Consider the following 123,689-nt stretch of genomic DNA (forward strand, 5'->3'; position numbering starts at 1 on the left):
TTTATTTTTAAATACGCATACGGTACTTGTATGCGCCCTATGATCCAGTGCGCCTTATGTGTGTGTTAAATACAGTAATGGCACACATAACTGAGACTGCGCCTTTTAGTACAGTGCGTCTTATGGTCGTGAAAATACGGTAATATGTTAAGGTGAAGAGGTAACTTAAAGTTGGCAAGTTTCAAGTTCATATGTGTATTTCGACATGTATATATTGAAAAAAGAAAGGTACATGTGTGGTGAGACAGTTAGATTATATACTTGTTAGAAAGTAAGACAAGAAGAATGTTCAGTGTTGGAAAAAAAAAAAAAGACATCAAAGTTATTACAACTAAAGTTTGAGTCTAAGGAAAAGGGGGATGTCATGTATTGATATGGCTATGTCTTAAGGTGATGACCTTTGAACCGGATGTTGTTGTCTGAAGGAAGCCCCGTTAAGTGGCTAGTTGTAAGATGGACAGTGTTCAATAAAGCAACATAAAGACCGTGCTTTATGTCCTGATTCAATTCAGAGTGCTCTGCCTAATTTAGTAATAAGGTGAGCATACAACAAATGGGAAAATAATAATCTATGACCATCTGAGCCACTTTGTGACAGTGCAGCTGAACATTTATGGCCAACTTCCTTTAAAAGGACGGTCCCTTTAGTTTCTGTCTTATAACTAGTTTTACTAAAGACACAAAGCTCGTCGTGACCTTAGAGGAAAAAGCCAGGAGGGTATCTCGTAGTCTCATTCGCCAATATGTGCATAAACATTCTTACTTAGCGGACAAAATAAGTGCGTACACGCAACTTGCACCTTGGCAAACAGGACACGCCCCCTTTCCCCCCTAGAAAGAACACATGGCTGAAGAAAGTAATTTAAGGTCATTTTCAGTGTTACCCGTGTCTCTTTAAATGGGAAATAAATTAACTGTTACTTTATTTATTTCACCGAGGTTTAAGTAAATCACTCGTTTTATCCCTTGCCGTGAGTTAAAGACCTTTGTTTGTGTCTAGCTGACGGTTTAATTGAAATATCTATGTTTACATTTTCTATGACAGCCTCATTCATTATCCATGCAGATGCGTCTTCTGAGGCACTGCTCAAAAAATTAAGGAAGCACTCGATCATCCCAGTACAACACGGAGTCAGTTAAACTACAGGGAAATCAATCTGTCCTGTTAGGAAGCGTAACCAATGTGAATAGGATACAGAGGTGCAGAGGCAACAATGTGTCAAAAAAAATGAACCTATGAATAATGTCTGGTGTCTAAATAAATTTTAACAGTAAACCACGCAGAGTCTGGCGTTGTCACTCTCTGATAGAACTTGCCATCCCTTTAGTATCACCGCTCATATGGTTAGAAACAGAAGCAGAAGAATGCAGTGCTCAAGAAAAGAAAAAGGAGAACCAAACCTATATAATCAGTTTAAAAATAAAACGTGGCAACAACAAGAAACTGTTGAGTTTTTTTTTTTTTTATTGTAGTCCATAAAAACAAACAGCAATGATAAAAACAACAGGGTGGTAACCATAATAATAATATTCAATAATGGAAAACAACATAACAATAGACAGTAAGAAATTAAATTAATTTAAGATTGCCATCAACCTCAACACCATCCCATGTACCTAAAAAGCTGGGGAGCTATTGCGAGTTTGTATTACAGGAGACTTCCCATGAAGCAAATCTGTGGTGCAGTTAGGAATGTCAAGGTGCTGTTTGGGTTTGTGAGCACAAAGAGTTGATCCCCGACTGGGTCACCAGTTGGACCAGGCAAGAGTTTGAGAAGGACGGAAGAAGAGGTAACAGATCTGACTGACTGATACAAAAGTGACAGGAACACCCTCTCAGTGTCGAGGCATTCTGCAGTAGAGATGCACGCCACTATGCCCTGTTTAACACACACATGCATACAAGAAAACACACACACCTTCACTCTGCACACACATACAGATGAGGACATTAGAGTTAAATGACTTCTAAAAAAAACATACAAACAAAAATTTCACAATTTCCTAAAGGTGAAAACAAGCACAATAAAATCCCTTGAAGTCTGGAATAATCCAAAAGTTACCACAAAGCACCAGTATACTCCAAACATGCTGCTTTCCCTCCGGTCTAAGCTTCTTCTGCTTCATTATACATATAGTTACACACACATGTTAGATCCTGCTGGAAGGACAGGTCAGTTCAGTGTTCAGGACAGAGGGGTTCAATCTGATTCCCAGTGGAGAAGAAAGACATCTGTATCTAGTCTGCCGCAAAGAAAGAGAACTGATTCTTACATTCGCTTCCGCCCTACATCTACAGTCCCAGTCTTTTCAAAATAAAGTCCAGCAGCACAGCTGATGCTCTTCTGAGTCCGGAGATGGGTTGTGGGTGCAGAGGAAGAAGTACTAACCTGACTGCTGTACATGGTGGCTGAGGGGGAAGAATTCTGCTACATGGCGGTGAGGTGTGTGCGACTGGCCTCGTTTGGGGAGTGTGAAATGTGCGCTGGGATTGGTCAGCGCGGCACCTGCATCTGCTGTGCGGTCTGTGATTGGTTCTGAGCGGTGACCTCGGGGCCCCGGCTGGCCAATCGGCTGAGGATATTCCTCTCGGACATTTGTAGCCGCACGGCCACGGGGGGTATCCTGGCGATGGTAGCTGGGAGACGGGTGACGTCGGCCTTCATGTCGCTCAGCAGTTCCTCGAGCTGTTTGAGAACTAGAAATGCAGCACAGAAATCGGCATAACAGGGGTGAGCAGCCAAATTTTGGTTTTTGGTTGAAATTAACAGTGTGGCATCCCAAAAAGCAGCAGAGGACAGAAAACAGTAAGGATGGGTTTGTAAAACTTTAACAGGAATCTTCCTGTTAAAAGGGAGTTTTTCCTTCCCACGTATGATTGTTGGGTTTTTCTCCGTATGTATTATTGTAGGGTCTACCTTACAATATAAAGCGCCTTGAGGAGACTACTGTTGTGAATTGGCGCTGTATAAATAAAATGGAATTGAACTGAATTAAATATGGAGCACAAGAGTTACACAGTATCTCTCCTTCAGTACCATTTGTAACATTTCACCAACACTCATAAAATAATGACAAATATAAACCTTACACATTTCCCAGATTGAGCTCTGTGTGAAATCAAGCTTGGAGGCAAAAGTGTCTCATCTCGTTCCAGGCCCATTACAGATGCATTGAATCCATAGTTGTGAGTTTAAAAGGCTCTTTTTCCTGAATTTGAGACAGTTTACCTCTAGACACCTTTAAACAGTGTTAATGGACAGTGCTAATTTTTGTTTATGGCGGAAATGTCTGTTTACGTAAAGTGAAACAGAATACTGGTGATGAGTTAAAATATGATGGAATATAATGGAGTTTTTGGACAAATATTTACTAAAGATTGAAATGCATTACCTACACAGCCCTTTTCTCATTCAGAAAACGTACTGTGGTAACTGAAGTAACTGAAGCAGAACTTTTAAAGCATTGAAGAATATCCAATATGTCTGCCTTCAAAAATTTCCAATGCTCACTCCTTTGTTTTTAAACGTGTGTAGCTGAAGTTGTCTACTGTCAAACAACTCAAAACACCATGACCCTGACATGTAAAGGCAATTATTCTCATCGTTGTGCTGCAGTTTTTCAAAATAACATAGTCAGAGAATTGAAAAATATAGAAAAGGCATTTCAGAAAAGAGCATCAAAAGCAAAACACAAGAAAAAAAACATTACTTTCACCATTTCATCACCACTGGATTGTGAAAAAAAATAAATTCTTCATCATTCATTCACTATTCGAATGATCTTTAAACATTACTGTTTTCACTAAACTCACATGCTTTATCAGCTCCACAAGGTCTTTTTTTTAATAAATATAAAATATGTCACATTATTGTTTCATGCTATTTAATAAAAGTAGTCTTAGTGTTAAACAGCCCCTGGCCCAACGCCGGCACAGAGGGAGAAAACTACTGCTGCTATAACTGAGACACTTTTCATTAGAAGGATAATTACTGTGAGTTCACTGTTGTCTAGGCAGCTGCAATTACGCATGTCATTATGTGCATATACTGTCATTTTGGTGAAGAAGCACCTGCAAGCAGCTGACTCTGCAGTTACTTGGTAAAAGGAAACCATGTGCAGAATAATGTCCCTTGACAGTCCCACTGTTTTAATCACGAGACTTCTCAGTGTTGCAGATATAGATTTTAAGTCAGTGAGAACTTTCGCTTTACTTTTCTGATTTGTAACGTGTCTCACCTTTATGCAGCACTGCATTGGCAGGCTTGTTTCCAGACATTGACTCTTTGCTGAGATGCTGGTGGGACTCGGCGAGACACTCCACCTCACTGAAACGTGTGTTTAGGGCCATGGAGGGGTGAGCCGGGTCCTCTGTCATGTTCAGGTAGGCCGCCCTGCGCAGCTGCTCTTCGATCACGAGCGCCTGCTCGAGTAACTGTACAGGAAACGCAGGTGGACCAGACGTGCTCAGTGAGATATGACACGCAGACAAACATTCACACAGAGAACTCAAAGGATAACCGTGTACTCGTTTCACCTTGAACCTGCGGGCCAGAAACTTGTTCTTGATCTCTAGGAAGTTGCCTCTGCTCATCTCCCCTTTGAAGGGCTCATTGAGGATGGCAAACCTCACGTCGTTCTGCACATCCTGCCACCGAGCGTAGCCGTGTCTGAGAGACGCCAAAGTCAAGAATAACAACACAGGTGTGTCTGGATGGTCAATGCCATTTAGAACAGGGTAACAATTTGGGTGGAAAGACTTTAAACATGCATCACTGTCCTTCATTCAATTAATAGCAGAGCTATTTCCAGAAGATGAACGCCTCAAATCACACACTGGTTTCTGGACATCACCATGTAAGCTTTTTTTTGTTTTTTTTGTTTTTTTTTAGACATAAGTGACTATAGTTGGACAATCCAGTGAAAGAAATCTATGCTAACTGTATGATCAAATAGAATAGTAGCACAGGTAAGTCATTTTATTTGTCAGATAATTTAACTAAAATGCTCCAAAAGGCATTAACAGCACAAACATGGAGAAGTCCAGTTCAGTTAAAGTTAGCTATCAGCTACAGAGTCTACACCGGCACACTTGTCATTTTAAGCAACTAAGCTCCTACATTTAAACCAAAAGAAAGCATTATGTGTTTCTGTAGCAGGCTGCAACTATGTAGCTCTAAAGACACTGACCAATTTTTGGAACTTGTGTATTGATTTTTCAGCTCTAGAGGCTGCTACTGGTCGAAACCACTCAAACCACTTTATAGAATTGATATCGAGATAAATCCAGGCACATCTTAATGGATCAATATTAGCTAAATCCTCTCTTTATTCAATTCTGTGGTCTGCCTGAAACGGCCTGCTGCTTAATGACAGCTGTGCTCTAATGTGATCAGTTCACTTAATATGAGTGTGAAATTTACAGTCTGTAAATGTGAAATGATATTTGGTCACCCTGTTTATAAACCTGCAACAACTTTATGCACCTATGAAGACTGAAGAACAGTGTGTTAAAGATATTGTCCGTCTGAAAGGATACTGTATGATGCCAGCAAGCAGCCAGTAGTCATGGCGGCGGTGCCAAATCTCAAAGGTCTTCTTGGTGACGGTAGCTGCTCTCTCCTCATTCTGCCACAGAGAGTGAAGCTCTGGAAAGCAAGACAGGAAGGTCAAAACAGGCAGAAACGAAACAGAAGAAAAGAGAAGAGAAAGAAGTGTGAACGGCTGCATGTGTGTCCACCTGTGAATCCTCCGTCAGCGATGTTGAACATGAACCTCTGCTTGGTGGCTTTCTTCTTCTCTTCACTGACATTAACCACAGGTGCAGCTGTTCCTCCGTCTTTGGCGTTCTCTCCATTCTGCAGTTTGCCAGACTCGTCTGGTTTCACACTGTCCTTCTCCTCTTTTTGTTCTAAAAAAGAAAAAAATTCAAATTAAACATCTTAAAGCTGTGTGAACAAAATCCATGTGTAATAAAGGGCCCAGAATTCATCAGCTGAGGAGTTGAAATCTTGTATAGTATACATTTTAATGCGCAGCTCAAGCTTAAAAGGTCAAAAATAGCAGAGAAGGTTTGTTCCAGTGCTGTCATCTGTGCTTCAAATGTAAGACAGAGTGTAGGTGTTTGACTCAGAGCTAACCTTTTTTCTCCTCTGCAGCTTCCATTTTCTCATCTTTGCCTTCATCAGCTAAAAGAAGAGAAATAAAGTTAAAGACTGAGAAGGTGAGAAAGAAACCAGAGAATACTGTACGTGGTTTAAGACAAGATAAGATGATATAAGATGGGGAAATTCACGTTATTACAGCTGCAAAACCAAGAGAGCAGGAAAAGTTAGATTCAGCATTACCTTTAACAATATATGTGTGCATATGGTTGTACCCACATATACACACACATATACATACGTAGGTATATATATATATATATATATATATATATATATATATATATATATATATATATATATATATATATATATATATATATATATATATATATATATATATATACACACACACACACATACATACACACACCCAGCACGCCCCTGCGGGCGGTTTATCCTTCAAGCTCGGGTCCTCTACCAGAGGCCTGGGAGCTTGAGGGTCCTGCGCAGTATCTTAGCTGTTCCCAGGACTGCGCTCTTCTGGACAGAGATCTCCGATGTTGTTCCCGGGATCTGCTGGAGCCACTCGCCTAGCTTGGGAGTCACCGCACCTAGTGCTCCGATTACCACGGGGACCACCGTTACCTTCACCCTCCACATCCTCTCGAGCTCTTCTCTGAGCCCTTGGTATTTCTCCAGCTTCTCGTGTTCCTTCTTCCTGATATTGCTGTCATTCGGAACCGCTACATCGATCACTACGGCCGTCTGCTTCTGTTTGTCTACCACCACTATGTCCGGTTGGTTAGCCACCACCATTTTGTCCGTCTGTATCTGGAAGTCCCACAGGATCTTAGCTCGGTCATTCTCCACCACCCTTGGGGGCATCTCCCATTTTGACCTCGGGACTTCCAGGTTATACTCGGCACAGATGTTCCTGTACACTATGCCGGCCACTTGGTTATGGCGTTCCATGTATGCCTTGCCTGCTAGCATCTTGCACCCTGCTGTTATGTGCTGGATTGTCTCTGGGGCATCTTTACACAGCCTGCACCTGGGGTCTTGCCTGGTGTGATAGACCCCAGCCTCTATGGATCTTGTACTCAGAGCTTGTTCTTGTGCTGCCATGATTAGTGCCTCTGTGCTGTCTTTCAGTCCAGCTTTGTCCAGCCACTGGTAGGATTTCTGGATATCAGCCACCTCCTCTATCTGCCGGTGGTACATACCGTGCAGGGGCCTGTCCTTCCATGATGGTTCCTCGTCTCCCTCCTCTTTCTTGGGTTTCTGCTGCCTGAGGTATTCACTGAGCACTCGGTCAGAAGGGACTGCTCTCACAGCTAGAGATTGACGAGTATATATATATATATATATATATATATATATATATATATACATACACATACACATACACACACACACACCTTTCAGCAGCAAAATGGGATCTTGCGTGGTGTAGTCGTTGAACGTTGATATCAGGACAGAGAGTAAAGAAAGCATTGTGCAGTTTCATTGTAACTATTGCAGATTACGATATAATAGAACCAGTGTGTGCATATATGTATACACATGTGTATTTTTAAATGTGGTCTGCTGCTGTTCTTCACTGTCGAAGGAACAACCTCCTAAATCTCCCCTTCATACTTTGTAGGTGTGGCCAGCCTGTCACTGACGGAGCTGCTCAGTGCTTTCAGGGTGGTCTGCATGGGGTGGGAGGTGATCTCTAACAGGGACGACAGCTTAGCCACACCATTCTCCTGTGGCTCACTACCTCCACTGCTTTAAGAGGACATCACAGAACAGAGCTGGGGGTCTCGATCTGCTTGTTCAGTTTCTTTTTGTTACCAGCAGAGATACTGCTGCCCCAGCCCAATGCCATCAGTGTCATAAAAGGTCTTAAGGAGCTCCCCCTGCACTTCCAAAGACCTACGTATCTGCAGCAGACACATCCTGCTCTTTCCTTTTAATGGCATTTATGCTGTTAGTACATTCCCATTATTGATCACATGAACATCACCATCCATGTTTTCTATCAAGAGACGGTCACATGGAGAAGTAAGGTGGGATTTTTCCCTTTGCCCCATAACAGTGCACATTCTGCTCGGCTTATTTTTTATTGAAGTTCTTCATTAAGGCAATTTTTATGTTTCAGATTCACCTGACATCTAAGTGTAGTCTGTATACACCCATGAACATGTGAACATTCTGGATGTCCAATTTTTATTTTACCTTTATTTATACAGGTAAATCTCACGAGGTCTCATTTTCAAGAGCAACCTGTTTAATAGTAAACAACAAGGTACTGAGACAAAATGTCAATTCTGCAAAACATGGATCAAATCTTTTTCATTTTGTAACGTTATTTAAGTGGAGTGAGACTATGAAACTGACAATGGACCACAACTGAGACGAAGCTTAAAAGTGACCTCCAATGGTCCTGTACTGTCCCTTTAAATGTGAGTAAGCAGGACTTTCAAGAGAAAACCAGAATAAAAATGGATATTTTGCAGACTAAAAGGCCTTAAAAGCTTTTTGTACTGTTAAAAACAGATGTTACAATCATCGTGTGCCTCACCTCTAGACCTGCCCTCCACTAAATCAGTCTTGCTCTCTGAACCTTCACCCTTGATGTCGGCAGAAGCGTCCTTCTCCACAGACTTCTCCTCTTTCTCTTTGCTCAGGTCTTCAGCTTCTTTCTCTTTCCCTTCAACTCCATCTGTCTCCTTCTCTCTGTCCTCCTTCTCTGCAGCAGAGTCTGCTTCCTCTTTCTTGTCCAGAACGGGGGATTTTTCAGACTCATCTGGGATTTCAATAATCTAGGCAAGAGATGGACAAAATAAAAGGAGATATATCTTCAAACTGTGCAATAGCTGAAGTGAAAGCAGAAGTTGAGAGCAGAATTTACCTCTGGATCATCTGCCTTCTTAGCAGCTTTGCCATCCTCTCCCTCCTTCTTCGTGTCTTCCTTGTCCTCTGACTTAGACAAATCCTCTGAAAACAGAAAGCACATGATATTACAGATATGGGGGGAGTGCTTTAATCTGTTATGTATACAACTAATTAGGATTCCTATTTAACATTTAATCTTAACAAGTGTGTGTTTCTTGGCCTATAACTTATTCATTGTAGTCTTTCCAAATGCATCCACAAGAGGGAGCAAATCTGGAAAATCTCTGGGGGTCAAAACAAACCTGATTGAATAATTACTTCTGAGGGCAAAACACGAAAATATCTCTTACACATCAAACAGTTATTTCAGGGTTAGTTGAGTCTTAAACATAGAATTCACATTACATCTGGTTCAAAACTAAGGTGAAGTATGTGGTGATGAGGTTACAGCTCAGAGGAAATGACAATGTGTTTCATCGTCACGAGTGTCCCCTTCTTACAACATGTAGTCAGAGTGTCAGAAACAGAGTCTAATTATAATGCATGCATCGTGTACTGAGTCTAAAAAAATGTTAACATTTGTTTAAAAAGCTCAGTAGTGAGTGCAAATAGTGTGTGTGTTTACCCGGCACAGGAGTGTTGGGCTGTGTGTCTGCAGGAGTCCCTGTGGAAGGAGTCTTTGGGTCTTCTCCTGCAGCCAAAGCTGCGGCTCTTTTGTTTTCCTCCAACTCGGCCATCCAGGGCATCGACCACTGACCATTCACATGTTCAAACTCCTGCACCTGTTAAACAACATGTGACTCAATGATTAAGAGTTTGGATAATTTAGACCACATTCTCAAGCAGGGCGACACTATTTTTACCATTTCTACTGGAGCTGTTGAACCGTACCTTTTTCCGTATGAGTGACATCACACCGATGCGAGTGAGCACGTGCTGTCTTGACAGACCCTCCCGAGGGACGCCGTCAGCAAACGTCTCGGCTCCGTCGGCCCCCGGCTCACAAAGGTGACGCATGAACAGAGACACATAGGCCCTGCAAAGAAAGCATGACATACTGAATAAATTTGAGCCAGGTGTATTTTATATTGCAGAGAGACAACATGCTAATTAAGCTGAATGTAACTATCCTGCTAGTATTTAGTACTAAGAGACTTCACGTTCTAATGGCTCAGTTACCAGTTTTAACAATAATTACTTTAGACAGTTGGCCAATTTATAAAACTGTCATTAACGGAACAGCTTAAACCTTTAACTGTGTAGACAAGTTTACAAATTTGAGCAGATGATTGATACTAAAAATTAGGTTCATAACAAAAAAAACAAAAAAAAGCACTTTACCTTGATATTAGACTGCACCCATAACAGTAGGAAAATTATAAAAAACACCCATCAGACTCACTTGAATTCTTTCTCTGACTTTCCTCGTAGGTCTCTGACCAGCCACTGGTTAGTAAAGGCATCTTGGGGAGGCATCCCATAACGCATCACTGCATTTAAGAAAGCCTTCCTCTGCCGTGCGTTGAATCCCAGCACCTGACAGGTAAGAGGTCAAAATGTAAAAGAAAAGCTTAATAGAAAGACAACAGAAAGATGTGACTCCTCCACCACTGTGCAGTTAATTTTTTTCCCTTGCACATTCACTCTTGTCTCGTGGAAGGAACCAAAAACTCACCTCGATGTTCCCACCAACCCTGGCCAACAGTGGGGGTAGAGGCTTGTCCCGGTCGTTCCTCAGCCCTTTGCGGTTTGGCCTGCGGGCATTGGCTATGAGCAAAGAAGCACGGTTAGTTAGTCTGTCTGAAGGCCTGAAAGTCAGCGCCAACTCCACCGAAGCCATGAGGACGAAAAGTTGAACAGTAAATTTTGCATGATGCATGATCGTGTGTGCACTTATCATCCTAAACTTTCCACTTACGGCTCATTGGCTCACTCTGATCCTGCTGAAGCTGGCCCTCTCTCCACACTTTACAATAAACGTTTCTTGAAGCGCAACGCTTTCAGAAAATTTACTACTGAAAGCAATCTGGCAGTACACATCATTTAATAAAACTCCAGTTACAGTAAGAAAAATACAACTGGTATATAAATGCACACCTTATAGCACCTTTTAATTGGAAAATAAATTTTTTACAACATGTTTATTAACGGATACAAATTTAATAAATAAAAGTGAACAGTTATATAAACAATTAATATAAACACAAACAATTTAATCTGCAAAGCAGATTAAAGGACTGGGAAACCATTGATCTTAATTTTCTTTCCCTGTTTCCTTCTCTTATGCTTTTTCCTTTCCTTTTTCTTTCTGCCTTGCTTTGCCTCTCTACGCTCAACGCAGATGATGCAGTCACATTTCCTTTTTCGGCAGTTGTTGTTGAGGTTGTCGAGGAGGATATCATAGCTCTCGTCTGAATCTGAATAAACATCTGCGGGGGTGTTGGAAGGATGTTAGTGAATTATGTATCTCAGATGTGGAAAGACTTCTTATCATCGGTTAATAATCTGAACAGGAACCTCCGCCTCCATGTCAGCTTGTTATGATCAATAACTTCACTCAACTCCATCTTTATGACTAATGCCAAACTCCTCAGAGCACAGACGTCCCAGTGTGAAAGATCTCCAACGGTTGTAACCAACTTACCTTCAGTCCGTTCATCAAAGTCCTCATCGCCCTCCTCTGAGGCCACCGAGTAATCGGACTGGTTATCAGACTGATCCTCCTGCCAGTCTAAAGAGACCACAGAGAAATGATGAGATGAGCGAGGAGAAAATACCAAAAAGGACAAAACTCTTCCCCACCAGGTCTGAATCTAACTGATCAACAACGAGATAAAAGTACACATACGAGTACACAATAAAAGTAACTCCTTTCAGAGGTTTAATCACAGGTTAGTAAGAGTTCAACCAGTAGGGGGAGTTACCGTGTTAAAACTGCATTTGAACTACTAGATTACTGCCACTGATTAGCTTTGACTGCTGCAATAAACAAAAAGAAAAGATCCTTCACTGATGTTGTTAATGTTTACACAGCTATATGCAAGTGAAAAGCCTACTGTGGCTCTAACAGCTTTGGGTTTTGGTTTATTTGGGGGCTGAGACAGGAAAAAAAACAGATCATTAAAACAAAACTAGTTCAACTGCTTCTGTGTTTTGCAGTTTGAGGTTTGTTTCTTCAGAATTGTCACTCTCCCAAAATAAGGTCTTAAAATGTGAAGCAGAAGGGTTCGGGAGAGGACTGTAGCTTTGGTGATTTTATCAACAAATCCTAATACACGTTCATGTTATTGCTTTTCCTGGACCTCCAAAATCTACATGAATAGTATGGACTTTTTTTATATATATAATTAATATTAAAACTTAACATATTTGAACAGAACCTTGTTGAAAGCTGCACTTATTACAATTGCCATGGCTTGTTGTTTCCAGCTAATAATGTCCCTGTCTGTCATATATGATCTCTGACAATGGAGTTCACTGAATGGAATAATGTTTGAGAGCAAATAAGCACTGAATGAATGGAATACAGGCAACTGATAATTGATTTCCTCCTCTTATTAATGTTTGCATGTTTTTCTGCAAGTTTCAAGATGTAAAACTATAACATCAAGATTTTGCAGACCTGAGTCATGTGCATGATCTCCCCTTCCCCCTCTATGTCTACACTGCGTTTACACTCAGAAAAAAAGAAAAGAGGTCAGTTCAAAACCAGTGGAGGCCTGTTTTTCCCCACACAGGAAATTAATGATAAAGGTTGCAGAAAAAAGTTGACCCTATGAGCAGAATCTCCCTTCGATAGACTGCACTCCATCTCTCTTCTTATGAGAGCTGGGACAGGCTCCAGTCCAACTCCCAGGACCCTGCGGTTAAATTGGTCGGATGGATGAGGAGAATAAAAAGCAAACAGTCCGTGACAGATGCATTTTCTCATGTCTGTGCAATCAGACATCATACAGACTACACTCAGGAGCTGGCAGGTTAATCTCCACTTAATGGGCGATCACACACAGCTCAGCTGAGTGACGTCTAAGAAATGTTTATCAGCACATGAGTGAAAATGGCTGTTGTGTTGTTTGCTGTGCCCTATCGCACGCTCTGCCTGTGCATCCAGCCCAATCTGCTGCTGCCCCCTACTGTTTTAATGCTAAACCAACGGCTGTACTGCAAAAATATTCCCTTTGTGCCATTTTCTAGTCCGAGCAAATTACATCTAGAAAAGGGGCCTTAACTACCTACAATGTGAGTCCGTCTATCCACCTATTTTGTGTGAACGTATCTCCTAAAGGAAGGCGACACATTTCTGGCTTAGTGAGAGGCCTTATCCTTCTGAAAAAATCGATTTTAAACTGGTCTAAACATTTAAAAATAACATCAACTACCACATTTCTACACCCGAGCACAAACTAAAACAAAACTTCATGCCATAATCTCACTGTCGCTGCTACTATATTACCACCACATCAACACCACACAAACACAAATCCACCACTGGTACTGCACTCCACACACGCACAAGAAGAGGTTGCATTATATATTGTTCTGTACCCTGTCTTATACCTCGGTCCTCCTGGGAGCCATCATTGTAGTTGACTGGCTTTCGAGTTCTTTTGCCTTTGCCCAAATTGCGGGCGAGATCCTCCTGCTGTTGCTCGTAGTGGTGCCGAAGCAGCTTCTCCCAGTAGTCTGGATCAACACTTTCCTCCTGCTTGATCACCTCCCTTTCCACCTCCTCCTCCTTTAAAACATTTTTTTTTAATACAGTGCACATAAAGACTGTTTGTTCGTGCGTAGACTTGGAGTTTGACTACTAAAGATGCTCTAAAAATGACAAAAAACTAAAGCCCGATAGGTAAAGTGATATGCTCATATACGCACATTGTAGCCATGCTAATACTGTACCTCATCATCTTCATCTTTCACCACATACTGTGCCACTTTGAACGAGCTGAGGTATTCGTTCATGCTCTGGAGCTCAGTGTCGTCTGTGGCATCCTGGTTCCTGTCAAGCAAACGATCAATTGCCTGATCATCGTAGTGGATCACACTGCTGTCATCCTCCTTGTTGTCCCCTGAAAGTAGAATAAGTGGAAAAAGAAGGAAGGATAGGAGGAAGAGAAATTTGAATTTAATGCTCAAAACATCTCTGGCATCCCAGTGGAGAAGTCATAATTCCACCTCTTTCTCTTTGCTTTTACACACAATGCAACTAGTGATGCGCAGAACCAGTCGACTGGATAATTAACCAATAAAACTTTGCTGCTTTCACTACTCTGCACCAGGGATAGTTGTTTAAACTAGTCATTCATATTTTTTTGTATAAGCCAATCAACCCCACTCCCCACCCCCATCTCTGACAGGAAGTTTTAAACAAGTACTGTGGAAAATAACAGATAAGAGACCTGCAAACCAGCAAAGTTCTGCACTATCTTGATCTAGAAAATGAAACAGCTGTGAGCTGAAGAGTAAACTGACATATAACCACTCAACTGGAGCAATGCATAAACCACATTCTGCAGTGTGGACGCTATGGCCTAATTTAGATTTCTGTGGTGAATCTCTGTAGATTCTATGACTTAACCTACGCAAGTGGCCAATATTGATGCTGGTATATATGCTTGTGTGTGGAGTATTATGTGACAGTTACCTGTGGTCATGTCTCGGCTTCTTATATGCGGTGCCAGCCGGCAGAACTAAATAAAATGCTGTGACTTTTTCCCCTCCTCAGTCCTTGCTCTGTGTTGTGTCTGGTTTTTTTTCAAGGGCAAACATATTTAACTTTTTCCACTTCTTTGCACATTCCCATTACGTCTAATCGGATAGTTTCAGCAATCCTCCAGGAATTTGCTGACATTTGTTAGTCCTTTTATCGATCCTATGATTATTATTCCTATTGAGGGGCTCATTGTTATTCTCTCACTGATCAATTTCAAAGCTGCAGTGAAAACATAGCTGTAGATGCACAGGAGTACTGAACAGGTACATCACATCAGGTGACTCTGTAGGCTTTCAGATGGCTTTGCAGATACAACATAACTATAGGATAGATTAACCAGACATACAGAGAAAGAGGCTCCCAGTGCTAAAATTAATATCAGCCCCACTCACCAAACTAAGCGGACAGTGTGTGTGTGTGTGTGTGTGTGTGTGTGTGTGTGTGTGTGTGTGCGCGCGCCATCTGTCAGAGGCTCAACACTGACTCACCATCTCCAATTTCATCTTTAAACAGTTCTTCAGTTCCAAACTTGAGGATGTCATCAAGCTCCTGCTTGGACATGGAGCCCATCTTAGATCCGAGGCCGGGTCGCACCACCAGGTGGGTGAGCATCATCTTCTTCTTTGCCACCTGGTGGAAGCAAGAAGGTGGAGGTCAAGCTACCAGTCAATATGTGATCATTGCAATTCAACACATTTGCTAAAGTGGTGTTAATTTTCACAGACCTGTGTTATCCTCTCCTCCACAGACGCTTTGGTAACAAAGCGATAAATCATCACTTTCCTGTTCTGGCCAATACGATGAGCTCTGCTGAAGGCCTGTGAAGCACACATGAAACACAGCATAATCACCCCTCAAAATAAACGCTCACACTGGCGCAGATGTGAGGTTAGTCATGTGGTTTGCATACCTGGATGTCATTGTGGGGATTCCAGTCGGAGTCATAGATAATAACAGTATCAGCAGAAGCGAGGTTAATGCCCAAACCACCAGCTCTGGTAGAGAGGAGGAAGGCAAACTGCTGAGCACCAGGAGCTGTTGGAAAGAGGAGCAAAATTAAAATTAGAAAAACAGACATGAACTCTGCTGTCCTGAGAGGCAAAACTGACAAATAGCTAAACACGCCTCACCATTAAAGCGATCAATGGCCTCCTGTCTCAAGTTGCCAGTGACTCCTCCATCAATCCTCTCATATTTGTAACCCTCGTTCTCCAGGAAGTCCTCTAGCAAGTCGAGCATTTTAGTCATCTGGGAGAAAACCAAAACCCTGTGGCCTCCTTCTTTCAGCCGTCTCATCATCTTCTGGAGCAGCATCAGTTTCCCTGAAGACTTGGTCAGGGCAGTGCCTTCATACATGCCATTTGGAAGTTTTGGCGCTTCCTGAAATTAAGGAAGTGATGTCTTAAACAAGTTTAAAAGAAACACGAAAAAACTAAATTAAACTAAATGTATAAAAAAACATACATTGGCAGCTGCTGGAAAGAGGTAGGGGTGGTTACAGCACTTTTTGAGGTCCATCACAACATTGAGCAGAGATACTTGATTTCCTCCTCCACGAGTGTTCAGGGCCTCAAAGTTACGTGTTAAAATGAACTTGTAGTATTTCCTGAAGTACAAAAAGAGAAGTAAAAGAAGCGTGAAAAAATAGACTGCAAAGATAAAACAAAGGAAAACATGAGCAGGATTAAAGCTTCAAGGGTGACATGTTATGCTCATGTTGCTGCAAATGGTTCTATATGAAGTTTGTATTATTCACAGTTGAAAATAATATTCATCTATCTTATACTGGGCATTGCTGCAAGCCCTCATTTTAACCTCTACATGAAACAAACAGTTTAAGCTTCCCTCCGAACCACCTTCTGACTGACTGCCGCTTGCAAACAGAAGACAGTTATGAATGTCGAGTTGAGCTTAGTGCCTAAGAGGAGACCATCTTATGATGTGTTCAAATCAAAAACCAAGCCTGTTGCACAATTCCATACAAGGTTTTATGCAAAGACTATGGATTGTTTCCACATTGCAAAGAATACATGTTACTGTCAATCTAATTGCAGCTATCAGTAGTATTTATTACATTTACTCCTTCTCCTCCAACTCATAGCAAATATTTGTGGGTTTCCAAAACCATCAGACAGAATCTGTGACCAGCACAAGGGGAAACTTTGCTTTGTCTTTTCTTTGACCACAACATTAGGAATATCCCCTTTCACTGTCGACAGCAGAAAAACTGTCTGAGCTGTTTGAAGTCTGAGCTTCAGGCTCACAGGTATAACTCTGCCATACTCTGGGCACATTATTTGAAACTATGGCATGTTTAATTCAATTAATTTTAATTTTATTTATATACTGCCAAATTAACAACTGTCACCTCAAGGTGCTTTATATTGTAAGGTAAAGACCCTACAACAATACAGAGAAAACTCCAACAATCAATGAGCCTTTATGAGCAAGCACTTGGCGACAGTGGGAAAGAAAAACTTCCTTTTTTCATTTTTCCAAACATATATTTGCAGCTACTGCAAAGTTTTTTATTGCTTACTTTTGCATGGAGCTCAGCTCCACTCGAACAATGAGCTCGGTCTTTGAAGGCATGTGTTTAAATACATCAGCCTTCAGCCTCCTGAGCATGTGTGGTCCCAGCATGTCATGGAGCTTCTTGATCTGGTCCTCTTTTGCGATGTCCGCAAACTCTTCCAGAAACCCTTCGAGATTACTGCATGAAAAAAAAAATTAAAAAGCCACATGAATCACAGTGGATGTCATCACTGTATCTGCAGTACAGCTACATCTGCTGTAGCCCTGCGCTGTGTGCAGGTACTGACTTGAATCTCTCTGGGGTTAAAAAGTTCAGCAAATGGAAGAGCTCCTCCAGGTTGTTCTGAAGTGGAGTGCCTGTAAGCAGCAGCTTGTGTTGCAGCGGGTAGTTGTTCAACACTCTGAAGAACTGAGAGAAAGACAGAAAACATACAGTACAAACCTGGGCACTGGAGCCAAGAAAATTACACCACTAAACTGTTATGTCCAGCATTGTGTGTCCAGTGATGAAGGGTCACCAACATACTTTGGTTTTTGTAAAAGAAAAAGAAAAGAAAAAAAGCCTTTGTTGTTACCTTGGACTGGTTGTTCTTCAGTCTGTGTGCCTCATCTACAACCAGACATGCCCATTCAATGGAGCCCAGCACAGCCTGGTCAATGGTGATCAATTCATAGGATGTCAGCAGAACATGGAACTTGACTGGTGAGTCTTTCTGTAATATGCAGAAAAAAGTGCTTTTTAGTTAAGCTGCAAAACTGGGAAATAAGTGGAAACGATTACAAATATTACAGCTGCAAGTGCTGCAACTAAAGCTGGCTCTGACTGGCTGATCCCAGAATGCCTACAATGCCCACAATGCCTTCCGAATCATGTGACAACCCCCTTGGCTTTCGTACTTGCACTTCGCTGTTCCACTTGAACAATGTATTGTTGTTGCAGTTAGCAATTAACCTATCGTTCACTCAAAAGGCGTGATGGGTGCTTCGACTTACGAAAAGTTTCGACTTACGAAAGACCCTCGGGAACGAATTAATTTCATAAGTCGGGGTTCCACTGTACTTCAAAGCCACTACACTCTGAAATAACAGTTTGTTTTTTTTTACTTACCTTCATCTTGGACGCCTTTTTTCCTCCTCTGATGGCGTTTCCCTCAAAGGAGAACTCATTCTCTCTAATAACAGCCCTGCTGTCTTTATCCCCTATATAGGTGACCACATACATGTCAGGAGCCCACATCTCAAACTCCCTCTCCCAGTTAATGATGGTGGACAGAGGAGCGCTGACAAGGAAGGGGCCTTTGGAGTGACCCTGTACCAATGGAGAACAGAGTTAGAATACATTAACATGCAAAGATGATTCATAATTTAATATCAGATAAATTACACAACTGCATTTGTCTTGCCCTGCCTTTAGGATCGAGCTCCTTACTTGGAATTCATCCCCTTTAATGGGCAGAGTTACTGTGTGTCACATGTCTGCAACCCCAACCACTAACACTGACTGACAGGGGAGGGCAGACTGGACAAAACAGCGTCAGTTAGCATATACAAGTCTTACTAAAGATAAAACAGTACAGCATTAGCCTTATAAATCAAATATTATCAGGTACTGTGTTGTACTTTTAACTGTTAAAACAAGCTTAATGCATTCATATTTATAAAATAAACAGCCCCTTACCTCCTTGTACAATGAGTAGAGGAAGACAGCTGTCTGAACGGTCTTGCCCAAACCCATCTCGTCAGCCAGGATTGTGTCAGTGGCTTGAGCCCAAGAAAACCTGAGCCAGTTCAAACCTTCCAGCTGGTAGGGATGCAGAGTTCCTCCTGTGCTGTCCAGATAGTCAGGCTGACGGTCAAACTTGATGGTGGGCTGGAAAGGAAAAAATAAAATTGCTGACCCGATCTGAGGAGCGAGCTTTTACACGGTCATCAATAATCCATCAGAATAAAGCAATTTAAGAAAAAGGTTGTATTTTGGTGCACGTACATCTACAACTGGATTAGCAGGCGGTCGCTCTGCCTTCTTCACTTTGACTGTCTTTTTCAGCTTCTTGCCAGGTCTGCCTTCCTCACCCATCATCAACTCTCTGATACACAGAGTAGGGAAAAAAAAAGGTAAGACTGACTAATTTATTCACTGTTTTTTAATGTAAACAGGAAAAAAAAGACATCAAACTGCCACAAATATCTCTATATGGCACCTAATTTACGTCCTAGAAAAGGAGTAGAATTAATTTTACAATTATTTGATCTTACCCTACTTTAAGATATCAACAGTCCTTGCACAACCTGAGCAAACAGCTTCTGACACTTAGTACACTACTGCATACCTGTGATTCCAGTAAGTCTGTTTGTAGGGGTCATACTCTGGAATGTCCATGTCTTCACTCTCCCAGGTGGACTGATCATATGGCAGATCTCTCCACTTGATCAGGTAATGCACATTATTCTTTTTATCAACACTATCAGGATAAAACAGACAGAAGATATTCTGTTGTGATAAAATGGTATACCTAAATGCTTCTGTTAAAGTGTTTCTTTTACAAGGTGACATTACTGGCTTCAAGATACTTCAATATGTGGAATCGATCCCTCTCATTCACTCTTCCTCTTATATTTCCTCTTACTACTCCAAACTTGGATACTTTGTCACCCTAACCCTTTATTGACAAAATAACCACAAAGAAACAACCAAACACCTAGTGACAAACATTCAGCATTACTCCTGCACAAGCATAAGCAACTGTGCACTGTGAATCGACACTGTGCACTGTGTTGTCATTGTGGTTTGTTATCACAAGTAGACAAAGGCCGTACACAGCATGAGAAAAAACAAATGAGAAAGGCATTGTGTTCTACTCTGAGTCCATGCTATGCATGCACATACAGTGGGGCAAAAAAGTATTTAGTCAGCCACCGATTGTGCAAGTTCCCCCACTTAAAATGATGACAGAGGTCAGTAATTTGCACCAGAGGTACACTTCAACTGTGAGAGACAGAATGTGAAAAAAAAATCCATGAATCCACATGGTAGGATTTGTAAAGAATTTATTTGTAAATCAGGGTGGAAAATAAGTATTTGGTCAATAACAAAAATACAACTCAATACTTTGTAACATAACCTTTGTTGGCAATAACAGAGGTCAAACGTTTACTATAGGTCTTTACCAGGTTTGCACACACAGTAGCTGGTATTTTGGCCCATTCCTCCATGCAGATCTTCTCGAGAGCAGTGATGTTTTGGGGCTGTCGCCGAGCAACACGGACTTTCAACTCCCGCCACAGATTTTCTATGGGGTTGAGGTCTGGAGACTGGCTAGGCCACTCCAGGACTTTCAAATGCTTCTTACGGAGCCACTCCTTTGTTGCCCGGGCGGTGTGTTTTGGATCATTGTCATGTTGGAAGACCCAGCCTCGTTTCATCTTCAAAGTTCTCACTGATGGAAGGAGGTTTTGGCTCAAAATCTCACGATACATGGCCCCATTCATTCTGTCCTTAACACGGATCAGTCGTCCTGTCCCCTTGGCAGAAAAACAGCCCCATAGCATGATGTTTCCACCCCCATGCTTCACAGTAGGTATGGTGTTCTTGGGATGCAACTCAGTATTCTTCTTCCTCCAAACACGACGAGTTGAGTTTATACCAAAAAGTTCTACTTTGGTTTCATCTGACCACATGACATTCTCCCAATCCTCTGCTGTATCATCCATGTGCTCTCTGGCAAACTTCAGACGGGCCTGGACATGCACTGGCTTCAGCAGCGGAACACGTCTGGCACTGCGGGATTTGATTCCCTGCCGTTGTAGTGTGTTACTGATGGTGACCTTTGTTACTTTGGTCCCCGCTCTCTGCAGGTCATTCACCAGGTCCCCCCGTGTGGTTCTGGGATCTTTGCTCACCGTTCTCATGATCATTTTGACCCCACGGGATGAGATCTTGCGTGGAGCCCCAGATCGAGGGAGATTATCAGTGGTCTTGTATGTCTTCCATTTTCTGATGATTGCTCCCACAGTTGATTTTTTCACACCAAGCTGCTTGCCTATTGTAGATTCACTCTTCCCAGTCTGGTGCAGGTCTACAATACTTTTCCTGGTGTCCTTCGAAAGCTCTTTGGTCTTGGCCATGGCGGAGTTTGGAGTCTGACTGTTTGAGGCTGTGGACAGGTGTCTTTTATACAGATGATGAGTTCAAACAGGTGCCATTCATACAGGTAACGAGTGGGGGACAGAAAAGCTTCTTACAGAAGAAGTTACAGGTCTGTGAGAGCCAGAGATTTTCCTTGTTTGAGGTGACCAAATACTTATTTTCCACCCTAATTTACGAATAAATCCTTTACAAATCCTACCATGTGGATTCATGGATTTTTTTTTTCACATTCTGTCTCTCACAGTTGAAGTGTACCTCTGGTGCAAATTACTGACCTCTGTCATCATTTTAGGTGGGGGAACTTGCACAATCGGTGGCTGACTAAATACTTTTTTGCCCCACTGTATAGCACGAGAGCGGCTGTCGTCTTCACCTTATGTGCACAGTGATGCTGTATTTATAGAATAATGTTCATTAAACATTAATGTTTTACTTTGAACTGAACTCCTTCCTGACACTCCACACACACAAAGCATACAGAATACAAATGATATGCATGCATTAAAACAGCAATGCTAATTCAGTTTGAGGTCTCCACTCAGCAAACTGTATTTACTTTGTTAACTTACTTTTATTGTTTCTTGCTTCGAAACCTGCTTAGTGTTCTTGTTTCATTTGTATCCTACCTGTGGTTAAGGACGCGGTGGATCATCAGCCACTCCATCTTAACTCCATAGCGGCTAAACTCCTCCTCCATGTGGACAAAGAGTGGATCTTTGTTCTTCCTCTTCGTGCTTTTGTCATCGTCACCCTCGCCTCCAAAGTCAGCAGGCGGCGGTTCATCCATGTCAGTCTTCCTTTGGTAGTTGCGGAACATCACTTGGCAGTTCAGCTCCAACTGGGCGAGAGTAAACAAGGGGGTGTCATGTGCTGAGTATGTTACAAAAAGGAAAAAATAAAACCTCATTCTCATCTACAGGTGGATGCAATGGTAGTACCTGTAGCTCCTGCACCCAGGAGCAGTGCCAGTACGACATGTTGCACCACTTGACAAAGAACTCCCTCTCTCTACGGCCTGCCAGAGGTGGTGGGTCAGGAGCATCAGCAGGCAGATCAGCAGGCCGGGGTACGGGCATAGGGGCTGGTGCTTCTCCCCAGCGCCATGTTAAAACCTTCTGCACTTTTCCCTTCATCGGTGGACACTGTGAGAAAGTGTGGATGGCAGAGGAAATTGTTATCTAAAATGCTGCAGGTAAACTTATGCACATCAAGAGAAAAGGCTCTTTATCTCCAGTGCAACTTGGAATTTGTAATCCACATGCACGCCCACGTGAGCACGCGCAGTCTCGTATGCACCAGTGCTCAGTGCTCACCTTGCAGCGGGGGCAGATCCATTCTCCATTGGGGATCTCGGGGAGAGGAGGGTTGAGGCAGTGGATGTGGTAGGAGGAGGGGCAGGTGTCACAGCAAAGCAGCTCTCCCCCGTCCTTACACACACGGCAGAACTCAATGTGGTGGTCGTCTTCCTCCTCCATCCCTTCATCCCTCCTGTCGTCATCGTCCTCACCTTCGGCCTCGGACAGATCATCCCTGGCTTCCCACTGGATTCCCTCCTTCTCCTGGTGGCAGAATTACAGACAGAAGGAGGAGGTGTGCACGCGGGGGAAGAGGAAGGGGGGTTGGGGGGTGAGGGCAGACAGGCAGGGAAGGTATGCGGAACGAAGTGAAAGAAAAAAAGGGAGGGGTGTGTGTATGCGTGGGGGGGATTGAAGAGCGCCGAGGGGTGGGGAGGGAGGGTGGTGTGCATTGCGTGCGTGTGGAGCAGTCAGAGGAAGGGAGGGAGGCAGGCAGGGGAGGGCCGAGAAGAGGAAATGGAGGATGGGTGAGATGTGTGGTGGGGAGCAGGAGAGGATTGACGGGAACATGAGCAAAATGGTTGTTGGGGTGGGGGGAGAAAGGGACAAAGAGAAATGGAGAACACTACAGTCAACCCTGCTGCCAGTGCAACTTCCACACAAAATATTTTAACATCCATGTTTCATGCAATTTTTGCCCTCCTGATTCAAACTTTGAAAATCAGGCGCATTTGCTCTAACAGTCTGCCGTGCACATCTCTCAGAGGATTCAGGGTTCCAGTACTCACACAGTGCGGGCAGCTCCACTTGCCCTCAGGTGCCTTCTCCATGTCAGGGTCCAGACAGACCATGTGATAAGCCCTCGGACAGGTGTCACACAAAATGATCTCTCCTCCCTGCTGACACACCTCACAGTAATCCTGGTGGTCTGTCTCATAGCCGTCACCATCTTCTGTCTCGACTGAGAAAAGACAGAAAAGTAGCAGGAAAAAATAGGTATCAGCCTTCACTTCAGCCTTGACTTTGCTCTTGTTAAACAAGCCACCTACATTACACACATTTCTTTTCTTCATGGAAATGCTGATATAATATCACACTTTTATTTCAGTATGTTTCCAACCTTTTTTCTTTTTCTTTGCACTTTTGGGCTTCTTCTTAGGACGACTGCTGCGGCTGGAGCCATCTGACACTGAGAAGCTCCCATCATCAAAGTCGCTGTCAACATCAGGTTCGTCCTCATCGCTCTAATGAAATCAACAAGCGAAGGGAAAAGATTGATATGAGTACCTTGTTTCATTTCATCACATCATCAGTATTTGGATCCCAGTGATTAAATATGCAGAAATAAAGTCACTGTGTGCCAATTTTAATAACTCACAGAGGAGCGCTTCCTCTTGCTGTTGAGGCCTCCAAGTTTAATTTTGAGTGGAGCCACCTTCTTAGGTTTTGGTTTCGGTGGAGGCTTAGATGTGGGCTTCGACCTCCTACGAGCATTGGGACCTCAAGAGAAGAGAAGATATAAATTTATTTAAAACAGCCAAAATCTTAATTCTGTATACACTTCATAAAGTCATAAACTCTGTCCTATTTTACCTTTGCCCTCTTTGGTCTTGGCCTTGCGGAGAGGAGGTGCTGGGGCTGCTGGGGGTGCAGTAGGCGCTGGAGCAGCAGCAGGAGTTGAAACAGGTGGAGTCAATGTAGCAGGAGCGGTATCTGCCCCGCTCTCTGTCCCTGCCACCACCATGTTCTCCACAGCTGTCGCCACATTGGCAGCTGCCAGGGCTGCATTAGCAGTGGCACAACCCTGCGGGGACACAAAAGCACACAGTGAGAACCTCTGCTCTCTAGAAGTGTATAGTATAACAGAAGAACAAAAGGCCTCAATATTTAATACCTTCAGAGGGTTGTTTGTACTGAATTCACGCCACTTGGCCATCATTAAAGTCATCATCTTGGACACAGCAATTTTGGGGTTCTTAGCTGCAATTAATGGCCTAAAAACACAAAGTGGGCAAAACTTTTATACTGTTACATAAATATTTATGCACAAATCTGTAGTCACAGAGTAGATGCAGACTTTACTGTCAAAGCCTAATAATGATGAGGGTGTCTTCACCTGACAAACTGACTGAAGGCCTTGTAGTTGGTGAGGGAGCTGTAGTCTTCCTGAGTAAAGACGTGGTCAATGTCTTTCATACCCCAGGCTTCCAGCAGCTGGGTGGAGCTTTTCGGCTGAGGTGGGAGGAGAGAGTCGAAAAGGACAACGAGGAAGGTTAATGTCACACGTCAGCCCTGCAGTAAGTAAACAAAGTCTGCATGAGGGCCTGAATTAAACTCTACCTGGCAATCATCGTCATCGTCCTCATCATCTTCTGGCTCTGGTTCTTTACGTTTGCTCTTTGAGCTGGACGAGCCTCCTTTCTCTGCCGCCGCACCTCCCTTCTTCTTGTCTTTGGCGGAGCTGGACCGTTTCTTCTTTTTCCTCCCTGGTGCATAATCACTTCCTTCACTCTCTGACCGCATACCTCCCTCATCAGCATCCCTCTCTGCTGCCTCCACTCCAAGCAGGTGCTCTGGGGAGCTGACTGGCAACTCCTGTAAGATAAAGAACCACACTGCTGGGTTTTATGTATAACACAGAAATTAGACGCTAAAATTACATCTTTCTTTGTCTTGTTTCTTGTAAAGGTCCTGGCACTCTATTAGGCTTGGGGAATGAAAAGACACTGGGCTGTCATTCACAGCGCTGCTATGGTCAACATATGACTCATCACTAATTTCAGAAGAAGCAAAAACAGTCAGTTGCTTCATCTATTGTTCAGTTGACACAGAACGGGTCTTTTTATTTATTTTTCAGCAAAAATGCTAAATATTTCCTGATTTTAATATTTGTTTTCCCCGTTTTATGTGAGTGGTAATTAAATATATATTGTAGACAATGTGTTTTAAATGCACTGACCTGGCCTATGGAAAATTATACATTTGCTAGTAATTGGTTCATTATACATTAATTGATTTGACCTCTTCTTCGTTCAGCTGCTCTCTTTAAGGGCCACTACAGTGGATCACCTGCCTCCATCTCACCCTATCCCTCCCTATTACCCTCCTCTGTCACAACAAACCCTCCTTTACTGCATCCATGAATCTTCTCTGAGGTCTTACTCTTTTTCTCCTGCCTGCCATCTCCATCTTTAACATCCTTTTCCCAATACATTCACTATCCCTCCTCTGCACTTATCCTAACCATTTCAGCCTTGCCTCTCTGACTCTGTCTCCACAACTGCTTAAATTTATAATAAAAGTGCTACACCCTTATTTCAGGGTATTTGGGTCTTGGTTTCCCATCTCATGAAATCACTGTTTGCAACACATCCACCTATAGTTAAGTTGATTTTGTTTAGATTTTTACTTGTTCAGCTCCTGTATGTTAATTAATTTTCCTATTAAAACTTAAATCCTTTCTTTGAGTGCCTTATTTAGCTATTTTGTTTTCCATATTGCATTTTACCAAGCGATTATACTTTACTACTTTATTTAAACCTAGGCTGCACTTTCCTATTGAATCTTGTCAACTTTTTCCAAATAAAATCGACACTATTTTGTATTAAATACACCCTACATCCATGCAGGTTTTTTCACAACTTCGCAGAAAGAATTACTTTTGGTTGTTTTATGCATGTGCAGTAAAATCAAAAGCAGAACAGCATCTGTTGTGCTGACAGAAATGTTTACAGAGACAAATCTGTCACAATCTTTAAAAAAATGAAAAGAAAAGAGGATTCCCTCAGTCACAGGCTTAAACTTTGTGCAACTCACCTCTCGGATCGGTCTCTGCCGCTTGCTGCTCCTATTCTCTCGGCTGCTCTTCTTGGCTTTCTTCTTCTTCTTGGACTTTGGTACCTCTTCTACGTCAGACACAGCATCCTCCGGCTCGTCCTCATCTGCCGGCGACACGCTTTCATTAGAGACACAGTGCATGCACACGCACACACACACACACACACACGGACAGGAGCACCACCGCTGCAGGCCGAAGGGAGAAAACAGGAGACCGCGCACTGGCACACGTCCGTGCACGCACGCAGACACACACAAGGCGAAAGCCACAAAAGCGCAGGTTGAAACTTGTCCGTTTTCTGTGTTTGAAACTTTGACAGCTCACGCCCACGCTCGCGGAGGGACCCGCGAAAGAAGAAGGGGGCCGAAGAGGAAAAGGAGAAACTCTAAACACTTGCTTGCCAAGTTAGCTAACTAATCTATCATGGCGAGTGACGGACGGCCCGGGCAGACTACTCACGGCTAGCTGAAGCTAACATTAGCATCGCGTTGAAGGCGAGCTCAAGTTACGGAGATGGACCTTCTTCTTCGGAGGCTAAAAAAAAATAAATAAATAACAGGCGAGCTTACCGTGAATTAGTGAGTGCTCGTCCGCGGTCCCAAAGTCTTCCCTCTCATCCTCGCTGCACGACATTTTCCCCTGCGTTTTAATTTTATTTCTTGCTGGTCGAATTAATCCCTCCTAAACCTTGCTCCTCGGTCGGCGAGGGAGGAGGGAAAATGACGTGGGACTGGTGGAGAATGAACCGGGGGTGTCCAGGAAGGGAGGGGGTAGTGGTGGTGGTGGTGGGTGCTGGAGAGAAAAATATATATAATAATAATAGCAATAAATGGCATCGGAGGGTAGCTAAGCCTTGCCCGTTTCCTATTATTTACACAGCATCTAATTGTCCACCTGCCTGCTCAAACAAGTTGGATAACTTCATTATCTGTGACATTTATCGGCTGTTGATTTCCAGGTATATTTTTACAATGAACTTCAGCGTGGCATCCGTGGTCACTTCAAATGCACACCGTGAAATCGGACTGTTGAGTTAAAGCGTTGTATGAGAGCAAAGTTGAAGCATTACGAAGCCAATCTCCTAACATTAGAAACTTACAGTAGTGTGCTTGTAGTCCCGGCTCGAGGTGTGCTCTCCCCCCCTCCCCTCTTCCTCTCTCTCTGTCGGTGCGAGAATTGCCACAAATCAGCCTGTTTGTGTGGCAAGGTTCATTCATTAAGCCCGACTAAACGGGTGATGAGGGAAATTCAAAAAACGAGCCGTCAACGACCCCAAAACACGCTGCTCCGTCCCCCTCTTCGCTCTCTCCCCAGCCCTTACAGGCAGCGCTTAGCTAACATCCTCACAAACACACAAAGGGGGCAGACATCCCATAATAATCTCCCCCCCCTCCCACACTCACACAGGACTCTGCATAGTTACCTCGCAACGGACAGACCATAATACTCAAGCCTGTCCCCACCCCCCACCCCTCCACCACCACGCGCGCGCCCGCACGCACACTTCCACACGCACCATGCTCACTGCATGCACTCACACTCCTTCCCCTCTCCACTGGCAGTCCCAGCCCCCTTAGCAACCCCGTTGTCATGGTGACACCCCCCCCCACTCCCTGACAGACCATAATACTCAAGCAGTAGCAGTATACATCCCATAATATACAACTCCTAAAAAGACAAGAAAGAGAACAAAAAAACACTATTGAGCTGGGTCTCCAGGGGAGCGCAAGTCCAATGGTGACAGACCATAATACTCACAGAGCATCCACCTGGTAGTGAGCAGGACTACAAGAAGAAGTCATTTAGCCTTCACTCTTTCCTTTGGATCCATACAGGTAGGCAGCATGCCGACTGTGTTCGGGTCAAACAGGCCTGCTGAGCAGGAAGTGCTGCAGATCTCTGGGCCCCCTGTTCCTGTGGTATCAACACAGGTGGAGAGTACCCAGGGCCACCCCAGTGACAGAGAAGACTGCCATCAGTTCCTCCAGGATTATCTCCTCCATCCACATCACAAACCAGTAGTTATGTACCAGCACAGCAAGGGTTAGAAAGTAATTCCTTCATTAAAAAAAATAAACAAATATTCCCTCCTTAAGTTGAATTTGTGACTTTTACAAAACTTTTTGAGAAGTTTTGTTAAAGTGTATCAACACCCACCCACTAGATCCTTACCTCCACCCTCTGAATATTTGCAGAAATAATGAAAGCCATGATATCCAAGTTTTATAATCTGTTTGTGTTTAGAGAGTGGATTATAGTGTTAATAGTGCTAGTTACATATGTTGCTAAATGCAACTTATGTAACTACCCCTAAAGTAAATGACTGTACTATAAATATAACAGACATATGTTTTAAATGTACAGAGTCCAAAGTAACATTACTTCACTGTGTGAGACTTTACAGGAGGATTAATATATTTTGTGACGAGCTCAGAAAGACACATGCAGAGATCATTTAAAAGTTGTTTCTACTAAAAGTTGTTTCTACTTGGTTTGTATCCAGAAGAATGTTTAAAAACACCCATAGACCTCCATTATTTAAACATCAGCATTGCTTTAGGGAAAAAAAGGAAACCTTTAAATATCAAATGTTACACATTATTCATCCATCCAACCATGGAGACCTCCCTCTCCTCCCAGAACACATCTACTAGCTGTGGGAGCAGTCACCATGGCATTCCCAAGTCAGCTGACAAACATAATCTCTTCAGTGAGGCCTGGGTTTTCTCAAAGATTATAAATTGGAAAGACTCAAAACACCTCACCCATGACACGTCAAGGCAAATGTTATGCATGATGAGACGAATGACCTGTCACTGGAAAAATTATACAAAATACACAATATTGAAAGACTAGTTGTAAAACAGCTAACTGATAATTTGCAGAGGAATGGTTTGTTTGAATAGTTTCGGTCAAGTTTCAGAGCTCATTACAGCACAGAAACAGCTTTAGTGAACGTTACAAATAGGGATGGGTATCGTTTAGGTTTTATCCGATACCAGTGCCAAACCGGTACTTTTGAAACGGTGCCGGTGCTCAAACGGTGCTCAAACCGGTGCTTAAAGAATGGAGAACACAAAATTGGTCCAAAAACCTCTCATGTTCAGCTGGTTTTTTGTAAAAAGATAACAATGTTAGCCTTTTCTGCAGCTATGGGGCATATATGGTATCACTCTTGGCTGGAAGCAGTGCTTAAACAATGGAAAAAACACAAACTTTGTCCAAAACCTCTCATGTTTAACTGTTTTCCACTTTTTCTTTGGTCATTTTAGCCTTTTTGGCCACGGTGAAGGGAGTATCTGAAGGGAGTATCTGCCATCAAACAAGAAGACAGCCGCATGTAGCTATGATGAGGTTTGCTAGTTCACCTTACATGCATTAATGTAATAACGTGGTTAGCCTACTCAACGTAAATTACACACGAACAACATGAAGCTACTCACGCAGAGAAGAACGGCTGCTGCTGCCATCATCATCCGTCATCATTTCTGCTACACTGGCAGGGCTAGGGGCCAGGACTCTACTCTTCGGGGTTTTTGGGGGATATTGCTAACTCCGGTCAGATAACAGGCAACCCACGCACAGTAGATGCGCTTGGTGTGAGGTCTCGCAGCAAGCTATCATATGGCGCATTTCTGGGCTTTTAAAAAAAACGCTATGCGTCGCCAGGTGTTTCATCGGATTCGAGGTGTTACCTCCTTTGACAGTATCACAGTATCAGCTTAAAGCACTTGTTGCAGTGCCATGACCGGTACCCATCCCTAGTTACAAATGATCTTCTCATAGCCTCTGACACTTATCTCTGTGCTTGTCCTGCTTGACCTCAGTGCAATGTTCAATTACAGTGACCATTACAGCAAGTACAGCATGCTGTAGGTATTAGAGGTACTGCGCTGCAGTGGTTTGAGTTATCTATCTATCTAATAGACTTAAATTTGTTCATGTAAATAGAGAGTCCTCTTCACACATTTAGGTTAATTATGGCGTTCCACAGGGTTCTGTGCTAGAACCAGTTCCATTTGCATTACACATGCTTCCCTTAGGCAGTATCATTAGAAGGCATAGCACACGTTTTCACTGCTATGTAGATGACACCCAACTTATCCATCTATGAAGCCAGATAACACACACCAATTAGTTAAACTGCAGGAATGTCTTAAAGACATAAAGACCTGGATGACCTCAATTTTTCAGCTTCTAAATTCTGATGAAACTGATGTTATTGTAGTCGGGCCTAAAAATCCTAGATATGTGGTATTTTACCAGATGCTTACTCTGGATGGTATTACCTTGGCTTCCAATAACACTGTAAGAAATCTTCGTGTCATTTGTGACCAGGATATGTCCTTCAAAGCACGTATTAATAAATAAAACATCCTGTCTCAGAGTGACACTAAAAAACTAGTTCATGCATTTATGACTTTTAGGCTGGACTTTTTCTGATAATTCTTTATTATCAGGATGGCCTAAAAACTCCCTAGAAAGCCTTCGGTTGATTCAAAATGCTGCAGTGAGAGTACTGACAGGGACTAGAAAGAGAGAGCATATTTGTTTACTGGCTTCCCTTCATTGGCTCCCTGTTAAATCCAGAATTCAATTTAAAATCTTGCTCCTCACATACAAGGTATTAAATAATCAGTCCCCATCTTATATTAATGACCTGACAGTACCATATCACCCCATTAGAGCACTTTGCTCTCAGCCCGCAGGCTTACCTGTGGTTCCTGGAGTACAATGGGAGGCAGAGCTTTCAGCATTCAGGCCCCTGTTCTGTGGAGCCAGCTTCCAGCTCGGATTCACCCTCTCTGCTTTTAAGATTAGGTTTAAAACTTTCATTTTTGATAAAGTGTATAGTTAGGGTTGGATCAGGTGACCCTGATTCCCATGATGCACTGAATGTTTCTTCTTCAGTCACTTTTTACACTCACATTTTTGGTTCTTTATATCTGTGTTTATACATCTCACTGCATTTAATTTTTAGTTATTACTCATCTCTGGCTCTCTTCCGGTCGTGGCAGGTCCCTGAACCTGGTCCTGCTAGAGGTTTCTTCCTGTTAAAAGGGAGTTTTTCCTTCCCACTGCTGCCAAAGCGCTTGCTCATTGGGGTCATATGATTGTTGGGTTTTTCTCCAATTTCTCTGTATTATTGTAGCATCTTTACCTTGTAATATAAAGCACCTTGCCACAACCGTTTTAGTGATTTGGCAGTATATAAATAAAACTGGATTGACTTGAATTATTAGAAAAGGGCCTGGGTGTTGAAACAAATAAAAAATTAACAGCACATTTCCACCACAAAAAAACAATAACTTAAAAGAGAAGTAAAATCAGGGGTGCACAGTGATGCAATGGATATTACTGTCCTGGGTCCTGAGCTTGAATCCATTGATTGGCTGGGGCCTTCTGTGCGGCGCATGCATGTTCTTCCTGTCTGGCCTGTGCGGGTTTCCTCTGTCCCACAGTCCACAAAATATGCATGTTGACTAAATTGTTTCCAGTGCTTCTCTTTCTTTCTGTCTTTGTGTTGGCCTTGTGATAGACTGACCCATCTGGTGTACCCCAACCCTCATCCCACAGCCCTGAATTGGGTAAGAAGAAGAAAACAGATGGATCGAAAAATGAAATCAGGCCTGACTAAAACCTTCTCCCAGCTGGGTTTGCTTGGTTCAGTAATTCTGAAGTAAAATTACCTGAATGTGCAAATAAGAGCTCAGGATGAGCCACATGTGAGTTTGATCGAGTACAGATTTATTGATACACTACAAGAGAGCCACACTCAGCATTTCAATCACAGTGATTCAGTTTTGATTATGTACACAAATGATGGCCATTATCATACGTAGAGTTCCTAAATTAGACTGTTATTAGTGGGTTCATTACAACTCGACTGCAACACATCTGTCTCCCATCTGGTCATCTACTTTCAAGAGCCAACAGATTTGCAAGTACACACATATCTTGTATCTTGTGTAGTAAAGTGTCAGTCGAAAGGAAGTGCTAAAATGACGCAAAAATTTCCTCGTTGTGGGATTAATAAAGACCTATCTTATCTTATCTTATCTTATCTTAAAATTGATTCATAAAAAACATGCACACTGCTGCTGCCTTCAGGTTCTGTCTGGAGTAAATACAACCAGAGCTTCAGCACATCCAAAACCATCGCAGCAATAATCATGATAGATTTTATATATATGTAAGCTGCAGGTACCAAAGATAATATGTAATACAAAAGCAAAAGTACCAAATAAGTTAACTAAAATGTGTCTGCTTCAGCAGCACACTCCTCTGCTAAATTCAGCTCCCTGTTGTGGCTTCACTGATTGATTTCTAAAACTTATTATTTTAAAAAAGAAATAAATGAAAATGGATGCTTTTAGCTGCTCAGTGGGGTCTCTTCATTTCTGAGTGGCTTCCCAAAGTAAAATCCCTTTAATGTTAAGTCCAATTTCAAAAGTTTGAACTCATAAACGAGTTTAGAAGGAGCAATCGAAGGCCACATGGCGTCTAATCAGGCTCCAAAGATTTACTCATTCACCATGAGAAATGCTCATTTCTACTACTCTGAAGAGCACTTTGTAATCACACTGAATCAGATTTGCGTACAGTTTAAGCATCATATTCCTCTGTCACACACAGACATATGCTTGCACACACACACATACTTTGCCTACTAGCTGCAGCAGTTTAGCATTCAGTCAGGTGTTTTGTGCAACGTTCACCTCAGTGTGTTTGATATCTGACAGACATTTTATGCCAATTTTGGCAGCATTTGGCTTGTTATGACTAGCTCACTTTGCAGGCTGCTGCTCTGCTCATTATGGCATAAGACATGTTACTATTTAGACTGTCAGCCATGGATAACTAAACTGTAATTATGCGTTGCATTTTAATTGGATTTCCTGCCCATTAACTTACTGTATTTCTTTACTTTTCACAGAGATCTATGTGTTTCATTTCATTGGGGGAAAAAATTACATAGTTTACATTAACACTATTATTTTTTTCACTGCTAAATAGGCATGTGATTAATATTTTATTCTGCTTTTTATTTGTGGGTCTTGATTATTGATACCTATGTTGCTTTGATTCATAAAAGAAAGATTCCTATGGTATCAGATTCAGATCTCAATGGGCAGGAGCTGCAAAGATGTGAGGCCTTTCTTTACACTCCAGAGGCCACTTTGCAGTATTCCCCACTGTACAGGACATGCAGATCGCATAGCAACAAAGGCCTACGTCTGGTCATTGTCCGTTACTTTTGCTTGAATGCCCCTTACACATGCATGTGCGGGTGCACATGCACTCAAGTGCAACTCCGTCATCTTCAACGCTTCATCTTGCTCCCTCTATCCTATATGCACAGCTGTCCTTCCACCTAAAGCAGGCTGCTACACCCCCCCCACACCACAAACACACGCGCGCACACACACGTACACTCACCGCCATATTTCCATAACATCCATGGGTCGTCCATTCCCTCTGCCCCCTCCCCCCATGTGCACACAGCTCGCCGCCCACTCTGCCACCCCCTCTTCCCTGCCTGACAACACCACCGCCCGCCATCCCATAATATTCATGCACACGCTCCACACACATTCATACACAGCAGTGCGTGCAGTGCTCTTTGTTGGCAGAGATGCCTGAGCAATGTGAGCCTGCTCATGCACAACAGTCATGTTCCTGCCTGATATCTGCATTCAGACTGCTGAGGCAGGTAGCCCTCAACTGCAGGGAAGTAACAAAGCAGATCAAGGAGTGAGAAAAAGGTGATGGGTTACATTTCTGTCTCTTAATGACCTTGGGAGGGGTATGAGGGGAGGGGTATGGGGGGGGGGGGGGGGGGGGCATGTTCGTGAAGTCTAGACTCACCCTGAGGCAGCCCTGTCCGAATGAGGCCAATCATCCATCCCAATGGTAAGAATCAGTGGACAAAGTGAGATCAGTTAAGAGTTGTCTCTCAAAGTCTGCTGCTGTCTCCCACTTTAACAGAGGGAAAGCAACTCATCTCCACATATATGTCATGCTGAAGCTTTAACAAGCATCTCTTTAGGCTTTGCAACCTGGCTACAGTCAATCAGTGTGGGACCATTTCGGAATGATAAAATGTCCACAAAATGGGGGAAAGATAAAGATAAAAAAAAGAGGGCAGGTTATTTACGAGAGAGGGGTGAAGGGACGAGCATAACAGAGGCGCCGGACATGACAGTGGCCAGCTCATCTCCATGGTGTTGCTGTGGGAGACAGCAGAAGACGTCACTTGGAGAAACAGGGGACACAAAGGAGTAATACGACATGTGGAAGACTAAAAAAGGAGGGAAGGGAGCCTCGAAGAGACCTGTCTTTGCTGATACACACAGAGGAAAGTGTGCAAGAGAGATGGGTGACCATTTACTCTGGGTGTCAGGTAGATGGGCCACCAAATCTTAGACGAGGACTCCCAACATTTGAGTCTGCAAATGTTTGGCTTCAGTGACGCACTGACTGATTCAACACATGAGCCTCTAAGATGAGCAAATGGGGTTTCATTAAGTGTCACAAGACTGCGGCACATATGTTAATTTATAGTCTTTGAAGTTAAATTTCAACTTTAAAATCAAGAAAAATTACCATCAGACATCAGTGATGTCAGAATATGTGGAAATCAGGACCTAAATTAAACATTTAAACTCTGAATTTTAAAAAACTGCATTTACCACCATCTGGTTATAGTTAGCTGGTGACGTAGCTGCAAGTTTCACCGTGTAGCTAATTTACCTTTAAAAGTCACGTTGATGCTTCTCACTTACTTTGTTGGACATCAGCTGAATCTCATCATAACAGAGGAAACTGTAATACAAAACTACTTTCTATGCTAACTAGCCTAGATTAGCAGAACAACAGAACCAGATTTCTGGTTTAGGATTCTGGTTGAAGTGGAATTTGTGTGATTATGTGCAATTGAGCTGCATTTAAAGGTCATGTTTTATTCATATCATAATCATATACTGATCGTTTAATACATTTATGAGCTATATTAATTTACGAGTTCTGATGCTCAAGAAAGCTGAAACAGCACATTTACTGACATTTTACTGATCTTGTGACAACCTGATTTTTCTTTTCCCGAGGGAAGCGGGCAACTGAGGAAAAAATATAGGTCAATAAAACTTTATTTTCTTATATCTTTTATAGTTTGACTTAGTAGGCCTTAAAGACCTTACATTATTCAGTAAAAACCATAAATATGGGGAATGAAATAGTCATAATTTACATGCTTCTTCTGGTTGTTTCAGAGTGTTATAAGACTGGAATAGGTCCCAAAAGTAGCTTAAATCTAAAGGAAACACAAATTTTTAAAACACTGAAGGTACATCTGGATTTCTTCCAGTATTGCTATGACTGGTTTGAAGGAGAGAAAGGGAGGGAATACTACAAAATAAAAAATGAAAATATATGCAGTGATAAATATTCTTTAAAAAAAATGCTGTACAGTTTATTTCATGCGCTTGTTTTTCTGTGCTAAACAGCCAACATGCAGTAATCAATAAATTTTTTTTAGGGTATTTCAAATTCTCCAGAAAATCTATGTTCACGTGGATAATTTGATTGAGAATTTGGTCTTCAGTTCATATACCACCAACCTGGTTTATTATTCTTTATTGCTTTTCCCAATCCCCCGTGTGACACTGATCCGCTCTGTCCTCGTGCCCTCCCTTCTTGTGATTTATTTGCCTTAGTTCCAATATTTGTCGGCAGTCTGTTTTCTTCCCCTTGTCTAAATGTCACCTCTTCTTCTAAGACAATATAGGGAGTGAGAGAGAAGGAGAACGAGAGGGCAAATGTGGGGGACATAGAGGAAAAGTAGGGGGGGAGAGCTGGACTCGTAAAATGAGCAACAAAGTTTGGGAAAATTACACATTAGGTAAGACACTTTCTCACATGCGTGTACATATATGTGGAACTGGAAGTGCTGCGTTTCAGTCACTGACAAGAGGATTTTGCAGAAAAGTTTATTGAAACAAACAGGTTGGAGTTGGAGTTCTCATAAGTTTCTCTGATATAAATCATATATATATGTTCATACATGTGTTCAGGCATGTATGCACACAACCACATTTGTGATTTCAGTCCAGGTACCAGCCCAGGCTCAGACTTTAGTTTTCATGCCAGATTAACACAATAGAGGGCATACTTACGCTTGTAATGCTTGCGTAGTAAAACAATGACCCTTTTCCAAACCCTCCTCCTCCTCCCTCAGCATCACTCCACACCCTGGATGTCCTCTCTCTCCCAGCCTCACTCTCTACCTCCTTTATAACCCATCACTCCCAGCTCACTGCCCTCACTCATTCTTGCTTTTTCAACTCGCAATGGACACATTTGTTTTCCCGGGAAAGAACTAACCATAAGATGACACCGTGCTACTGTTTTCCTGACTAATAAAAAAGTGACTTTTATTAGTGTTTCTGGATTTTAGGTTCTTGTTTTTGGGGGTGAATTCAGTTAATCTGGGACTGAAATCGGACATATGGACGTCTTTTTGTGCATCAAGGATGAGTTTGTGAAACAGTCATGTAAGTATGCTTTTTTTTGGCAACAATAGAGAGAAGCTGAAGAGCAGCTTTGGTGAATAAAATTGTGATTCATTTTGAAATTCTGTCCACTCAGTAACAAAAAGAAGAATAACTGGCTATCACAAAAATATCAACTGGTAAGAATCAATTTTAAAACTCTTGCAACCTGAAGGAAATTTCACGAGTATAACACAGTAATTTTGTGGTTTTATTTGCTACAAAATGATAAACTGCATATACAGACTTAACTTCGAACACCAGTAACTTGCATAAACCTTATCATTAGAAAACTAATAAGGAATTTATTGTTTACTTGACCAAAATACCATGCAGAGCATCTCTGCATTCATCGTTAACCTGCTAACTTGTGATTTCAACAGATATGTGGGGATCATCCCCAGACTCTGGACTTTAAACTTAAACGGCAACAAACACACAGACGGACGGAGCGATCACTTCAGCTGTGGACCCAAAGACCCAGCCTGACGCACGGAGACGGACAGACAGACAGACAGTCTGATGCCAACTGTCTCCACTGTCAATCTCACGGCACCACTCCTCCTCCTGTTGCTATGGGCAACCCACCCCACCATGGCAACCAATTGGCTGTAAGTCTAGTGTGTGAAGGAGGATGAGAAAGAGGGAGTTTGTTTGTCATGCTATAACTTTTAAAAGGTGGTGACATGTCACTAAATCTCTTTCAGTCGCTCCCCTCTTTTCTTTGTCTCGCTCCTGGTGACCTTTTCTCTTTTCTCTCTCTCCCTGCCTTCACTGTGCCCTCCGTGTCTTCTTTGCCTGTTTGTCTCCTTGTTTTCATCCTCTCTATTTGTTACCTTTTCATCTTTCTGTCACTCTTTTAAAGGCCCCAGCCTTGTACTTAAATATGCATCTTCCCCCACGTACTTGCTGTGAATCACTCCTCCACCTTCCATTTTTATGTCCCAGCTCCCTGGCGAGGCTGCCCCGTTCCCGGCCTGTGTCTGGTGCTGCCCCATGTGCACGGCTGAGGGGGCTGACCCCAGGCCAGGTGGGGGTGTGCAGAGCACGGGGGGAGGTCATGGAGTCTGTACGCAAGGCAGCAGAGATGGTCATAGAAGAGGTATGAAGCATAACTTCTGAGTGATTTAAATAACAATCACCATTATGTGTGGCAGAGATGGAAACTTTTACATACCTGGTGTGTAACTCGCTGTCCAATTCAGTGCCAGCACCAGTTCAGGAATCGCCGCTGGAATTGTTCCATCACCCCACGTGGGATCAATGTATTTGGCAGAGTGATGAACCAAGGTAGACCCATTACTGGCATGAAGTTAGTGAATTTTCTGAAGAAACCTCGATTCACTGAGCAACATTTATAAATATTCTCTAAAAATAAAGTTGTGTCATGTCTCTGCTGTGGTTTCAGGCACTCGTGAGGCAGCCTTTGTGCACGCTCTGTCCTCAGCAGCTGTGGCGGTTGCGGTGACCCGAGCCTGCACCCGTGGGGAGCTGGAGAGGTGTGGCTGTGACAGGAAGGTCAGGGGGGTCAGCCCGGAGGGTGAGCTTTAACTCTATTCCATGAAAATATAGTGAGTAAATCGACTCTGACTCACACAGAGCATAGAAAGGCTGCTACAGTGCTGATTGTGGGTCTAAAGTATGCAGCAGTAATGTCAGCTGGTAGTTTCCCATCTGCTGTCACATGTAACACACCTGTGCTGTGAGACTGTAGCAGCTGCCCCCTGCCTCACATGAACCAGATGGGATTTTCCATTTAACATCTAACCTTCTTTGACCTTACAAAATCGCAGTAACACAGATCATCTTAATCTAAGCCTCGTTCCACCACAGGTTTCCAGTGGTCAGGGTGCAGTGACAACCTGTCCTATGGTGTGGCTTTCTCTCAGACATTTGTGGATGAACCAGAGCGAGCCAAGGGGCTGTCAGCAGGCCGGCCGCTCATGAACCTCCACAACAACGAGGCGGGTCGAAAGGTTAGCAACATCACCAATGTCCTTACAGATTTCCAAATCCCTGTGTCAATTTACAGAATTTTTTTGTCCTTTATAATTATCTCCTCCTCAGGCCATCCTTCATAACATGCAGGTTGAGTGTAAATGTCACGGTGTGTCTGGGTCCTGTGAGCTGAGGACCTGCTGGAAGGTCATGCCCCCATTCAGGCGTGTGGGCGTTGTGCTCAAGGAACGTTTTGATGGAGCCACAGAGGTAACAGATGATACCTTCTGCTTGTTTTATCTTCCCTAGCTTAATGGGGTGAGCAGACGTCACAACAGCTGAAGTAAATTATTTATCAGAAAAAAACTACAATTTCCGCTGAAACATCTCGAAATGAACATGTTATGCTTTTTCAGCTCCATGTTTGTATTTTTGGACCTTGCTACAGTAGTTTTATATGATTCACATCTCAAAATAAATCTTTATTTATCTTGTTGATTGTTGCAAGCCCTCAGCTCATCATCTCATGAAATATGGGGGTTAAAAGCAATTTAACTTCCCTCCTCTTAAATCAGTTTTTTTCTGATTGGCTGCTCCTTGCAAACAGAAGGTTTAAACATCAAGTTTTGGGGCTACTTTCCTGAAAGCCAGAGCTGTGTGCTCGGGATTACCATATTAACCTTGTAACACCAAGTGCCTCAAATTCTTGAGTTTTAGAGATCTATCGATCATCAGTGTGATTTTTGTCCCCACGGAAACTAAATAATTCGGGCCCAATACATTTTTATGTAGTAAATTGCAAAAAAAAAAATAATGCCAATGTATCAAATATGATTAATTTTTTAAAAATTGTCAGAATGTTCAATAAGCACTCCATTTTCAGAAAAATTGAATTTCCTGGCAATTATTTCATGGTTCAGGCTTTAAAGGGTTAAGGATATTATCTTTGACATCAGAAGTAGCCAAGAGAAGGAAAACAGTCTAAAATAAGCTGTGAGCTTTTGGATCACTTCTGCATAAGCTGACCACATATTTTAAAAACGTTGACCGTGTTTAGTAGTCATTATTATTACAGTATACATTACTGTGTTTTAATGTCACAATCCTCCCAGGTCCGCCTGACACGTATAGGCTCCAGGACAGCCTTGCTCCCCCGAGACTCACAGGTCAAACCCCCTGCTGCCAGAGATCTTGTGTATCTTGCACCCTCCCCAGATTTCTGCCGTCTCGACCCTGAAAATGGTATTCCTGGGACTGCAGGTAGAAGATGTAACGGTAAGATCACCAGGACCACGTCACAGGAAAATAATTCACATAATCCAACTTACCACTCATATCAATTTAGAAAGTGATGTTGCAATGTTTTAAACCAACCCCCCTCCCCCCAGGAACGTCTCGGCTGGCACCAGATGGTTGCGAGCTGGTGTGTTGCGGGCCAGGCTACAAAGCAGGCCGGGCTGAGGTGGTGCAGCGCTGCTCCTGCAAGTTTTCCTGGTGCTGCTCGGTGCGTTGCCAGCAGTGCAAGAATACGGTCACCATTCATACCTGTAGAGTGTAAGAAGTCCTAACAAGGCCTGACCAAATGAGCCCAGATCCTAACCAACCACCAGACAGACACCGCTGGACACAGCGCGGGTTAACTTTGACACCAAATTATCGTAATTATTGTCCAAAGCAGCCTTTCTTTGTCCACGTTTTCCCTTAGAGAAGTGAAACTGCAGTTTGGTTTGATTGTTTTCTTGTAAAAACTGCAAAATTAGAACTAATGTAAAGACAAAGCTCCATCGGGAAGTACAAAAAAAAAAAAGTCTGCTCAGCTTTTAAACTGCTCAAAATATTAAGACAGACAAACTGACAGGCACAGACATGCATACAGGTGTAGCCATGAACACACACAAACACAGCAGTTAATCACACGCTGAACTGACAAAGCTTTTAAAGCAGAGCTTAACCCAAACTAACTCTCAAACACTGAAGATTTCTTTTATCTTGTATTCTGTTATAGGCTAGCACGTCTTTGGACTTGTACTGTATTTATGTCTTCTTTTTGATTCTGGTTTATTTATTTGTATATCAGAGTCTTTGCTGCACTTACTTCCATGTCTTGTGTTTTTGTCCCTCGTCCTTGTATGAAACTGTTCTGTTTCCTGCACAATGAGTGCGTTTAGGTCTTTTTGAGTTTCTAATAAATAGAGTAGTTTATTAAAAAAAAAAATACCAAAGTGCTTCTTTATTGAATGGTACCCTGTGAGACTGTTTGGAACAGAAGTTGTAGTTGCAGGTCCCTGTACATGTTTAGTTTTGCATGACTATACCATTGATTGATTTATTATTTAAAACCTACAGTGAAACTCAGTAACTGTCAGACTGTCATTGCTAGTAGACTTTATATAAAAAAAGAGATCTCACTCATTGATTTGTGGAGTCCTCTTACATCATGTGACTCTCAAACCCTGCCCACTTAAAGCAACTTTTCAATCACAAAGCCTCGCCCTAAAACATGCGCAGCTTAATCATGTTTTTAATCCAATAGGAGCCATAATTTACACAATAAGCATCATGTTTTTTTCTCTAAGACTTGAAACCAGCGACCGAGCTCATAAACTCATCAGGAAAGTGGTTATTGACGTCATAGATCAAGGGCGCTGTTTTCCTATTGACTTGTAAACAACTGAACTTCTTTTTGCAGTCAGAGAAATCACCACCTACCTGGCGTCATGTTAACAATCCTTTAATCCTTATCTGGATTGGCTGCATGGCTCAAGTCCTCCAAATCCATTTAAGATGCTTTGTCATTTCGACCTGAAACAGGCCGTTCATACTCGAAAATCCTCCAATGTGGCTGAATTCAAACAATTCTGCTGTGAAGATTGGGACAATATTCCTCCTCATCAATGTGAAAGACTGATTGCCATATATCAAAAACGCTTGATTGCAATTCTAGCTGCCGAGGGTGACACAACCAGTTACTAGGTTTAGGGGGCAGTTTTTTCAAATAAGACCAGGTAGGTTTGGAGGGATTTTTTTTCCCACTTCACTGGATACCTTACGCTTCCCTCAACTGATCATGCTGCAGCTTTTAAGAAGATCTAAAAATAAACAACAAAATGCATAAAATTACGAAGCTCATTGTGCTCTGGTAGAGCAAGTGTTTGTGACAGTGGGAGCATGTGAGAGAAGCATACTCAGGCCCAGATCATTAACACAGTGCAAGTACAGAGGCAAGTGTGACTTGTGTGATCACGCCCTTAAACTCTGTAATACTTTCGAATTCAGTCTTTTGCCTTCAAACACACAAAACAACGATTACATTTCATTTGAGCTCAACCATTTTATTAAAAATATCCTGTGATTACAAACACCCAGAAATTGACTAGAAAAAGTTCATCTTCTCAAGAGCCATTAAAAATATTACAACTTGAATCTTCTCATCATTCGCTCAAATGTTGGAGGTCTTGCAATTAAAAAAACAAAACGAAAAACAACAACTCAAGTTTCAAAATGGGAAAAAAATAATTAAAAAATACTAACATTTTCCCAAAACAGCACTGTGAAATTACAATATACACAAAAAAGAAAACAGAAACTCATAAGTAACCTGGATAAGGGAACTTGGTGAAAACACTTTTCATCCCTGCAAGTCACCACTAGTTAGAAGAAAGTAACCGTTACAGACAACTGCTTTTGTTTGGAGTGACAGCAAATGTTTAGTTTTTTGACATTATTCAACTGAGGAAGGTCGGAAAAGAAAGCAAGTAGAGTACCACTTAACATCAAGTTGCCCCCTTAAACGTACTAATGTTAAATGTAACTGAAGTATTTCCCCTTTTATACTTCCCTATACTGAGTTTAAAGGACCCAGTAGGCCACAGTAAGTAAAACGCAGGAAGAGGCCAATGTCAAGTTTATAAATGAACATTTCTTTGGGGGGAAAAAAAAAAACAGTGACAGGCAAGGGGGGGCCTGCCCCACCTGAATATTTATAGAGAGAACACTGCGATTTCTAAAGGTTTCAGAGAAGGACACAGTTGGTGCTTAAACTGCATTCACTGCACATCTGATACTTTGAATCCTCAGCCTGTTTCAGCTTTTATTTTGAAGGCACAATCAGTGTACGTGTGTACCGAAATACATTTCGATGCCACGGTACCGTCCCTTCCCCTTTGGTTTTGTCCTTTGTTTTTTGGGATTTTTTTTTTTTGTCAAAATGGCCACTAATCTTTATGATGTTTTCAATCATCCCACCTATTTTTTCTATATGCACCGTTTTGCATCTCGCGGTCAGCACTCTTCTATAGCAGAGCACACCTCTTCTTTGTTTTGGTCTCGGGGGGCTCCAAAGCTGCCAGTATGGCCTCGTCAAACACGTTTTTAAGTCCTCGCTGGTTAAAGAAGAAGAAGAGGAAAAGATGACGGAAGCATAACAGAAGGAAGCATAACTTTCTATTTCAAACAAATCTGTCACTTTTTAAATACGTTTTAAAAGTGTAGTGAGATTTTACATACCTGTGTGAGGGCAGAGCACTCCACGTACTTAACAGCCTTGAGCTCACGAGACAGCTTCTCGCCGCTCTCGGGTAATAAAGGGCGCTGTTTGTTCTTTGCCAGCTTCTCCACCGTGTTGCTGTCTTCCCGCAAGTCTACCTGTGTCCCCACTAACAGGAAAGGGGTGGTTGGGCAGTGGTGTGAAATCTCAGGGACCCACTGGATACAGACAAAAAGACAAAGTTTATCTTAGATACCCAATGAAATTTGCGACTATCAAAAGCTGGTATGCTTTTCCTTTAATCCAAATAGTTTCTGATTCATATTTTTCATTTCATAGAAAATAATGTGTAATAAAATGTCTGGCATGTAAAACGGTGAGATTGTAGAGAAACTGAGGAAGCAGGAGGCTTTTTCTTCCATGTGACATTTATTGAGAATAAGGACGACAATTAAAACAATTATTAAAATTCCAAGCAGTCCAAGCAGAAAGGACATCGCGACTCCTGATGTGGAGGTGTAACACACCTCCACATCAGGATGATCATAAGAACACAGTGAAAACTTCACTATTTTGAGCAAGTGGCTCTTGAACGTGTGTCAAATTTAGAAAACTACAGCACTTTCTTCACTCTATTACATACAAAATTATTTAAATATAAGCATTAGGCTAGCTAGAGAAAATGAACAGGAGATCTTTAAAAATAATCATTATTTTTAGATCTATACGCTTACTGGCCACTTTATCAGATTCCCCTTGCGAGTACCTGGTTGGACCCCCTTTTGCATTTGGAACTGCCTCAACTCCACATGCATCAAACATTCCTCAGAGATTTTAGTTCATATTGATATAACAGCATCACAGAGTTGCTGCAGTTTTAATGGCTGCACATCCATGATGTGAATCTCCCATTCCACCTCATCCCATAGGTGCTCTATTTGAGACCTAGTGACTGTGGAGCCCATTTGAGTACAGTCTACTCACTCTAGTGTTCAAGAAACCAGTTTGAGATGATTACAGCTTTGTGACACGGCACGTTATCCTGGTGGAGCAGCCATCAGAAGATGGGGACACTGCTTATATAAAGGGATGGAGACTGTGGTGTTTAACGATGCTTGGTTAGTTGGTACTAAAGGCCCCAAAATGTGCCTCACTCTGTTACACCAACAGCCTGAACGACTGATACAAGGCAGGATGGATCCATGTTTCCATGCTGTTTATGCCAAATTCTGACCCTACCATCTGAATATTGTTGCAGAAATTGAAACTCGTCCAACCAGGCGACGTTTTTCCAACCTTCTGTTGTCCAATTTTGGTGAGCAGATGCAATCTGTAACCTCGGTTTCCTGTTCTTAGCTGACAGGGGTAGCACCCGGTGTGTTTTTCTGCTGCTGCTGCTGCAGCCTATCTGCTTCAAGGTTCAACATGTTGTGCATTCAGAGATGCTCTTATGTATACCTTTGTTGCAACAAGAGGTTATTTGCATTCCCGTTGCCTTCCTGTCAGTGTGGTCATTCTCCTGTGACCTCTCGCATCAACACGGCATTTCCCCCCAGAGAACTGCTGCCAACTGAATATTTTCTCTTTTTCAGTCCATTCTCTATAAACTCTATAGATGGTTGTGTGTGGAAAATCTCAGTAGATCGTCAGTTTCTGAAATGCTCAGACCATGTTTGAAGCCATTTAAATCCTTAACCTTTTTCCCCCCCAAGTCTGATGCTCAGTTTCAACTTCAGCCAGTTATCTTGACCATGTCTAAATGCCTAAAGGTACTAAGTTGCAACATGATTGGCTGATTATAGATTATGAATAAAACAAAGTGACCAGTGTAAGTCTGCCAACACATTTAACAAAAAATAGTCAACATCTCTGTTCCCAAAACAGTGAAAAGAGATTTCAAAACTGACCTTCTCTTTGACATTTTCATACGACGAGGGTGAGACAACAGAGAAACATACAAGGAACACATCTGTCTGTGGGTAACTGAGAGGACGCAGCCTGTCATAATCTTCCTGACCTGAGAGCAGCAATCAAAAGAGAAGCAGAACAAGGACATTTTTTTTCCCAAAGGTTTTAGACTGACAGAAATGAGAGAGAAAAAGTGAAACTGAGAGACTTTCGAAGACCAGCTTACCAGCTGTGTCAAAAAGACCGAGCGTATACGGCTCTCCGCCGATCATCACTGTCACGGCATAATTGTCAAAAACCTTTGAAAACACAAAAAAGAAGTAAGCAAAAAAGGGCAGTTAATGGTAGTGCAGCATTATAACCATGAATAATATAAGAAAACAGAAATTTTATAGGTGAGCATGTTTACAACAATATGGCTCAGTCTTTCTTAATTCCTCCTCCTACCGTAGGCACATATTCTGAGGGGAACTTGTTGGTTGTATAGGAGATCAGTAAGCACGTCTTTCCTACAGCCCCATCTCCTACTACTACACATTTTATCGTCTGCATCTACAAAGAAAAACAGAAAGTAGGAAACATGACAAGATGTTTGCCAGAAACAGCACACCAGACAGCTAGCTAGACTCTTAGAGAGGAAGTAATACACAAGCACTCTTAGTACTGTATATAAATGCCACTTGTTTTGCACATATTCAACTCTGTATATTTTATATATTTTATTATTATTATTATTATTATTATTATTATTATTATTTTATTTTATTTTTTTACTATTTAATTTGTAAAAATGTGTATACACACACACACACACACACACACACGTAGGAAAATATTTAGTATACACATCCAGAAATGCATACACTATTATATATTGTACATATATTTATTAGTTTCAGGTTGGCCATTCTTGTATTTTGGTCGTTTGTGTTGTTGTGTTTGCACATCTCTGTTGCTTGTGGGGCTCGCACACAAGAATTTCACTCGCATGTGCTGTGCCAGTGTGCCTGCACATGTGATGTGACAATAAAAAAGTGATTTGATTTGATTTGAGTGATTACTGTCTCTAGAATCATGCATGGGTTCACATACAGGCAGTGAAACAACATGGAAACAAACACACAAGCACTAACTGTGACAGACTCACAGAGACATGTGATGCATCTAACCAGCACATCTAAGCCTGGAATTAATATTTATATTCACTACTGAATAATCTGCACATTATTTTGAAGATTAATCAATTATTGGTCAGTACAATATGAAAGGTCAAACAATTATAAACTTACAGACTGCATCCTCAGCGGAGGCCAATGGCCTACTTTGCATTTTTAAAGAAAACGATTAAACCTTTATGTTTTTCTGTCAATATTTTCCTGGAATTTGGCCTGGTGGAATTTGCACCCTCTTGCTGTCTGAAGGAAAAGCAGAATGCAGCAATCGCAAACCCTTCCTCCACCTTGGGTGGGGGTGCAAAACTGAAACCAGCAAGCGCCTGACATGCCTTTCTGAGACGAAAGGCATGTCTGATCATTCATGAATTTGTCTCTAATCTTGTAACATGCAATGATTTATAGTGTAGATGTGGGAATGGACTGCATATAAAGATTACATAACTTTATATATGAAGTAATTATTCGTATGCAGCATCACAGGATTTTAGACATCAAACATGCAAATACTCGAAAATAAAGTATTAAGTATTATGTATTAAGTGTTAAAGTATTACTTTACCAAATAAAAACTGAAAGTTTTAAATAGCTCAACCTCTGTAACTCTGATAGTAAAATGCTTACACATTACATATTGCAACAGCAGCATTTCAATGGCCATTTTCATAGTTTTGATCCATTAAGCTCACACTGCTAACATATTTTGTCCTAAGATAAGCGATAACATTACAGTTGGGGCAGGGTATGTCTTTTTAGGACTAGTGGACAAAAAAGTATCCATTATAGAATTTCAGCATCTTAATTCAAATGGCCTGAGCCAGAACTAGACCCTTACGCCGATGCTGGGCTTTGTGTTCAGGCTTTTGAAAATCCAATCATAGGTCTATTTGGACAGGCTGGGGTGAGTCATATAAAGTAGCATAAAGGGTGAAAAAGTCCACACAGGTACTAAGCTGTAGTGTTGCAATGGATTAAACATAAAACGTTCACATCAAAGGGAACAAAGTTTGAATCCCATGTGAAGGTAATACTTAGTATTAACTTATTTTTTTTAGGTCAAATAAACTATTTGCATATTTAAACAGTGCCTGCTCAGATTTCTTGGTGCCACACCTTCCTACAGTACATGTTAACTATTAAATTCATCCCACTTATTTAAAAGTCAAATTTACTAAACATTTCTGTTGCTACTTTAATGTGCAGCACCTAAAACGACTGCAACCCGATCCACCCTTCATGACAAATATAATATTCAGTAAAAGTCGAATCAGTTTGAGACAAATGAATTAAACTTTTGTGGTGCTGATGAATTATACCAAGGCGTTTTTATGTGACTTAGACCTCTAGTAATACGACTTTTATTCGAAGAACAAACCAATTAAGTTATTAGGCATAAAAGCATACAGAGAGAGCATTAGTTAGAGCATGACAGCTTTATCAGTGATATACGCCACTCATCTATTGGTCCACATCTGTCATTACTGGCATTTATAACAGCTGATAAATGAGACTGAATAGAGCTTCACCTATCCACATAATGCACATAACCACACAACATGTGTACAAATATGGATGGATTGTTTCTCTTTTACAATTGTTTTCTTTCTTGTTTCTGTCAGTGCTTTGTTACCACACTCCACATCCTGTTGCATCTTCCACAATAAAAGAAAAAACAGTAAAGAAGAGACAGCGAAAACATTGTTCAGTGGTTTTATCAGTGTTGACGCACAGTTTGTCCACCATCGGGCCCTCTCCAACTTCCCTCTTTTTTTAAATTGCACTTCTATTATGTTAATAAGAACTCTACGCATGTAACTAAACTAAATAACTACACATAAGAAATGTTGGTCAAATTTGGTTGATATATTGGATTCTAAAATTGCCAAATATCAGTGTCAATCTTTAAAATCCTATATCAGTTGGGCCCTAGTCTTACTTGTAAAAACAAAAAGAAACATTTGCAGTATGATGAACAATGCTAAAAAAAAATACAAAAAAATGTATTCCATCAAATAGTCTCTGATCAGATGAGACAAGATAAACTATTTATCCCCAAAACTGAGAAAATTGTTTGGCACAATCAAAACAGCCCAAATAAATAAGTAGAATAAACAAATGGAAAACGATTTTGCAAAATTAAAAACTACTTTGAAATAAAAATTAATGCAAAATTAGTCTAAAGGAAACAAAAACATGAAGGATACGGCTGTATATAGATAGGTGTGAGTTCAAGCAGCGTGCATACCGTTTGGAGGTATTCCTATTTGGCTTGTTATTACATGTGCAAGCGAAAAATTAATGACAGTGAATAACTTCCGCATAAGCTGCACAGCGAGGATGTTAAAGGAAAATGCCGCCTATTAGCAAAATGACATTTAGAAACGGATACTGCAAACACTTCCGCTAAATAAGAGCTCCATCTGTTAATCTGTTATCTGAAAGTTTAACACCTGCAAATGAGATGTTTTAGCCAACATATAAAAAAATAATCATTTAAGACTGAGTCTGACTGAATAAATTAAATCAGATTTGTGAACAGTGGACAGGCAGCGTGAAAATACTGTCACTGGTAGATTTCTTATTTAATTACAATGTACAGCGGGATCTAAATCGATCAAAATGAAAGTAATCACACTACCAAAGCTGACAAACAATCATGACAGCTTCATTAAAGAAATGTTTGTCCGCTCTGAATTAACCCTGATCGGTAGAAAACTTTAACCACCCCGCAGATTTAAAACATCTAGAAACAAATGTTTCATTTCTGTTAGACTGAACATTGTTAGAGGGCCTCTCCTGCATGTGTCGCCTACTCTAATTAGCCACAAATAGTAGTTTTAAGCAGTTTTTGTAACTCTACTCACCGTTTTTCTTCCCACAGGTTAGGCGTTGGTTACATCCGGGTTTGAGGGTCGAATTACTTTGTGCGCAGGCGCATAGCAAACCGGGACCCAGTCCCGATTGTAGAATCGATACAAAAGAAAGAGCGTCGCCTGCTGCCCAAACTGCAACACATTTCTGTTTTTTTTTCCACATGGCAAAACAGCACATAAGGCATAAACAGTGTTTATACAAATCACATGAGCTTGACAGTGAATATTTTGTTTGACCATCTTTATTATCCAACAAAGCCTGAACTGTCTATTGAAGCTTTCTTGTAAGATCTTTAAATAGTCTTCAGAAATAGCTCTTCAGGCTTTTTGAAGGTCAGTCGAAGCTCTTCTTCAGATGTTGACTGCCTTTTGTTTTGGATCTTTGTTTCTCTTCCTATTAAGATCTATTAAGTTTTAACTAAGGACATAAAGTCTGTCAGTAAAGACTGATAGATTGATTGTAGATTCAGCTAAAGAAATGCGAGCAAACCATATGTGTTAAGTCTAATTGTTGAATGTTGCCCTTGTGTTTCCCCAACAATATGTTGTTCTAACATGGGGCTAGTAACAAAGTACCTAAACATACAATTTTAAAATGGTTCTTTGCTAAGTTGTGTGTTGTTCCTTCCTTGAGTTAGTTGATAAATGTTTAGGTACAAGAAATCGACTGCGAATTAGTAGGAAACCGATGTTTAAAGAAAAACTTCAGAAAGACTGGAAAGCTAAAAAGATAAGATAAGACTTTATTTATCCCAGAGTTGGAAAATTCCTTTAAATTGTAAGTTAAACACAACAAACGTATAACAAGTAGTCTAAGTAAGTACTATGGTACAGCTCAATAAAATATAAAACAACAAAAATAAAGTATAAAACTAAAATAAAATAATAATATATTTAAATGCATGTGTATCAGTTACCTGTAAACACCCCTAATCTGCAGAAAAAGTGCCAAAAATTGTCCTAGAAGCCTCTCCGGAAATGTGTTATTGTGAAAATATGCTAACCGGAAGTTAGCTTTGTTAGCTTTGATGCTAACTTGATAGCAGCGTTGCTTCCCTTTGTCAGAGGACTGACTTCCGTTTTTGTGTTTTCTCCAGGTTTCTGGAAATCGCTGTTTATTGAGACGCTACGATTTCTGCCTCCTTGTTAAGCAGTAGTAATTGTGCGTGGTTTTCGAGAGGGAGCTGGTAAAAGATCCCCCACTTCAGCTTAAATCGAGTTTGAGTTCATTTTCTATCAGCCTTTAAAAACTGTTTACCTTGCTAGCTGGCTCGAATCAGCCAGCTGAGAAATCACCTAGCATGTTTCGGTTCTTGAGTGACGTTGATGAAGATCCCTATATGATGTAAGTACTGACATTTCACACTTTTTTTCTTTTGACACTGGTGTCTTTGTGTTCTATAAGTGATTGGTAGCTATATTGCGGATTGCTAAGTTTAAAAAATTTCCACTGTCCCTTGTAGCAGGTACCCTCCGTTACTCCTGCCAGCTGTGGGGGCCTACACTGGTCCACCATATTGGATAGACAATAACAAAAAGGTGTTAGCGTTCAACAGTATTTAGTTATAACCAGCCGGTCACTACATTTAGCAGTCAATTGCTCTCATTGGATTTCCACTGTTTCTTTAAATCGCTTGTTTTTTAGGTTTAAAAGTGCTTACTTTTGTAGTCTGGCAGGTTTACATTAGCGCATTTCCCGCTGGCAAATGGATGAAAAAAATCCGTAATCTCGCAGCCCTCAGTAAATACAGCATATATGCATTTTTGGTTTTTTATTTCAGACAAAAAAATCGAAATAACAGGTGCAAGTAAATCTTCTACTTCGGCTAATCTCTCACAAACAAACTATTTATTTTTAGAAAAGGCGCACTGCTTGATCAATTATGGAATATAACCGCGATTTTATTCTGATATTTAAACACACATAAAAAAACTTAAAAAAAAACATCACAATGCAAAAGACTACTAGTGAAAATTTCTGAATGGCATATATTTGTACTTTACAATAATGCAAAATAAATCAAAATATTATTTGCAAATGAAAAATAGCTATTTTTTTTCATCTAACTTTTCATACAGGTTTTATCAAAATGAAGGTGTACCACAAAAACAAAAGTATCAGTATAGTCTAACCCAAATAGTACATAATTCTAGATTTTCCAGATGGTGCTCTAATTATAGCCGAGAACTCATTTTGAATAAATGTGTATGCATATTCTCTTTGCATTCATATCATTCTCAAGACCTACTGTCTTGCCAGTCTTGCATTCTTTACATTAGTGCATTTTCCCCTCAGGCAAATGGATGGAAATGGAAAATGCATAATATTTTGCTCTTTTAATAAATGCAGTGTAAAAGCATTTTTATAATGGAAATTAAAAACAAAAAACAAAAACACCTTTTGTAGGTGGAAATAAACTTTCTGTGTTGACTCATTTCCAATAGGCCTTTTATTAATAAAGATGCAATGATTGCATCTCAGCTCTTCATCACACTTATTTTCCATTTAACAGATAAACATCAGCTTTCTGTTAAAACCACAGCACAATCTAACGACACAGATGCACAAAATGCAAATTTCAGTATTTGATTTGGGTCTTGATGTTATACAAGTCCATGTTTGGTGTGCCTCCAGGCTTACTGGCTGGTTATTAAACTAATTCATTGGCAGTTGTTTTTGTCCTTTAATATCTTTTTTCTTCTTTTTTTAATCATTTGGTCTATTACATTTTAAATTGGCAAACACACTTTAAAGGAGCAACCAGACAGACACCAATTTTCAGCAACAATGCAGCCAGAGTCATAGAAAAATAACTAAATTGAGGGGCTTAAAGCAAGAACGGACAACATGAAGTGGGGACTAATTTTCGACAACTACTCGTTAACAACCAAACATCAAGGTGTGTCCTCACTTTAAAGCTGGTTGCTAGTGGGTATTCCAGGCTCTGGTTGTCGAGGTAACCCACTAAAGTATTTACTAACCTGCGATAATATCAATCATTGATATCCTGTGCTCTCATTGGAAGTCTCTAAAATCGCTCACCTGAAAGTTGAGAAAAGTTTGTGTCTTCCCACTTTATGCTGCCAAAGTTGTTGCTCGAAGAAAAAAGTTTAATTTTTAAAAAATAATGAAAGAAAAAGAAAAAACAGTAGCAAAATTTCATTGATATTCACTGGTCACTGGTTGGAAAATCACTTTAGCTACAAAACGATGTGTCAGTTGATTGACTTGCTTGTTGAAACAATATTCAGATTATGAAAATAATGAAAACAAAGGTGGCTGATAGCCTGGTTAATAAAGCAGGGTGCATGAGAGAAGAGTTCGCTGCGTGAATTTATTAATTTTTTTATATGTATACAAAATACACTATAATAGATTTTCTTATATTACTGGCTTTTCTTGTATTAAACCCCCAAACTGAAGAAAATAATAAAGCAAAATAATGGTTGGCTAAACTGGGCTCACAAACCCAGTGGAACTTGAAACACTTTGCTGGAGTATTTGCCTTGTGCTTGAAAGTTTACAGTTTTCCTCCTTGTGTCGTTTTCAGTTTACCTTCACCTATGTGAGTACAGTTCACACAGCTACACTCAGTTGATTCATACATGTGAAATCGAACACAAAAGTCTGATAAATGCTTTTGATTTCTTCCAGGGATCCGTTTGCAGCTCACAGGCAGCAGATGAGGAGTCTGTTTGGACCATTTGGGATGGAGCCTTTCCCTCTTGCTCCTCAGATGCAGCCACATCGTGCATCACGCAGACAGGTAACAGACTCTGTGCTGATAGATACTTTGTATGAGTTTTGTATGTCCAGATTGGCTTTTTGTTTACTGCCTTTTTTAAAATCTTAAGGTGTATATTTGTCTTTTAGGCTGGCCCTCTGGCTCCTTTTGGCATGATGGGAATGGTTAGTAACACCTTCTATGACCTCTTTTAACAACTGCAAACACGGTGCATGGTGACTTAATTTTCATTAAAGGAATTACAGAACTCTTAATTCTGTCACCAGCCACATGATGATATTCTGACTGATGATTGATAGGTTCCAGTGTAATTATATTAGACTTCTTAATAGGTTAGATTGAGGTTTACATCCCCAAAACTCTGTAGCCCTGAACATTTCAAGGTATTGCACAATGTAGGTGGTGCAAAGTTTAAGTTTATTGATTTGCTCGGATAAGAAAAAATAGCAGCAGTAATAATAGTTAATAATAGCTAATGAGTTGGCATCGAGTGTCCTGCTTCCTGTACCCTCTCATCAGGCAGCTCCTTCGCCAAGTATGTTCTCTCTAGAGAGAACCCACCGCAAGTCATCTCCTGCTCTGTCTGAACTTGCTTTTTCTGACTTTTTACAGAGTGTCAGTGTGAAACCAGCTCAATACAATATGGCAAAGCAAAATCTCTCAATAAAGTAAAAAAAATATGCAAGGAAGGAGCTCGGTTAAATATAGAAAAGTAAAAAAAGTAAACCTGAATAAAAATGCAACAAAATAAATAAAGGCACATTACCCAGATCTGTTATTACCTTAAACGAATCTTAAAAGAATGACTGCTGATTTAAAATAATAAAATAAGTTTTGTCATTTATTATATGGATTTTATGATTATGGTGGTTCAGCGGTTATCGCTGCTGCCATATAGCAATAAGCCACAAAGTTTAATCCTGCTGACCATCTTTCTGTGTTGAGTTTGCATGTTCTCCTTAGCCTGGGTGCCCCAGCTTCTTCACACAATCTACAGACATTCGTGTCAGTTATTTGTTTATCTTTGTTTGGCCTGTGCAGGGTGTATTTCATCTCCTCCCTGATGTCATCTGGGATCCTGGATTAAATAAAGGGTTAAAAAATTTAAGGGGATTGCTCAAAGAATGTTTTCTCCTACATAACGTAACACTTTTGGGCGTTTTCCAACAACGGGAACTGCCGTCATAGAACATCTTTCAGTCTGTTTTTAGCATAGAAGTGCATACTCTAGGTTAGATATCTGAGTGGCCCAGTTAATTGGTTAATCTTGAAAACAAAAAACACATCTACTAGTCAGAAACAGGAAGAAGAGTAGCTATCAACACTGAAATTCTCCAGTATTGGTGGACGCAACAGTGTCCACTGTTGTTATTATCAAAGGGTTCTAGACCACAGTGGGAAACAGAGAGGCTGAAAGGGCTGTTTATGGCGCTGTGTAGCACCTCATGGCTGCCACGAGCTCCTGCACTGGAAAAGTGGTTATTGACAACTGTGCACTCAACACACAATGTATGCTGCTTTTCTGCCTGTGGTTGGGGACTACTCAAATGAGAAATGTAAAGATCCTCTTATTGCTTGCAGGGTGGAGGGTTCATGGATATGTTTGGCATGATGGGAGAAATGATGGGAAACGTGGTGAGTTGTTTTTTCTTTCCAAATAAACAGAAAGGAATTATTGTCGTAAATGAAATGTGTGTCTCACTAGTTCTCCATCATTTCTATTTACTTTCCATTATTTTTCTTCTTCCAGGACAGAATGTCTGGTTCACCAAACTGTCAGACGTTTTCCTCCTCAACAGTGATCTCATATTCGTCAACAGACCCAGGGGCTCCTAAAGTTTATCAGCAGACCAGTGAAACAAGGACGGGCCCAGGGGGGGTAGGAATAACTCATATTAGTTCAAATATATATACGAAGTTGTGGTCAGAGCCATGTAAGTAGACCTGCTCAGTGGCTGGGGCCTAATTAGTCTGCTGGCCTCATTAACACCAGTAAGTGTAGTGACTGTAAATAGATTATGTAAAGTATAAATATCAGAGATGAACTTAAGTTCATCCCTTCCTGCCTGATTTTGTAATCTGAGGTATTTTTTGATTTGTTTTTTTTTGTTTTTTTCTTCCCCCAGATCCGTGAGACGCGGCAGTCGGTGAGGGACAGCGAGAGCGGCCTGGAGGGTCTTGCCATTGGCCACCACATTGGAGACCGTGCACACATAATGGCGCGTTCACGAAATCGCCGCACTGGAGACTGTGAAGAACGGCAAGACTACATTAACCTGGATGAGAGTGAGTCGACCCTGATTACAACACTAATCTTAGCTCAGGCTTCACCTACTATTCAAGCTAATTGGAATTGAATTTAAAAAGGGGGCAAAGGAGATGAATGAGGAGTTGTGACTTTGATGGTCTCACTTCACACACGTGTGATTTCTTTTTTTTTCTTTTTGGCTCTTAACCCGGTGTTTGTTCCTGCTAGGTGAGGGTCCAGCATTTGACGAGGAGTGGAGAAGAGAAGCAGGAAGATACGCTCCCCCGAATGCTCGTGGGTTGGACTACGGCCGCGATCGACGAGGAGGCGGCCAGCAGCTCGCTCTTACCGCTCCTCCCAGTTCAACGTCCCCACCAGGTCATCGGCACGAGTCCCCCAGACACCGTCAGCCCCAAACCCGCCCACGTTACGACTGGTGAGAAGGTAAGAGAGATGTCAGAGATCATTGTGCCACTATTATTATAATTGCTGTAATCTGTTGTGAGCTTATTAATTTCTGAATGTTATCAGACATAAAATTAAATGGCCATATTTTACTCTTATAAATACTTTTTCGCAGTATATTGGTTTGCACAGTAAGAAATTATAAATGCTAAACGTTGTCACTGCTTTTTGATTTGCTTTTGTTCATTTGCACCTTGAATGCTAGGAGATTAAACAATGCCAGCTATTTTCCCTACATAGTTCTACAGAATGGTTTACTGCCCTTGTTTTAACACTTTTCTGAGACTGCTCTTCACACATGAGTACCTGCTGCAGTATCCTCCTGAACAATAGGTGCCATTACTCAGAGAAAACCTCCACATTACTCTTAGTATAGGAAGTGAAGAAGTTAGAGGTTTTTTTCCAAAGTCTTCCAAACTCTATTTTTCCAGAAAGTCTCCCTCTGCATAACCTTTGAATCTCGGAGCTTCCGTATTCATATATCATTAAAATGGCAGGGGCACCAGTTTAGCTCACTGGGATGAGCAGGCGACCATATGCCGCATCGCAGAGAGCGGTGGGCCTCACTGGCTTCCAGTGAAGTTCAGAGTTAATTTTGAAATATTAATTATAACATATAAAACCTTATATGGCCAGGCTCCTGTATATATAGAAGAGCTTCTGAAACCTTATAACAGCACATGGCCTGTCCAATCTATCTGATCATGTCTCATAATTTCATCGACTTAATTTCAGCAATACCCAAATAAACCTTCTTACCGTTAAAAAATAATTTAAAAATAAGGTTGTTTTCTTCTCTGTTTACTGTTTGCACCGCCACCGTAGCCTGATCATTTTCTTCTAGGAATCTTAAGTCCTTTAGGCTAATGCACAGCAGCCACAAAATCCCAGCACTGTGTTGGGGTCTCAGTGCTGGGATTTTGTGATAGCTACCAATCACTCAGTTTAGTTTATCTAATGCACTTTTTTGGCATTGTGTGTTTGTCCCTCCAGGTGTTCCGTATAACAATGCGACCAGATTGAAGGAGTTGAGGATTTCCCCGATGCTGTGAACCACGATGAGGACGGGAAGTTGATGCCCGCCATAAATGTTTGATATGACTGGACTGTCTTTACATGAACAACATATTACACACACACACACACACACACACACACACACACACAATGGTTAGAGTTTAAATTCTTTACTCTTACACACACAGACACACTTACAAACGCCCCTGTGTAAACATGGGTATAACTACACTCACTTAATGTATAAATATATATAAACACTCATTCTCTAAACTTGACATGTGTCTTTGCCCACTGCACTAAAGTGCTACAGTATACAGTACATCTGCTGTACAATCCATTTTATGTTTGTGAAGACACTCGTGTGTCGGTGAATTGAATTGTATACTGATAACTAATTAATGTAATAAATAAAAAGTTCATTAAACATTGTTAGATAATTGCAAAGTGTGCCTCTGTTTTGATGTTTTGGGGTTGCATGTCTTAAATTATGGAGTGTTGTTTAAAGAGTTTTCCGATTCTGTATTTTTCCTTTTGTTTTTTTTAAAACCCTTGCTTATTCATAAAATGTATTGACAGCTAAATAACGTGTTCATTTGTGTCAATGCAAGTCTACATACACATGCATGCACGCATTCATAGGTGTGCGCCCTCTTCATCTTCCCTGTGCCACCGTGTCTGCAGGTCATGTGATGTCCAGATGGCACGTTCAAGCGGGGCAGCCAATGAAAAACTTTCCTTTTCTCCAAACGCCCCATAGCTTCCCGTCTGCATTTCGCTCGTGCTGGCTGTATCTTTAATTACATCTAAGACTATTTTTAAATGCACATCCTCCCTCCGGCAGCGGCTGCTCCCGTCTACCTGTCTTCTTGTTTCCTTTAATCCCTATCATTAGATATCTAACGTTCCCCAACAAGGCGCCTTCTTTTCTGCTGTCTTTGCTAAGATGCATCCTCCTTGTGGTTGCTTTGTTGTCACATCTCCTGCCTGTCATCCACATGCACTTACTTCAGCTGTATCGCAGCGCTGCTTGGACCTGACAGGAAGCGCAAATGAACGTTTCATGTATCAGTTTGCTGGGACAATATTTTCATGTCACGAGTGCCTCTGTAGTTATCAGCAGTGAGCAGATGTGTACGCAGCACGTATGACAGGACTGCGTGGGTGTAAAGTAGCGGTGTATGTTAAATGCTCAGATGGTTACATTGTTTCCTGCACCCCTATTAATACACAAATCCACATTGCTCCAGCTCTTCTACTCAATTCCTCCTTCCTATCTCTTTTTCCTCTCTCCTTGCTTTGTTCCCTCCCCTCCTCTGCATCTTCCAATGACTCACATGCTCACCCTCCCCCCGTGTGTCATACGTTTTCACCCCTTCTCCTCCCACCTCCCCTTCCCGCTATTGCTCCTCATTCGCCCACATTCGCTCACTTTCTCCACCAGGCTTCAAACAAGCTGCAGGTAACGTTTAAAAAGATTGATCTGTTTCTTCAGTCCCTCCATCCCTCTCATCCCGCTCCCCTCCCCCATCTCCTCGTCGCTACCTGCGCTGTCTTTTGCGTCTCATCTCTGTTGGTCCGTGCTCTCTGTCACTGACTGAAACGGGTGAGAAATTGAGCTGGTTTGTGGTCTGGAACAGTTTGACAGATTTTTAAGTAGGTGCGCATCACTGGTTTCTGATTCATGTCTTTCTCTGTGTGAGTGTGAGCATTTTCCTTGAGAACCTCTTTTTCCACTGCTTTCCATCCTCAAGGCTGCGTCACTATCACCACAGTGTGTGTTCAAGTGGAAAAGAGGAAGAGAGTGTGAAGTCCTTGTTTTTCATATGAGTGCTTTTGGTATTTCACAGGCTATTTTCATACCGAGCTTCATCTTCACGCGCAGCTTTGCTTGCTCATGTGTTTCCTTCTCTAATTAAAATAACAGACTGAGTGTATGAGCACTGGATAAAATCTGCATTTGAAATGAGGCCAATGTTCCCTTGTTTTTATTTATTTATTTATTTATTTATTTTAACAGGATGTCTATAGTGAATATTGTTGCCAGGGAGATCTTGGACTCCAGGGGAAACCCCACTGTGGAAGTAGATCTGCATACAGACAAAGGTTTAGAAAAAATAAAATCTCTTGTTTAATGTCTCAAATTAATGTTTAGATTATTTCATTAAGGTTAACTACATCCTTCTCCATCCTCTTTCCTCTCCCTCAACCTTTCACCCCATTACGTCTGCCTCCTCTATCCACCCACCAATCATATGCTTCGATTCCAGGTCTTTTCAGGGCTGCTGTTCCCAGTGGTGCCTCCACAGGCATCTACGAGGCTCTGGAGCTCCGAGATGGCGACAAGACTCGCTACAAGGGCAAAGGTGTGAACACTTACAAAGATGTCTCCCCTGCACTAAGCGCTCTTGTTTTTCTGCCTGTATCTGATTTTGCATGATGGTTCTTTTCCTTATTGTAACAAAATGGGGACTAACTGGCTTCACGTTTTGCACTAAAGGTGTGACAAAGGCTGTTGCTCACATTAATGACACCCTTGGACCCGCCCTCATCCAGTCTGTGAGTACTTCACTTTGGCTCAGTTCAGTTTTGTTTACTGTACACAGCACAAGTTCACAACCAACAGTAACCTCAAGGTGCTTTCTGTTGTAAGTGAAATGTTATAGTATTACAGAGAGAACCAAAAACATCACATGCGCCTCTATCACCAATCAGTGTGGGGGGAAGAAGACTCCATAGACTGTATATAGAAGATGGGTGAAGCCAGCATGACATTGATTTCTAGGTTGGCTCCACATTATGAAGCCTAGCTGTATTTGTTTTGTTTTTGTTATACAGGCACACCTGCTAAGTGACATACTTCTTAAAATACGAGAGGTTTACTCATCCTTTTGGATGGGCCATGCTTCATTGCAAGTCATATTATTAGTACTGTTGGTGCCAAAAGGCAGAGGTCCTGTTCATTAAGTGGAGTTTAGTGCTTGAGGCCTAGCAAACAACAACTGGCTCCAGCTCGTTGTGTTGGAATATATGCAGGTCAGAGTGTCCACACTCCTGTAATGTTAATTAGCCATAGAGACTACAGTCCCGTGTAAATATGTTATTTACCAGGCTAAGGTTTTGACTTTAAACTTGTGAGTCACTGTTGGACAGAACCCCAAGTCGCCATACAAGGAACTGCAGATTTAGCATTTTGGCATTGGCTTCGTTTTGCTCAGAAGAAATCTTCAGCAGCATTTGGCTCAGGGAGGGGCAGCCATCTGTTGCAGCCAGTTAGGCTGAGGGTAAAGAGAAACAATGGGCAAAAACAAAGGGAGAAGATACACAGTTAATGTAGTGCAATAGTGACATAAAAATGCATAGGAAGAGAAGACGATGGGAGTGGAGAAGAAGTGATCAGTGCATCAGCTTAAGGCTACATCAGTGTAACTAAGGCAGGGGGTGGCCAACTCGAGAGCCGGTGTCCTGCAGGTTTTAGATATCACCCTGGATCAACAAACCTGATTCAAATGATTAGTTCATTACTAGGCCTCTGGAGAACTTCAAGAAATGTTGAGGAGATAATTTAGCCATTTAAATCAGCTGTGATGGATCAAGGACACATCTAAAACCTGCAGGACACTGGCTCTCAAGGCCTGGAGTTGGCCACCCCTGAACTAAGGGATACCTCAGGGTCATCTAATCCAATACTAACTATAAGATGTATCAAAAAAAAGGGAGAGCTTGAACCCAAACCAGGAGAGATGGGCGCGATAGCTGAAGCACTGCCCCCCTTTAAATCTGAAGGAACCACAAGTAAGCCTGTATTGTGAGAGCAAAATGCTCTATTAAAATAGTACATGATGGGGATTCATCCAGCAAAGTGATGGGATAAACAAAAGAATATTCAGTTTATGCTGCAGAACCTGATGAGCAGCCGAGCGGGACTGAAATGAAAAAATCTGTTTACTGTATGAGGAATATTGTGTTTTTCTTCCAGGGAATCAGTGTGCTGGAGCAGGAGAAGCTGGACAATGTGATGATTGAAATGGACGGCACTGACAACAAATGTAAGCCTCGCTCACATCTCGTGTGGGGTGATGGTATATATGTGTACTGACATGTTTCCGCACCAGTGAGTACCGACTGCATGTGTGCGTTATGTTTGTGACTGCCTCTATTTCGCCTCCAGCTAAGTTTGGTGCCAACTCTATTCTGGGAGTATCGCTGGCCATATGCAAAGCTGGCGCAGCAGAGAAAGGTGTCCCCCTGTACCGTCACATTGCTGACCTGGCAGGAAACAGAGAGCTGGTCCTCCCTGTTCCTGTGAGTTTTATAGTTTTTAAAAAAATTAATTTTTCTCCAAACATAAATGACCAACCATAAAAAAACCCACATCCATCTGACATTCTTTTAGGCTTTTAATGTGATTAATGGAGGCTCTCACGCTGGGAACAGGCTGGCCATGCAGGAATTCATGGTTCTTCCAGTGGGTGCCGAGTCTTTCCATGATGCTCTGCGTGTGGGGGCGGAGCTCTACCAGACACTGAGAAGTGTCATAAAGGAGAAATATGGTCAGGATGCTACAAATGTGGGTGATGAAGGGGGGTTTGCCCCTAACATACAAGAGAACAGTGAAGGTAAGCACGGCGACCACCTGAAAACAATTTCCTTCAGCCTAATCTAACATATCGCTCCTGTTTCTTCCTGTCAGCTCTGGAGCTGATAAAGACAGCCATAGAGAAGGCGGGCTTCACAGATAAGGTGGTGATAGGAATGGATGTTGCTGCTTCAGAGTTCTTCAGTGAGGGCAAATATGACCTGGACTTTAAGTCGCCACCAAATGCTGCCCGCAACATCACCGCTGATGAGCTGGCCGCCATCTACCAGGGATTCATTAATAACTACCCAGGTGTGTAATGTGGTGTGTGAGTACACATGTTCTCCAGAGAGCACAATGTGGGCACCTCTTAGTCATTAAAAAAAAAAAAAAAGGGGGGGGGGGTGTTATTGATTTCTCTAAGCCTCCGTCAGCTTGAATCAAAGCATCAGGGCTATCGCAGTCGACTCCATATGTTTTTTTTCCTCCCACCATATTTCTTTTGTCACATTTTAGAAAGAAATAGTCAAAGAAAAAGAGAAAAGGGGCGGCAGAAAGAGCCTGGTCTCGCCTCCTGACACATGAAGCTGTTAAGGAAGATTTAATTATGTGCTACATTGCAAATTTGGCAAGCGGGGTACTGCTCTGATGTGGGTCTTTACCCTGTAAATGGTGTGCATACTATTTGTGGGCTGTGTGCATGTTTGCATCTGTAATTAATAGCAGTAGATCTAAAGGCATTAGAACAGCTACTAGTGATTTCAGCTAGCCTTGTGTTTCTCCTACAGTGTTGTAATATTTGAGTCATGGAGGAAAATGATCTTACCCATGTGTCCTTCCCTCTAGTGGTGTCTATTGAAGATCCTTTTGACCAGGATGACTGGCCCGCTTGGTCTCAGTTCACAGCCTCAGTGGGTATCCAGGTAAGATATTACAAATTATGCCATTATTATGTGGAAGTAGATCAGCGCAGCTCTTCTTCAACAGGTAATCTCGTATTCCTCCTCCTTCCATTAAACAAAGAACAGTCAAAATTAATGGTGCAGAAGTAAAGTCATCCTGTTTTTATTTAGCAGAATGAGCCAAGCCGTAAAAAGCAAGTTTCTATCAATATCCATACACATTAAAGCACGTACCCCTCCTCTCCCCTCCAATACTGCTGTCTTATTTATTCTATGTGGACCAGAACTTCATTTACACACTTAGAGATACAACAAAGGTTAATGCCCCCTGAATAAGTACACGTGATACTAATCCCCGTGCCCTTCACTTCACTCGCTGTGCAGGTTGTTGGAGATGATCTGACAGTCACCAACCCACGAAGAATACAACGAGCTGTGGAGGAAAAAGCCTGCAACTGTCTGCTCCTCAAAGTCAACCAGATTGGGTCTGTTACAGAGGCCATCAAAGCGTGAGTTGACTTTATGTGTTTCAAGCCAAAATCTGTGGGCACACACACGGATTGCAGTTATACTAATTTCCTCTCTGGTTTTCCAGGTGCAAGCTGGCACAGGAGAACGGCTGGGGCGTGATGGTGAGCCACCGCTCAGGAGAGACAGAGGACACTTTTATAGCTGACCTGGTGGTTGGTCTCTGCACTGGACAGGTAACACATGCAACAGTCTGACAGCTCATATCCCTCTGCTAGCTTAACTGCTTATTACTGATCACGTTTCATGCTCTAAGTTTTCCTTGGGTCCCGGTGCATAAGCAACATAACAGCAACATAACAGTGCAGCATCACACTTTGGGACCATACAAAGCAGCAATAATCAGAATCAGCATCAGCATACTTTATTAATCCCTAAGGAAATTATGTATGATTATTGTAATTATGTATAATAATATGTATTATACATGATAAAGCAGTGCAAATAAGAGCATGAGGTAATAAACAGATGTGGAAATGAAGCAGCTCAATATTCATTAACTTTTTACTGTACTTCTAAAAACAAAACAACTGAAGTCCTGAAATTAATAAGTTAACTAATCAGTGCATTGATAACAACAGTGAAATATCAATACAGTCAATTCAGTTTAGTTCAAGGTGCTTTATATTGGAAGGTAAAGACCCTAAATTGTTAGAAAGAAACCTTAACAGTCAGCCAGCCCACTTGGCAACAGTGGGAAGAAAGAACTCCCTGGCAGAACCAGGCTCAGGGTAGAGGCAGCCAACCACCGTTCCCAGTTGGGTGTGAGAGGGAAAAGAAGAGAGCAGAGACGGGACGAAACGCAAACTTTAGGAGATAAACATACAAAACATTTGGTCATAAGATCTTCATAATGCTAATAATTTGCAGCTTGTTTTTCTCAACACTTTTGTCTAAAAATATAATTTTAAGAATAGTAGTCAGAATTTGTAACATTATACACAGAATAATATATGTATTAAATATCAAAATGCCAGTTAGTTATTGCCTCAGTACAGAGTATTAGTACTAAATGTGCAGAACCTGCTTGAGGGGAGTGTAACCCGGTTACGTTGTTCCCTAAATGCTTCATATGCAGGCAGTCTAAAGCTGAAAACAAGTAATAATCAAATTGTGAGGACTGCAGATCGAAACAACTTTATCCTCAGCACTGCACTTACTGGAGACTCCAGCAGTCCACCTCCCAAGTAGGAAGAGATCAGCTAAACGTTGACAGGCGATCAGACATGTGGAGATTTGTTGAATTAATGATAAAAGTTCAGCCACGTCTGTAGCTGTTAGTGTTTTTTTTCTTCATTCAGATCAAAACTGGAGCTCCCTGTCGATCTGAACGCCTGGCCAAATACAATCAGCTCATGAGGTGGGTATCTGTAGCTTACATTGCATAAATGTATGTACATGGTATGCAAATGGATTCCTGTATAGCGCTTGCACTATTTTGATATTTCTCCTCTTGTCTTCATTCTTTTATCTGTTGTCATCTTCTTTCACATTCACCTTCCTGCTCTGCATTTCACCTCCTCTTCCTCTCAGGATTGAGGAAGAGCTGGGCGATCAGGCTCGCTTTGCTGGACACAACTTCCGCAACCCCAGCGCCATTTAGGGAGTGGGGTGCCAGTGTTCTCAGCAGACAAAATGAGAGAGAACAAAAAAAACCCCACGCATACATATAAATAGTGTCATATTTCCCTGATTAGTTCTATGTGGTGAGAAGTTTACGTGTATCAGCAAAGCACTAAACACACAAAGATGAACTTAAAAGCATCAAAACGAATTAGTTTTCACATTATAGCTACAATATATCGATCTAACACTTCAGTGAGTGATAGAGATGATTGCCTACAGCCAGCCTCCACGAATCCTAACAAAGCCTGGTGGAGGAAAAAAAAATCTACTGAACTACTGAGTCACACTCCCCTTCACGGGCTTGTTAGTTTCTCTCATTTTCCTGAGCCCCCTGACTCTCTCCTTTTCACTTGCTGCAGAAGTGTTTTGATCTTTTTTGTGCCCTGTTGTTTCCTCCTCTTCCTCCTCCTCCTGTTTAACAGCTTGCTGCAAAGTTGTGTCTGCTACTTTGTCTGTTCAAAGTGAAGCTTAATAAAGAGATGGATATATGTTAACTCTAACCAAAGATCTGGGTGTGTTTGTTTTGAAGAGAAGCCTCACTGTGCTTCTTTTTGAGAGGTAAATATAATCGGTTATGGAGCAAAACTAGAAACCCATGTAGCTCTGAAATATTATCTTACAGGGTTTATGATTATAATTTCAAACCTGTGGTGAAATAAGGGAATCTTTTAGCACAAATGTTTTTTTTCTATAGGGGTTTGTTTGTTTGTTTCGTGGTCTTTGTGACTGAAACAACTTCTGGATAAGAAGAATGAGTTGTTCATACGTAAAGACTTCCTATAATGGTTTGAATATTTCAAGCCTGTTCCGTGCCTCTTTCATGCAGGTAAAAACACTTTTGCAGGGAAACACCTGTGCATCCTCGATTTTAGCTCCTCCTGCTGCCTCCTCTGTCCTATAGATGCAATTTGGGAATGGATTTCTGGGTCACAGTCAGGAGGACACAGAAGACAAGGAGGCACAAAGTAGTAATGAGAAAAGCCCTGTGCCTTTGTCAGGTCATAGTTGCTGTAATGTTTCCTTTTAGTGACCCTGTGTGTTTTAAGACTTATCTTGTTAGTCTCTTTTTTTCATGCTCTATCCTGCCGTCATTGCGCAGCGTTTGTCTTTTAAGTTAAAGCAACTTTAATTACTTTAATTTAATCTGTGTGTGTTTGGGTCAAAGAGTCTCTCCAGTTTGACAGTTTGGTTTCACAGTTCATGCACAACAACAAAAAATGTTAAAGTTGTGTAGCTGTCTTGACTTCTTTACACATTGCGACTTAAACAGACTTCTGTGATGCACAGAAATTCATTAGAATCGCATCGTTAAATATAACCAGCTGTCAGAGGCAAACACCTGCTGTTTTCGTCAACAGTCTGTGTCATAGCAGATCATTTTGATACTACAGGAAAAGCACAGGTATTATTGGGAATATTTAAAAAGACCTGTTGCCGAGTGAAAAGTGGCTCAAATGTTACATCCACAGGCAGCAGTGCAGCAGCTTTTTTTCATTTTAATATTATTAATCTTTTATACTGCATAAAAAATAGTCTTTAGAAACTGTTTTAAACAATGTTATTGCAGCAAGTATCACAGAAGGTAATGACTTTATATAATCTAATACAAAGAAGTTTATATTAGGAGAAGAGACAGTACACACACAAAGACAGCTATACATATAGTGGATAGATTAATGTAAAGTGGATGTAGGAGTGGAGACAGTTGAAGCGTGGGCTAATAAACGTGTAAATTATGTAAAGTAGTCTATTAATATACCAATCTTTTGATAAAGGTATAATAAATGTGCAGACCACTTAGAAAAAGACATCGTAATAGGAAAACTAAACAACCCCTCCAACACACGGCCCGTAATACCCTAAGATATACATTAGATGTACCAGCTTAACACTTTAATACAGTAGAATTAATATATTTCTCAATGACATATGAAGGAACAATCTCAATAAGCTCTTTTTTTTCTTTTAAGTATACTCAAAAGAAATAAACCAAATAAAATAAAATAAATTGAAATAAATGAGGTTAATAATGAAGTGTGTGGAATTTGAGTTCAACAGGATAAAATGTAAATGAAATACAATAAAACATCATGTAAGCTATTTTAATTATGTTTTAGTTTGTTTACTGAATTTGAGATATTTCACTGAATGAAGCCATTTTATTGTTATATACTCAGCTTTTATTTAATAACAATAATTGTAGTATTACTATGTAACACTTGTTTACATTGTACTATTTTAATTTTTGTTGGATTTTATTTGGATTTTAAATGATTACAATTGGAACTGTATTACAATTAAACTTGTCTACTCCTTTTAGTTTTTACCGTGTTTTGTCGTTTTGTATTTTTTTTATTGATTTATCAATTTATACATTGCTTTATAAATTTAGCCTGCCTATTTCAGTTTTGTTGCAGGTTAGGGAGAAATAAAGCATGTCTTGTCTTAAAAGCGGAATATAATGCAGTAAAGTGGCTTTACAAAGTAAAATAGCAAAAATAAAGCAGAATATTGTAAAATAATCTGCCACATTCATGCAGTTTGAGTGTGTGCACCTTCACTTTATCTAAGTCAATGTGGGTCTTCTATAAGGAACAAAAATAAATTGAAATACAGAACATGTAATTATTAAATTAGTTTAAATTGGTTACATAGCTTCACACCTGGCTCTGACAGCTGCACAGGTGTGACTGCAGGTCAGGTATCAGCTGCACGCGCCGGGCAGCAGAGGGAGCGCGAGCGGGGCTCGGTTCCTGTCTCGCCCCGGTTGCTAGTGATGATGATGAAGGAACGCTGGAGCTGCGCAGGCGCACCGCGCACAGTCTCCGGCCGGGTTTCCATAGTTACCACACAATAGGAGACGGGACAGGGGGCTGAGTGAAGGGGAGAGAGAGGGACGGGAGCGGAGAGGGGAAGAGGAGGAGGAGGTCTGCAGAGCCGCTTGACTGGACACACCGCTGCAAGCTTTCCCCAGACAGACAGGAGCTGCTGGACAGCCTGGCGGACACACAACACGACAGAGATTTAATTGATCGTTTATTAATTGCCTAATTAATTCGCACGAGCCTTCTTTGTTAACTCGCACACACTGACATTAAAATGCCCAGTTTCCTGTTTTCTCTTTAGTCCACCTTCAGCAGAACCTCTGAGAACAAACAGTATTTGTTCTCGTTGTTTTTCTTCTCCTCCTCTTTCTGTTTCACTGCCAGATAAAACCACAGTTATTCACTGCGAGCCTTTCCATACAGTAAAGGTGACTCTGGAGGGACTAGGCAACAGAGACATAGAGACCCTCCCTCTTGATCCCCTCCCTCTTCAGAGTTTTGGCCCTCTCTCTGCGCCTCTCTTCCTCCTTCTCCCTGCCTCACTACTCCCTCCTTCTCCCTCCTCCTTCTCCTTCGCCAGCCTCCCCCTCCCCTCTTCTCTCTCTCTCTCTCTCCTTATGCAAATCACGCCCTCTCCTCTCTCCCTTTCTCTCACCCAACGTGCATCCCTCTCTCTGGCTCACCCCTCCGCTGAAAAAATTTGTGACTGTAAGAACAGAAGAGAGGGGCATTAAAAAAAAAAGTGCAAGTCGTCTTAGAGGAAGAGGGGGGAGTAGGTAGGGTGGGAGAGGGGTGGGGGGCAAAAGAGAAAAGGGGGCGAAAGGGGGTGGGGAAGAGGCGAGGGTACGCATCAATTTGTACAGTCTTCAGTTGGCACCCCTGTATTTTTCCTACAACGAATAGCAAGAGATTTCCTCTGCATTATTGTTATGATCGGAGCCCGTTGCAATATGAGCCAGCACGAGTCTCTGTTGACAGACGACCGGGCTCTGAGGTGTACGTGTCAGCGTGCAACATAAAACGACAAAACAGGGAGAGAAAGGAAAAGAGAGAGTGAGAGGAGTGGGAGCACGCATCGCTGGATATTATAGGTAAGGAGAAGGAAAATGGATGCTTATACTTGTGTGTTTGGAGCTATTCCTGCTGGCCACGCTTGTGCTCTCCCTCCCATTTTTTCTCCCCTTCTTTGTGCATTAATGATCATCCTGCGTTATGGCTAAATTATGTCCCGGTGAATTAATGTGAACTGAGCGCACGACGCGCACCCACATTCCAGCGAGGAAAAGGGAGAGCCGGTGCGAAATGCCATGATTCGCCATTCCATATCATCTTTCCTTTTTTTTTTTTTTTTTTTTTAAAAAGGAAGATATGTGGAGCGTCTGGAAACAGCACTGCACAGGCATCCATTCTGACTGGGGAACATGTATGTGCTGCTGAACACGTCTCTTCCCCCCGTCGTGGATGGTCTGTGAAGGCAGACCATAGAGCAGCTTTGGCCGGTCTCCTCTGCATGTGTATCAATAACATTAGCAGCAAGAAAGAAGAAAGAGTCGTTGCAGTGCCCCGCTCGCTGGTGATGTAAGCAGAGCAACTGCATGCTGCTGCTTTGCATCACATGCAGTGGCCAATTTGTTGATAATATACGTGCTGTGTGCATGCATGTGTGTGCATGTGCGTTAGGAGGGGAACTTGTGGTGTAAATGCAGTTGTTTTCCGACCACAACTGAGGACTTGCCAGTGGACCACAGACAGGCCAGTAGCTGCCACCTGTAACTGAGATGCATTGTGTGTGTGTGTGTGTGTGTGTGTGTGTGTCTGTACAGAAACCCACCAGGCAGGCTCTGAATGCTTCTACTTCAGTGTCATGAACTTCGTTGTGTGTGTGTGTGAATAAGGGGACTGTACATGCACACAGCACGCACTGCATCGCCTCTAAATATGTGTGGAGAGTGTGTACAGTGATGAAGATTTTACTCATAAAACTGAATCAGTCACTGCAGCATGCACTAATTAATGCATAGCCATGTGTAGTGAGGCTGCTACGGGCTTTACTTGCTTTAAATAAACACACATACAAGCGTATTTACAGACTCCACGCCACAGCTCTGCTAACTACTCTTTTTTTCTTTCTTTTCATCCAGCGGTGTGCACTATTTATATCCTCATTCAATATACATGAGCCATTTTTTCATCATAGTGGTACATGAATGGATGGATTAGTCGGGCCCCTGCGAAGTAGTCTGGCTATGTTGTCGGTCAAATGGATAAAAGATCTTGATAGTGTGTGTTTTCCCTAATGGTTGGCTTGGCTGGATAAATAAGCATGTGATTCTGCTGGCCATAACCAGGTCATGTGGGTTAACCACAAGTGTCTGTGGGTTCGGGCTGTTGTTGTGAAGGTGGAAGGAGGGAGGAGGGGGGGTGTGGCCGCATATTCCCAAGATGTTTTGCTGGAGTTCTTCTGCAGACTGCGATCCGAAGTGAAGTCTACCAATCAGCACCTTTTCTGCTCTGCATGTATTATCAGTCAGGGTGGGTTAACCTATTGTGCTGTTAAGGTTTTGGGCTGCTGTGGTGAAAACAAGGGTGCAGAGGCTGTTTTGAGTCCAGTGGAAAGCAGTTGTGCTGATACAGTGTGAAGCATGCTGGGAATTAAATGTGGTAACTGGGCTTTTGCAGTTGTAAACTCAGATGTTTTCAACAATGTCACAAATTCCTGGACCCTGCGCTCAATGATGATACCAAATCTTGCCATCATTTCATGAACTCATGTTACTCAAAGCCTTGTGTTCTCATTAGGTTTTCCATGTTTTTGTTTATGCTTCTTCACAGGTTTTGGTAGCTCTCGTCGTGTAGTACAGCCCAGTCAGTAAGCAGCTGGAACCAGTTCAGTCCCTGCAATGGCTTGTGTTGTAAAATGGACGTTGTAAAGAAGAAATAATGAAAACAAGGACACACAAAGAATCGGTATGCATAAGGCCTATGTCTGCTTTCCATGATGATGTCAGCGATTGTGTACCTGCCTAACTCTTGATTACTGCTTCCACATTATAATTAGTTCAATATGTGATCAAATTTCAAAATGGCCAGTGTAACTGAGATATAAATTATTTATTTGGTTGCGAAAGGCCGTCTAAAAAACAGATTCCACATGTAAATTTGATTTTTTTCTTTTACCTCCCTCCCTTCTTCCCTGTATCCTCCTGTTCCTCCTCTCTATTTCCTCCTCTTTTATTCACTACATCTTGTCGTCCTTGTTAAATTCCACCTTGGATTGAACGAGGTTGACTTCCCTTCAGCCTGATTTAACTCTGTGTTTGCTACAATCACTTCTTTATTTCTCCGTGCATACTGCGATGTTCCTGTATAATTGTCCAGTTTTAACACTTTCCCCACATGCCACATTTCCTTCTTTCGCTGCACTTTGCTTCGCAGATGCCCATGCGCAGTGGGCGACGGCGGGGGGCAAGTGAGGAAAGAAGGGGCAGACGCCCGCACCCCAGCCCCTCTCGCCCTGAACGCAACGACAGACAGACGGTTAGACCCCGCCTATCTTATTATCTCCTTTCTCCTGTCACTGTTTGGGCCATATATTAACGTGTACGTGTACATAATGAACAATAAAGGCCTTCCTGTGTTTCTTGAATTTTTGTGTGTGAATGTGTTGTCAGTGAATGAGTCATCCCTGTGATTGCCATAGATGTACCCCTAGCAGTGTCAGAATTGTTAGAGTCTGTGTTTTACACCGTAGCACTTTGAAATCTTTGATGTTTCATGTTTGACACTCTTTTGTGTGTGTGTGTGTGTGTGTGTGTGTGTGTGCGCGTGTGCGTGTGTGTGTATGTGTGAGAGAGCGTGAGTGCATGCAAGCGAAGCTTTGTTCTAAAAACAGACCTAGGCCTATTAAGGATTCAAAAGCGTCACTACAGAATTAAAAGTCTTGTGTTGTTTTAGCAAAGAGGTGCTGGTGAGGAATTGGCTGGAAATCGCTTCAGTCGCAGATCACAAGGGCATGATTCATCAGAGAGTGAGGGGGAGGAACTTGTGTCTCCTCCAAAGAGGCAGAAAGTTCAGGTTTGTGTTACATTTCATCAACTTGTTATATAAAGACCTAATACAAAGCTTTGATTTAAATGAATCACCTAAAAGGGGACGCCTCAAATAGATATATATTATTATTTTCTGCCATCATGTAGATAGCAGATATTACAGTTTAACTTTTTACCTCACCCTCAAATCATCTTTTCTTGTTAGGATTCAGCCCCTACTCCAATTCCTCCAACATCAACACACTCGACTGACAGCTCAGCTCCTTCCACTGTCCCACCTCCAACCTCAGTTGCCAGCCAATCCCGTGAGAGTGACAATGAAGATGGCCAATCTCAGGGCAGCAGGAGTTCAGTTGTAGGGAGCCTGGCCAATAGCAGTAGCAGTCTGAGCAGCGGGAGAGATATAGACCAGGACAATCGTTCCTCATCCCCAAGTCTTTCCGCTTCCCCTTTGGGCAGCCTGGACTCTGACTCTGATGGCCCCGATTCACCAAAGCAAGGAGACCGGGAGAAAGGTAAAGAGGGGGGCGCAGGGAAGGTGACAGGAGAGGATAGGAGAGTGCTGCGGGAGGGGAGGGGTGAGGAGCCCTGTGGAGATGGAGAAAAGCGAGATGTGGATGCAAGAATTGAGGACTGTCCATCTCTTAAGCCCCCCTCCACTCCCTGCTCTTCCTCTGGACTGACTCCCTCTCTCCGTGGAGCAGGAGATTCATCAAATGACAGCAATAGTGGGAGAAAGTCATATTTCTCCCTGGACTCTAAGCTGATGTGTAAAGTTGAGTACAGTGGACCGACCAGCGTTGATGCTGCGCTAAGCAGCAGAATGACTTGCAAAGCCAGCACACAGTGCGTGACCAAGACAACTATCTCCGGAGGAGATTATTCCCATAACAGCCCCAACATTCCCCATTCCCTGCCCCCTCCACTTCCTCCTCCACCTGCCCTGAAGCCTTTGGAGCTTGGGGCACAAAACATGCCTACTGAGGTTAAGGCAGAAAGAGACAAAATGGAAAAAGGAGACAAACTTCTGGACAAGTCTCAGTCCACTCCACCTTCTCTGTTGCCACAGACTGGTCCCCAGCCTCAGTCCCAGTCTCAGCCTCAGACCCAACCCTCCTCCCACCCTCACCACTACAGCTCCACCGGCTGGCAGGGTGGCACGGCAACTGGTTGCCAGGCTAGCTGGGGCTACACCCGTTACCCTGGCAACCACCACCCACACCAACCACAGCACCAGCCCCCAGTTCAGCAGCAGCAACTTCCCTCCGTTTACAACCCTCCATCCTCTCGCCACTCCTCTTCCCACCCCTCTTACCTCCCCCACCCTCACCCCCACCCTCACAGGGAGTACCTTCCCAGGTATGCTGGAGGGGGAGGAGACAGAGAGAGGGGGGGTGCAGGAGAGAGGGAGAGGGGAGTGAGGGGGGAGTGTGGGGGGAGGGAGATCAACCGGGAGTTCTCCGCTCCGATTGGCAACAGTAGTAACAATAGCAGCGGGGCAAATAGTAACAGTCCTTGTGGTGGGATGGGTGGGCCCAATAGCATCCAAGGCAGAGACTTTGGAGCGCTGTCAGTCAGTCAGAACAGGGAATTCCAAGGTTCTGGGAGAGATGGACCTAACTTGGGGCCAGAAAGAAGAGACTTTGCTCCGGCTTTCAGAGACAGGGAGCGTGAAAGGGAGCGTGAAGGAGGAAGGGAGTTTAATCTGCCAAACCAAAACCAGAGTAGAGACTTTGGCCCCAGTGGAGCCAGTGGGGGGCATCCCAGAGACAAAGATGGGAGCAGATGGGGTGAGTTTGGGGGCCAGACGAGAGACGTTGTGGGGAGCAGTAACCCTAACAACAACTCCATCCCACAGGGAAACCCCCCAAGTTCAACCAGCGGGCTACCTGTCACCCCCATGCTGAACCGTGACCCACCTGCATCTCCCCAAAACAATCCCAGTCACACTACTCATCCTTCCCTGCCGCCACACCCCCACCCACATCCCCCAAACTCATCGAACCGGGACTTACCTCCTCCCATCGACCAGGCACAAACGCCCTCCTCTGGGGCGGATCACTTTCACAGGGAGTATCCACCCACCGGAGGAAAAGACTTCCCTGCTGGTGCACCTCCTTCCACTGGTACAAATCGGGAGTACCTAAACTCCCCTGGAGTAACTCCTAACCTGGGACGAGAGTATTCAGGGCCCGGGGGAACGCAGCACCCCCACCCACCTCATCCCCACTACCAATCTGGGCCTAGAGACAGAGAGAGAGACTCAAATCTGCGAGACACTTCTCTATACCAAAACCGTGGAGGCCCAAGTCAACCCCCTGCACTCTCTCCTTCCTCCTCTTCTAGCCATCACGGACACCCTTTGAATGCTCCTTATCCCCCTCCACCCCCTCAGCCCCCTCTACCCCCACCTCAAGCCTCCCACACCCAACCACCCCCCTCAGGAATGGCACCCAATGTACGTCCTCCACACTACCAGTCTTCTGCCCAGACTCCTCCGACACCCCTTTCTCCTTTACCCAGCCCATCTACCAATCAGATGGGAGCTTTCTCATCTTTTCCCCCTGGCTCCTCCTCTGCAGCCAGCATGCCGCTTCCAGCGACAGGTGTGTCATCTAGCTGTTCGCCTGGATGCCGCCCTTCCTCTTATCATAGCACTTTGAACAACCACCCTCCTTTCAGTGGATCTTACCACTCTAACGGAAACAACAGCAGTACTATGGCCAGCAGCAGCAGCAGCAGCAACAGTAGCGCACCCAACAGCAGCAATACCAATCCACAGTCACTCTCGCCTCAGAATATCTCAAAGGGACCTCCACCCCTTAGTAACTCGGCCAGCAGCAACAACAATGGCATCTCCACACCTGCCTCCAGTTCTTCGCTCCCTGGTGGAGACGGACATTCGGATTCAGGCCCGCCTCCTACACCGGTCATTAAGGAAGAACCAATAGAAGACAGGGAAGAAAGTGAAAGCCCACAACCTGTGATGAGAAGCCCCTCGCCTGAACCAAAACCTGTAGACATTCCTATCCACGCCAGCCAGTCAGCACGGTAAAGTCAGCCTAATTGAGATTGTAAATGTGTACACTCCCTGTAATTAACAGCAGCGATAATTGTTACGATGGTGCTGCTGACTCCTGATGATTGTAATAATGATGTACTACATCGGTGTCTCTCGTGACTCTAGGTTTCACAAGGTCCTCGACCGCGGCAGTGGGAACTCCTGCGCCCGCAGCGATGTCCTCTTTGTCCCCCTGGATGGCTCCAAACTGTGGAAGAAGCGGAATGAGATGATTGAAAGGGCCCGCAGGGAGGTGGAGCAGAGAGCCCGAGACCTGCGAGAGAAAGAAAGGGAACGAGAGAGGGAGCGCGAGCGTGAGAGGGAGCTCGATCGGCATCTACAGGTGTGCACATTTCAGGGTGATAATCACGTCAGATGTAATGGATTTGATGTCGTTTAAATTGGTCAGTTTAATGGGAGGGGAGCAAAGCAGACCAAAGCACATGTGATTTACTGTCTTCTCCTATTTCCTCTTCAGCAGCAAAAGGATGCCAGCGCTGCTGGAGGAGGTCGCCAGGGCTCCTCACTCTTCTTTCCTTCCTCAACCTCGATCATCCTCGACCCTTCGTCTTCTTCCGCTTGTTCCTCGGGCAACCCCCATCCTCCTCCTCATCCACAACATCATCACTCACATCCTCATGCTCACCTTCCTCCGACACACCATCTCCACCCTACTCTCTCCCACTCTATCCCCCACTCCCTCCTCTTACCATCCATGGGTGGGTCACCAGCAGTGGTTGGCGGCCCTCAGGGGGCCCTGGGAATAGGTTTAGGAGGACCATATTTAGGCCCTGACACCCCAGCGCTGAGAACTCTGAGTGAATATGCTCGCCCCCACGCTATGTCTCCACTTGGGATGGCAAGTCGTGCCCCGGCACACCACCCACAAGTTCATCATGGTCATCCCCACGTCCACCCCTCATTCTTTCTTCCTCAGTTTCAGAATCATGCTTTAGCTCACCCACACCACTTGCCCACTGATGCAGCTACTGCAGCAGCCATCTTGGGATTTTTGTATGGTGGCAGCCTGGAAGGTGGTCCAGGTGTTGGTGGTCACCCGGGAATGGCAGGGGGCCCAGTACCTGGAGGGATTGGGGGTGCAGGATTGGGAGGTGTCGGCTTTCCTCATGCAATGGCTGCACACCGAGATCGGATAAAGCCAGGATTTGAGTTTAAGAGTGATGAGCGGGTTTACCCACCAGGGTCTATACCTGATCCTGCAGTTCTTGCTCATTCACATTCACATGCTCACGCCAGTGCCCATGCGCATGCACACTCTCTGCTCCTTGGAGGCAGTGCAGCGGGCAGTAATGAGGTATCAATCTATGGCACTCCGCCTCCACCAGCTCCACTTGGCCCACCTCACCTCCAGAACCCAACTCTGGCCCCTGTAACTCGACCTCCCAACCCTCCTGCTCCACAGTCCCTGTCGAATCCACCCCCTTCATCTCTGCTCCCACCCACACTCCCCTCTCACCCTTCATCTGCTCCCCCGGCTCCCCCAGCTGCCTCTGCCGCTCCTCCCCCGGCTCCTCCTCAACCTGCCCCACCGACCTCCAACGCTACCTCACTTCACCACCCTGTCCCCCATTCTTCCTTTCTCGGCTCCCTGTCCTCTCATCAGCCACCAGCCCCTGCCCCGGCCGCTGCCCCTGAGACCTACCCCACTCCCACTCGCTCTCCTGCCTCTTACGAGCGAGAACGGAGTGGAGAAAGAGAGCGGGAGAGGGAGAGGGACAGAGCAGCTCTGCCGGCCTTTGGGGACAGAGAGCGAGAAAGAGAGAGGGAGAGAGAAAGGGGAGGAAGTGTTGGAGGCGGAGGAGGAGGAAGCGGAGGAGGGGGAGGGGGAAGTGGAGCCAGTACAGGTGGAGGAGGTGGAGGAGAGAATCTGGGGCGTCTTCAGATGCTAAATGTGACGCCTCATCATCACCAGCATTCACACATCCACTCACATCTTCACCTGCACCAGCAAGACACAGGTACCCACTGCTACTAACTATGCAATTGTCTATACCAACTCATCAATCTTCAGATTTCACAGACGTGTAGCTCAGAAAATTCCTGGAGTCAAAAGTTTATCTTACAGAACTTGTTACAGGAAAGGATAAAGCTGGTGATGTTCTGTAAAGCACAGACACCAATAAAGAAGAAAGCCAGAGGTTTTCCGGTGGTAGTTTTTTGGGTTTTTTTCCCTTGCAGTAAATGTGTCTAGCCCAGAACAAATGCGCGTTTTTAAGAAAAACTAAAAATTATATTTGTGACCTATTTTAAAAGATTTCCCTCTTTATTGTACGAGTACATCTAAAATGGGCACGGCGCTGAAAAGTGTTGACCGAACACACTGATGGTTCTGCTCATTGGATAAACAAAAGCCTTATCCTTTAACTCCAGTATAATTACTTTTTGTATTAGTTTAGCTCAGCGCTGAACACAGCTTTTCTGTGATTGCATAGTTTTCTCTGAAACATCTGACCATTGTTATTCAAAGACATTTGTTTTATCAAGAGAAGTAAAGAGATGATTGTGCACTCAGATCTCTGTTTGGGAACAACAAGGAGCAGCTCACCCATCTTTAAATCCAAATTGTACATATTGACATTTGGAATGCACACTGACAAGTTTATATCTGGCTGTGATCATGAAGTTTCAGGACTTTTCTCATAAAAAGAAATCAAAATATATAACCAAGTTTGGCTATTCTCCTCTTTAAGGTCGTCTCTGTGTGAACTGCCTCTAGCACTGCTTCTATAGTTGGAAAGTTCCTAGGAAGTCTTGATTTGACCGTTTGCACTGTGTGCTCTGTGAACTCGAACCTTTGCAAGGAGCAAACATCTACTTTTGTGTCAAACCGACCCGACTTTCATGTCGAGGATCGCCCCTAGTGATTAAAAGCCGAGTTTGTGGCTAAAACGTGAAGACCTAGCAGCTGTTTTCAGTGGGAAAACCTGCTATGTCGAAGCTCAAAGGTGTGCAACCAGGAGCATGCTGATCATTTGAATTAATTACTGTGGGTGAATTCTGTTGTAACATCCTGAGGCATCTGAGGGAAAACATTTGGCTGAAACAGCCTCGATTATGCGTAACATCGTATGCAGGTACACAGCTTAATGAAAACATATTGTTTTCTTGGCAACACCACCACCAGCCCACCACCAGATCTAGCCAGATTTGGCTCCTTGTGAACTTGCCCAATTCTATAAAAAGAGATCCAGAGCTTATCACAGACACATGGGGTAGTGCTTTTGAATATAGATGACCTTAAAGGGGGGATTTAAATCAATATTAATGAGTCTTTATGGGCGGTGCCAGAATGTCATACGACAGATTATATTATTACTAAAGTACGAACTCTAAAGAAAATCAAACTTTATTTGTACTTGTCAATGTTTGTAAGGCTCTTAAGTTCACGTTTTTACCCCTTTATTGAATAAATGAGCCTAATGTCACAGTATCAGTAGTGACAGCTGCTCTGACTTAATCTAAAGCTTTTAAGTGTTAACAAACAGCGCTATAATGCAGCAACAATAATCTCCTGTATTTCCTATTACATCACTGGCATCCAGCGGCGGGCGGGGTTCACCCCCTGATGGACCCGTTGGCATCGGGGTCTCCATTGGCACGCCTCCCTTACCCAGGAGCCACACTAGGCACCCCTATCCTGGCACACCCCCTCACTGACAGCGAGGTGCTCCGCCAACAGCTGTTCGGTGAGGAGAAGGCTCCTCGTCCATGTACTAGTTCAGTTTTCTTCTCTAAAAACACCGTGTTGAAAGCTAAAGAAGAAACATTTTGACACTGGCGGCGATGAATGATCCCTGTTTTTCTTTCTCCCTTTCCCACTTGCTGCTGCGGCTGCTCTTTCCTCTCTGTTTTGGTGACAGGTGCTCCTTTCCGTGACTTGCCCCAGCCTTCCTCCCTCACCGGCCCTATGTCTGCAGCCCATCAGCTCCAGGCCATGCAGCAGGCCCAGAGCGCAGAGCTGCAGATCCAGAGACTGGCCCTGGAACAGCAGTGGATCCATCATCATCACCACCACTCCCTCACCCAGGATGAGTATTACAGGTACAGAGGCTGTGCATCCACTGCAGCTGCCAGTGGTTGACTCTAACTATTCAATTTTTTCAGATGATTTGTAACACAATAACCACTTAACAGTATAAACTTTAGGCTCTATCCTAATTACGACAAATATTAATACAAACCATCCTTAAATGCACTTCACAGGAAAATGTTGAGGTCACAGTGATTCAGCTGTAGAATCAGGTACGACAGCAATGCTACAGGCCTGGCTGCCCTTCTCTGTTTTCATTTCCTCATGAAGGTCAGGCTGCTTGGTTTGGGGTCAGCATACACTCTATTTTACCAACATTGTGGGTTTTGAGTTCTTGGCTGCTAGCTTTTTGTAGCCTGGTCTCTTTGATAGATGCTGGTGAAGTGATGTTGTGTTAGCTGGAGTTTATAGTTGTTCCTGGCCCGGGTGCATTTTGCACTTTACCGTCATGTTCATGTTCTTTAAGTAAAATTAAAGTAGCTCATTATCTCCAGTCCTCATAGACCACATACTGTTTTCTCCTTCCACACGAACTGTGTAGCACAACTGAGCAGGAAAAGCAAATGTTGATTAACTTTTTTTTAAATCGGAAAAAATGATGCAGAAAATTGAAAAACAGATGGAACATAATTGTTCGATGAGTATCGGGTTGATTAGGGAAAGTGTGATTACTGACTTTAATACAATAATGTGCTACTTTTCTTCACTGCGGGTAAATATAATTTAATTACAGTGCTGTGTGACACCCAGCACTGCCTTGGGTGGTGGTATCCTTTTTTGGCTTGACCAACAGTCAGACCCTGAACACAGCTGGGTGGCTGTCATATAAGACAAATGGAAACCGAGTCTTTGAACATATAGGAAGCCAGAAGCTTTTTATTCATCTAAATATGCGCTGATAAATATGTTCTGATATAATGACCACTACTGTTACTGAGGCACTGTTTTACAGACTAATCCATCTGAACGCATTGCTGAGCCTTTAAGCTTTATCTTCTGTATATTTAAAATTAACAGAAAAAAATACTACAGAGTACTATCTTTTAAGAAATGATTAAAATTCCTTTACATTTTTTTTTTGGATTTAGAAAGGACCTTTGGGTGGTAACAAAATGCTGCAAAGTCTGTGTTACCTTATTTTAATTTTACAGGTTTTCTTGGTATTTCTGATTTACTGAACACAAACCGGGTTAAAAACTGTTACAATGCTGATAATTTTCCGTGGAGCCACCAGCCCTTATTAGTCTGTTCAAGCTTTGAAGACTCCTATGGGTGGAAAACAATTAGAATTAACTCCATATGTCAGTTTGCAATAAAAAATAAAGCTGTTTCTTTTATCCTTCATTTTTTAAGAGACTGTCTTGCATTTTATCACCTTAAACAAATAAATTCTGAATGCAGGAAGCAATCTTCCTGAATATACTAGCATTTCTCTCTTTATATTTATATTTAGTTTTTTATCTGTTGTTCCCTGGTCGCATTCATTAATACATAGTCCTGGTAAAAAGAAACTGCATCCTCAATTTAAAGGATACATCAGGACGTAATAAAATTCACCAGAAGCTTTCTTATGGCTTCCATAGCAAAAGCGGTTAAGTAGCAGCTTGGAACTGCTAATCAAATTCACTTGATTAATTGACGATCAATGAGTGTGGCTGTCAATAAAAGCAGAAGTTTTAGCAGATTGCTGGTTTGAAGCATTCAGGTTTGTGTTAACACAAAGCCAAGAAGGAAAGAATGAGCAGTGATCTTAGTCTGTTAGTCTGGGAAGGGTTATAAGGCCAATTTGAAGTGCAACAAATTCACCCCAGAGTCAGAGAAACGTAAAAAAAACCCCAAGCGCTACATCTCAGACTCTATAGGCCAAAGTGAGCAAGTTAAATGTTAAAGTTCACGACAGCACAATTAGAAAAAGAACAAGTATGGCTTGTTTGGAAGAGTTGGCTGCAAAGCTGCACCTGGATAAACCGCAAGATTTCTGGAACAATATATGGCCTAATATGCCATGTTGTTTTCCTACTCAAATTTAGTAATGTCTTGATATGTAAAGTCTTAGAAGTTAAAGAGGGTGTACTTTCTTTTGATCATCACTGTAGTTGGTTGTGTGTTGGGGCATAGGAAGACCAAAATCAGTAAAAATGTCCCTAAATCTGACGTTTGGCCTCACACGTTGTTTGGATGTGTTCAGTAGCAGAAATCTGCATGCTACATTTTGATCTGCCTCTAAACAAGACTTGATCAGGCTGACTCTACAAACATCACTGATGTTATTTTTGTAGATGAAGACCGAAGGGAAGTTTTAATCACGGGGACGAGTCTTTGAAGCGTTTTCCGACACACTTGTGCCGAGATGAAATCAAACCTCCGTCCAATACCTTAGGTTAATGCACTCATTCGATTCCTCCTCTCACTTTTTAGTCACCTGAAGAAAGAGAGCGACAAGACCCTGTGAGGGAGGGGCACCAACAAACAGCAGCATGGAGAAAAACCAAGGGAGAGTGTGCGCAAGAAGAGAACACATACAGCGAAACAAAAAAAGCACTGAAGACTCCGAACAGAGGTCGGACTCGTGGACAGGGAAATCGCAGAAGGAAACGAGAAGATTTTGAAGGATTAACAAAAGAGGGAGGAGGGCGTGAAAACCTTGCACAGAGTCCCCGCGAACGGCACCAGACTCCAGCGCTTTCCTGCATAATGTTGTTTTGTATTGTGCTCTGTACAGTATATTAGATGGGGGCAGCAATAGTGAAGTACAGTATATGTAAAATACTTGATGCCAGAAGGAATGTGTACATGAGTCCCTTTTATGTCATTGCATGTAGCTATAGGCGCTTATTCTGAACTGGTGGAACTTTTGGTTCTATTTTTAGTAATTACCCCCTCCTTTGTATCTGAGGGGCGTTCAATATGCATGAGACCAGCATTTTAGTGTTCTGTTATGTTTACGATCAATAGCATTGTTATAATGATTAATGTTGTCCGTTTGTTGATAATGATATAATTATATATACAGCACATATTATTTGTATTATTTTTTTACATTTTCATGGTATGGCAGTCAGTTTTTATTTTTTACGTTCAATTTAACTTGTGAAACAAGATGCAAAGGAAGGCAAAAAAATCTGGAAATAAATTATAATCTTTTTTTTTTGCTAGTTTCTCGAGTGCTCGTGTGTGTGTGCACTGTGCCCCCCCTCAAACCCCACCTCTGCTCCAGCTCTTACATTCAGAGTATTTCCCCTGTCTTTGTTTTATACAAGTCACTCATGCACAAAGCATATCAAATTCTTGATATGCCCCCCCCCTCTCTCTTTCTTGCTCCCCTTCTTTCTCTTCATCGCTCACTCCCTCCCTCTCTTGGTGAGTGTGGCTAATAGGAGACACATGGGATGAGTGTGAGACATGGGAGTTGAGTCGCTCCAGTGAACACCAGCCACCCTGTAGAGTGAGCATTCCTTACTGCACTGTAAAAATGAAGAGTAGGGAGAAAAAAAAAGATATAAAGACAGAAATGAAAAGAAAGGAGGAGCTGTGAGAGTGTGATTTACGGACACTGCTGAAGGCTGGGGGCTGTGTGTGTTCTCACCGCGTCCTGCCAGAGGAATCTCCTTCAAAACGGATACGGATCAGTGAATACGTCCTTTTTACGTCAGGCAGACTCTCTGCTGGCGCACGGAGCTGCTCAAACAAACTTCACGTTATCGCAGCCTTTAATATTTTTACTGATGTGCTCTGTCTAACGTGGATCCTCAGAGGCCTCAAATCTGCCTCCCTTTTGTGCAATAAAAGCTCCTCGTACTGTTGTGGCACTGACTGATGGCCTTATGATGAAATATATATATTGTACAGGCCATTCTGTTGAGTTGGTATGTAGGTTGTGGGCCATTTAAAGTCACCTTGAATAAGTGTGTCAGTGTAATGTAAAGTGATTTCTAGCAGGACAAACCTGATTTCCCCCCCGGTGACATCGCATCTGGGGGTTATTATTAGCACTTCATCAGTCCTTTCCCAAGATGGATGAGGACGTAGGGAAAGGTATAGATGAAAGACATATGAGGTTGTTTGAGGGATTCTATGTGGCTGGCATTTGCCTCTTTTTATAAGTGGACAGAAAACAAAGAAATATTATTTTACTGCTTGTTACTGCAAATATCTAATCAGCTGATCATGTGGCAGCAGCTCAGAGGATTTGGGCTTCTAAACATGGTCAAGACAACCTGCTGAAGTTCAAACTGAGCATCAGAATGAGGAAGAAAGGTGATTTCAATGACTTTGTGCGTGGTGTGGCTGCTGGTGCATGAGAATTTCAGAAAATGCAAATCTATTGAGATTTTCTAACACAATGAGAAAATTGTAGCCGCTCTTTGGCATCAACAGGGCATTTTCACCCAGAGGTCAGAGGAGGGCAGCCAGACCGCTGGCAAGAAGTCAGGTGAGTAAAGTTTTCTTAGTGTATTTAGATACCTGCTAATAAGTAATTAGTAGGTATCTGCATCTGATACAGTTTGATAAACAACTGACAGCTTAGCACTCAAACGTTTTGTCCACATACTGGCCCCCAAGAAGCAACATGGCGTCAGCTAAATGGCTAAGGTTGATGTTTCAAACCAATGGGTAATGTCCTTAGACAGTATAAAACATAGATGTAGTCACCGTGACTACATCCATGTAGTGACTTTGAATCCAGAAGTGACAGATGAAAGGGAGACGTGCTAAGTTATTCACCTAACCCTATTTAGCTTGGTTAGCAAGCTATGTTCATAAAGTGAATGGGTGCTAGGAAACAGTTAGCTAAAATGCTAGAATTTCACTCACCAAAACTGACCCGCAAACCTCTCAGGTGATCTGCATCACACAACAAGACATAATGTCAGTGAGATAATCCAGTAAAGATTCAAAAGTTCACACATTATGAAAAAGTCCAGTGTATTGACTCAAACTCATGCGTGAGGTCTAACAGGCTCAGATGGGAACACCTGTCAATCAAAACGGTCACGCCCCTGGATCCAGGTGAATGAGTTATGAAAAAATTTCCCCACTCATAGATTTTTTTTTTAAGAAAAGGGAAAATGGAAGTTTATTCTCACCACTAAAAATAAAACATTCTTGGAGCTTCCTGACTGAAAAATCTAAACTAAAATGTAAAGTTATCTCAAAACTTGGCTTAATAACTCAAGATTTCTAGTTATTTTTTTACATTTTTAGTTCTTTTCTCAGATGTTTGAGTTAGTAAGTAGAAATTTAGAGATACCCAACTAGAAAATTTGACTTATAGATGGCAATTTATGTATTGATTAATTTTTGCCTTTAAGTGGTGGAAGCTTCCATAGAGAAACTACCCATGAACACAAAACCTTTTTTGTACCAGGCTGTAAAGATGCTTTTTAATACTATAAAGTTGGACATTTTAACAAAGGAGTCTGTAGGGATTGATTCCCATCTGTAGCCAGCCAAAAGTTGCCCCAAAAATAATTTTGGTTTTTGCTACTTTCATCTCAGAAGTAGGAAAGAATTCCCAGGAGTTTGCCTCAGGTGACTGTCATGTTTTCCAGCCTCAGCAGATGGACTCAGAAACCAGTACCTTTCCTGCTTAAATAAATCCAGTTAACCCGGAGAACTTTCAGGTCACCATTTGTTAAACCGTCTTTATTAGATTAGTGTTTCAACCATTCATAACCTTGCAGTTACACTCTACTCAATGTAACTGCCATTCATTTCATTATGTTTAATGACCAGTTTCACCGATTTATCCATTTCGTTTGGCTATCAGTTTAATAATTTTTAGCTCTCTATATCATCTCACATCTTGCTGTAATTGCATAAGTACAGCAATACATGACATGATACTAATTTGCTTTAATTTTGTTTACAGTAAATTACTGTATAAGGTCACAGATCAACACACTTAACACACAAAAATAACAGGGCCAGATTTAACACTCAAAGAAGTTTATGCATGTTCTACGTGCTATAATCATTTATGAGCCCTTGGAAGCTCTTTCCATGTATTTAAGTGGATGGGCACAATGTCAGGGTTGCTGCATACTATTTCAGATTTATTCAAAATAAAGTTCATAATAGTAGAAACACATGTTTTAAAATATAAGCTCTTCATCAGTATTCAAGAATCTGAGAAGCGAGACCTGGAACAGACGAAGAGCCAAATATGATGCACTAACGTTCAAATGGTGCCACAGACTATGTGAAGTTTCAGTGTCATATGTTTGGGTTTGAACTCGCAGTGACTAATTTGGTTTAGTTCCTGTTCCAAATTTTCCTCCAGCAAAAATATCTTCTTCTCCACATGTTCCGTTTTCATTCAGCTGTTTTGCCTAAGAGAGAGTTTTATAACACGCTTTGCTTCTTCCTCTAAAATATCTGCACCACAGTCATCTTTCTTGTCCCTTTGGAGCTGTTGTGTTTTTCCCCGCTGCTGATCACATGATCACACCTGCTAACTCTCCCTTTCATTGTCCACTTTTACTGTTTCAGTCTCGTACTGTGGCTCCTCTGTTAGTCGTACCTTTCATAGCCCTGAAGCCTCAACACTCTCATAGTGATTCTGAAATCTACTGGGAGAGACACTCACCCTGGTCAGTGAAACTTCTACTTGAACAAATCCCCCAACATCTCATTCATCTATTGGAGTGTCGTCCCAGCCTGCGGCAATGACAGGCAAACTGCAAAGTGGCACAATTGCTGGCGGAGAACTGAGTCTGTGGCTTTTTCACCTTCTCTCACCCAGACAATCAATCTCCCCTGACCTCTTGCTCACTGCAGCCCAGAGAAGATGATCCCAGTGGATGATCTTGAGGCGTTGCTGAGCATCTTTAAGCAGTTGTAGACAACAGGCGGGTGATCAGAGTGAGAATTGGACCAGAGAGGCCTCTGCCTCCTTCCACTGCACATCGGTTTGACAACATCTTCACCATTTCAGCATCGAAACAGAAATATGATTTTCTTTAGTAAAAGTTAAACTAGCATTTTATGAAGAGGGTTGATAAAACGTTTTGCTTTAGTGATCCTAGCCACATATTTTGCCTCTTGGAGTTGTACTCGGGTGAGGCTCTTCTGTGTTTTCAGTTTGCATAGTTTTCCGATGTTGTGCAAGATTTCTCTGAGAGCTTAGGTTTCTCCTGCGGTAAAAATATCCATGAAAAGTTAATGTTAATAGTTGGATATGGGACACACTTCCAAATGAGATTTGCAATCCAGTTCGATTAAAAACTTCTACATCAGACACAGGGAACTACAGCTGGACAAGCAATGATGTTATCAGAATCTGATCCAGTGAAGATTTTCATTAGATTTCCCTGAACCCTGGTAAGGGCAACAGTCCTGGGTGTACGTCACCTCTCTCCCTTTGATAGCTGGGGCACCAGTGCAGGTGCTTCTTTAGAATGTGAAACAGATAACAGACAAGTATGGCACAAATAATGCACTGCAAATGCTTCCACAGTATAACAACCATCCTCCGTGCCACCTCGCTCTCTGACGTCGACATGTGCACTGACACAAATGATGGCAAACCTACGAGCTAGCTTAGGCAAGCAGTCCAAGCTGAAAAACACCCTCTCGGTTTGTCATTCTATTTAAGCTGCAGAATTTCCCTGCATCACTGCCTGCTGTTTCAACCATTCCACCACCCCGACATCCACCTGTGTCCTTCAAAGGGATGTTTAGCTCATCGCTCCAACATTTCTATGTGTATCATATTTGCAGGGAGTGATGAGCCAGACCCCAAAACACAGACTGTAATTGGCTGGTGTTATAAGTCATTTCAAATGTGAGATGTCTGGCTGAAATGTAGGATTGGGTGCGGCTGCACGCAAAGGATGTGAAGAGAAACAGCAAAAGAAAAAAAAAAGGAAGGGGCACCGATTTCTCATTTGAAAAAGCAGCATGATTACTTGAAACTCAGATTGTATTTCATTGAATATTTACACACGCTGCATTATGTTATCTCCAAGCCAGCAATGCAGACATGTGTGAAACTTGCAAGAATGTGTACATATGGTCTGCAATGATTCTTTGAGGACAGATCATCCAAAGCAGGGGGATTGAACATTTATTACACCTTTTATTTTACTACTAGCCATAGCTGAACACAAACCATAGCAACCAGCTCAAGAAGGCAGGGGTGACTACATATGTCTGGGTGCCATCACCGCCATGCAAGTCTTTTAAAGTCAGGTTTAAAACAAATAAAAAGAATGGCAAAGGTGACTGGACAAATGAGAGAGCTGAGTTTTAGAGTGCCTATTCGAATAGAAATGGAAGCAGTGGTGCGTTGGTGAGTCAAAGGCGCAGAAAGGGATAAAAAAAAAACTCAGTCACTGTGAGGATCAGCATGTGGTAGTGCGTGTGTTGGAGCAAATGCAGCGCTGGGTTTGAACATGATGTGAAGGGCACATTGTTATTAAAGACAGAGTAGTCTGATTTGAAATATTTATGAAATTCAACACATTTTAAAAGCACGGGTTTACCAAATGCATTTGTAGATGAATAAGATGCCAGCACAGAGCAAGAAGTGGACAAAAAGCTTTTGATGGTGATAAATTATTTCACAGTGGGTCCAAATGAGCACACGTTCGTTCATGTTTGTAGGTTTCAGGAGCGGCTGAAGGACTGCAGTGGTCACGCTCAAAAAACAAAAAGGAATGCAGGAAAAACATCTGAAGAAAGAAAGTAATGATGTTCAGCAGAGATCTGTCAAGTGAAATTATAAAACAAAGCACACATAAAAGCCATCTTTTCTTTTGTCAAATAGTGGTTGGATAGTTTTCAGATGAATATGTGTGATACACATACAGGGGGATTTGGGTTTGTTTCGCAGCCACAGGACCTGGGGGTACCTTGCAGTCGTTAAGTCGACCATGAGCTCCTCTGTATACCAAAGTGTTCTTGAGTCAAATATATCTGTGTTCGACAGCTAAAGCTTGGTTGAAATTGGGTTGTGCAACAGGATGATGATCCCATGCAAAAGCAGCAAATGTACAACACAATGACTGAAAAAGAAAAGAATAGAGGCGACTGAAATGCTGTGAATAAACAAATGAACCCACACTGAACTGAAGACTGAGCCAAAATTTCCCCACAGCGACGTGAGAGACTGATAAATTCATAAAGAAAGCTTTAACTTCACGTTATTGCTGCTAAAGGTGATTATTATTTTCAATTACATCTTAACACATAACATTTAAAAATTGAAATTGGGAGTACTTTCTTTTTCATGACTGTACCTGAAACATTTAATATGAGCACAGAGTTTAAGGTAAGTACTTTCTGAGAGGTTCTACCAAACACCAGAGGTGCGATGTCACAAAACAAGGTCATCTGCGCTGTTGAGACATTTTTGTATTCACACTTCATGAAAATTGTCCCATAGCATCTTTCCCTAAATCCAAGTCCTTTATAAAAATGATTTGTAGTAGAAACTCCAGAAGTCGTTATTGTGTCATTATTTTAATTGTCTCCTCGGCACAGTTGTTGTAAGTGGTTTACTGAAAGGAGCACCTGTGTGTGCATGAGAGCTCTCAGCGGGTCTCTCTCCAATAAGTGAGAGTACGATAAAATAATGTTGTTCGACATTATTATGAGACGTGAAGTGTGCCTGCTGAGCTTTTTCCACATTTACAATCTGGAAGCATTTTAAATCAACCTAAATCTGAACTTAGAAACGCAGCATTTAGATTAATTTACTGACTTATTAAACCTGTCTATATATTGAAGTCTGTCAGCCAAATTCCCAGACTTGAATAGAGCCTAGTCCAAAACTAACCCAGTGAAGAACTCCACTGGAGAGACTGACTTACTGACTCTGGAAACTGAGGCTGGAACTTCTAAACTGGTCTAGAATTGAAGTTTCTTTTTATTTCACCTAAAAAATTGGGGGTAATATAAAATTTTCACTGATTTTCACATTTGATATGACATTGACCCAATTTCCACTCATGTTAAATCAGCTCGAGCTGTCATTGGTACCTACAATCACACAAAATTTCAAACGATATACTTGAGACTGTGGACACTAGACTGCTAACAAACAAACAAACGGACAAACACACTAACAAAACCAATTACATGCAAAACTCCCAAAGTAACTTGGTGGAAATGTCTGATTTAAAGATTAAACTCTGAGGGCTATATCTCGGTTAAAGTAAGCCCCTGACAGTAATTTACTTATAGCAGAGCTTTTATTCCAAGGCAACTGCAGTAAGTTAAAAGTAGGAAGACAAATCAAGTCATATTAAGAAACCAATCCTGACCTCAAACTGCGTACAATTAACACATCTACCAAACCAAACTTGGCACATTCCTGTCCAAAAAGGCCTGGTCTGGCTTTGCACTTGCTGGGTCCAAACCAGGTCTGGATGAGAGGCAAGAAATAAAAATAAACTAAACACAAACACATCTTCAAACACAGCTCGCTTGCAAGCACTGCATGTTTCATGTTTAGAGGTCACAGGGCAGTTACTGCTGCACACCTGAACTTAGCTTTATTACCTACACCGTGAAATGGGCTGATTAACACGTATATCAGCTTCACATAACACAAAATACTCGACCCTGCTGCTGCTGCATGTGTACGCTGACAAACAGGCCAAGATGCTGTCTTGATGCATGCTCAGTCATCCAGGACGTAGCATTTCCAGTGCGAGAAACGACTGAAGAAGTGACTAAATGTATCTCCCACTGAAAACTTTTTAGGAGGCGAAAATGCTGCGTCACAGCTGCTCGCAACAACAAGTCCCAATGTAACCCCTGAGTATAGATAATGGCCACATGATGCCAAAAAATGGAGTGAGGAGCTGGTGAAAAACGTCTTTGTGTTTCCTGGTGAATCAAACCGTTATTTCAAACTATTTTTTTAAAGATCAAACATAGCAAAAAGTTCTGTGGTCTCCTAAATGTTACACCCCTGTCCAGACCCTGAAATACTAATTAGAGTTGAACACCCTGTGTGCTGCGCTCTGTGCCTGCACGCCACACTGAGGAAACCGTTTCCCTTATTTTGAGTAAAAATTCAAAGCATGTTGTTCCAGTTTCTCAGAAATGTAAATTTGTTGTAGCTGTCCTTTTTATGCAGCTTATATTTTGGTTTATTATGTTTTTAAAAAAATCACAGGTGATGCTTTTCACTGAGCTACATTTTTGCCATATTAACTGTTTAAAGCCTGAACTATCAAATAATTCTTTTTTTTTTAATTCAACATTTATTGAACCTCCTGACTTTAAAAAAAGATATATAGATTAACATATAAATGAATTTGTTACATATTTGTTACATCTGGCCTTTTATTTCTTTTTCTTTTGCAATTTATTGCCTAAAAATGTGGTGAGATATTTATTCCCGTTTTTCAATGTATCAAATATGATACACTATGAGTTAAGGAGTTAAAGGTATCCTCTCTTTGGCATCACACAGATCAATCAGTGACTTAAATCAGTCTGATGCTTGAGCTTCTGGCTCACAGAAACTACTTGTATACATGCCCCCACCAAAGAGGTGACAGTGTTCAGTGTCCTTATAACAGGTTTTGGCGACTGGGGATCAGACTGCCCCTCCTGTACATGGTGGGCTTATGAGGGACTGGGTGCATGTTACTCTTTCTGGCTACAGGGTGGGACCAAGGCAACTCTACCCTGGGGAGGATTAACAGATCCCTTGTTCTTCCCTTTATAGGGGTTTTCTGAATAGCTCTTGTCTGACCCCTCACTCAGAAGCAGTTTTGCTTGGGAGACCCTTCCAGCGGTAAATTGGCCCTCACAATATATCTCCTGGCATTACACAGGCGCACAGACCCCTTCATCATGACAAGGTGGAGGGATATCTGGATCCTAGTTATCCATCTGACTAGGATGCCTACTGGGTGCCTCCCAGGTGAGGTTTTTCAGGCCTTTCCTACTGGGAGAGGACCTTGGGGAAAAACCAGAATACATCAGAGAGATTAGATCCTTCAGCAGGCTTGGGAAGCCTTGTTGTCTCCTTGGAAGAATTGAGTTGGCTGCCCCCACTATTCAGACCCAGACCTAAGAAAGTGGCTATGGATGGATGGATGGATGATAGGACGACAATAATTTGGTATAACTTTGAGTACTTGAATGTCCAAATGTGCCTTTAAACCAAAGCGATAAAGTCAACGTGAGCCATAATCTCTTTTTAAAACCTGGTAGGAGCTCAGAGTTGTATAACTTTGAGCATGAGGTGCAAAATACAGTCAAGATCTACAAACTTTTAGTCAGCAGGAGAAAACATATCATTTTACAGTCAGAGGCATATCTGCCAAGTCTGCCCATGAGTTTGGAGATTACTACACACACCATCAGCCAGGACAGTGTGCTACCAACCCACCTCCCAGCAGCCAAGTTTTAATTAGTTCATACCACTTCTCATTTTAGTCTCTCACCAGGAGCCAAGTACACGAAGTACAAATGACACAAAGTTGTCCTCCAGACAGAAGGAGGGTGTAAATGTACAAGTCACAGTACTGTCATGACTTACTGGGCTGTCTTCAGCTTAACTAGCATCACATGTATGACAGGAAACAGGCCTAATTCAGTTATTTGTGAGGCATAAATCAAGCCTCCATGAAGAATAAATAATGTGACCTTAATACTGCTTTCAGTAGAATTTAATCTGATTCTTTTTAGCAGATTGTTTCATATATGCAGTCAGGTGAAGAGTAAAGTGTGTTATTAATGTTTCCATGGGAATTTAGAGGGTATGCAAAAGCCAGGTGCTGCTCATCAAAAGCAGTTTTAGACCAGTTTGCTAGTCTGGAGTATTCAGTTGTGTGTTAAGACAATGCCGCAGTCGTCCCAGGACTAGACACTTCAAATTCACCCCAAGTTACGCCGTGCAATATTCAGAGAAACTACAACTATGTTGATGTTACAGTGAACGATGGCTAACACGTCTGGAGTAGCAAGATTTACTGCTGTGGAAACACTGAATCCCAAAGTGATGATGGAGATGAGTGGGATTAACTTGTTTTTGCATCAAAATGATTCAAACATATAAATGAAATACATTAAATCACGTAAAATATCTGTTATTGATGATAAACACAAAGAGAAACATTAAAGAAACCATAAACATCCCTGTTTAAACCATAATGGGCTCATAGATAATCCCTCTTGGTCCCTAAAATAACTCAGTGAATACATGAATTCAATAATGTATAATTATGGCTCATTCTTTACAACAAATACTTTTGGTATTTGTAGTTTAAAAATCAGAAGAGTTTCCTCAGCACTGCTTCTTGTGCATGCATTTATGGTGCAGAGGCCTATATTATGTGGTGACTAGACTACCTTCATATTTTTAATATGCGAGTTCACCAGCTCACAGAAAATAAATCCACATGGAGTATATTGGACAGGAGGCGATATGAACCCTGCCAAATACTTAAGATTGATGGGAAACTATGAAGGAAAAGCTCCACCTAGTGGAGTGAAGTGTAACTTTTTTCCTTCTGCTTTTTATATTCCTGCAGCAAAAAGACTCACACATCCCATTCAGCTAAAAGGAAGAATATGTCAGGATTTTTCCCATATAGAAAACAGGTTTTGGGCATTTCCCCTTTAGGAGTTTCAGAAGAACTGTGGTAAAAATATTTTAAGCATTTTAAAGTAAAAATTATTTTAGTTAAGGTAACACACATGTGGACTAATTGTCCCCCAAAGTCCTGTTTTGAGCCAGACCTTCACGTGAACTGACCGTGGAAAGCAGAGAACACAAGACATAAAAACAAAACAGGTTTTTAATCAATATTTTATTCTGAAAGGATCGATCTAAGGTTATAAGCAGTTTATAAAAGTTTATTTTCACATCATCTACTGCTGCTACAGTTTATGCACACAAGGCATAATGAAATCCATGCACATTTGCCAACATAATCCACAACTAACATTTCACACTTTACATTCCCTGTTCGAGCTCATCGTGTGTTTTTCTTTAGAGGTAAATACTACGTGATTATAATTTTACACATTCATGGATCCTGAACCACATTCTCCCTCTTGTGCACACTTCTAACGTGTCTGCCGAGAGACTCCATCCATTTGAAGGATTTGCCACAGCAGTTACACACAAAGCGTTTCCCCTCGGTGTGGATCGTCTGGTGTCTGTTCAGAGCGCTCGTCGTGATGAAGGTCTTGCTGCATATTTCACACCTGTACGGCCTCTCTCCCGTGTGAGTCCTGATGTGAGCTGCCAGGTGGGAGCAGTTACTGAAGCGTTTTTCACAGACGGAGCAGCTGTAGGGTTTGTCTTTGCCCTCCTCGTTGCCGTGGAGGTGGTGGTGATGGTGGTAATGGTGGAAATGTAAGGCTTGGTCCTGCAGACTGGCTTTCAGACTGGAAGGAGAGGAGATGAAGTCTTTGATGTCTGACTCGAGGGCTTCGAGCTGGTCAGCATCGTGACCCATCCAGAAGTCCCTGTGGCTCTTCTGCTGCTCCTCCTTTTTGACCTCTGAAGTCTCTGGATGCTCCTCATCCATCTGCCCCAGGCTGCTGCCTCCATCCTCCTCCTCTTCCTCGCACTGCTCAGGCTCGGCCTCAGGCTCAGAAGCATCCACTGCAGGGTCTGACTGAAGAGGAGGAGGAGGAGAAGGACGGTGGCGGTGATAGGTTTGCTGCAGCAGCTGGGCTGCAAGACATTTGTCTGATGGAGGCTCTGAGCAAAAGACAAAAGACGCCGGAGTTATTCATTTTTAACTCAATATACAGACATTATAAGGAAAAGCTGCACGGGTTTGGCTATAAAGCGGGTTTAATTCAAACCTACCTGCCTTGAGAAGCTTCAGCTCCAATCTGAGACGGCTGATTTCCAGATCTTTTGAACGACAGAGCTCCTCTTTGTATTCGGCTATTGTCTTTTCAACCGCTCCAAATATCTCCTCCGCGGCCACCATCAGCCTCTCGCTCAGAAAAGCTTTCAGTGAATGCATCCTGGACATTTAGACGGGAGGCTGCCAGCTCTCGGTGGCTCCTGAACACGTATTTGTGCGGGTCCGTGAACGTCACGCTTGGATTGTAAACACGGACATGAAACTAGTGAGGTGAGAAATGTGCAACACGAGAAAACAGCGCCACCTTCTGGCGTGGAGGACAAGAATAAACGTTACGCCTTGATGATAAAATAAAAAAACATTCTTTACTATGATTTCTGTTCTATTTAAATATTATAAACAGTGCTGTTAAAAAGAATTTTCCTCTTTTTTGAATATTTGTGACACTTACATTTTTTAATATCAATGCTAATAAAAAAATATGTCCTTCTTCAGAACACCAGTGTGCTTGAACTTCAGCACAGAAAAGAAAGCCTGATATTCTGGTAGAGAGCAGAATTCACGGTTCCCTCAATTACAGCAAATCATCCAGGTCCCGAAGCAGCAAAGCAGCCCCACTAAAACCATCATGTTTGAGTGTCGGTGTGATGTTCTTTTTATGAAATGCTGTTTTAATTTTATGTCAGATGTAACAGGACTCAAACCCTCTACAAAGCTCAGCTTTTGTCTCATCAGTCCACAGAACAGTTTCCCAAAAGTCTTGGAGATCATCAAGATGTTTTTTTGGCAAATGTGTGATCTTTTTGGTTAGCGCTCTCCCATGTGCGCCATTTTTGCCCAGCCTCTTTCTTGTTGTTAAATCATGAACTCTGATCCTCTGACTGAGGCAAGTGAAGCCTGCAGTTCTTTAGATGTTCTGGGTTCTTTTGTGACCTCCTGGATGAGTCATTGATGTACTCTTGGAGTAATTTTGATAGATTGATCACTCCTGGGAAGCTTCACTGCTGTTCCAGGTTTTCTTAATTTGTAGATAAGTCTTATAAAAGGTTTTATAACCCTTTAGAGACTGACAGATATCAGTGAGTTTGTTTCTCAGCTGTTATATCAGGGTATGCCGTGTAGCTTTTTAGATTTATGTATTTTTAGCCTACTTCATTTTTTCAGACAAGTTCTATTTAAAATATTGTATATGATCCTGTATGGGGTTTTTTCTTGGCTGTTTATTCTTGTCTGCTGACAAAACACACACACACTCTCACATACATTCACTTCATCATCCCAGCTTCAAAGCCCTTCCTGTTCAGGCCTGGCCCCGATATTGCTCACAGCAGGATATCAGCTGTAAGCCTGTTCAGTTGATTTCTCCTGTTCATTTCAGCAACTTTTTCAACTCAGTTTTTGAAGTTTTCAGTTAGGAAATAACAATCATTGCCTCCATATAAGGACCCATATGTCAACAAACCCCTGAACTCATTGCCCCAACTCTGGGAAAAGCTTGTGAGGGAAGAAGTGTAAAGAGCTTGGGTACATACATGTCAACAAAACAGCAACCACAACAAAGAGAGGAGGCAGGAGGGAAAGGAGTCCCAGGATTAAAGGAGAAATTGTGGAAATTATAGTTATTATAAGGGCAGCATGGTGGCACAGTGGTTAGCACTGTTGCCTCACAGCAAGAATGTCCTGACTTCAATTGCACCATCAGGCCAGGGTCTTTCTGTGTGTTGTGCCCGTGTCTGTGTAGGTTCTCTGCAGGTACTCCAGCTTCCTCCCACAGTCCAAAGACATGCAGTTAGTGGGGTTTGGTTAACTGGATACACTAAATTGCCCATAGGTGTGAATAGTCTATGTGTTAGCCCTGCGACAGACTAGTGGCCTGTCCAGGGTGTACCCTGCCTCTCGCCCTAAGAAATCATCAATGGCAGCCATTCCTTTCGGTATGCTTGATGACCTATTTCTTTGCTTTATCCATACTTTTTTCTTCACATCGTTCTGCCAAAAGCTGGTTTCATCTATGCATTTTTCAGGCTTGTGCAGGCTCTTTTAAAGTAAAATCTGACCTTCTTGTTCTTGAGTGTAACAAGTGTTTTTCACCTTCTTGTAAACCTTTTGCATTTCCTTTCATGAGGGCATCTCTTGATTGTTGACAATCACACATCTACTTTGTCCAACCACTGGTAGGACCTGGATGTCAGCCACTTCCTCTATCTGCCGGTGGTACATACCGTGCAGGAGCTTACTTATCCTTCCATGATGGTTCCTCCTATTTTTTGGGTTTCTGCTGCCTGAGGCATTCACTGAGCACATGGTCAGTTGGGGCTGTCTTCCTGATGTATTCATGGATGTTTTTTGTCTCATCCTGGACTGTGGTACTGACACTCCCCCAGCCGCCTTCCTTCTGCTTAGCATACAGCCTCAGAATGCTGGACTTGGGGTGAAACCCTCCATGCATGGTAAGGTGGTCTTCCTGGTCTCGATGTCAGTGGCTTCCATCTCCTCCTTTGGCCAACTTATTATCCCAGCAGGGTACCTGATCATGGGGAGGGCGTAGGTTTTGATAGCCCAGAACTTGTTCTTACTGAATAGGATAAGGGACCTATGATTGTGTTGAAAGCAATCACATGTTGATTGTACACCACCCTTTTATAATCAGAGACAGAAGTACTTTGTATGTATATATATATAAAAAAAAACACCCAGCACGCCCCTGCGGGCGGTTTATCCTTCAAGCTCGGGTCCTCTACCAGAGGCCTGGGAGCTTGAGGGTCCTGCGCAGTATCTTAGCTGTTCCCAGGACTGCGCTCTTCTGGACAGAGATCTCCGATGTTATTCCCGGGATCTGCTGGAGCCACTCGCCTAGCTTGGGAGTCACCGCACCTAGTGCTCCGATTACCACGGGGACAACCGTTACCTTCACCCTCCACATCCTCTCGAGCTCTTCTCTGAGCCCTTGGTATTTCTCCAGCTTCTCGTGTTCCTTCTTCCTGATATTGCTGTCATTCGGAACCGCTACATCGATCACTACGGCCGTCTTCTTCTGTTTGTCTACCACCACTATGTCCGGTTGGTTAGCCACCACCATTTTGTCCGTCTGTCTCTGGAAGTCCCACAGGATCTTAGCTCGGTCATTCTCCACCACCCTTGGGGGCATCTCCCATTTTGACCTCGGGACTTCCAGGTTATACTCGGCACAGATGTTCCTGTACACTATGCCGGCCACTTGGTTATGGCGTTCCATGTATGCCTTGCCTGCTAGCATCTTGCACCCTGCTGTTATGTGCTGGATTGTCTCTGGGGCATCTTTACACAGCCTGCACCTGGGGTCTTGCCTGGTGTGATAGACCCCAGCCTCTATGGATCTTGTACTCAGAGCTTGTTCTTGTGCTGCCATGATTAGTGCCTCTGTGCTGTCTTTCAGTCCAGCTTTGTCCAGCCACTGGTAGGATTTCTGGATATCAGCCACCTCCTCTATCTGCCGGTGGTACATACCGTGCAGGGGCCTGTCCTTCCATGATGGTTCCTCGTCTCCCTCCTCTTTCTTGGGTTTTTGCTGCCTGAGGTATTCACTGAGCACTCGGTCAGTTGGGGCCATCTTCCCAATGTATTCTTGGATGTTCGTTGTCTCATCCTGGACTGTGGTGCTGACACTCACCAGTCCCCGGCCCCCTTCCTTCCGCTTAGCGTACAGCCTCAGGGTGCTGGACTTGGGGTGAAACCCTCCATGCATGGTAAGGAGCTTTCTTGTCTTTATGTCAGTGGCTTCTATCTCCTCCTTTGGCCAGCCTATTACCCCAGCAGGGTACCTGATCACGGGCAGGGCGTACGTGTTGATGGCCCAGATCTTGTTCTTACCATTCAGCTGACTCCTCAGGACTTGCCTGACCCTCTGCAGGTACTTGGTGGTTGCAGCTTTTCTAGTGGCCTCTTCATGGTTCCCATTCGCCTGCGGGATCCCCAAGTACTTGTAACTGTCCTCTATGTCTGCAATGTTGCCTTCTGGTAGTTCAATCCCCTCAGTTCTGACTACCTTCTATTAGATTATTCTGTTATTATATGTTACCTTATATATGTAATCAAAGTAGTTGAATTAGAATACTGCTGTAGATCACATTATACCCTTTAATATAGAGTGTGTGAGCTGTATGTAGTTTAGTTCTCATTATACTTTTGAGTTAACAGAACATATTCACATATTAGTTCATTAGATAAATGTGCATCACTCTGTATCCTTGATCTGCTGGGAATGTGTTACACTGTTTTCTTGACATGCTTAATTGTTGAATCATGAAGAGAAGGTTGTAAGCAGGAGACTCTGTGTCTAAAGACAGGGGAGATAGATAGCCCACATTCCACACCCCCACCTTACAGAAAGCAGAGAAACAACTGCCGAGGTCATAACTTAGGCGCTGTAACAGAGAAAAAATGTGATGTTTTGGCTTTTACGACTAGCTGGGGGCCACTAGAGACTATAAAAAGCTGAGCAACCCGTCACCATTTTGAGACATGTGCCTGACCCTCTGGTAGCATCTCTCCCGTCCGGACGTTGTAATGCTCTTACTGTTGAATTGTATGGAAATAAATGATTGTTGATTGAGCATTGATACACCGAGTATTGTCCTTCCTTCAGCCCAAAGATTCAAAGAATTGGGAGATTTCCTCCTTTGGCCAGCCTATTACCCCAGCAGGGTACCTGATCACGGGCAGGGCGTACGTGTTGATGGCCCAGATCTTGTTCTTACCATTCAGCTGACTCCTCAGGACTTGCCTGACCCTCTGCAGGTACTTGGTGGTTGCAGCTTTTCTAGCGGCCTCTTCATGGTTCCCATTCGCCTGCGGGATCCCCAAGTACTTGTAACTGTCCTCTATGTCTGCAATGTTGCCTTCTGGTAGTTCAATCCCCTCAGTTCTGACTACCTTCCCTCTCTTTGTTACCATCCGACTACACTTCTCCAGTCCGAACGACATTCCAATGTCATTGCTGTATAGCCTGGTAGTGTGGATCAGTGAATCGATGTCTCGTTCACTCTTGGCATACAGCTTGATGTCATCCATGTACAGGAGGTGGCTGACAACTGCTCCGTTCCGTAGTCGGTATCCGTAGCCAGTCTTGTTAATGATCTCACTGAGGGGGTTCAGGCCTATGCAGAACAGCAGTGGGGACAGAGCATCTCCTTGGTAGATCCCGCACTTGATGGTGACTTGTGCTATGGGCTTGGAGTTGGCCTCTAGTGTTGTACGCCACATCCCCATTGAGTTCCTGATGAAGGCTCTTAGGGTCCCATTGATCTTGTACAATTCTAGGCATTCCAGTATCCAGCTGTGGGGCATTGAGTCATAGGCCTTCTTGTAATCAATCCAGGCAGTGCACAGGTTGGTCAGTCTGGTCTTGCAGTCTCGGCTGACTGTTCTGTCTACCAGTAGCTGGTGTTATGCGCCTCTGGTATTCTTGCCAATTCCTTTCTGTGTCCCGCTCATGTATTGACCCATGTGCCTGTTCATCTTAGCCGATATGATGCCTGACAGGAGCTTCCATGTAGTACTGAGGCAGGTTATTGGTCGGTAGTTGGAGGGGACCGGTCCCTTCTTGGGGTCCTTGGGGATCAGGACCGTCCGGCCTTCGTTAACTAGCAGCTGGTTCATTTGTGCTGCCAGACGCTTGTGGAGTGCAGTCAGCTTCTTCAGCCAGTAGGCGTGAACCATGTCGGGCCTTGGTGCTGTCCAACTCTTCATACTGGAGACCCTTTCTTGGATATCTGCCACTGTGATGGTTACTGGACCCTGTTCAGGGAGGTCGCTGTGGTCTGCCCTCAGATCCTCTAGCCACTGAGCATTGCCGTTATGGGTTGCATCCTTCTCCCATATGCTCTTCCAGTATTGCTCCGTCTCCAGCCTTGGTGGTGCTGTTCTCTTATTGTTCCCTTGCCACTGAGAGTACACCTTTGCTGGTTCTGTGGAGAACAGCTGGTTTATTCTCCTGCCTTCTATCTCTCTGGTGTACCTCCTCAAGCGGCTGGCCAAGGCTGTGAGTCTTTGCTTGGCAGTTTCCAAGGCCTCAGGTATGGACAGCTTGCTGTATTTCTTAGGCACCTTATTTGTCGCACCTTTCTGCAACTCCGTTAGTTGGCTAACCTCCCTCTGTGCTACTTTGATCTTGCCCTCTAGCCTCCTTCTCCATGGAGGGTACTGCCCCTTGTGGCTGTTCAACTTGTAGCCAAGCATCTCACTGATCACTGCTGCCGTATTGTAGATCAGCTTGTTAGTGTCGGTAATCGTGGTTGTAGGTATTGCCCGTAGTGCTGCATTAACATCATCTAGCAGACCTTCTGAGGGTACTTCACGTAATCTTGGTAACCGGCTACAGGGGATCCAGGTTTCAAGCTTGGCCATGATCCTATTTTTCAGGTCAGTTCCTCTCGCACTCAACGATCCTTCTCCTATCGCACTCTCCTATCGCTATGTACCCAATCTCGGGTGGGGGTGATGATATCGCCCCCCTGACCTGGCGTCCTGACTCCTCCTTGCCGTAGCATTTGTGTTGTACCTCGTCAATCTCTAGCTGTGAGAGCAGTCCCTTCTTTCGAATGTTGGAACACTGAGCTACTAATTGTTTTGGGTATCGAAGAATCCATAGGTCCCTCATCCTATTCATGTAGCCCCTTCCGCCGGGGTTACTTGCGTAGTAGCATTCCAACAACGCCCTGTTTTCGTCTCTTGCCCACCGATGCCTTCTTGTTCCAGTAGCCCACTTTTCGTCAGGGTGCCCTGGTTCCTCAACACCTGACGCGGACCTTGTTGATCCGGGCGACGTCCGAGCCGGCATGCCTTCATATTTATCTGTCTCGCTCATGTCTGCGGTAGGCTTGCTTAGCATAGGGGGTCTAGCCTTAGGACCCTTACTGGATACAGACGCCCCAGGCAGGAATCGAACTTGCGATCCTCTGTTCCAAAGGCGTGTAGTCTAACCACTACGCTAGAGAGAGATAGATATCTCTATCTAGCTATCTATCTATATATATATATATATATATATATATATATATATATATATATATATAAAAAAAAATAAAATGTTCAGAAATTTATAGACCTAACTGACCATTTACAACAGGACTTCTGTATGTCTCAGGGGAGATCTGCCCTGGCCACATATGTATCGAGTCTTGCACAGAGTATAAGTGTTGAGTATTTTAGAGTAGCATAAAAACTGGGACCAAAAATGACCTCATGAAGGCCTCCTGAGAGCGATTAGTGGTTTTATTGAAGCCTTCTTACAGTAAACAAGTTGTCATGACTGAAGTGGTCCATGTGCTTTTGCTTTTATTAATTGTAAACAGTCTAAAAACAATAATTTCTCTACACAAACCTGTAACTGGCTTTAATTTCCCCGATTCATAAACCTTTCACTGCCATGTCTGTTTTAGCTCAGCGCTGGGATTAAAAAAAAAAAATAGCACTGCACTTCTTCTCTGCATGGCATTGTGCTAACAGGACCTCACTCCTGTAACATGATACTCCCTCTCCATTTTGAGAATACCACTGGGATTACCACTGTGTATATGGACACACAGCAGCCTCAAGTGCATGTGATGAAAGAGACGAGGCACTGGAAGAGTCTCTAAACCATTTATTATGTTTCCTTACAGCTTTCCTACCCTTATTCCCATCAGCTGTGACACACAATGTGATGAACATAACTGACACTTTACTTTTGGCAGGACAACCAATGAGAGAATGGATCACGCACAACTAGAGGGAGGTAAAAGCCACAGAAAAAAAACAAAAACAAAAAAAACCCCAATCATAATTACACAAGAGACGCCAGTAAAAAGACAGAGTTGATCGACATGAGCTGTCACACAGTTTTACACAGAAAAAAAGTTCATGAACTTTTACTTAAAGTGTGGACTGCCCGTCCACCTCAAGGTGTAATCGTCAGCCTTTACAGCTTGAGCACTGAGTTGCTTCTAGTTTGCACAGACTGTTCTCAGTGGACTTGACTGTTATCAGTGCAGTACAGTGTGTGTCAGCCTGTCCCTTTTCTTTGTGACAGAATACAACCCCCCGCCCCCCCAAAAAGAGGAAAATGAGGGAATGACATCATCACAAATGCTTTGAATGAAAAAAAAAAAAAAAAAAAAAAAAAAAGGGGAAAAGGACTAAGTGCTGAGAACGAGGGATGAAGAACTGGACCGTCTGGAGTTGGACTCTAATCCAGTCGCATTGCAACTGCCCGCATTTTATGCCTTAGCGTTGATGATGTCGATGAACTCTGGCTTCAGGGAGGCTCCGCCTACGAGGAAACCATCAACATCCTTCTGGGAGGCAAGTTCTTTGCAGGTAGCACCGGTGACAGAACCTGAGGAGAAGAAATGACGCTTGAGAAGAGATCGATGTGGGACTCAAAGGAAAACAGCTACCCAGCACAGCACTGACCTCCGTAGATGATCCTCACAGAGTTGGCAACGGCCTCAGAGACGTTGGTCTTCAGCCACTGCCTCAGTTTCTCATGAACTTCCTGTGCCTGAGATATTACACAGGTGACATTGTGTTGCAGGCTGTAAGCACAGCAAGTTAAATATTCAGTGATTTCTAATATTTACCTGCTGTGGGGAGGCGGTTTTCCCAGTGCCAATGGCCCACACAGGCTCGTAGGCGAGCACGACCTTGCTCCAGTCCTTTACATTGTCTGTGAAAGAGACGTGTGATAAGATTTATATTTCACAAGAGTTCGGATATCCACCACACTCTTGCTTGCACAAGCATGTACAAGAATGTCTGTTACAACATTTGAACTCAGGTTGGCATAAAACCTGTGAGCTGCTTACCTGCGATGACCTTGGTCTGAGCAAAGACGACCTTCTCAGTGATGCCTCCCTCCCTCTCATCCAGCTTCTCGCCGATGCAGGCGATCACGCCAAGGCCGTTCTCCAGAGCATGAGCAGTCTTCTGACCAATCAGCTAACAACAAAGGAGACAATGATGAATATTTAACGTTTTTTAAAAATCTAAATGACTGCCATTAAAAAGAAATAATAATAATAATAAAAAAAAAAATCTATCCATGTTACCTCATCATTCTCTCCAAAGACGTGGCGCCTCTCGGAGTGTCCCAAGATCACCCAGTTCACACCGCAGTCCTTGATCATCGCAGGGCTGGAAGACGAGATTATCACACAGTGAACATAAATCAGAATTCCACAAATTCCATTGTAATGAACGTTTTCTCCCTCCCTGCCTGAGTGTGACACAGTTTGTATATACAAGAGATGGAAACAGCCACCTTGATGTCACATTCAGAAGACTCAACTTTAGCATTTTTGGCTGTAGCCATCTTGGACTTTGTGGTTCTGAAATCAGGGAGAGGCCACACGCTCCTATTGTAGTCACTTGTCAATTTCAAAGTAGGCCCGTCCTAAACTGCACCCTGTTTCATCATCCAATTCCATGTCAATGTGGCTATAATTTACAAAAGTGAGATAAGACTTAAAATTGGTGAACAAGACCAATAATTCATTAGGAAAATGTTTGAGGTCCCAAAGGAAGCATCACTTTCTCAGACTTCAGGAAGAGTCGCCCTCTGCTGCCCATTAGAAAAACTGCAATCTGTCTTGTTTGGCTTTACCAGTCTAGGCCCCACCCACTCCTTGTAAAGAAACATTGTGATTGGTAAAACTGTACTTATTCAACCAAAGTATAACCATCAAGTGCTTTTAGTCGGCATTTTGACTGTATAAGTATATACACATATATATGTATACACTCATACACATAAGCAGTTTATTTTTATATGTTTTGTTTATTTCTGACGTCATGTTTGGAACTACAGGAGCACACCGTTACAACAGTGTCTGTGCCTGGTGTCCTAGTGCTGAGAGGCTTGTGTCATCAGGCAGGACTCTTTGCTCTTAGATATTTCTCTCGTAGGTTTCTCATAAAGAGAAGCCCCCATGTACTTGTTAAATATAAAACAACTGATAGGGGCAGGATGTAAAGTTAGTTTTGATGAATGGACAAATATTAGACTTAATGAAAATATTGTCTGACAGCAACCCTGTAGGAAGTGTGGATAAGAAACTTTGATGTTAATTTGTAGGAGGTAACTCTCAGAACATTATTCTAGATTGATTTGATTGTCCTCACCTTGACACGTGCTCTACTGTTAAATGAATCAACCCAGTTAAGAGTGAAAAAGAGGGGGGGGGTCACTTTGGCAACACTCTGGGATTCCCCTAAAATCACCCCTGGATTAATTTATTTATATAGCAACAAAGCACAGCAACAGTTGGCTTAAAGTGCTTTAAATTTTAAGGTAGGGACACTAGAACTCCTTGTAAGATTCCTAACTGTATTTTGAGAGTGTGAAATCAGGAATTAGGAAAAATAACCTGAATTAAATACCTGATCTCCCCAGTGAAGGCACCCTTGGGAACTTTGTAGCAGTTCTGAGCGGCCACACCGAACTTGGAGTCCAGTTTGGACCTGACAAAGTCCAAGTAGATCGATGGAGCGCCGCACACCACCTCTGTTAAAGGAGGAAAAAGAAAAACACTTAGGTTACAGTTAGTTAATCCAGTTACTCTTAAAACCCAATATTAGAATATTTATGACCACCTGACATCCATCAAGCAGAGTTTGAAACCTCCTTGTGGTACCTCAGAGAGGCAGTGGCTATTAATGGGCCTTTTGTGATGAGGAAAAGGCACAGAAAAAAGCAACAGTGGTAATTAGACTATCAAAGCATCCTCAGTGATTAGTTTGACGTGTTTTTATATATGCGCGTCTACAGTTCAGTTAATCTGAGCCATGCCAAACACAAGAACACATTTTTTTCCACACAGCACTACTGCAACTAAGAGGCTGAACTGAATCCATCTTTAAAAATCAATAATCTGAGAGCTTAATGGGCCAGTGAGCAAAATTCAAAGTGAATGACTGGGAACTAAAAAAATAAATAAAATAAAAACCACAGGAAGCACTGGTTCAATATGAGGTACAGTCTGCAGCAGTCAAGAAGAGTACAGTAAAGTTAAGACACTGACATTCACATTGTAACTATATCTTTGGGGTTATGGAGTCTATATTAAACACTGCCCGTTATTATTAGTTTGGCAAAGGTCAGTCAGGTCTCCCTGCAGTAAAGGTCTGAGTTCAGCCTCCAAAAGGTCACCTGCCATGGCTGCATTCAGCAGAGGTCAGAGACAACCCATGCACCCCAGTTCAAAGGGTCAAACAGAAGATCCAGAGTTTATCCAATATATCCAATATCCAACAGGTCGGTCTGAGGATGAAACAGGTGAACTCTGACTTTAGAGGCAAAAGCACGGGGAAAAAAAACTCGTCTTCATTTTCACTTCAGCTCTAAAAATGGGGTGGATTCATTAAAGGGAGCAAGGTCCAAGGATCGTCTGAGCAGACTTCAGTCCTGAGCACTCAGGCCTGTGAGTGCACACAGCATTGCAGTTGCATAACAAACACACAGGAGGAGATAAACGGGCCTGTGACAGCAGACACAGGCTGTCTTCAGAGTGTCATACACTTAAATAAGGGAAATATAAGCAGAGCTCAGTGTCTTAATGAAACAGCAGCTGCTGCCTCTGTCTGGTTCATCTGCAGGAAGCAGACAGCAACAGGGCAATGTCTTCTGCTGCATTCAGGGCAAGTTGGGAAAAAACTGACTACACACTCACACGAGTGAAGAGCTGAAATAAAATGAGTGCATCCGTTTTTTTTTTACTTGTTTTTGACTTTTGCGCTGTTTAAAGCTTAAGCTGCTGAATAACTCGGCTCAATATGCTGACGAAAGAGCAACCCCATTAACGACCAGCCTGACTTGAATGCACCCCGCACATCCACAGCAGAGGCAGATCTGCTCTGATGGTCTACGTGCCGCTGCAAACGCACACCCACCACGACATGAATGGAAAAAGCCATCCGAGCTTCCCTCGCCTGAGCTCCGGCACGTCTGCCAGCCGCTGGTCACGATTTAGCTCGGTTTAAAACGACCTCACGCTAATCCCGACTTTATTAAACACGGCCTGAAACAGACAGAACCTCCGGCGCCAACGCTGTCATTGATTTTTTTTATATTTTGAATGAAACTGACATTTTCATCGCGGAGGATCATTCAGCTGTGATACGAATACACAGGGATAGGCTTAAAATAACTGAAAATATGGAGACAAGTGGCCAAAAATACTGAACCCCATTCAAGAAGGGTGATGGTGTCAGAAGAAGCCACATACCGACATTTGAGTCCACCTTGCCTCCGTTCATGGTCTGGATGAGCTCCCCGAGGCTTTTCTTGTCGCCGTTCATCTTCCAGTTTCCACCAACGAAGAATTTTCTGGTCATGTTTGCGATTTTGGGGGGACGTTAGCCAAAGAGTGAAACGGTACTGAAAGTCCACTGGAGGTCCTTCTAGTCTGGGGTAAGAGAGCGGACGTTAATGAGCAGCTCGGGGTATTTATTAGCGTGAAGGTCTAACCCCTCCTCCCCCTCAGCGCCATTGGTTCACGCTGGTACGCCCGTAAAACGCGTTTCTGCCTCATTTTGAGGAAGAGGAAGAGGAGAATGTCATGCTGCGTTCAAGTGCCGTGCGGGAAAAGTAGCTTTTCCCTGGATGAACCCGTTAGTGAGGACAACAGATATGAAGTGAAGCAATCGACAGCCTTGTGTTATTTTCACTCCTTCTAATTAAAGAAAAGATGTTATTTTTTCTTATTTATTTTTTCATGTTTTTCTGAGTTAGTTTCCAGAGTGTGTTCGTTTTTATTCCTTAAATAGTTTTAATGTTAGCTCTTCTTAAGTATATGTATTTAGGGCTGTGCAGGAATATCGGGAAACGATGCATCTTACCAATATGTAACACAACTACAGCTAACAAAAATATAAATAAACAGTTGCAAAAAAACATGTAGGGATTTTCTGTTTATCTACTCGTTTAAGATACTCGTTAACAACAGAGGAAGTTCATGGATGTAGTGAATGAGGACATGCACAAGGTTAGTGTGATGTAGGGTGGGTGGTCGAAATACGGTGAGATGAATGCAGATGGTACGCTTTAGCGACATCTAAAGGGAGCATCCGAAAGAGGCAGTTATTACATTTAAGTAGTCTTGTTTCGATCAAATTTCAGCATTGATATGAATAGTATTAGCCTTTATTTCACCTGAATCCTCTAAATGATCAGACCTACGGTACCTTATTTTTTCCAATCATAAGTATCTCGCTTCTGTTACTCAGTCATGACGGTCAACCATTTGATTGGCTGTGACGACACCAATCCCGCCCACCCACTCATTGACGGCTTGTTAAAAAAACGTTGTGATTGGTGAACACTCGGGCCAGTTTTAAAGTATTTGCATATCCGGCATGCACTGCGCTAAAAATGCCCTTTTTATACTTTTAAAGTATAACTTTCAAAGGGTTTCAGTTGATACATTGGCTGTACATGTATTTAAATATATTATAAATTTTAAATATTTCCATTATTTCTGACATCGTATTTTGCACCTACAGAATCACACCGTAACAACAGTGTCTGTGCCTGGTGTTCTAGTACCGATAGGTCTCGATGTCGTATCAGGAATCTTTGCTCTTAGATATTTGTCTAGTAGGTTTCTCATAAAGAGAAGCCCTCACTCACGTGTGTAAAAGAAGCTCTGTAAGTCTATTCATGAGTAAGTAGAAGAACTCGTACCTCATCTAGAGCCTATTTTACTCTCATACTTCAATTTGTGTTACACTTATAAGATACAGACGGGCTCAAGCAGCGTTGTCCAGCAAATAGTATTAATAAAATAACACACAAAAATATGCAACATAAGGTAAACATATGCGTTCTTCGGTAGCTCTGGTGGAATAAAATCTATATTGTGAGCCTCTTAGCTCTTGAACTCTTATCTGACTTCTCTCGTAAAACTACGTGATTTTTAAGACTGTTTAATGTCACTGTTTAAAATCTCCTTTGTGTACGAGTGATCTGTGCCTGTGAGTAGTAACCGCCCGCCTTTTGATTGGCCATAGTGACACAAGTCCCACCCACTTCGAGAAGACTTCGTGATTGGTGAAAGTCACTGGCGCTTTATACCACCATAACAACAGTGTCTGTGCCTGGCGTCCTAGTACCAATAGATTTCAACTCAGCGACAGGAATCTTTGCTCTTTGATATTTGTCTAGCAGGTTTCTCATAAGGAGAAGCCCTCTTACGTGTTTAAAGAAAGCTAAATTGACATCTGATCTTTCATAAAAAGCAGCTTAAAGTTGTCTGTAGAGTTATTACTGAGTCCCATAACTAGTTTCTCTTTCACTTTAATTTCATTTCGGATTACACTTATTTACGCTCAAACAGCGTTGTCCAGCAAAAAATATCGATAAAATAACACGCTTCACTGAAAACTTAAAGTGAACATGCGTATTCTTCAGTAGCCCTGCAGGAATAAAATCTATAGCTAATGTGAGCCTAACTCTTATCTGACTGCTCTCGTAAAACTACGTGATCTGTTTAATGTAGTGATGGCCAAATTAAGCTTTCCGAAGCACTGAAGCTTGTATTGAAAAACGGTTCATTACTCGAAGCTTTTCAACACAGTCCTCTCCGGTGACATCTGGTGGTGAAAATTTTGAAGAGCAGCTTGAATCTGCAAAATAAAACGGACTGCTCAATTATCACTGCTCACTCAAGAGTGGAGTTCTCTCTGATATTGGGCCACCGTTCCGTTGCTTTGAACATGTAATTGGTTTTGTTTTCTCGATTGGGGGGCTGAAAAAAATGTAATGCGTATTTGCGTAATACATTTTGATCAATAAACTTTCCCTATTTAAACATGCACTATGGTGTGGCCTTTCTTTGCTCATAACTCCTTGATGTTGGTAAATACAATAAGTGAGCAATATATATAATATACATATGAGAATGCACAGCACATTATGGAGTATGCCCCTGCTGTGAAGTCCTGCCTCCATCTACTTGTCGTTTAATCACTGGACAGCTGGACAGGTTCATACAAAATATTAGATTAGGCCAATTGTCCTATACATATTTTTGACTTAGGGGTGGGATTGATTGTGAACTGGAAAGGGAAAATGCTTAGGGAGCTGAGTACGGCTGCATCGTCACTGATTTGTAGAATCATTTTTGATTCGATACAGGATCCGATTCAATTTGATTGGAATCTGGAAAGTTTTGCCTCAGTCAGAAATATTACAATTCTGATCATTTAACAGTATATATCCATAAGTTCGTATCTATTAAAAGAAAGCTGACACACGTGAGACTTAATTAGAGATGTAAACAGAGAGTTATGAAACCTGCAGCTGCAGAAGCCAGCGAAAAAAAAAGAGGCAAACACAGCGCGGACCCGACGACGCACCAAAATCTGACTCTGACGCGTCGGGTCCGCGCTCTGTGTTTACGTTTGTATGCAGAATCCGTAAACCTGCTCCCAGTTACTGTTTTAGCTGCATGGTGTTTGACGACATGTTGTGAGGTTTAACCTGAGATGCTGGCGTTTCAGGCATAATAACGTTAATTTACAAATCGACACGGGATTTTAATGAATCAATATCACTTTATTCAATTTAGCATGGATTGTAATCAGAAAAGCGATAATCAAAACCCACCCCTAATCAAGAACTTGCAAAGTAAAAACATGATCAATGTAAGGTAGCCCTTTTGTTATTTACATTTAAAAAGAGGATTAGTGTTACTGTGCGCTGGCTGAGTCTGTTTCTTTTCTTAGAAATAGTTTCTCCTGCCCTGGAGAAAATCCACTTGCATGGAACAGAAGAGGCTGTGGAGTGCAGGAACCACACTGCAAGCTGGTAGATATGCAGGTATTCCTGGGTCCTGCAGACTATCACCTAAAAACAATAAACAAAATGATTTTCTAAACTGTGTAGCAATGTAATGTACGTATAGTGTCAAATACATTTTTGTAGTCTTCATTAGCTTTAATTCACATGGAAGTGTTCCTAAAGTCATATGCTGTAATGATATTTACATTATGAAAACATGATTTTGGACATTTCAAGTTTTTCACTTCGGCAGATAAAATGAATTGAGCAAAATCAACTCAAAATATTCCCACACGCCAGAACGTCCTCTCTTCCTCGCTGGCTCCATATCTGTAAGTGGAATGATAACCTCGTCGCTATCTGTCACCATCAACACACTCCACGAATCCCGTGGATGATTCACTTCCTTATATCCGTTTGAATCAGGTACCGAAGCAGTTACGTGCGTAATGAAGCTTCGGACGTCACTGGTCACGTGACTTTTGCCAAACGAAGCAAGCCTCGACACAGTGCTTCTGAACCAGTGTGTTGTTTTTTTTCGACACACGCTCCGGAGCGTCAGCTTCAAGCGGGCCATCACTAGTGTCAGTATAGTGTTGGCATCCTAACCTTTAACTGCCCCCTTCTTCTTCTTCTTCTTCTTGGTTTATGTGCACCACCACCACCACTTACTGCACTGGAGTGCCATATGGCCATATGTTTGGAACACCGTGTCTCCAAGAAGACCTTCCAAAGTAAAAGCAATCTTCAGTTCCTTAATAATTCCCTTTCCTACCGATGAATCCACATTTACTTATAAAAAGTGTTATTTTATTAATATTTTTGTTAACCAACACGGTTTGAGCGAGGTCTGTATTCCAAAGTGCAACAAGCCTGACACTGTAGCAATACATTTTGCATATTCAGGTTCACTGCAGTGCATGCATAGTCTGATTTCCTGTTCACCGATAAACTGCACTCATTTCCTTCCACACCTACATGTTTTGTACACTGTAAAATCTTTGCAAACTGTGCTATAGTTCCCATTTAACATCTAATCTGCATGTTTACCTTATCTAACACTCATGAGTGCTGATAAACTATGATTAGCCTTATTCCTTTTGTTGCATTTCACATGTACAAGTCATTGGATTATATGATAAACACCTAAGGAGATATATATGAGTATATATATATGAGGTACAATTGATAATACTGTATATTATGCAACCCTAGATGTTTCACATTTATATTTGAAACCCACCCAAAGCTCATAAAATGAGTCGCTCATTATTAGCTGTGCTCTCAGGACTCCCCCAAGAAATATATATATATCTGTAGTGTTTATTGACAATGTGACTGCTGATAAAATTAGCAGTAACACTGGTTCCTTCCTTGACTTAGCTGCTGTTTTTATATCTGAGCTTCAACTTCAAAAATAAAAAAAGCATTCCTCTGAAAATGGTCAGGTACAAGGCAACTAGTCTGAACCAGTCTGAGACTAAAATGAATACTGTTATGAAAGGATTTAAAAATGAGACAAGACACTGAAATAGTATTTAAATCATTTATATTTATTATGTTTCCTTACAGCTTTCCACCCCTATCCCATGTCTTTGTGACAAAATATATAATCAAATAAAAAATGTTTTTAAATAATAAAGGAAAAGGAGGGAATGTCATCATCACAAATACTTTAAATGAAAAAGGGAAAGAGGACTAAGTGCTGAGAGAGAGGGATGCAGAACTGAACCGTCTGAATGGAGTTGGACTCTAATCCAATCACACTGCAGTTGTCCACATTTTATGCCTTAGCGTTGATGATGTCAATGAACTCTGGCTTCAGGGAGCCTTTGCCCACAATGAAACCATCAATGTCCTTCTGGGCGGCAAGTTCTCTGCAGGTATCACCTCTCACTGAACCTGAGAAGAAGAAGCGATGTGTGAGAAGAGATCAACGTGGGACTCAAAGCAAAACAGCTACCCAGCACAGCACTGACCTCCGTAGATGATCCTTACAGAGTTGGCTACCGCCTCAGACACGTTGTTCTTCAGCCACTCCCTCACTTTGGCATGAATCTGCTGCACCTGATATATCACACAGGAGACATTATGTTAGAAACGGTAAACACAATATGTTAAATATTCAGTGATTTGTAATATTTACGTGTTGAGGAGAGGCAGCGTTCCCAGTGCCAATGGCCCACCCAGCCTCATAGGCCAGCACGACCTTGTTCCAGTCCTTTACGTTGTCTGTTAAAGAGACATGCGATCTTTATATTATTGTAGGGTCTTGACATTACAGTATAAAGTGCCTTTAGGCAACCGTTGTTGTGATTTGGTGGCAATAAAAATACATTTTATTTTGAATTTTATTGTGAACCAAATTGATAAAACTTGCCTATAACAATTCAACATTCCAGCTCTCATGTGCACATAAAAACCCAGTGACAGTGTGAGGAGCTGCATACCTGCGATGGCTTTCATCTGAGCAAAGATGACCTGATCTGTGATGCCTTTCTCCTTCTCTTCCCGCGTCTCTCCGATGCAGACGATCACACCGAGATCGTTCTCCTGAGCGTGAGCTACCTTCTGGCCAATGAACTAACAGCACAGGAGGCAATGAAACATGTTTTGTGTGTTTTACTTGTTTTGAGGAATTCAGTTCTTTACATTTGCAGGTGAAAAACTAAATGAACAGGATAAATTTATCTGTAGTTACCTCATTACTCTCTCCAAAGATGCGGCGCCTTTTAGAGTGTCCCAGGACCACCCAGTCCATACCACAGTCCTTGATCATTGCAGGGCTGGAAGACCAGAAGCATTCCCATGAAGATAAACTGATTATTTTCTTTTTTTCATTGATAAACAGTATTATGACCCAGTCATTAGTTGTATTTGACTGTGATGGATGGTTGTCCTAACTGTGTGAGGATAGTGATTTTCACAAGGTTGAGTTTCAAGGATAAGAGATTGAGCAAAACATGATAAAGTCCCACTTGGAAGTGGATTTGAACATGTTAGCCGTCACCATCGTGGTCATATATAAATGCATACAGTGTTGAATTGTGAGTCACAAGGTATTTAAGTCCTAACCCATACCTTGGTTGGCTGTAGGTAGAGCAGGTCATCTACTAATTGAAAGGTTGGTGTTTCAATCTGCTAATACCCCTGATATTAAGCCCAAGTTTCTCTCTGATGAATCAGAATGTGTGTGAATGTTCGATAGAAAGCACTCACATAGAAAAAGTGCTGCATGAGTGGGTGAATAAAGTGCTTTTAGTGCTCAGGTAGCGTAGAAGAGCACTATATAAGAACCAGTTTATTTACCGTTATTATATTTGTGTAAATGGAGCTAAAATGTATAAAAGGAAACATCATGCTGTGATGCTCTGCTTTTCCTAAGATCCAGAATTTGGATACAGACTTTTAGCACCCATAGCTAGCACCATGATACCAAATAACTCTTAAGCAGAATAAAGTGCACTGTGTACCTGATCTCTCCAGTGAAGCCACCACTGGGAACTATGTAGCAGTTCTGAGCAGCCACGCTGAACTTGGGATCCAGTTTGGACCTTGTTAGTTCCAGATAGATGGCTGGAGCAGCACACACCACCTCTATTTAAAGAGAGAGAGAGAGAAAACACAATACTTGGGTTACAGATATGTAGTCCATTTATTTATCAGGGCACAAACACAGTAAATATTAAAACTAAATATTACAATATTTATGACCGTGAACTAGCTGGAGTTTGACACTTCCTTTTGGTTCTTCAGAGAAACAGTGGTCATTAGTAATGTGGTTGTGATGGCTCAACATAAAGCTGCATCTCTTGACATCTGATTAGGAAAAGGCAGCCGAAGAAAAACGAAACTAAACTACGTCACTCTTGACGTTGGTCTGCAATAACTGTTTGTGTGCAGTTCGTCCCACAGTGTTGCTAAACGACCAGCTGCTGTATTTCACAGGGAGAGAAAAGAGAGAGAGCTAACTTCACTCAGAGATGGAGAAAGATTTAGGAAGACGGATGAATAGGAGAGGAAGAAGGTAAGGATTGTTCAGTTGCACTTGATAAAGTGCAGAATTAAAGCTTTCATGCGATGTCGTAATTTTAATCACATAGTTGATATTCCTGCAAAACAAACTAAGCTATGCTCACTCTGTTATTCAAATGTTGCGTGAAAATGCTGGGTAGTTTGTATGCTTACATCTTGTTGAATTCAGTTGTGTAAATCCACAAAGACCTGTAGGTCAGCTGATCACTGCGTGCATACTAAGAAAATCTACTGAATCTACTTGAGTACATTTCAGAGCCTGTACCTTTTCACTTTTACTTGACTAAAAAAGTTGCTTCTGTACTTCAACTTTTATTGGAGTATTTTTTAACATGGGTATACTGCTTCAGTTAAATCATTTAAGTCTTTAAATACTGACCAGTCAGTATATACCATGCATCCCTGTGACATGGAAGTGCCTTCTCCATACCAGACCTTGACTTCTCTTCTTATCAGTTTCCCTCCATTAGTATAGGCTTGTACACAGTGAAGAGGGACTGAAGCCTGTGCATTTGCTTTGGGGTGTATTGTTGTTTTTTAATGGCTTATAACATTGGAATATAATGAAAGTGCTTTTATAAGTAAAGTGGGAATTGTTATGTTAAGCATTTGACCTATAGACCCATTTGTGTTGACCTATGTATACAGGTTAAGTTTTATTTTGGCATTGAAACATGTTTTTATGTCATATATGTCAAGTAATTGCTTCTTACTGCAACACTGGCATAATAGCCATTATTTCTGACCCTATGGTTGACCTTGATCATAAACCTGTCAACAAGGGCATGAATAATGAATATGGATGATAATGTCTGGGAAGATTTTTTTCACGCGCTACTGTCATATCTTAGATTTCATTCAAGTCAGTTAATAGTCAAATTTAAGTGAGTTTGTGAGTGTGAGAAGTTTCAGTAAAGGCTGTGATACAGGGATCCCATTTGCAACTAAACACTGACGATGATCACAGACAGGTTTCAATCTCACATAGAAAAAAATCAGATATGTTATTTTAGATGTTACGTGATAACACCATCACAAAACTGTCAGCGGCTGGTTTCATACTGGATCAGGAGTCTTTGCTTTTAGATGTTTGTTTAGAAGTTTGCTGTTCCATCATTATCATTATAAATTGTTATTAGTTTCCACCTTTGATGTGGTATTATTGAAAAAGTTCATTTCTGGTCTTCGGCTTTTCACACGACAATATTAAAAGTGAGTGCTTTTCCTTTTCTGCTTTTACACAAACACTTTTTCATTTAAAGCAAAGCTTTTAAATTCAGGCTACACAAAATGTCTCGTGTAGATGACTTAGTGACATCGAACCACAGAACTGGTTTTAATAAACAGGGATTTTTTCTTATTTTTAGCACATAAACACAACTTGTTATAGGTATGTAGCAGCTAAAGTATGTATTTCTGGTTATTGTTTTGACTCACATTTGTCACTATGGGCAACTTCAACAAACAGTAATTGCTTCACCTTAATTACCTGGTCACGCCTCAGGTGGCATGGAAAGAGAGAGGATGAGTAGTCCTCAGGTATTTTCTGTTGATCCTATTCTCATCACTCATGCATCACTGACTGATTGGAATGAAATGTTTGGTTTCTTTCCTGTTTGTTTGAATAAAATCATCATCCATCTAAGGAAGAATCCACTTTGTTGAATGAGTCACAGTAAAAAGCCCAACTTAGCCTCTCAGCGGCTTTTCTTAAAGGAAGTTTTCCTACAAGATGCTGCAGAAAACTGTATGTACAGATTGAAAACTTCCGAATATACACTCACTGGGAAGAGCTGGCCACAATTGTGCAAGGTGAAACAGCTGACAATGGATTGATGAAATATCGACCGTTACATGTTTGTGGAGGTGTGTTGTGCCATTGACTCAAGTTGCAGCTAATGATATTTCACAAGAATGCATAGTGCGAAATGCCCATGGACTAACGCTTAATAAATCATTTCCACGTAAAGCCTTGTAGCCTTTGATATCAATTGTTTCAAATATCTGATAAATAACCATAAGTAGTTTATCTTTGTTTCCTTGTATTGTGTTAATGATAAGATAGTACACACTTTTCTTTGAAAAAATAACCCAGTTTTAAAAGGTGAGTATATTTATAGCACAAAAACTTTTAGTGAACTCTGAAGAGCAAAACGAATGAATCAGTTGTTGGTTTCAATAACTGATTCATTCATTGTTGTTTAAAAACTTGTGGTCTGCTCATGAAAGAGCAACACCTTAACAACCAGCCTGACTTCAGTGTACTTTGCGTTTCCTCAGCAGACAGCTGCTGGCTGGACTGATGAAAAATTCTCCAGAGCTTTCCTCATCTTTCCTCACATTTTTAATGAGGTTTAAAATGACCTCAAAGTACTCCTGAACTTTTGCAGATGCTCCTGGCATTAAATGTGTCTGTGATTTTTTCCCCGTTGAACTAAAGAGTAATTTTGACCATGGAGTTGTGACATGAATACAAGGAGAAAAGCTTAAATTAACTGAAAATAGTGCAACAAGTGTCTAAATGGTGAACCTTCAAATGGAGAAATAATATCAGAAGACAAATACGTTTTCTGTGATTTTCATTTAAAAATGAAATAAAGGGTTGAATGGAAAAAAAAAAGAAAAAAAAGAAAAAAAAAGAAGACACATACCAACATTGGGGTCCAGCTTTGCAGTGTTCAGGGTCTGGATGAGCTCCCCGATGCTTTTCTTGCTGCCGTTCATCTTCCAGTTTCCACAAACAAAGAATTTTCTGGTCATGTTTGCAGGTCTTTGTGGATTTTTTTCTGAGGATTAAAACACTACAAAGCCAACAGGGGTCCTTCTCTTCTAGGGTAAGAGAGCAGCTCGGGGTATTTATTAATGCGAGAGATTTAACCCCTCCTCTTTCTCAGTGCCATTGGTTCATCCTGGCATGCCCATAAATGTAGTTGTACCTTATTTAGAGGAAGAGATGAGTTGTGTTATGATGTGCTCATGTGTCGTGTGGTAAATGGTCTTTTATAGCAAATGAGAGAGCATTTTCCATTTATTTTCACTTTTATTTCTAATAAATTCAGAGTTTCATTGTGAGACGGCATACGAATGGGTACCATGAGAGGAAGTGTGGCACTCTTTGAGGAAGTCAGGAGAGGTGAGGCAAGAGTGACAGATGACTTCAAGGTGAGGGTGGGCTTACATCACTGACCTTGCTCTGAGCCCCTTCTTGTTCGCACTGTTAATGGGTTGGTTGACACATGAGGTCAGGCAGGAGTCTCTGTGGACTGGCACATGTTCAATAATTGGTCAACAACCGTCTGAAGGGACAACTCCCTCTAGGTCTTGATGCATGCTGAATCATCCAGGTAAGGAAATCCCAAAGAGCTGATTCTGTTCACCTGGATTTAGTGTTTTCATAACATAACATAACATTTGCATAACGACTAAAACCAACATGACTAATATTGGGCCGAGAGGTCATGGTTAGTCAACCTCGCTGAAAACACTACGTTTAGATGAACAGAATAAACTTTTTGGGAACTTGAGTTTAAATACCTGGGAATCTCCAGCATTTGGTTTTAGAATTGAAGAAGCTTCTCGAATGCTAGGTGAAACATCTTCAAGACACTTAAAGAAGTCCACTCGGTTTTCTTTCCAAGCTCCTTAGATTCCCACGACCTGGATGACTGAGAACCTACACACACAAATTCTTTTTTATTGTTTTCTTCATCTTTCTTGATGATAATCCTCTTTGTTTTCTTTCAGCTGCTTTTTTTAGGGGTCACCAAAGTGAATCATCTGCCTCCATCTCTCCCTGCCTCCATCATCCTCTTCTGCCTGACCAACCCTCCTTCACTACTTCCATGGATCTTCTCCGTGGTCTTATTCTTTTTCTCCTGCACAGCAGCTCAGCGTCCAGTGTCCAATAAGATTGTCATCCAGCAGCTTTTGTCTTATTAATATGTTTCAGCCACTGAAAACCATACAAACACATCTACATGACATAATGCTCTGACTTTTCTTTAAAAGTTACATAGATTATATCAGTGCTTTGTCATGAAATGAGTGAATCTGTGCATTTGGTAGAGCTGGGCGACATGACCTCAGATCACTTTGATGATTAGTTGAACATTTTAACTTGATCGTTAATGGGGTTTTTTTTTCTTGCCCTTCTTACCCTGGTTTCAGAGTATTAGGACCATGTTAAAAAAGAAACATTGAAGTGTTTTATTCATTTTGAGAATAAAGTGTTGAGAAAAGGGTGAACTGTCTCAGTCCTCGGGGGTTTCTCGGTATGTGTTTCTCTGTACATTCTTGTAAAATACCATTAGCTGCAACCTCATTTTTTTATACAACACACCTCCATTTTTACTACACAGTAATGTAACCATCAACATTGCATCCATTCACTGCCGGCAATTTTACGTTGCACCATTGCAGCCAACTCTTCTGGGATTGAGTGTGTTTTTTTCTTTCTTTCTTAATAGATCCTTCACAGGCCTCGTATTTCTCACACAGCAGTTTATGTACAGAAAGAGAAAAATGAATCCCTTGGTACTAAAAACGATTCTGAAGCAAAATGTCTCAGACTCATCTACACAAGGTATTTTGTAGAGGGTGCAGCAGGTCGTGACTTCAATAACTTGAGAATGAGGTGATTTTCAAACTGAAACCAAATCTCGGATGAGTTTGACCCCTGACCTTGGTCAAATTTTCTGAAAATCTTGTGAATACAGTAAATTGAGAAAGATTTCAGCTAGGATTTTCTAATTCATATCATAAGTGCATTTACTAAAAGTACTGGAAGAATTTGAATCTCAGTCACCTAAACCTCAAGATCAAGGTAAGAGATCAGGTTTTCTGAAAATCTCTTGAACATGATAACTTGAGAGATGTGGAACTTCAAATTCATACTGTAGGTACATTTACTAAAAAACCTCAAACAAATCTGATGCCAGTGACTTTGACCTCAAAGTCCGATTTTTGGGGGAAAAAAGTCAGAAATGTTGAAAAGATCAACTTCATTAGTTCAAGGGCGTCTCTCAGTATGCATTCTTGTGTTTTCTTGTGAAATATCATCAGTTGCAACCTGATTTTTCTGATACAGCATACCTCCACTGTAATGTGCACATGTGTAATAATCGACATTGCATCTGTTCATTGCCAACTTTGCACAACTGTGGCCTTTTCTTCCCAGTTTGTTGGGGGTTTTTTGACCTCCTGAACAGACAGAAGTTCTCATACATATAAAACTATGTTTATGTGCAGGAAGAGAAAAAAAAATCCCTCGCCACCAAAACCAATTCTGAAGTCCCATGACACTGACTCATCTATACAAATATTTTGTGGCGGGTGGGGCAGCTGTGTACTAATTGGCAGTAATCTAACTTGAAACAACAACTTTAATCTTAACATTTCCAATTTTTCTCAACATATTGGATCCTGGTTGATGTTATTTGGACTCAACATCCAAAAATTAATTTAGACTTTATTCTCAAATCAACAAAAAACCCCAACTTCATTCTTTAAGTTTAGGTTAGGAAAAGCATCCGGTTTAAAACTCAAATCAAACATCTGCAGCTTGTGGAAAGAAATCTGCTGATACTAGCCATCCTTCGGTGATTATTATACTCCAAGTGTTGAAACAGATTGCTGGTATTCCCTTTGCTTATTGAAACCATTTGTATACAACTTCTTTCTGTTTGATGACAATATGAAAACACACACGCCAGCAATGAAGCCAGTTAAATATAAAAGTAATGAACAAACTCCTGATGCTATAATATGGAACTCTTTTTAACTCTTGCCTATAATTAACAAAATTATACATGAATATTACCTACTACTCTAAGATAAGGATAAGCAGAAGTGAAGGGATGGATGGATGGATATTATATTTTATGTGAAAAGGGACCGTCTACGATATTAACATAAATGTAGCCATTCAATGCATTGTACCAGAGTTGGCTTAAGCTAATTTGCATCTGTAGTCCCTTGGCAGGTCATGAAATAATATATCTCTTATATAAAAGACAAAAGATGTTTCGGTAATTGCATGGTGGAAATGATTTTTTGTTCCATGTGTTCTTGTGACATTGTTTTGCAATGATTTCCAGTTAGTATCATGTAGTGCTGTGTGACGGTCAGGTTGCTGACCCAAATGCAGAACTTAGGATGCAGAAGTGCAACAAAAGTAGCTTTAATGTCTGTTTAACAATTTCAAGTAATTCAAGTAAGTAATTCACTAAAAAAAGGCTAAGTAGGAAGAAATACACTTTTAGGGACTGAGACATAAAGGCCAACAGTGGACACTCGGTAGTACTGCAGGATGAGTGTTGTTTGTTTCACCTGTCTTGAGCCAAGATCATCCATGGAGGAAAAATGGAGCTATAAAGAGAAAGTACGAATTTTGGGGTCTTGTGATCCCGGCAGCTTTATTTAAATCCCTGAAAGTGATTACGTCTTTCCCAGAGCTCCTGTTCAGTGGCATATCTACATGTGTCCTCTAGAGAATCCCTCAACGTATACTGCTGCCAGGATGAAACCTTTAAAAGTATGGACAGTATGGACAATAATACCACCGTGTGGGAGGTTCGTCATGAAAGCAAAGATGAGTGCAACATAGCAAGCGTAAGCAAACTACCAAGTATAAATCTTCTGTTTTCTCAACCTGTAAGTTTACAGCGTAGGCCCAGAAAAGTTCCTATACTGTTAATTTGTCACATTATTGTTGTGTCATAGTAGTAGCTGACAGAGTTTTTTTTTTTTTTACGATGTCAGGTAAATCATCCCTACAGTTTAAATGAGCTGCCACTGACAGCATTGCTATGGAGAAGCAGGGATTGGTAGCAACTGGTTTGTAAGGCAGGGTTAGGAGAGGTGTGCTCACATGTTGGTGCCATACTCTACACATTTTCTGGCAGTTGTAAATAAATGTAGATTCGTGCATCCAATAGAACGGCAACTATCTGGCATTTTGGTTAAGTATAACTCGAAGATGTTGAAATGATGGCTGGATGGCAAAGGACTGCAGTACTGTTTTTGACCTCCGAGAAGGCGTGTCCCAGTAGCTTAGATGTCACGTGAAAACTATGGATCAGCTGGGCCCTGGCCACCTTCACCCTACTGGGACCGATGCAGCGTGCTTAGCCATCTCCACTATTACCAACTTGGGCCATGGAGGGAGCTAGAAGATCAAACTAGTCAACTGCAAAGGAACAGCCTCCAGACTGTTGCTTCGAGCGGTCTTTGAAGAGGTTAGTTTAGGGAAGCTAACCAGTCTCTAGCACAGCTATTTTGGAAGGAGTTTCACTCTGAGGGACACAGTGAGCCATTTCAGTTTGAGGCACATAATGAGGAGTTTCACTTTGAGGCACATGAGGAGCAGATTCAGATTCACATTGTGAAGAAGTTGAGACTGTGGTACACTATGAGCAGGTTCAGAGTGAGGCACTAAATCAGCCTCACTTTATGTTAAAGGAGCAACAAAACAACTCTGATTTCATAAGTTAAAAACAAGGATCAGTGTCTGAATCGGCAAGTTGGAAAACACAAAATTCAAATTCATTTGGGCCAACTTGGCAACATGAAACACAGTCTCTGACTTCATAGCAGGCTCATCAACATGAAACACACTCTGTCTGGCTCGGAAACAAAAAATCCAGCCTTCATTTTTTCCAGGCTTATATAAATAAAACATGGATTTCAAACTGGCCTGGAACAAAAGGTTCAGTCTTACTCACTTATTTGGCTGTAATGATTGATTTATCGATGCGTATATATTTTGTTAATGCTGAAACTTGCTTTAGCAACAATGCAATAAATGGAAAATAAATGACGTGGCAGTGCGTAAAATCTGAGCAAATGGTCCTATTTGTCCTCTCATCCACTGGTGTTAACAGCACTCTAGTCCAGTGTTGGCTGAAGCCCCCTCGTGGTCCATAGTGGGACTGCAGGTGGGCCCCAGTAATAACAGAAATTCAGTTTGAAATTACTCACAATTATGTACAGCTACATATCTAAGAAATGTATTAAGTTATATAAAAAGAGACTTAAAACTATATTAGGAGGTGGTTAGCTTGTGATATTACTCATTAAGCTCAACTAAATTTACTGCTTTTGTATTAAAGTTTGGCAGGTGGGTCACATGTTGGCCTTAACTTTTAACATGTGACTTGTTAGCATATTTATTTTGTTTATGTTTTTCCATGATAATTTTGTTCAAATTACTGTCAATATTTATGGAGCATGTAAGGAGAGAGGTGCAACAGTAAGCCATCGGTAGAACACAGTGGGGGCTGTGTCATGGTTTGGGACTCAAAATTTATGGAATTACACACACACACACACACACACACACACACACACACACACACACACACACACACAGTCAGATTTTGAGCCACCATAAAATACTAGTGAAAAGCATCCATCCTCTCTCTGTCGCTCCCAGGTCCCTGACGAGTTTCTGTGTTCCTCCCATGCTTGCGTGGGTTTTCTCTGGGTAATCCAGTTTCCTTCACCAACATAATTAATTAACTAATTATGTTGGTAGAGAATAAATTTTAATTAATAATGATTAAAATAATTCTGCTCAGCGTATATCGGGGGATTCTGCACAGATTCGAGTGCAGAAATCGGTTGTTTATTCATGTTTTTCTACCTGAATTTGTTCCCTCTAGGCATGCGTACAGACAAATGAGGTTCTGGTTGTCTTAGGAGCTTTAATCTACTGATTACAGCCCCAACGGATGGCTTTAAGAGATTTGTGTGAATATCTCTGAATGTATATGAAGACATATTATACTGCTGTGTATTTTACATGTATGTTTATTATTCTGACATCGGTTTTGAAAGTTACAGGATGACACCATGACAAAAGTGCCTGTGCCTAGTGTGCTAGTACCGATGGGGTCCGGGTTCATGTCAGAAATCTTTGCGCTTAGATATTTTCTAGAAGGTGTCTCATAAAGAGAAACCCCCCAATAACTGTAGAAAAACAGGGGCTTTAAAGCTGATATTACAAATTTAGATTCTAGAGTACTGCTTTCAATTTGCGTTACAGGCAAAGGTAAAACAGAAAATATCACATTTTCTGGATGAATAGCCAATCTGCCAAGCCCCACCTCCTAATAACGGCTTAGTATAGAAGCGTTGTGATTGGTGGGTAGTCAAGTCCCCTTCAAACTCATTTGTATTATACTTACATAGTTTATTTTTCATGGATTTCTAATGTTATTTATGGAGTACATTTTAATGTTGTTGTTGTTGTTGTTGTTGTTTTTTAAATGACTCCAATGCTCCAATAAGCAGAATAAATATGAAGCTCGATCCAGCAAAATAAAATGTTCCCCCCAAAAAGAAAAAAAAAACACAAAATAAGAATTGAAAGAATGAGCTCAGTAAATAGTCAAAGTAGTTTAAAATAAAGGAGTAAAGTAAAGTAAAGAAAATACAATACAACATTATATTGTTCTTTCAGTTGGCCACATCCACTTCTGCCTCCTGTATTTTTTTTGTTAGTGGTACTATACAAAAAACACACACCATAGCAGGTCTCACCACCAACACGTAAACTTTCCCTTTCAATCTTGCTGCTGTTACAAATCACTCCTGACATTCATCTCTGTGTTGAAAAACTGAATGAAAGGCTCCATGGTATCATGTTTTTGTCTAAATATAATTCTCTATTACAAGATACACTCATCTGTACAAGTTATCTTTTGCATGTTATGTCCTGATTGTATTCTGTGACCGTGGTGGGGAGATAACGTATTCCTATAAATTATTCCATGCTTGTTATTACTTTTTGTCAAATGCCACGTAAACATCTCCTGCACTCGGTATAGTTGTTTGACTTAAAATCTCAGAAAGACAGCTTGTTTGTGTAGATTGATTTATTTCAGATTTCCGTAACACTTGTCTGCACTTGAGACTGTTGAAATAAACAAAAAGGGGCATTTTTAATGTTTAACTAAGTAAAGTCCAATATAAATTATAAGGCTAGTTAAAATGACTTTTTGATGTTCTTGTTCAGGGAGCATCTCTAAATGTTGTTTCTTTATTTGGCCACATGGGGGCACACTTACACCACCGTGTATCATCTGTTTTCTACAGTCAGGGCTTTTACCCACAGAGATTTAAAAAATGGGGCTGATACTGACCTACCAAGTTGTCACCAAACGTAATATGTTAAAAAAAAGAAAGAAGTTAAATAAATTCTGTTTTAATAATAAAAATATAACATTAGAGTACAGAGGCAGAGTACAGAGAGGAAGTCCTGAAGCTGGCAGCATGGTGTTCAGAAAACAACCTGGCACTGAACACTAAGAAAACCAAAGAGCTCGTTGTTGACTTCAGGAGACACAGCACCGACTTGGCCCCCTCTACATCAACGGGGAGTGTGTGGAGAGGGTCCACACTTTCCGGTTCCTTGGTGTCCTTATCTCTGCTGACATCTCCTGGACAGGAAACATCTCAGCGGTCATCAAGAAGGCCCAACAGCGGCTGCACTTCCTGAGAGTCCTCAGGAAGTACAAGCTGAAC

At 42.1% G+C, this 123,689-nt stretch overlaps 9 protein-coding genes across 19 annotated transcripts; 4 read left to right on the forward strand and 5 right to left on the reverse strand.

The window, feature by feature from the left end:
- Positions 1 to 1,449: 1,449 nt before the first annotated feature.
- On the reverse strand, positions 1,450 to 28,451 carry chd4b (chromodomain helicase DNA binding protein 4b). Of its 4 annotated transcripts, XM_082550773.1 has the most exons (41): positions 27,618 to 27,965; positions 27,417 to 27,543; positions 27,088 to 27,310; positions 26,497 to 26,621; positions 25,021 to 25,275; positions 24,797 to 24,912; positions 24,575 to 24,674; positions 24,274 to 24,484; positions 24,059 to 24,180; positions 23,801 to 23,924; positions 23,469 to 23,641; positions 22,699 to 22,944; positions 22,324 to 22,527; positions 22,012 to 22,223; positions 19,569 to 19,700; positions 19,226 to 19,325; positions 18,917 to 19,108; positions 18,347 to 18,547; positions 17,814 to 17,951; positions 17,526 to 17,647; positions 17,243 to 17,416; positions 16,168 to 16,309; positions 15,834 to 16,083; positions 15,614 to 15,738; positions 15,429 to 15,521; positions 15,192 to 15,333; positions 13,890 to 14,059; positions 13,536 to 13,725; positions 11,635 to 11,721; positions 10,666 to 10,757; positions 10,393 to 10,526; positions 9,882 to 10,026; positions 9,616 to 9,772; positions 9,007 to 9,092; positions 8,677 to 8,917; positions 6,141 to 6,188; positions 5,741 to 5,911; positions 5,540 to 5,648; positions 4,538 to 4,670; positions 4,240 to 4,435; positions 1,450 to 2,698 (listed from the first exon to the last, which is right to left on the reverse strand). In XM_082550773.1, exons 3-41 carry the CDS (start codon positions 27,149 to 27,151, stop codon positions 2,496 to 2,498), a joined length of 5,925 nt encoding a protein of 1,974 aa, XP_082406899.1. In that variant the 5' UTR covers positions 27,152 to 27,310; positions 27,417 to 27,543; positions 27,618 to 27,965; the 3' UTR covers positions 1,450 to 2,495. The 4 variants fall into 4 exon arrangements, with proteins under 4 accessions (XP_082406899.1, XP_082406900.1, XP_082406901.1 ...); XM_082550774.1 differs by lacking the exons at positions 27,417 to 27,543; positions 27,618 to 27,965 and adding an exon at positions 28,277 to 28,451; XM_082550775.1 differs by lacking the exon at positions 27,417 to 27,543 and having other exon boundaries at positions 13,548 to 13,725.
- On the forward strand, positions 28,263 to 41,155 carry wnt4b (wingless-type MMTV integration site family, member 4b). Its single transcript, XM_082550779.1, has 12 exons — positions 28,263 to 28,353; positions 29,791 to 29,872; positions 36,975 to 37,071; positions 37,166 to 37,208; positions 37,452 to 37,679; positions 38,017 to 38,170; positions 38,274 to 38,358; positions 38,477 to 38,608; positions 38,902 to 39,044; positions 39,136 to 39,276; positions 40,119 to 40,281; positions 40,395 to 41,155. The coding sequence occupies exons 5-12, from the start codon at positions 37,591 to 37,593 to the stop codon at positions 40,562 to 40,564; spliced, it is 1,077 nt and encodes a 358-aa protein (XP_082406905.1). The 5' UTR covers positions 28,263 to 28,353; positions 29,791 to 29,872; positions 36,975 to 37,071; positions 37,166 to 37,208; positions 37,452 to 37,590; the 3' UTR covers positions 40,565 to 41,155.
- Positions 41,156 to 42,317: 1,162 nt separating this feature from the next.
- cdc42l (cell division cycle 42, like) lies at positions 42,318 to 49,546 on the reverse strand. Its single transcript, XM_082552797.1, has 6 exons — positions 49,437 to 49,546; positions 45,848 to 45,952; positions 45,627 to 45,699; positions 45,400 to 45,509; positions 43,513 to 43,710; positions 42,318 to 43,388 (listed from the first exon to the last, which is right to left on the reverse strand). The coding sequence occupies exons 2-6, from the start codon at positions 45,950 to 45,952 to the stop codon at positions 43,299 to 43,301; spliced, it is 576 nt and encodes a 191-aa protein (XP_082408923.1). The 5' UTR covers positions 49,437 to 49,546; the 3' UTR covers positions 42,318 to 43,298.
- A 917-nt stretch (positions 49,547 to 50,463) lies between these two features.
- mlf2 (myeloid leukemia factor 2) lies at positions 50,464 to 57,368 on the forward strand. Its single transcript, XM_082552796.1, has 9 exons — positions 50,464 to 50,790; positions 52,997 to 53,011; positions 53,101 to 53,212; positions 53,320 to 53,355; positions 54,773 to 54,826; positions 54,942 to 55,070; positions 55,318 to 55,477; positions 55,668 to 55,883; positions 56,898 to 57,368. The coding sequence occupies exons 1-8, from the start codon at positions 50,747 to 50,749 to the stop codon at positions 55,877 to 55,879; spliced, it is 762 nt and encodes a 253-aa protein (XP_082408922.1). The 5' UTR covers positions 50,464 to 50,746; the 3' UTR covers positions 55,880 to 55,883; positions 56,898 to 57,368.
- Positions 57,369 to 57,917: 549 nt separating this feature from the next.
- On the forward strand, positions 57,918 to 65,075 carry LOC309717896 (gamma-enolase-like). Of its 2 annotated transcripts, none has more exons than XM_082552794.1 (13): positions 57,918 to 58,383; positions 58,942 to 59,027; positions 59,192 to 59,287; positions 59,422 to 59,480; positions 60,901 to 60,970; positions 61,093 to 61,226; positions 61,318 to 61,540; positions 61,615 to 61,812; positions 62,347 to 62,423; positions 62,787 to 62,911; positions 62,998 to 63,106; positions 64,232 to 64,290; positions 64,464 to 65,075. In XM_082552794.1, the coding sequence occupies exons 1-13, from the start codon at positions 58,103 to 58,105 to the stop codon at positions 64,531 to 64,533; spliced, it is 1,587 nt and encodes a 528-aa protein (XP_082408920.1). In that variant the 5' UTR covers positions 57,918 to 58,102; the 3' UTR covers positions 64,534 to 65,075. The 2 variants fall into 2 exon arrangements, with proteins under 2 accessions (XP_082408920.1, XP_082408921.1); XM_082552795.1 differs by lacking the exon at positions 57,918 to 58,383 and adding an exon at positions 58,401 to 58,581.
- A 2,782-nt stretch (positions 65,076 to 67,857) lies between these two features.
- Positions 67,858 to 81,697, forward strand: atn1 (atrophin 1). Of its 7 annotated transcripts, none has more exons than XM_082552589.1 (10): positions 67,858 to 68,472; positions 70,214 to 70,348; positions 70,817 to 70,918; positions 71,336 to 71,455; positions 71,636 to 74,481; positions 74,618 to 74,834; positions 74,970 to 76,470; positions 78,055 to 78,222; positions 78,373 to 78,553; positions 80,961 to 81,697. In XM_082552589.1, exons 2-10 carry the CDS (start codon positions 70,322 to 70,324, stop codon positions 80,992 to 80,994), a joined length of 5,196 nt encoding a protein of 1,731 aa, XP_082408715.1. In that variant the 5' UTR covers positions 67,858 to 68,472; positions 70,214 to 70,321; the 3' UTR covers positions 80,995 to 81,697. The 7 variants fall into 7 exon arrangements, with proteins under 7 accessions (XP_082408715.1, XP_082408718.1, XP_082408720.1 ...); XM_082552592.1 differs by having other exon boundaries at positions 74,973 to 76,470; XM_082552594.1 differs by having other exon boundaries at positions 74,973 to 76,470; positions 78,055 to 78,198.
- Positions 81,698 to 92,301: 10,604 nt separating this feature from the next.
- LOC309717643 (uncharacterized protein) lies at positions 92,302 to 93,598 on the reverse strand. Its single transcript, XM_082552357.1, has 2 exons — positions 93,334 to 93,598; positions 92,302 to 93,222 (listed from the first exon to the last, which is right to left on the reverse strand). Exons 1-2 carry the CDS (start codon positions 93,503 to 93,505, stop codon positions 92,540 to 92,542), a joined length of 855 nt encoding a protein of 284 aa, XP_082408483.1. The 5' UTR covers positions 93,506 to 93,598; the 3' UTR covers positions 92,302 to 92,539.
- A 7,345-nt stretch (positions 93,599 to 100,943) lies between these two features.
- On the reverse strand, positions 100,944 to 105,795 carry LOC309716863 (triosephosphate isomerase B). The gene is made up of 7 exons (XM_082550938.1): positions 105,577 to 105,795; positions 103,733 to 103,856; positions 102,403 to 102,487; positions 102,160 to 102,292; positions 101,935 to 102,020; positions 101,768 to 101,855; positions 100,944 to 101,690 (listed from the first exon to the last, which is right to left on the reverse strand). Exons 1-7 carry the CDS (start codon positions 105,683 to 105,685, stop codon positions 101,572 to 101,574), a joined length of 744 nt encoding a protein of 247 aa, XP_082407064.1. The 5' UTR covers positions 105,686 to 105,795; the 3' UTR covers positions 100,944 to 101,571.
- A 4,867-nt stretch (positions 105,796 to 110,662) lies between these two features.
- LOC309717411 (triosephosphate isomerase B-like) lies at positions 110,663 to 116,010 on the reverse strand. Its single transcript, XM_082551958.1, has 7 exons — positions 115,817 to 116,010; positions 112,604 to 112,727; positions 111,832 to 111,916; positions 111,581 to 111,713; positions 111,277 to 111,362; positions 111,110 to 111,197; positions 110,663 to 111,032 (listed from the first exon to the last, which is right to left on the reverse strand). The coding sequence occupies exons 1-7, from the start codon at positions 115,923 to 115,925 to the stop codon at positions 110,914 to 110,916; spliced, it is 744 nt and encodes a 247-aa protein (XP_082408084.1). The 5' UTR covers positions 115,926 to 116,010; the 3' UTR covers positions 110,663 to 110,913.
- Between the last annotated feature and the right edge of the window lie 7,679 nt (positions 116,011 to 123,689).

The sequence above is a fragment of the Aulonocara stuartgranti genome (genome assembly GCF_965226115.1).
Source record: "Aulonocara stuartgranti genome assembly, chromosome: 11".
NCBI lineage: Eukaryota > Metazoa > Chordata > Actinopteri > Cichliformes > Cichlidae > Aulonocara > Aulonocara stuartgranti.

What these genes read in the sequence shown, in the direction of transcription:
- atn1 (XM_082552589.1), top strand. Translation starts at nt 70,322, where the DNA reads ATGAAAACAAGGACACACAAAGAATCG. An exon ending in AGCTCGATCGGCATCTACAG is followed by an intron (nt 74,835 to 74,969) that starts GTGTGCACATTT and finishes TTTCCTCTTCAG; the next exon opens with CAGCAAAAGGATGCCAGCGC. An exon ending in GGAGAAGGCTCCTCGTCCAT is followed by an intron (nt 78,223 to 78,372) that starts GTACTAGTTCAG and finishes TTTTGGTGACAG; the next exon opens with GTGCTCCTTTCCGTGACTTG.
- LOC309717643 (XM_082552357.1), bottom strand. Translation starts at nt 93,505, where the DNA reads ATGTCCAGGATGCATTCACTGAAAGCTTTTCTGAGCGAGAGGCTGATG. An exon ending in GCTGAAGCTTCTCAAGGCAG is followed by an intron (nt 93,223 to 93,333) that starts GTAGGTTTGAAT and finishes TCTTTTGCTCAG; the next exon opens with AGCCTCCATCAGACAAATGT.
- mlf2 (XM_082552796.1), top strand. Translation starts at nt 50,747, where the DNA reads ATGTTTCGGTTCTTGAGTGACGTTGATGAAGATCCCTATATGAT. An exon ending in GAGAAATGATGGGAAACGTG is followed by an intron (nt 54,827 to 54,941) that starts GTGAGTTGTTTT and finishes TTCTTCTTCCAG; the next exon opens with GACAGAATGTCTGGTTCACC. An exon ending in CTACATTAACCTGGATGAGA is followed by an intron (nt 55,478 to 55,667) that starts GTGAGTCGACCC and finishes TGTTCCTGCTAG; the next exon opens with GTGAGGGTCCAGCATTTGAC.
- LOC309716863 (XM_082550938.1), bottom strand. Translation starts at nt 105,685, where the DNA reads ATGACCAGAAAATTCTTCGTTGGTGGAAACTGGAAGATGAACGGCGAC. An exon ending in TCAGACCAAGGTCATCGCAG is followed by an intron (nt 102,021 to 102,159) that starts GTAAGCAGCTCA and finishes TCTCTTTCACAG; the next exon opens with ACAATGTAAAGGACTGGAGC. An exon ending in AAACCGCCTCCCCACAGCAG is followed by an intron (nt 101,856 to 101,934) that starts GTAAATATTAGA and finishes GTAATATCTCAG; the next exon opens with GCACAGGAAGTTCATGAGAA.
- LOC309717896 (XM_082552794.1), top strand. Translation starts at nt 58,103, where the DNA reads ATGTTAAATGCTCAGATGGTTACATTGTTTCCTGCACCCCTATTAATA. An exon ending in AGCTGGTCCTCCCTGTTCCT is followed by an intron (nt 61,227 to 61,317) that starts GTGAGTTTTATA and finishes ACATTCTTTTAG; the next exon opens with GCTTTTAATGTGATTAATGG. An exon ending in TTGGTCTCTGCACTGGACAG is followed by an intron (nt 63,107 to 64,231) that starts GTAACACATGCA and finishes TTCTTCATTCAG; the next exon opens with ATCAAAACTGGAGCTCCCTG.
- LOC309717411 (XM_082551958.1), bottom strand. Translation starts at nt 115,925, where the DNA reads ATGACCAGAAAATTCTTTGTTTGTGGAAACTGGAAGATGAACGGCAGC. An exon ending in GGCTTCACTGGAGAGATCAG is followed by an intron (nt 111,917 to 112,603) that starts GTACACAGTGCA and finishes CTGGTCTTCCAG; the next exon opens with CCCTGCAATGATCAAGGACT. An exon ending in TCAGATGAAAGCCATCGCAG is followed by an intron (nt 111,363 to 111,580) that starts GTATGCAGCTCC and finishes TCTCTTTAACAG; the next exon opens with ACAACGTAAAGGACTGGAAC.
- wnt4b (XM_082550779.1), top strand. Translation starts at nt 37,591, where the DNA reads ATGCCAACTGTCTCCACTGTCAATCTCACGGCACCACTCCTCCTCCTG. An exon ending in TGGCAGAGTGATGAACCAAG is followed by an intron (nt 38,359 to 38,476) that starts GTAGACCCATTA and finishes CTGTGGTTTCAG; the next exon opens with GCACTCGTGAGGCAGCCTTT. An exon ending in TGCAGGTAGAAGATGTAACG is followed by an intron (nt 40,282 to 40,394) that starts GTAAGATCACCA and finishes CCCTCCCCCCAG; the next exon opens with GAACGTCTCGGCTGGCACCA.
- cdc42l (XM_082552797.1), bottom strand. Translation starts at nt 45,952, where the DNA reads ATGCAGACGATAAAATGTGTAGTAGTAGGAGATGGGGCTGTAGGAAAG. An exon ending in CCTCAGAATATGTGCCTACG is followed by an intron (nt 45,700 to 45,847) that starts GTAGGAGGAGGA and finishes GTGTTTTCAAAG; the next exon opens with GTTTTTGACAATTATGCCGT. An exon ending in ATGAAAATGTCAAAGAGAAG is followed by an intron (nt 43,711 to 45,399) that starts GTCAGTTTTGAA and finishes GTCTGTATCCAG; the next exon opens with TGGGTCCCTGAGATTTCACA.
- chd4b (XM_082550774.1), bottom strand. Translation starts at nt 27,151, where the DNA reads ATGTCGTGCAGCGAGGATGAGAGGGAAGACTTTGGGACCGCGGACGAG. An exon ending in AGTGGAGCTGCCCGCACTGT is followed by an intron (nt 22,945 to 23,468) that starts GTGAGTACTGGA and finishes TTCTGCCACCAG; the next exon opens with GAGAAGGAGGGAATCCAGTG. An exon ending in ATCCCCACAATGACATCCAG is followed by an intron (nt 15,522 to 15,613) that starts GTATGCAAACCA and finishes TGTGCTTCACAG; the next exon opens with GCCTTCAGCAGAGCTCATCG.